Source organism: Actinia tenebrosa, unplaced genomic scaffold (genome assembly GCF_029948245.1).
Source record: "Actinia tenebrosa isolate PJP-AT-01 unplaced genomic scaffold, QUT_ActTen_1.0 PGA_scaffold4__44_contigs__length_22323623, whole genome shotgun sequence".
NCBI lineage: Eukaryota > Metazoa > Cnidaria > Anthozoa > Actiniaria > Actiniidae > Actinia > Actinia tenebrosa.
The window spans coordinates 2,344,671-2,460,554 of NW_028292581.1; the positions used below are offsets into that span (position 1 = coordinate 2,344,671).

At 37.5% G+C, this 115,884-nt stretch overlaps 8 protein-coding genes and 1 non-coding gene across 12 annotated transcripts; 3 read left to right on the forward strand and 6 right to left on the reverse strand.

The window, feature by feature from the left end:
* Positions 1-1,813: 1,813 nt before the first annotated feature.
* Positions 1,814-21,458, reverse strand: LOC116306781 (natural resistance-associated macrophage protein 2). Of its 3 annotated transcripts, none has more exons than XM_031716874.2 (26): positions 21,371-21,458; positions 21,079-21,127; positions 17,838-17,974; positions 17,275-17,397; positions 16,579-16,626; positions 16,158-16,188; positions 15,905-16,005; positions 14,473-14,519; positions 13,975-14,045; positions 13,022-13,089; positions 12,498-12,587; positions 11,944-12,009; positions 11,516-11,585; positions 11,187-11,245; positions 9,980-10,009; positions 9,418-9,486; positions 8,962-8,997; positions 8,473-8,562; positions 8,185-8,214; positions 7,491-7,640; positions 7,035-7,108; positions 6,477-6,552; positions 5,877-5,957; positions 4,949-4,990; positions 3,643-3,753; positions 1,814-2,936 (listed from the first exon to the last, which is right to left on the reverse strand). In XM_031716874.2, the coding sequence occupies exons 2-26, from the start codon at positions 21,110-21,112 to the stop codon at positions 2,922-2,924; spliced, it is 1,749 nt and encodes a 582-aa protein (XP_031572734.1). In that variant the 5' UTR covers positions 21,113-21,127; positions 21,371-21,458; the 3' UTR covers positions 1,814-2,921. The 3 variants fall into 3 exon arrangements, with proteins under 3 accessions (XP_031572734.1, XP_031572733.1, XP_031572735.1); XM_031716873.2 differs by lacking the exons at positions 21,079-21,127; positions 21,371-21,458 and adding exons at positions 19,150-19,269; positions 20,125-20,292; XM_031716875.2 differs by lacking the exons at positions 21,079-21,127; positions 21,371-21,458 and adding an exon at positions 20,875-21,052.
* A 369-nt stretch (positions 21,459-21,827) lies between these two features.
* LOC116306783 (ATP-dependent RNA helicase DDX42) lies at positions 21,828-36,594 on the reverse strand. The gene is made up of 20 exons (XM_031716876.2): positions 36,112-36,594; positions 35,387-35,531; positions 34,464-34,525; positions 33,873-34,023; positions 33,445-33,480; positions 32,760-32,864; positions 31,802-31,921; positions 31,081-31,386; positions 29,338-29,437; positions 28,645-28,692; positions 28,184-28,281; positions 27,973-28,066; positions 27,454-27,534; positions 26,872-26,973; positions 26,668-26,769; positions 26,298-26,371; positions 26,030-26,080; positions 25,296-25,406; positions 24,453-24,572; positions 21,828-23,829 (listed from the first exon to the last, which is right to left on the reverse strand). The coding sequence occupies exons 1-20, from the start codon at positions 36,288-36,290 to the stop codon at positions 23,683-23,685; spliced, it is 2,232 nt and encodes a 743-aa protein (XP_031572736.1). The 5' UTR covers positions 36,291-36,594; the 3' UTR covers positions 21,828-23,682.
* A 7,946-nt stretch (positions 36,595-44,540) lies between these two features.
* On the reverse strand, positions 44,541-48,670 carry LOC116306786 (uncharacterized). The gene has a single exon (XM_031716881.2). The coding sequence runs from the start codon at positions 47,848-47,850 to the stop codon at positions 45,724-45,726; it is 2,127 nt and encodes a 708-aa protein (XP_031572741.1). The 5' UTR covers positions 47,851-48,670; the 3' UTR covers positions 44,541-45,723.
* Positions 48,671-50,998: 2,328 nt separating this feature from the next.
* LOC116306787 (U4 spliceosomal RNA) lies at positions 50,999-51,136 on the reverse strand. Its single transcript, XR_004198318.1, has one exon. It is a non-coding gene; the product is annotated as a U4 spliceosomal RNA (small nuclear RNA).
* A 4,135-nt stretch (positions 51,137-55,271) lies between these two features.
* On the reverse strand, positions 55,272-61,097 carry LOC116306784 (pituitary tumor-transforming gene 1 protein-interacting protein). Its single transcript, XM_031716877.2, has 7 exons — positions 60,947-61,097; positions 59,363-59,427; positions 58,776-58,878; positions 58,495-58,609; positions 57,303-57,368; positions 57,061-57,107; positions 55,272-56,650 (listed from the first exon to the last, which is right to left on the reverse strand). The coding sequence occupies exons 1-7, from the start codon at positions 61,077-61,079 to the stop codon at positions 56,583-56,585; spliced, it is 597 nt and encodes a 198-aa protein (XP_031572737.1). The 5' UTR covers positions 61,080-61,097; the 3' UTR covers positions 55,272-56,582.
* A 5,118-nt stretch (positions 61,098-66,215) lies between these two features.
* LOC116306780 (uncharacterized) lies at positions 66,216-70,740 on the forward strand. The gene is made up of 3 exons (XM_031716872.2): positions 66,216-67,360; positions 68,087-68,270; positions 68,880-70,740. The coding sequence occupies exons 1-3, from the start codon at positions 66,380-66,382 to the stop codon at positions 68,960-68,962; spliced, it is 1,248 nt and encodes a 415-aa protein (XP_031572732.1). The 5' UTR covers positions 66,216-66,379; the 3' UTR covers positions 68,963-70,740.
* LOC116306778 (coiled-coil domain-containing protein 13) lies at positions 70,080-79,678 on the reverse strand. Of its 2 annotated transcripts, none has more exons than XM_089036586.1 (13): positions 79,616-79,678; positions 77,773-77,847; positions 77,345-77,450; positions 76,691-76,830; positions 76,478-76,546; positions 76,030-76,134; positions 75,418-75,522; positions 74,768-74,941; positions 74,079-74,255; positions 73,107-73,615; positions 72,141-72,251; positions 71,358-71,558; positions 70,080-70,624 (listed from the first exon to the last, which is right to left on the reverse strand). In XM_089036586.1, exons 3-13 carry the CDS (start codon positions 77,391-77,393, stop codon positions 70,459-70,461), a joined length of 1,806 nt encoding a protein of 601 aa, XP_088892712.1. In that variant the 5' UTR covers positions 77,394-77,450; positions 77,773-77,847; positions 79,616-79,678; the 3' UTR covers positions 70,080-70,458. The 2 variants fall into 2 exon arrangements, with proteins under 2 accessions (XP_088892712.1, XP_031572730.1); XM_031716870.1 differs by lacking the exon at positions 79,616-79,678 and adding an exon at positions 78,400-78,636.
* Positions 78,888-83,716, forward strand: LOC116306779 (serine/threonine-protein kinase Nek8). The gene is made up of 4 exons (XM_031716871.2): positions 78,888-79,884; positions 80,330-80,565; positions 80,994-81,180; positions 81,990-83,716. The coding sequence occupies exons 1-4, from the start codon at positions 79,023-79,025 to the stop codon at positions 82,802-82,804; spliced, it is 2,100 nt and encodes a 699-aa protein (XP_031572731.1). The 5' UTR covers positions 78,888-79,022; the 3' UTR covers positions 82,805-83,716.
* Positions 83,717-87,350: 3,634 nt separating this feature from the next.
* Positions 87,351-89,258, forward strand: LOC116306785 (uncharacterized). The gene is made up of 3 exons (XM_089037153.1): positions 87,351-87,536; positions 88,251-88,564; positions 88,857-89,258. The coding sequence occupies exons 2-3, from the start codon at positions 88,259-88,261 to the stop codon at positions 89,067-89,069; spliced, it is 519 nt and encodes a 172-aa protein (XP_088893279.1). The 5' UTR covers positions 87,351-87,536; positions 88,251-88,258; the 3' UTR covers positions 89,070-89,258.
* Positions 89,259-115,884: the final 26,626 nt, after the last annotated feature.

Below are 115,884 nucleotides of genomic sequence, written 5' to 3' on the forward strand. Positions count from 1 at the left end.
CGCTGTGTATTTTAAAAGTTTACGCTCTTCAAAGAACTTCAATAGGGGTATGGGTATCCATTCTTTCTCCTGCAGGTGCTTCCCGTACCACGCATAGATTATTGGATGTAAGTCTTTTGTAAATTTCCAGCCGGTTAACCGTACGAATCCAGTTGCTGGGGCGTCGTAGTGACCATCCAACGCAACACGAAAGAACTGTGAATCTGGATGTCCGTAACGGTCGTAATATTCCTTACAATCCCCTAGACCTTTAAAACTTGCAGGGTAACAGTGTTTCATATCCAGCGACACGTATTCGTCTTCGTCGTATTCCATGTTCCAAAGACCACCGTGACCATGCTCTACGCAAGCTTTAGCTATATCTTTGAACTCCTCCGGTGTGGATTTCCACCCATTCCTCTTCTTGGCCGCCAAGAAGTCCAAACTACGAGAACTGAGGACCTCGTCTGAGAAGTCCTCACCAAGGGATTCGCATGCACTTCGTATGCGCAGGTGTTCCATTTCCGGTCGGTATAAAGTACCATCTTGGGTCATAAACTGACTTCCCTCCGCATCCATTAACCAAATAGAATTCTCATGAACTAATTCTGTCAATGGTGACTTCTTGTAAACGCGCGTCTCCTTCTTCTTAGGGAACCTTAACTCCCTCCACGCATGTGCGTTGTGCTGGTAAATTACGATAGGAGCACCCCGGCCCCCATACTTGTGCGTCCCAGAGTAGATAAAACCGTCGGTGATATCCTTGACGTGTATGCGCCTTTCTAACGCGGTTTCCAACTTCTTGATGTTTTCGATGGTTCCTCCGGTTTTACGAGTAGCATGCTCCCATTTCCTGATGGCTTCTCTTCTCTTTAAGGTTAATTTACCACCGCGGGAGGAATCTTCGAAGAACTCTCTAACCAGCTTCCCTACGCAGTTACCTGGATGGCGCATTGGTTTTAACTTTTTAACATCCGGCGTCTTTATCCTGTACGCACCGTAAATAACCACGGTAACCGGGTAAGCAACTTCGTAGAACAGCATGTCTATTCCCTCAAGTGCTCCCGGTCGCGTGTCCTTGTTTAAAACAAACAGGTCCTTCCTGCCAGACGCCCGTATTGGATTCCTGCCCTTTTCTATTATCCACTCGCCGTCTAAATACTTTATAAACGTCAACTCCAAACGGTAGTCGCCTTCGGGCATCAAATTGATTATCCTTTCTGCTCTTTCCTCGTCCATCGTCTCGTCTGTATCTCCCTCCATAAATGTCGTGAAGGCAAAGTCGGCGTCTAAGCGGTCCAGCACCTGAGTTCGCAGTCGGCGCACAGTTTTATTTCTAATGCTTTTGATGGTATCCATCTATATATAAAGGATATTTTAACCTCCGTTTGCGATTCCCAAATACAGCAGCAGTAAGGACACACCGCGGGAAATCCCGTAAATCTGCTGTACCCGCGTTCGGAATTCCGCGGGTTAAACCCGTGAATATACGGCATCGATCGCGAGTCCGCCTTACTGCTGCTTTACTTTATCATTTACATTCGCTTGCTTTTTTAAATTCTTTTTTTCATAGATATTTATTCATTTGTTCTCTCAAAATGGAACTCCCAAAAAAGTAGTCACTCCTTCGCAGCCGTCATTTGTTTCCGTGGAGGGCCGTGAGAATCTGGGACCGAATCTAATGACGCACGGCTGCGTCTATTCATTTTATGGGCTTTCCCTTTCTTCCTTCGTTCTTTTTTTGTTCTTTCTTTGCAAAGGGCTGGGTTATCTGCTGGCAACTTAGACTAAGAGGCCATCATGGTCTCTTGGTGAGACTAAATAAACAAAACTCTTACAAAAATTAACTCTTTATTAAGATTTCATTCATTTTCATTTTTTTGTTATTACAACTCTATAAAACGGGCATTCGTTTACACGTAACGGAGTTAGTCTGAAGTGGAAATTTGCTGGTTATATAATTCAATTCAAAGTCAGCAAATTTTTAGAATAACTACTAAATGATATTTGTTGATATAAATCTATATATTCAAATCTTTGGTTTTTAATTATTTGACATCCGAATTCTCATATATTCATGTAAACGTACTTGAAAAATAATCATGATTTAAATAAGAGAAATAGAGGATATTACATGGGCGCGCGGAGATACGAAATTTATCTTCTCGTGTTGAAAAGATCTCACTCGTGAGAGATCTTTCCAACACTCGAAGATAAATTTCGTATCTCCGCGCGCCCATGTAATATTCTGTTTATTATATATTTATCCATAAAATCAACTTAATAAGCTTTTTATTATTATAACTAACTAATAGCTTAAATACGGAAGGTAACGATATTTTCACATGTGAAAATATCAGTTTTTCGAAAAGGAGAAATATAGGTATTTAATGGATAATTATATGATAAATAAGAGTATTTACTTAGACCGTGAAATACCCGAATAATAGAGGTTAGTTGAACTTAACCTATTTAAAACACTCAAAGCAAAACAAAAGTAAAGTACGAAATAGCGCAATGCGCGTGTTTCCAAATAAAATACGGCATATTCTAAATCCCCATACATACTCTTATAAATGTAGTGAGCTTGGGTTGCCTGTGCATGATGAGAATAAAATCTTTTGTTTCACCCACATAAATCTATTCTCAAGCACTTGAATGCGAGGCTACGCACGTAAAATCTATTGTTCTAGTCATCATGGCTGCCACGTGAGTAAGGCCCACGTACATTGTTTGTTTTCTTTTTTTTCATCAATCCTCGTTAGTACCAACTACTATAAACTATTCGCATTCAAATCTGTTTCATTAATTAAGTTCGAGTACTCTATTATCAGACATGATCTTTTATTACAAAACTTGGTGTACGTTCCTATCAAGCGCAATGTGAAGTTAACTGAATCCAGAAATAGTGGCTCTCAGTGGAGTTCTGCATGTTTGTGTTTTTATGATTTTTCATCCTGAAAAAAGAACCAAGTAAAAATAATTGTTAATGTAGAAAGGTGATAATTGTAGTATTGTTTAAACCAATCTTCTTATTGGTCGAAACACGAAAAATGGAGAAGTATATTTTTTGTGATATTTAACTACTAATATTTAACTCCCTTTTAGTGATAAATCTTCTGTGCTTCAATACGACAGAAATTCTATGTGGGGAAAATGACAAATTTGAGGCTTTTTCTTTCTATTGTTTTTGGGTGTTGTGATTGGTTGAAAACCTCAAACTCAAAAGTAAACGTCTTAAGAAGCTGCGACTTTTAGTTCATATTTTTTCACAAACATCTCTCCATAGGTTGATACATCCCCAGTAGAAAATCTCAAAATTCTGATGTGGGGCAAGCGATATGCCGCAGAACAATAGAAAGCGCTATCGTTCTTATTAGGAGCATTACTTAATAGACCAAATTAGCTTAAAGGGCGTAAAGTTTTTCCCATTTCAGACCATCTTGAAAGATTCTTTATTGTAGTGTTCGTATTCATGTTTCTTTTCATATGCAAGTTAAACAAAGACATGATACTGTAGGAAATAACACGTGGTTTGAAATGTGAAAACATTACGTACAAGCTAATTTGGTCTATGACGTCATTACATCATATCAAATGACGTCACGTCACATCACAGCATAACACAAACAGAAAAAAGTCAAGAATCACTAAACTATTTACATCATTTATGCAGTCATCCTCTTGAATTATGCCTTCTGTGTCAGAGAAAGGACTAGCGGTTGTGGAGCGGTCTTCATACAATTCATAGTTCTTTTCTGGTCGTCGCAAGCACTAAAATAATCAAGAAGCAAAATGCTACACATCATGCATGTTGCTTAGCTAAAAATCAGAGTTTTAGTGACGAATTCTTTGCAAAAGTCATCACTTAATGCTGAAAATTGTGTTGTTGCCATAAAATGATGAAATCACAATTTTACAATAACTTAGAAATTTCTCGCGCGCTGATTGGTTATTTTTTATCATCAATAAGAGGACAGACAGATAAAGCTGACGTCAACAAGCGCGCGCTCTTTCCGTTGGTTGTTTTGATCGCTAAAAAAGTTTTTATCGTTTTTGTTATTGTAAAAAAAAAAATAGACATCAGTTTTTTATGTATCTGTCCTCTTATTGACGATAAATTTCGTCATCACATTGTCAAAGTAGTATGCGGATCCCAGGCCCGTAGCTAGGATTTTTGTTGGGGGGGTGCTAATTTACAAAAAGTGGACCAACCATATACTTTATTTTTTAAAAGTCCCATAGGACGCATAGGTATAGATAAATTATTAAAGTAAAATTGATTTTTTTTACTTAGTTTTACGTGAAAATATCATACCAGCCAAAATCTCACTTGCTTAAAAAGCGGACCTTTAGCTCGCGTGGGGGGGGGGGGGGGGGGGGTGCGAACGCACCCCCTGCACCCCCCCTAGCTACGGGCCTGGATCCACTCGGCTACGCCTCGTGAATCCACACTACTTTGACAATGTGATGACGCAATTTATCGTCAATAAGAGGACAGACACATAAAAAACTGATGTCTATTTGTTAAATTACTGTGCAACAAACTTCGGCAATCGGGACAGTGTCAAGCTAGATGAAAAAGCCAAAACCTACTGGGTAGAATTCATCATTTAGGGGTGAAGGGCTATGGGATTTGTAGAGGGGGAGAGCCATTTTCTCTGGTAACAATTTTTGGGAGGGCATGGAAAATATTCTTGATATTTAATGATATTTAGTTTCTACTTCTAAGTCTGAAGTTTGAGGGGGGGGGGGGGGGGGGCACTGCATGAAAATATGTCATGTTTGAGTGGGGAACAACCCCCAAAAACCTTATTTTAAAATGTAAAATCTCCAATTCTATAGTTCTCCACCACATAAATTATGAACGTTCCTTTAGTATTGCAAACATCTTACATGAATTCTTGAATTCTGGTAAAACCAACACAAATAACGAACTTGTCATCGGTGGGAAGGGGGGTATACTTACTGGTATAAAATCCAAGAATGTAAAGCCAAGAGCAAGATATGCCTATTGGGATAAGAAGAAGTGTCAATCAAAAGAAAGGCGCATTTTGTTTGTACTCATAAGTACTCCTGGTACAATGTCATAGCAAGATATGCCTATTGGGATAAGAAGTGTCAATCAAAAGAAAGGCGCATTTCGCTTGTACTTATAAGTACTCCTGGTGCATTATCAAAGCAAGATATGCCTATTGGGATAAGAAGAAATGCCAATCAAAAGAAAGGCGCATCTCCTTTGTACTTATAAGTACTCCTGATACAATGTCATAGCATCATACATACATACTATTTTTTCACACCTTCTGTTATTCAGTTAATAAAAGTCAACTGTCATATACTATTTTTAAGAAGTGATAAATATTTGAACCACAACCATTTGCGAAGCATTCTTGCAGTGGTAGCAAAATGACGCTATCATAGATTTTTTCTGAAACAGCGAGCATGGTGCATTATGATATAGTTTTGGTATAAAACAACTTTTGTTTATCATCTCTTATATGTTACTGTTTGTCCCCAAACTAGACCAGATGCATCTTGTTTATCTAACTCACTCACTTAGGCTGGCCTATGCATAGGACCCATTTATTCATCGTACATGAATTTAGAAACAGAGAAGTAAATAGTCCCTTTTCACATTTGGTAGATTCCATTATATTTTATGACTAAAGACTCATCTGCACAGGCTAAGCAAATCACTTGCAAGTCAAGTGCAATGTAAAGAATGTGCGAGTTAAATAATACCAATGTTTTGAAATCCCACAGACTTTTAATGGTATCTGTGAATAGCTGACTAATGAACGATGCTAAGCCTGTGCAAATGAGTCTCTGGTCTTAAAAAACAGAGCTATGCATGGAATTCATGACTGGTGTATTATGAGAAGATGGCTGCTTACCAAGTATAGCACAAATGCGAAATAAAACAGAAGTATCAAAGCGATGAAAAAATACAGACCAGCATTGTGAGGTAACTGCCCCTACAGAAATAAGACATTGATATGAATTGTTAGAGATTATAATTTTTACAGAAAACATGAGAGTCAAGTGTAGCTTATCCTTTTTCTTTCAAGCCTTTGGGAATAATTACAAGAATGCAGCATGACCACCAGCAGCCATGTTGGATGGTTGGAACAACAATACAATCGTTACAATTCAATTTCCGAGGGCAAAGGGATTTTTTAATCGCTGGCACCTCTATTCAGCCCTACAATGCAACATAAGCTTGAACTCATTGCCAGTCTTCTTTTGACTTTGAATTCCACAACTTTTCGCATTTAGTTAAATAGCAATGATAGGAAAATGGTGAAATAGTACAGCAATGTGGGTGATGTAGTAGAAAAACATTCATCTCTTCTTCTCATTGTAGCTGTAAAACACTGAGTCCACCAGTTTCTGATAACACCCTATCACAGAACCTGAAGAGAGTTACTCTGCAACTTTTTCAGATTTTTCAGGAGATGTTCAACTAAGTACTGTAAGATACTAGTTTCACTTACCACATAAGATACTACAAAATATGTATTAATTCCTATGACTAGGATAGATAATCCCCAAGCAACTACTTTCATTTTACTGAAACAGAAATATATAAAGGAATTCAATGCAAATGAATTAAAAATTTACAAACGAAACCAAGGGATTTTGTAACAGTAATAAAACTCAAGTCCTTCACCAACCTTCTATTAGAAACATTTTATATACACCTACTTGCAAGAACGTTGTCATACAAAAATAGAACAGTGATTAAGTGGGATAGGAATTATATTAAAAAACAAAAGAAGATCACTGAAGCTGAACTTTTTCTTTTGTCTTTTAATGTATTCCTTTCTCACTAAATTACTAATGTTCTATTCTTGTATGACAACCTTCTTGCAAGTAGGTGTATAAAGAAAATAAAATTTTGAAATTCTTTGTTTAAACCCACCACCTCCCACAAAAGAGATCAGCTTAGCAAAAAGGTGTCAGAATTTGCTAACATTTTCCATGCTTCCTCTCTATTCCCCCAATCCCCAATAATAACCATACATTGCCGAGAGTGCCTTGTAGATACTTACATTCCATTCACAAAGGACTTCATTAATTCAGGGTCACTTGTAAAATGAAGGACAGGGATGAGAGCAAACGGTAACTTATGATAAAACAAGAAAAAGTTTTAGTCCACAGATAAAAAATTACACTTCATTAAAAAAATTAAGTATGAAAGTAAAGCACCTTTTTTCTTTGCAGGTAAGTGGTGGGGTGTGCCTTCAATGTGGAGAATTATCAATAAAATCTTGAGATTTGGATGACTGCAAAAAACACGCGGGAAAGACGTGCCGTGCCGTGCCATAATTGTAACGATTTTATGTACAAGCATTTTGACAAGCAGTAATTTTGAACACCGTGATTAGTTCAACGACTTTCTCATTCATTTTGCAACAATGTATTTTTCCTGTCTTAACATGGCTGGTGTTAAAACCCCTTCATTACTACCATGCTATTGACTAATACAAATAGCGTTTTTTCAATACCTGTAAACTCTGTAGTACATTAAGAAAGTCATTCATTCCCGTCAAGTCATCAACCCCTTCAAAAAAGGCAACAGCAAGAGTTGGTGCTATGGCTATACTACGAGTGAACAGCACTCTCTTCCATCGTGCCCATGAGATATTCAGAAATCCCTGTGGTTAGATAACATATAATACATATAATATTAATACAGCTATTCTAAAAAAGTTTGCTGAAGGTTTGGTTGCATGTTTCATGTTGCATACTAAACCTGAACTGCACTACAGGTGGTGTGAATAAATCAGGAGGTCACAACAATATGACTTTTTAATAAACTTTGTCTGTACATCTTTCTGGCATAATTTCTTCTGTGCTGACATTACTACATTACTTACATATGAATATAATAAATAAAGTTACAAGCTTAGTAAGCAAAATAAAACACACAGCATGCAACGAAACTTTCACCAAAATTGTTTTTGAAAAGGCTGTATATAAGGCAGCCCATAAAGTTAAACCAATTAAAGATTTTGGGTTCAGGCATTAGATATTTGAATAGACATTTATATAGAAACATAAAATTTCAAAAACTAGCTGATATTGTAACTGATATCAACCAGGAAGAAGAGAAGTAGTGATTCTCCTCATGTAAGGGAGTCAAGACTGAGTACAGAACCCAACAACAGGAATCCACAGTACAATCAATGATTATCGTACCTCCATAACAAATTGTCCAGAATATGTGCCCTATAAGAAATAAAACAGAGAACAATAAAGCAGGGACTATGAAGGAATCATGAAGCAGTCATGACAGGGTTTTCATTTAGTTTTGAAATAATAGTAGATCATCAGATGGTAGTTGAAGCTGTAGAATTTCTCATTAAACTTTTAATAAAAACCCTCCTGGAGACGTTTGGGTTGGGAGGTTACAACAAAAACTGTGTATCTGTGGGATCACTGTTTATTGTTATAGTAATATTTAGAAACATCTGGGGTTTGCCTTACTGTCATTGTAGAACTTTGACCAGCAGCAAGTATGCCTACACTCCAAACATAAAGAGCTGCTACACCAAACATACAACCAAGAAAAACTCCCTGCAAAGGTAAACACATACAAATTAGATACAAGTGTGTTGTGTAGATGTGAGAGTGCCCACCTCTTGCCTGTACAACCTTTTCTACGCTTAATTAAATATCTTCAGTTCTCCAAGCCTTCAATAGGAGCCAAAAACCGCCCCCTCCCTCTCTCCCTCCCTCCCCTACTTTTTCTTCTTCCTAACCTGTCTAATCATGAATGTTTTTTTTTCTACTGAAAACATGCCATTCAATCATGCCATGCAATACTAGGAATACCATTTACTGGTAGCAACCTGGATATAATAAGCAGATTAACTAGCCCTCAAAGGTAATGCTGCTGTAAAATCAAAATCCCCATAACTTGTTACTTTAAATTTCTCCAGTGTTTTGCCCAACTTGTGTGTTGAAAAAACTCACCCCCTTGTATAAATCTCCTTCTATTGTATCATTCCACTGAAAGGAAAAAAGCCATCACATATTAGTAGAGTTTGTTCTGCTCTTCTTTGATTTGGTTTTTCTCCAGGTTCTCCAGATTTCTTCCCTCTACAAAATACCTAGCTAAATTCCAATCAATCTGTTCATTAGCAATGTCCTGACTTTGAACAATCCTGAGGTTGTTTCAGGGTATTGACAAAAGTTAAAGGAAGGATGGTTTTCACAATGTGGGACAAATCTCATTCTTCTTTTTCCCAATTCCCTTGAGCATTATTTTTTCCTTTTGTTTGGCCATAACTAAGTGATATATAGATACTGATGTGCATGTTATCAAACAAAGAATCATGCATATCCTGAAGGGAATGACACATGGTGTGAAATGTTAAAGCAGTGATCAAGTCTACTGGATTTTTTAAATAATAATTAATCAGAACCTACCCCATGACCATGTAATGTAGCATTGAAAATATCTGCCTGTGAAATTCCATGGTGCTTACACATTTTTGCCTAAAAATAGAGAACAATTCAAAGGAATTCAAATTATTGAAGTTGCTATTTTATACATCCATTTCAAAAAACGTTGTTGGCTCGGAAATCTGAAATCTGAGGCCAAGTTAAAGCATGCTGCAAATGGTAAAATATTTACAGCTTTTAGATTGGATTTATGAGGCATGACCTTTCAGTTAGAAATGTAATTTTTTGTATTTTAGCCAGAAAACATGAAAACGCGAAAATTCCAGATTGCGCAATTCAAATCTTGCATGGCCAAATTTTTTGTTGTTGAAATAGGCCTATATATAAATAGTAAATTTGGTGCTTTGTTTATTGTTCTTTCCCTTAAAGATGAATGGCCATTATTCTAGTGTAAGCAACGACAAAAAAAAGCAAGGGGGCACCATGTAAGCTAAGAGTTCCTTTTTTATGGGTTAATAGATAAATGGCCGATAGCTTGGAACACAGTATTAAAAAGAAAGGATACCTAAGTTTAGTAATAACTTACCACATCAATGTATTTCTTGTCATAAAAAGCCTGTGCAAAACAACATAAGGTCATTAATGTCATACTCACTGCCATGATACATGTTCCTTTATTAGAATGGTTTTGTATGAGTGGGAAATGAGATGGCAAATCTGTAGTCATTGCATGTAATTGCATGACTCTTACCATGTAGTGCAGAAGTCAATCAAAGCAAAAGGCAAGCCATTTAAAAGTTACAGCACATTCTACTTTACACTCAATTGCAAAATCTTTGTCGGGTTTAAAACATAGACCATAGACGCCAAGACTGAAAAGGTACATCTGAAGTAAGTTAATTAATTAAATGTATCTTTTGATACATCTCATGGAATATTTGTTAATTGCTGCACTGACAGAAAGCATGGAAGCTTTTAACACATTTAACACATATCTTATCGACTGTGTACCTCAAATGAATACATCAGGGGATAATTAGGTCATTTCACAGAATACCTTTCGGTCTCAACTTCAGTTCTAGGTTCTATGTTTTAAACCCATCGATGATTTTGGAATAGCACTTGTTTGAGATACTAAAACTCTAGCATGACACATACCAAGACTCTCAAGCTCCAGAATAAAACGTTCATAATTGCATTAAACCCCAAAAGGATTAATAGATATAGTGCATTATAATAGCATTGATGAGTAATGAACTGACTAGAATTTCTACCAAAATCCTCTTATTATTGCCAAAAGGTAGGAATATGATACGTTATTTTATTCCTTCCAATCAATGCATTTGGTAATTTATGTGTTTGTACCATACATGAAGTGCCCAACATCTAAACACTTGCAATCAATTTTTTTAAGATATCCAGTATGGCCTATTCTCTATATACAGCTATTTCAAAAAAGGTTGAAGGGGTGAATGGCGATAAGTAATAAGCGATAGGTGATAAGTGATAGGAGATAGATCATTTCAAGATGCAAGAATAGCTAGAATGACTTGTCTTTTCTTATCATTCTTGTCAATAACACAGACAGTTGTGAGTAGTCGACAAAACCATTTAAAACACCTGGATTATTTGTGTTTAGATGCATGTCCGCTGTGCCTTTCGATAATGCAATCACCAATCGCCAATCACCAATCACCATTTGGCAATCATTCACCCCTTCAACCTTTTTTGAAACAGCTGTACACATGTATATACACACCAGAGTACACATCATATTTGAAGTGCCAACATACCTCGGCAAATACTGCTACCACAAAGACATTTATTAGGAATGAAACAAATAAAGCAATGGCTGTGGATCAAAACAAAACCAAAAGGTTTTAGAAGATCTTTGAATTCATCCATCCATCCATCCGTCCGTCCGTCCGTCCATCCGTCCGTCTGTCCATCCATTCACTTGTTCATGAAATTAGGACCAGAGACCACTGGAGGAATTCCCTTTAGGTTCAACTCTATGATGTCCAACAGTACGTCAAGACTACCCCAGGAAGTGCATATAAATGCTGCCAGAGTAAGAGAATGAGGCAGAAGAAACAACTGAATTCATTAAAAGATGCCTCACCTGATTCTATGAAATAATACTTATTTGCTTCTTTAACAGCAAGTTCCTTTGTCCTGTCTACCTCTCTTGACTATGAAAAGTTTTAGGATAACAATTAGATCATTTACATGATAGTCATTTTACTAGTACCAAACAAAAACTCGTATTTTACGACCACCACTCCCTGTAAGGGTGTCGGCATTTTTTAGTTTATATTAGGCTCTTCCGAAGGTGTAAGTAAGTATATAAGTGCTTATTCATAAAATGTCAGTGTGTCATCACAGGTTGATAGGTTGTTTGTGTACAATAAAAGTGTAGGTGATTGATAAGGTGTCAGTAAGGTTGGTAGTAAAATATTAGTAGGTTGATGGCATTATCACATTAGATACAATCTATCATCAAAATAAAGCTGGCATTACTTCAAGTATTGTTTTCTTTGAATGTCATACCTTAACAAGTGCTGAATGTAGGTACATATTATGTGGCATAATAACAGCACCAACAATTCCCACAGCCTATAACAGAATGTATTTTAAAATTAGATTGTTACAATTAATCCATTAATTAAACTATAATTTATTTGTATAGAAATTTGTTGATGCAACTTCAGCTTGTGCAACATGAAGAACCTATCCTTTAACAAACTAAACACAAAGAGCTCTTCTGAGTTCAACAAAGTGCATTTGATTCAAACGACATCATACATAGTGACCTGTGAAGACATCTTTAGGGTTGTCACACAAGTGGAGTGAGTGAAGCAATAGACTTCTTTAGCTTCGTTGTTTGTTGTTCACATTTCAGACCACTCTTAGAAGTTAATTCTGTCATGTGTAAATATAACATGTTCATCATAAAAGAACAATATTCTCAAGAGAATATCATGTGAATTCCTCAAGTGGGAAAAACGTTTAGCTTTGACATCTGAAACTTTGACATTTGATGTTGCATAAAAATGTTTTTTTAGCATGTGCATTAACATAATATCTACAAATAAACTGTTCACCTGTAATATGGCCTTGTGGTCGCAGTCTTTACAATATGGTATAAAGAGTCCTTTGACAACTTCTCCCTGTTCTGGTAGTACAACAATATACTGTGGGCAACAATGGAAACTGTCTTTTACTGCCATTTTCATAACATGCAAACTTTGTGTCCAAGGGTGGATCCAAGGGAGGGCAAAGGGGGGTTGAAGCCCCCCCTAAAATTTTGGCTGCATCTGTCCTTGATGTCTCCGAGTTGCACACTGAAATTAGGTTTTTCACTGCTGCCAGTCAAAAATATGAAAGGTACGGACTGATTGGGAAATTAGGAAATCAGTCTGATTGGAAATCAAAAATTGTTAGAGCCAAATTTTTGAATTTTTCTATGGCAGCCAAGTTACATGCAAAACAAAATGCAGATCTTTTTTGCAAGGCGTAACTAGGATATTAAAAGCATAATAATTGTACTGTTAACTTCATAGTATTTGCAGATATTTTCAACAACAAAAAAAAATAATTAAAGCTTGTGTGGTTTTTTAGGTTATACCTCATAGCCAAATGAGACAGCCATAGTCGTTATGAGGATCCCAAAAAATAATTCTAGCTTTCGCAGACCTTTAAAAATACAACAATTATAATATTAAGTGATGATGCATAGGTGGATGAATGAATGGATGGGTGAGTGGAGGGATAGATATAAAGACAGAGTAGGGAAGCAACCACAGCCCACTTAGCTCAGTTGGTAAGAGCGTTGGGCTGTTGTGTATGAGGTCATGGTTCAAGCCTGTGTCGAACCAACACTCAAGGTCTTAAGGTAACTGAGGAGAAGATGCTGCCTTTGTAATTACATCTGCAAATGGTTAGACCTTCAAGTCTCCTCTTTTAAGAACTTTAAATCATAGACCCTTTCTCCCAACCCTTCCTAACCTACAGTAAAATGGGGGACATAAAAGAACCTGTTGAATTATTCATATAAGAGTAGGGGATTATCTCCCGGTCCAACAACCTATCCCAATTTGGAGGCATAATACAATTCACTCATGATTGTAAGCTCCATGACTGCTAATAGCACCTTAATATGCAGCCCATAAAGTCCTTCACTGGCTATAAATGTAAAGTGCATTGAGAAAAAGTCATGTGAAACGGGCTTAAATACAGAGACAGATCCAGGAATCTGAGAAAGGAAGGGTAAAAAAATATTGGGCTTTAGATAAGACTCACTGCTGACTATGCAAAACGAAACCAGACATATAGTCTTGGGGCAAACTCCCAAGGACATTTTTAATAAATGGTTTCCAGAAATGCTATTTCCTATGATCCTGGGATATTGTGGGGGGAAAAGGTGAAAAATAAAAGAATAGCAAACTAAAAGAGCTGGTAACACTGCTCTAGGCCCTAAGCCCTAAATCTGCCCAGGAGGAGGAATGGATAGATGGGTGGGCAAACTTTGAAGTAGTAACATCTTATACAAATGCTAACATATAATTATTATTTTCTTACCATATTTATCAAGAAACAGAAAGATAAATGTGTCTGTTATGGTGATCAGGACACCAGCGTACAAGGGAATTCTTCAGAATAAAAAACAATAGATAATTTTAGATTATGGGACAAATATTTTGTGACTTTGACAGACAAGTTCTTTGTAGTCAACTTTCAGTTGTAATGAATGCCAGTGGCATAGCGAGTGGCCCAAACACATGCCCTCCAAAAGTTTTGGTAATTAATTATTGAAATATGAAAAAAAGGTAAAATATTAGAAATTAGAATGAATTTTCTTCAAACGATTAAATGAATAAAAATGTTTGTTTCTCTTTGATTGTTTGTTTGTTGTTGTTGTTTTATTCTGCCCCCCCCCCCCCCCCATCCCTCTTATAATTCTTGTGACCTCGCTACACCCCTGATGAATGCATTAGATGGAATATCTATATTTATTTAAGTGAAATTCCATTTGCATATGATATTAAATATTATAAAATAACAAAACTTTGGTATTACTTTCCATCTGACAGCAGGTTGAAGGCAATAGCTGTTCCAATTACTTCCTAAAAACAAAAACAAAAATTGTTGAACAGAATTTTTACTGAATATTGATTTGCCCTTTTAATCTCAATTATATAGGTGTCATTAATACAGGGTTCATGCCGAGGTAACCACTTAAAATTCAAGGACTATTCAAGAACTATACAAGGACCCAAAAATGAATTTTCAAGGAGTATGTTCAGCCTACTATGACAAGGTTTTACACGATGGTTGCACATGGCCGACTTTCAGATTTTCCAATCTTTCTGACTAGATCTATTGCAGAACAATGCAAGTAATATTCGAAGCAAAAATTCAAGGAGTTTTGCTAAAATCATAAAATTCAAGAGCTTTTCGAGTGCCCTTGAAAATGTGAATTAAATTCAAGGAGTTTTCAAGGAGTTTAAGAAGTAGCATGAACCCTGTCAATAACAACCTCAAAAAGGCCATTTATTCATTCCATTCGTTTATATATTTCAATAATTTTATTCATTTTTTACTTCCTTCCTTCCATTTATTCATTATTTATTCATATCATTTATTTAATTAATTAATTAATCTCATTAATTCCATTCATTCATCCCATTCAATCATTTTTCCTTCCATTAATTCCATTCATTCAATCATTCCATTTATTACTAATTCATGAATTTGTTTATAAAATTCTGATGTTCATTAAATCCTTACGTTCATTCAATTTATTTTATTCCTTCATTAAAACTTTGGTATGATAAACTTTAGTATAAACCTACTATCCTGCACACTAATTGGCTGAGCTACTAGTAGTCTATTATTGATAGACCAAAAGTGAAAAGTACAGGTTTTGAAAACCAAAACAATGCAAAAAAAATTATTTCAGCCAAATTTCAAAATCACTTGTGTTATGTCTTATGTCTCATTAAGAATAGGTTTTACAAGAACAACAAACTGTCCCTAAAAGTCCTCAAAGCAAACGTGTCTGACATCACAGATAAAGTCCCGTATGTGACAACTGGAAGTGGCTGTTCCTAGGCAGGTTCTAGTCTAATAATAATATTATATAACAACTCTTAACCATTTACTTGACAATAAGTTGGTAGGTTTATACTAAAACAATTAGACCTCTCACTCAAATAATCTATAACTCATGGGCTATTGACAGTTCGTAGACCATTTGGGCTGTAGGAATAACTATTTAACAATTCAAAGTCCAAGTTCTAGTCTAATAATAATATTATATAACAACTCTTAACCATTTACTTGACAATAAGTTGGTAGGTTTATACTAAAACAATTAGACCTCTCACTCAAATAATCTATAACTCATGGGCTATTGACAGTTCGTAGACCATTTGGGCTGTAGGAATAACTATTTAACAATTCAAAGTCCAAGTTAAATCAGAGAATTCTTTTAAGAGCCATTACATACCTGCATATCACTACCAATAATAGCAATCTCCACCATGACCCACAGTATGATTCGTGGAATGCGAGGATATCTTTCATTACACACTTCAGCCAAATGACGACCTAGTATCACCCATTAAAAGAAAGCAAATTAAAGCTTTAAGAAAATAGCCATCAACGCTAGATTCCTGGCTAGAAATAAATATCTACCTGCCTCCTACAGGAAACATAGTCAATAAAAGCAATATTAGCACTGGAAGTTATATAAAACTTACCTGTTACTGTTCCAAGACGCAGTGAAAGTCTCTGTAGAAATAAAAAATGCAAATCAGAATTTCCTTTAGGTCAACAAACAGGAAACCTTTACTTTGTTTAGCCTGTTATAAACATGATCAAAGCTTGAGAACTTTTTCCAAACGTTCATGCACAGTGCCGGGAGTTCTAGGTTCTATGGATCCCCACTTTTTTGAGATCTTGAAAAGTCTATCATGTTTTTTGTGCTCAGAAGAACAAAATAGGAACCCTCCTTTTAGACCTCCTCCCCCCCTCCCCCCGTCTTGGAATCCTCTTTTTAAAATCCTGGATGTCCCACACTGATGCAGAGTTTTTTTATTCTCTATTATACTAAGGGAACATGCTTGCTTAGTCATACATCTTTAGTAGTTGTGATTTTTGGAACACGGCTGATTACCATACCTGCATCAAAAGACCCATGATGGTTGCCAACATTAAGATCCATAGAAGCTACATACAAAGAAAACACAGATAGGTTAATAATACAGTGAATGTTTGCATATTAGAGTGATTTTCATAAACCAGTGAAACAAAATTTAGCTATTACTTTTATTAATGCATAATAATGTGTAATAGTGGTTACACCTACTTGCAAGAACGTTGTCATACAAGAATAGAATTTAGTGATTTAGTGGGATAGGAATTATATTAAAAAACAAAAGAAGATCACTGAAGCTGAACCTTTTCTTTTGTCTTTTAATGTATTCCTTTCTCACTAAATTACTAATGTTCTATTCTTGTATGACAGCCTTCTTGCAAGTAGGTGTATTAGCAAGACTATCAATATACAGTGAAAGTTTATTGACTGTGATTTATGAGTATTAACTCGTACTAGTTTGTATTAAATGATTATTACAATTAACATTTATTATTCACAGGCTTATGAAAGTCACTCTAAAATCATTATTGTCAGTCAAACGTAAGCAACAATTATGGATCACATTGATCCATCATGAAGCATAGCCACTTGTTCAGGCTTTGCAGAAAGGAGGGGTGCACCCTGCAACAGCAAACTGAACTGCTGAGCAACAGGACTCAATTTTAACTTTGCTTAAAATACAATATTTGCCATGTTTAATGATAAGCAAATGTAAATACCCTATATTTAGCAATTGCTCCTGATTGTAGATCAGACTCAATGTTACCAGGATCCAGGTAGGCGATGCTCATCAGAAAGCCAGGACCAGTAAATGCCCATAGACGATAAAAACTAAACGAATACTGATATAAAAGAATAATTTTGTATTTATCAGTGAATTTACATAGGAATATTTTAAATGTTCGATTAATTAAACAATCAAGGCATCAAACAATAACATTCATTTGTCATTCAATAGTGATGCATGGTTGACAAATGGCTGATAGTTGCTATTCCATCTAAATACAAGCTATCAAATGTTGGTCATTATCTAGCACAAGAAATAAAGCACAAACTCGATAATACAGGTACCTATTAGCAATTCCGAGGTTGAGGAAAACATTATTTAAAGATGGTGTCTATTTTATCCCCTAAAACTATGGAACACCGTAACTGCCAAAAGCCTTAAACTTAAAGTTAAACTTAATGACTAAGAAAATGGGAGAATGTATCCTAAAGGAATCCCTACTGTGTTGAAAAGAAAGTCCCAAAATAAGCTAAAATAACAAAAATAATAACTCACATCATCTCTTTCATCTCTTGGTATTTCAATTTTTTCATCCAGATATGTAGTAGGTGTGCTTGTTTGTGGAACAGGAGGTGTTTCCTCTTCAGCACTACTGATGTCATTCATTTCTCCACTTAGCTTTAAAGAACCATCTGCAAATGAAGTATTATGTATTAATTATTTTGGTTTTTTCAAGTGATTTTATTTTAAAAGAACAAGACAATACTATAAACTAATTCAACAGTTTTTAAAACTTTCATTTGGCTATCATACATTGATGATTTGCTTTTGTTTCATGGGTTAAATAGGATTCATCAGGTGTGAATCATTAGGCATTGCTTACAATATTTTTGCCTCAAAGTCTCTAACCTTAGATAAATATTATTATATATATGTCACTTCTGATTGACCAGCCCTTATTCTAGAGCTATAAAGTATTGTTCAATAACTTCAGTAGTAGCCATCAATCAAAGGTCTCTGAAAACCTTGAGTCTAAGAAATATACACCATTCTCAAAATGGCTGACAAGTGCAAGGCGGCAAGGTGACACCCAATCATAGTTCACAATAAAAGATACAAAAGCACATGAAATTCATTAGTCAAAAAGTATAGAAATTGACCTCTCTTGTTGAGACCTGAATTCTCACTATCCACCTTTATTTTGAATAAGTAGCCAGTTTGCTCAGCTTTGCAAGAGGACTGGGTGACCTTGTTTTCGTGCGCTCGTCAACCATTATGAGAACAGTGTGTATATATATACTTAAACTATATTTACATTTGTTCCCCTAAAGAATTAAGCAACTTACAATAAATGATAACAAAAACTATTACCCAATTAACATCAAGGCTTAAACATGTTTTAAAGTGGTTTAACTAAAAACTGCACAATCTTTAGTAAAATAACGCATGTAAACTATCCTTTGTCTTGCTCTGATAATATTTTAGAAAGTTTCATTATATTGTAGGTTTCTTGTTTCTCAATTTTTTCCTAAAGAAAACATAGTTTAACTAAACACGTTTAGGTGTGAATGGGGTATATATCTCTGAGAATAAAACTTGTTTAAGAAAGCTAAGAACGCCTAATATTTGAATATATTTAAGTTAATTTTAATATCTACATTTTCTGTACTGTGATCATACTATTTCTTAGGCATGGCATTGCAATTATTTCTTCTTGTACAAACTTTTGAATAACAAAATTTTGGAAAAGCAGATGAGGGAAAAGGGTTTTCCATGAAAATGCTGAAGTCACACAAGAGGAACCATTGTGCAGTAGCCATTATCAACCAGAAGAATGCAATTGAATTTGAAAAATAATATAACATACATTGATCATTATTTTCATAGCAATCAAAAGATTCAAAATTATTCATTGGAATGTATTCGACATTTGGCACATCATCTGTACGCACGTTCCAGAACATGCCTTCATTTTCCATTGCTGTTCCTGTGTAAAAAAGAAAAATACCACATCAAATAACATGTCACTACACCTTGTTTATGAAGTCAACACAAACATTCAGTTACATCACCAAATAACATTGTGACATTTAGCCCCCACCCCTCACCCCCAGATATCCAGGCCTTGCTACTGGCCTGACATGGTTACACATTCACAATGAGTGAATGTGATAAGGTGCACTGATTATGTAACACATTTTAAAAGCTGGCAAAGTGACTTCAATCCTATCAATAATCATGTTAAATCATGTGGATAATATTTAAATATAGTTTATTGAAAATCATCTTTGTATAACATGAAAGCCAAAAGCCATAAAATAAAAATGTCACATGGTACAAAATAAGCTTAAGCTAATTACTATTAGCTAAAGCTTAACTCCTAAAAATATTCTACAGTTAGCTTAGTATCTCGTTCAAGATTAGTTTTGTTTTATTTTGTTATATTCACACCAAGGCTTAAAACATGTTTTAAAGTGGTTTAACTAAACAGGTTTGAAAACTATCTACGAACACTGCACAATATTTGGTGAAATAATGCTTGAAACTATCGTTTGTCTTGCTCTGATAATATTTTAGAAAATTTCATTATATTGTAGGTTTCTAGTTTCTCAATTTTTTTCCTGATGAAAACATAGTTTAACTAAACACGCTTAGGTGTGAATGGGGTATTATTAGTGTTTTATTTCGTTTTAGGTTAGTTTTAGCAAGGAAAGCTTCGTGTAAATTTAATATCAAATCAAAGATTTGAATATATAAAAAGAGACTTAAAGTTAATTTTAAGCGACATAAATTTACCAGGTGCGAAAACAAAGCAAACAAAAACAAAAAGAACACAACTTACCGGTGAATGCGAGAGAAGATCACTTTCGCCATCTTGTTCTTTCTCGAAATATCGAAGCATCCAATCACGACTCTCGTACCACTTCGTTTCATTTTCTAAGCTATTACTTGATTGGTCAATGAAAACTGAACATCCGTTCTCGATATTTTTCATCCCCAATTTAAAAAAAAAAACTTACATTAAATTCATTTGTTACGTAAGCTTTACTAAAGTCGAATTCATCTGATTCTTGAGTCAGCTTTTACCTTATTAAATGAAGCAGCGAGATTTAATAAAGAAAAATCGAGTAGAATAAAGTACCTACATGACATAACCTTATCCATAATTCTGCACAACCAGAGGGTTTTTTCATTCCCCTCTAAAGTAAGTTTCTTTGTGCATCTGCGATACGTGATTATGAAGAAGCCATTATGCATTGTAATATACCAATAATACCAATGGTACAAATCAATAGAAAGAGTCGACAATGAAAACTATTGTTTGTTTTGGCCTATCTCGACATTACAGACATTTTGAAAGCCGAATAAAGACAAAATTTAGTCTTCGATTCTGTATACAAACTGTATCTAATCGAAGTCTTCGATAAATGTGCTACAAGAAATATTCAGGGAGTTGCAGAGAGTATGTTGTTAAAATCCTGGGCTAAATTGTCCCGGAATTTTCCATGTTATTAGGCTAAAATAATTTAAAATTCTGAAGGCATAGTCAAATCGTACATGAACTTTATAAATTTAAACTTTGCATACTCACTCAATTGTATAGTGGGTCAGGTAATTCTGAATGATTTTTGGCAAGTGTGGACTTTTCATAAAGTAGTTTATATTCGAGAGGGAACTAATCAAACTGCCTGGACTTTAGACCTTGCAAGATACGAAGACGTCATAATAATAATACCCCCATACAATGTCCCCATACAACCGGTTAGTAGTCATTGCATAATAGCAACATACATACCTTGCTCGAACGAGTTTCCAGCGTTGCTAGCCATTGGCGGTTACTAAAACTAAAGGTTAACATAGCGTCAGAATCCTAGGTCAAACTTATGTGTTTTAATCTAAAGCAAAAACATGCATCACACATTTTTTTGGATTGCTCAACGCTAATATTTAGCAACAGCAGTGGCGTGGTTCCGGAAGTCTTGATACTGAATTGCTGCCAGGTAAACAGAACTGCAACAAAACTTATTGTGTTGTAACATTTAGCATATAAATACTTTCTACGATCTTATAAGCTGTATATAACGAACCTTTAAAAGCTGTAAAATTGGTGAAATGTTATAAAGATTGTCTCCTACAGCGTGTTGAATTCGGAAGTTCACAGTAGTTGTTGGAAGACGAGTTCAATAAGCACGTGACAGTAGAGGTCGGCATTTATATGGTGTCTGGTTAACTGATTTCTACACTTCCGGCCAACCGCGTTATACTCAAAGGAGAGTTCTGTAGAAGATTACATTAGTTTTTCAGCTATTATTGATTTCAGAAATAAACTATGACCCGTCGGAGATGTTTGTAAACTTTAGCGTGACCACCAGCAATCCTAACTCAGTGCTTCGTTTTCTTTCAGTGGAGGGAATGGGGGGAGGGGGGGTGACGAGAATTCAAAGGCGCCCACTCTGAAACCCTCTTAGATCACGCTGAAACTTTTAGTACCAGAATATTGGCGAAGGTGCAAACAACGACTAAAGATAAGTTCACTGCAATGTGTTCGGATAAGTACGTTTTATTTTCGTATCTCTATTAGAAGTGTCACACATAATCTTACTGACGAGACTATTGGGCTGCCTGTGGACCGGTATAGGGGAAAACATATCTTTTTTATCCTTCCTTTTTGGCTTTGCTTTTTGGCAGAAACCAAAAGGTACTCTGGAAACGAGAATGGTTCTAATACCAACACCGCCTATTCTTGGGGGGCATGTTACTTCATAGCCGCCTGGTTGGTTTACGATAACAAAGCATTCCTCAATAGCTTCTTGCATAAGATCAACCAACATGATGGCTGCTTCATTAATTGTTATTTGTATCTCAAGATTTTTTTTGAAGTCATGTGGTTGCATCCCACTTAAGAATATTATACAGAACCCGGAGTACTATTGCTCAACTTTTTTTCGTCTTCATATTAGTGGAAAAAATTAGGCAAACAAGAAAATAAGAAAACGAAAACAAGCGGGTTTTTTTTCGATATCAATATTTTTCTTCGAAGCAACTTTTGATGACAGCAATAGACGTATTAGCCTTCTCCGCAGGCTTTTCCTTGGGCTTCTTTTTGCTTGGCGCGCTTCCTTTGGCATAGAGCCGCGGAGTTTGTTTATTCGTTCCCAGGCTCCTATATAGAGATTCAGAGAGATGCCTCCGCCGCCCGGAGGAGGCTAAGACGTAATAAAAACTGATGCCATTACATGTAGTAGTGACGTCATAGCTTCAAACATGCACCCAATCTCGTACCCAGAGCCAACGTTCCTATTGGTCAACACCGAGCAAGAGGAACTCCAAAGGCTCTCTCACTCCAGTGCTTCCCGTCTATCTAGCGCCCAATCTACACCTTCCAGTTATATTGGACAGCGCGCTTATACCTAAAGAGAACCCTGATATTTTAGCCCGTGTACAGCCGCCTCCCACCCTTACCCTACGGGTTCTTTCCCCGTACGGGAGGGGTAGAAAGCGGCAGTACATAGGTTATGATATTGGAGGACATTTGAGCCCTTTCCCGTTCAGCCTTTTTTCATAATGACCAACTCTTTTCTCATTATAATGGTTATTGGGAATGACTGCAAGCAAACTACCAATACATTTTAAAGGAATTGGCAAATCGCTTGGGTTCTTACTGTATTTTAGAAGGGGAAAACGAATGTTTTTATATTTCATAAATTCCAAAGCTACGGTTTGCTATAATAAAGGTCCAAAGATACAATGGTTAATAGCATTGCGTGAAACCCTGTAGAATTGAGCGGATTTTTTCATGCAACATTTCGCGTGGAAAAATTAGTGCGAAAAACATCTGACTAAATTTTTTCCGCTTAACATCAGGCGCAAGCTCTCTCCGGCAAAGTTGCAAAAAAAATCCGGGACCTAAGGCTCAGGTCAAACGTCGAACTTCCTGAGCCAAACCTAATTGAAACAAGGTGGTCTTCTTTGATGTAATTAGGTTCGGCTCTTGTGAAGTTCGACGTTTGACATGAGCACAGACGCAGCTTTTCAAGATTAAGACTGAACCAAACCATTATCCTGTTTGCAATTCATTTTTCTGCTAAACAGCTTCCATGATTTTCTATAGAATGTCCAGTGAAGGGCCCTGAAAGCATTTCTATTATTTCACTTCGTTTGTCTTGAGGAATTTATAAAAAAAAAAAAGACAATGAGGGAGGCTAAAACCTGACACTAAGGAACACAGCGGTATTTTTAAGCAACCGATAACTATGGTTCGTCCCTCGGTCATATCCTAAAAGTGCTATAATAAGCCTATGATCGCACTCTACAATCCCTGACATTCGAAATACATTTGCCACGGGTTTCCAGTGAGAGGAATTCTCTTGGAAGCCATTTCAGTGTTGTAGTATTTTTCTTAGTGACCTGTGTCCCACCGCGATTTTTTCTTTTTCTGTTGCAATTGTGCTTGCTCGGGAGGTCTCATCGGTTCGTTTGATTTGCTCGAGTCCCATGATGTTAAGCTCGATGAGGAAGCACGGCAAAACGAATTCATGTACTGCGACTGGAAAAAAAGACAGCCATGAATAAATAAGGTTCATCAGGTTCTAAGCAATTAAGGAGTATTGGCGGTTCAAAGACTCTTAGATTAGAGATGAACACACTACAGTGGTACCTCTGTTGAGCGGATACCTTTGAGATCCTCTTGCCTGGTGTCCGCTTAAAAAAAGGTGTTCACTGCATAGAGGTTTATTTCACAGTAAACATGTGAAGAATGTCGAGACCGTACAACTGCCTGTAAGGTTAATGAAGGGTATCACACTGTACTTTCTTATGATTCACATTGCTTCATATGCATCAAATTAGAGGAGCACTTTGCATGAACGAATAGAACTTAAAAGAGTACTATGAGAAGGCAATTCGATGGTCGTGGGTAAAAGGTGCAGGTGCGGGCAAGAGGTGCGGGTAAAAGGTGCTGGTTACTAAATCATTAATTCATCAATAAAACCCATACCCGCAACCGAAAGTCAAACTATACTAATAAAGCTATTATACTTTTGAGGCTTTCGCGTGAAGATGATAACGCGTGGTTTTCAAAAACTTGTTGTTTCGACATATTACTAAAACAATTTCCATTACCCTTCATAAGCATTCGTTTTACACGCGAGATGCAGTATTCTTTTTTACCTTGAATGCAGTTTTGACAGTTGATGTTCGACTGCCCATGGAAGGCTGGCCGAACACGCCCCCTGAAGGTGGTTTATAGGATGCGTGCGATGTAGCCATACCACCAGATCGAGTTTGCTCCTTTGATAAAAAACAAACAAATACAAACTAGTTCCAGGTCGACTTGCAAGGGAATCCGTGATATTTTTTCATTCCCCCTCCAACATACATATTGTGGATGTCTGTAGTACGACTTACATTAAGCACGGACACACGGTGTTACATTTCGCGCAACATTGCAGGCAATGTCGCTGAAGTAGGATAGTTTCTACTTTAGCAACGTTGAGTGCAACAAATTGCGTCGTGTGTCATGGCTTGCAACATCAATTGCATGTAAAATTGCGCGAAAATGTTGCAGCGTGTGTCCGTAGCTTAACTGGGAATCAGCACTCGCCACATCTGGCTGTTGGGTTCGATTCCTGGACTCGACTTCACATTTCACATGAAGAGTGTTTATTCAGCCCAAGTTTTACCATTTTTGTAATTTCATACAGTTTTCGTTATCGATAATACACACTGTCACAACTGAACAAAGCTTGTTGTTGTTGATATTTTTGTTTTTGTTATTGTTATAAAGTGATGTCAGGCTCAAACAGAACGATTCTTGGTATTCATAAACGCAAGATGCCATCCAAAAATTGCCCCAACGTATTTTCTAACGCAAATTTGCCTTAAATACCCCCTCCTCCTAAGATAGACCAACCCAAAAGGAACATCGAGCGAATATAAACGCTTTTTTTACGGAGGTCTATCACGTCTATCTGATTTACGGGTTTTTCAAGTCCTAATTGTTCTTTTACATACCGTTTTCTCTGGCAGTCCTAAGCCTGGTCTTTCTCGAACACGTGGTTTTCCACCTCGATCGATTCTCTTCCCAGAACCGTGTTTGAATCGGGACTTCCTGAACCAAGAGTTCTACGATCAAGTAAATGAGTACTGCAGTCAGTATACACCCAAAGAGAACTGTCTGCGTATCTGTGAAGCATAGTTCAGCTAATGGATGGCGGAGGAGGAGGAGGAACGGGATAGAAAAGATCGCTTGCCTCTCACCAAACATATTTTCTGAGATAGCGAGCATGGGGCATTGATGGTCTAGCTTGGGTACAGACATCTTCTGTTCATCATGCCTTATATGGTGTGGCTTGTACCGAATCTAGACCACAATGCATCTTGTTTATCGAACTCAGAAAAGCCCTAAGGTGACCCAGGTTCAATTCCCGGACTCGGCGTCGTATGTAAGTAGTTGTTTGTTGGTTCTCTCCTGTGCTTTAAGGGTTTTTTCTCCGGGTTCTCCCGTTTTTCTCCTTCCACAAAAATCAAAATCAACTTCTAAATTCCAATTGGAATTTCAGTGGATGAAGGGCCACTCTGTGGAAATGCCACTGATAAATCTTATTTATTACTATTATTATTAGAAGACTTCCTTTCGTTTAACCCTTCCCCCAACTTCAAATTCCATTTTTATCATCAAAAACAAACTACCCCGGTCTTTGTCATCTGATCTGTCTCCAAGGGAATTACTCTACACCTACACTCACCTTCATTGCCAGTTCCAATAGAGGCTCGGGAACAGTTTGATTAGCAATTTCCTAAAGATTTACATAAGATCAAAAGAATTAACGGTTAGAATGACACGTGGTCTGAAATGGGAAAATACTATTGGGCCAACAAAATTTTACGGGTCCATTAAACTGCAATGATGGCTTTTTCAAAACGAAAAACCAAAAAACTATATGAATCCTCTTTGAAGGACGATTTTTAAAATATTTTCCGCTCTACCTTTATGATAAACAGTTAGCAACTTACCAAATTGCGAACGAGGTCCCCAGCAAAGTTTTGATCTGCAGACGTCAGGAGTGTGTATGCCACACCTTTCATTCCTTTGGCAACATAGGAAAGGAATCCAAATATAAGCTTGTACACTTGGAAAAGCGTAACCTGTTTGTAGAAGTCTTTTTCTGCCCTCCGTTCTGGCTTTAGGTCGGGGGACCAACCTGCCGCTCACTTCTAAGGAAGGGGGGGGGGACAAAAACAACCCCTTTCTGCATGGTAAGAGTAGAGGTACATGAAAAATCTCTTGATCGCTAATGTTGGGTAAGGTGGGTTGAAAGTGCAGCATCCCGGCAGGAACAGGGAACCAATCAGATTTCCCGTATGATAATATACTGTACTGTACCTGCACGGCCTGTTCGTCCAATCCTGTGAGTATGTGTCGTGATGTCACGCGCCACGTCATAATTGATTACAGTCTTAATGGAAGGGATATCCAAACCACGAGCTGGAAGGGTATTAAGAAGAATCTATTACCATCAATGCGTGACATAAAAGACCCCGTTATTTTGTGGTACTTTGCTCTTATCATCAGTAATGGCCAGCTTACCTGCTACATCAGTTGCAACTAGTATTGGCACTTCCTTTTTTCTAAACTGACCAAGTACTTTATTCCTCTCAAACTGATCCATATCACCATGTAAAAGGGCCACTAGAAAAAACAACAAATGCTTTATTTTCTATTAAAAGCAATAAAGACAAGGTTTCTTTCTATAGGATTCTCTCATTATATCATTGTAGAGACATCTTTAATAGGCTTCTTTAAAGTGGGTGTTACTGTATGTTTTCCCGTTTAAGGCCATGTGTCATTACCTAGAGCATCATTTAGTCGTGTTATTGTTGTGCATGAGAAGACACATGAATATGGATACACCTCAAACAAAGAATGTTAACTCAGCTTAAATGTTATTTTTTATGTTGAAAGGAAAACTGGAGTACCTAGTGCAAACCTTCAAGGGAAACAACACTGCCTTTATAAACAAACTGTATTCACATGTAACCATCAGCAGGAGTCAAACCGGTTGCCGAACCCTTTGGACCCTTCCATCTTACAAAGTATGTATCAGTTGCTAAAGAAATTAATATAATTTGAAGTTGATTATTAAGTCTATTATTAATCACCACAAGATACCTTCAAAATCATTCTTTTTCAGGTTGCTGGCCAACTCTTCACAATTGGCCTTTTTGGTAACAAATATCAGTACACTGCCATCTGAAATGTAAACAATCAGTTATTTAGACATCCTTTGCCACTCAAAGGCCTGAGATGATGATTGATGATGAATGATGATGATTGATAATGACTGATGATGATGATGATGCCAATCGATGATGATGATGATTGACGAGGATGATGATCATGATTGATGATAATGATGATGACTGATGTTGATGACTGATGTTGATTGATGATGATGATGACGATGACAACTATGACGATAGGTTTTGCTATACAACAGAGAAGCATGGGATGAGAGGTAATCTTGAACCCATTATCTTGATGATTGATTGATGATGATGATGACAATGTCAACTATGACGATGATGATGATGAGTGCTTTCTGCTTTCTGCCCATAGGTTTTGCTATACAACAGAGAAGCACAGGATGAGAGGTCATCTTGAACCAGGGTAGATTCCACAGCATCCTACCTGATGTAAAGGATACTAAATTTTCTGTAATCCATGTCCATTTTTCTGGTGGAGAGTTGAAAATATTTACAACTTGGGTAACATCTTCATTTGCCTTTTGTATAAAATATAAGATACACATATATAGTAGGAACATTACTGATGAAATGGAAATATTATTATGGAAAAACCATTATGGAAAAATAACAAAATATTAAGACATGATACATACCTCTCCTAGTTCTCCAATAACAACTCTGATTGGATCTGTGAGAGTGTCTCGGCACAAGTATTCAACTTTCTTTTTAAAAGTTGCACTGAACAATAAAGCTATATAAGGACAATGCATAAGGTATTAATAAACAAACAGTAGTCAATATAGTCAAACCTTTTCAATGAAGTTATATGATGGCTAACATACTTCTTTCTGATGTACAAAAATAATAATATAACAATTCTGTAATAAAACTTTCAATTTTAATTATTAATAGTATTTAAATTAAAACATTTCTGTCTTGTGTCAAGTGTTGCTTCGTAGGTTGGTGTCATAATAATCATTATAACTGAATGTTTTTTCAACCCCATGTTATATTATGACAAAAATACCATGATGATTGTAATTCATTTGAAGATAGACGAAGATAGGCACAAATGCCTGAAAACAACCCAGTTTATAAAAGATAATTTTCATACTTTGTCTGTCTGGTCTGACATTGTTGGCAATTGATCTCACTTGTGGCTCTGAAGGGGAATAAGAAAATACAAAAATAAATATTATTGCTAACTTTGACAAGAATATTAGGCGATACTTTTAGATAGACATATGGTGGAAACATAGGCTTTTTTGGGGCTTTTTCAATAATTTTTTTTTTATTACAAATGTGTGCTGTTGAAGTCATAATATAGCAAGCATTTAAAGTGACATGCCTTATTGAAAATCAAGTGAACATACAGTACTGTACCTAAACAGTTACAGTGTTATGGAATTAGAAGAATATGAGGGTTAACTAACATTCTATATATTACAGTATATAATGATTTCTCCATCCACCGGAAATTTTTTAGAGTCATGCATTATTCATGGTCAATACCAATAAATTCAACACGGCAAATGTGTACAATCTAATACTGTTTAAATACATGGGCAAAACACAATATTGAACAGCACCCCAGATGCCTTGGTGACCAGCTTTAGGCCATGATCCACCAAATTTGATCCTACTATAATACTCCTTTGACAATCCACATCACCCGTCCGACAGTTTTGAAAGAAAATATACTATCTAGTTGCAAATAACAGCCAACAAATGGCCATTGACAGGGTATCTTGGTCACTGATCTTGCATTTTACCAAATGTATGGTTAAGGCTGTATAATGATACTAACCAAATCCCATGTCAAACATTCTGTCCGCTTCATCAAAAACCAGAAATGTCACTCTTCTTAAATTTGTTGCTTTGGATTTAACATGGTCTATCAATCTTCCCTGATAAGTAGAATAAACCCTAATCAGCTTGTAAGAGAATAATGGCTGAGAGCACATGCTGTGATGTTGTAACATGGTGTATGTTGTGATATTGAGGTCCAGGGTAATCAGCTATTTCAAAAAGGGTTTAAGGGATTACATGTTACTGCAAATGGTAGATTGGTGAATGGAAATTACACAACCAAAAGGAAATGTGGGCATACATCTAAACACAAAAAAAATTGTGTGTTTTAAATGGTTTCATTGACTACAAATAACACTAAATATTTAAACAATAACCACCAGTCAACACTTATCTCTGAATGACAGTAATTTACCCCTTGGTGGTTTAGCCCCTTGGTGGTTTAGCCCCTTGGTGGTTTAGCCCCTTGGTGGTTTAGCCCCTTGGTGGTTTAGCCCCTTGGTGGTTTAGCCCCTTGGTGGTTTAGCCCCTTGGTGGTTTAGCCCCTTGGTGGTTTAGCCCCTTGGTGGTTTAGCCCCTTGGTGGTTTAGCCCTTGGTGGCTTAGCCCCTTGGTGGTTTAGCCCTTGGTGGCTTAGCCCCTTGGTGGTTTAGCCCCTTGGTGGTTTAGCCCCTTGGTGGTTTAGCCCCTTGGTGGTTTAGCCCCTTGGTGGTTTAGCCCCTTGGTGGTTTAGCCCCTTGGTGGTTTAGCCCCTTGGTGGTTTAGCCCCTTGGTGGTTTAGCCCCTTGGTGGTTTAGCCCCTTGGTGGTTTAGCCCCTTGGTGGTTTAGCCCCTTGGTGGTTTAGCCCCTTGGTGGTTTAGCCCCTTGGTGGTTTACCCCTTGGTGGTTTACCCCTTGGTGGTTTACCCCTTGGTGGTTCAGCCCCTTGGTGGTTAAGCCCCTTGGTGGTTTAGCCCCTTGGTGGTTTAGCCCCTTGGTGGTTTACCCCCTTGGTGGTTTACCCCTTGGTGGTTTAGCCCCTTGGTGGTTTACCCCTTGGTGGTTTAGCCCCTTGGTGGTTTAGCCCCTTGGTGGTTTAGCCCCTTGGTGGTTTAGCCCCTTGGTGGTTTAGCCCCCAGTGGTTTAGCCTCCAGTGGTTTAGCCCCTTGGTGGTTTACCCCTTGGTGGTTTAGCCCCTTGGTGGTTTAGCCCTTGGTGGTTTAGCCCCTTGGTGGTTTAGCCCCTTGGTGGTTTAGCCCCTTGGTGGTTTAGCCCCTTGGTGGTTTAGCCCCTTGGTGGTTTAGCCCCTTGGTGGTTTAGCCCCTTGGTGGTTTAGCCCCTTGGTGGTTTAGCCTCCAGTGGTTTAGCCCCTTGGTGGTTTAGCCCCTTGGTGGTTTAGCCCCTTGGTGGTTTAGCCCCTTGGTGGTTTAGCCCCTTGGTGGTTTAGCCCCTTGGTGGTTTAGCCCCCAGTGGTTTAGCCCCCAGTGGTTTAGCCCCCAGTGGTTTAGCCCCTTGGTGGTTTAGCCCCTTGGTGGTTTAGCCCCACTCTTCAAGTGGTACAATAAAATTTAAATGGGGCTTAAACAACCAAGGGGCTATCCCTTATTACCTCACATCTTTCACTCCTTTAACTTTATTAACAACTCTAATAAATTATGAAGCGTAGAACTGGTCCAGCCACCAGCTTACAGCTTACAAGCTGTCCATAAAAAAATCACCTAATCTACTTTAGCATAAAATAGAAATGTCATACTGCACTTACAGGAGTTGCCACAACAATTTCAGCACCTTCTTGCAAAGCCTTTGACTGTTCATATTTATTTCCACCACCAAAAACAGCAACACAATGAATATTGTACGCCTTTCCAAACCTTCTTGCTTCTGTGTAAATCTGCTGGCATAATTCCCTTGTCGGTGCACATATCAAAGCAATCGGACCATCACCTACTTGCAGTTCTGGTTGGTCCATGATGTGCACTAATGCTGGCCACAGATATGCAGCTGTTTTGCCAGAACCTGTCTTTGCAATGCCGATGATGTCACGCCCTGTTAAAGCTATGGGGATAGACTGAAACCAAATGAAAACAGTGAGATTCTTTTCAAACTTCAGTTTTTTATACTACTATTTGGAGATTCCTTTAAAAAATTTTTAAAACTTTGGCACTGGCTAACTTGCACTTCCCATTTGCTGTAAACAAGAGTCTTAAACTTTGTATGAGCATGTAAGATGACAATTGAAAGCAGGAAAATGTTGAATATTACTTGTTAGTTTTGGCATGAAAATGAAATGCAAAAGTACTAATTAAATCTATTTATCTCTTTTTAAAGAGATAAATATTTTATTGTTAAACATTAAAATGATTAACAATGAGCCTGAAGGCAGGCAAAGATGTCAATATAACTGAAGTCCCTGCAAGGTAATCCACCTGACAATTTACTAAAGATTTTATGGTTGGCAATTACAGAACAATAATCGTATTCACCTGAGACTGTATTGGGGTTGGCTGTGTATATTCAGATTTTCGAATAATAGACATGAGCTGCTCATCAAAGCCAAAATGAGCAAAGCTGATACAAGGTTTGCATGGCATGGCACCTGACACCTGCAAGAAGATTTACCTCTGATTATAGATATGCCATTTACCATAACAAGTTACACTAGATACCACCTTTAATAAAGATATGGGGTAGGAGCACACATGTGACTTGTTATTGTACATAATATACCACCTTTAAAGCCCCGTTTACACTAGTGATTTTTGTGGCAATTTTTGCTGCGATTTTTTTGCGATATTGTCCATAATAAATAACGGTAAAGAATTTACTTGTAATTTTTTTTTCAGGATACCAAGATTTTGTAGGATGAGACAAAAGATCTCATATTTCCGAAAATTGCCACAAAAATCGCTGCAAAAATTGCCAGAGTAAACAGGGCTTAATAAAGCAGATGTGTCAAAATAAACCCTAGATATGAAAAAAAGCCTGATATTTAGTAATAAGGCTAAGTTTCAGCTTTCTCTAAATGGGGTAGGAGCACACATGTGGCTTGTTATTGTATATAATATTTAACAATTAATCTCCAAAGGTGAAATGATTATCAGAGAATATTTACTGAGTCATAAATAAGCAGCAAGTTAATGGACAATCACTGATCCTGAGGCAAATTGCTGTCTTACTATCATTCAGATAATTATTTGAAAAGGGAAAGAAGAAAAACCAGAGGGCCAGAAAAACCCTGTGAGTCAGAAAGAGAACCAGCTCAGCTCACATGGGGCAATTGGGAATCAAATTCTTGACTTCAGAGGTGAGAGGTGAACTTCTACAATCACACAATCCTGACTGACCATATACTGTAGGTTAAAAAGTGACCACCCTACCCCTGGCACCACGTGTTAATACAACTTTGAATCATTATCATTACATAATTCATTATATATATACCTTGATTCCAAGCTTTTTCCTCAGCTCATTCACTTCCTGGACAGGCAGCTTGGCAATTTCATCATGTTCGATGTAGAAGTTTTTCTCAAAGGGAAGGTAATCAATCTATTCAAAGCAAACCAAATACAGTACTCTAGATATTTTTGAAGGAATCCTTTTTGGATTTGGATTTTTCTGAGAGTTTGAATCAAACATTCTTTTCATTTTGATGGCCACCTATGTCCTTTAAAATGAAGTCATCCATATATTAGTATGTATACAATATCTTCTGAGTATCAAACTTTCCCAACTTTCCCAATAGCTCAATTACTTAAATAAGCATTTATCCAGTGTAATATTTTCAATCATATTAATCTTATTAATGGCAGACACTGCTCCATGCTCAATCATCCATGTACATTTTCTTAACACTTGCAATTCAGGTAATAAATATTCAACCTACATTATAATAAACCTTATTTATCATGATGCAAAAAAAAGAAATTCCATTACAGACAACATATCATTCACAAGAGTGTCATTTCTTTGTTTAACAATTGTGCATGATAAAATACATAAATATGGATACAACTCAAACAAAGAATCATATTCACATAGTAATGGCACATGGCCTGTAATGTAAAAAGCTTTGCACCACAACGAATAAGGTCTATACTGGAGATATCACGAGTCTATTTTCACTCACCTCTGAATGGTCCACACGAGGTAAAGGCTCAATAATCTGAAAAGCATAAATAAATATATATAAAATAGTGAGTATTTTGACAGGAAGTAGATATTCATTTAACATCAAACAATTCCAATCTGTACTTGAGCTTTTAGAATTAATCACTGTCATTTGCACGTTTAGTACATTTTATTAATCCCTTTCTAGTCAAGTAGAGTACCTTAAAATGATATCATGACAGCCAAGCAGATTGTGGTAAGTGTTTAATGGAAACATTTTGCACGTTTGTTTTGACTGTTTGATATATTACCAAATTACTTGTGATTTTTTTTATCCATAGTTGTCCTGATTGGGACAACTACTGTATGGATCAAAAGACAACAAGTAATCTGGTGTCCAAGACACAAGAGGTACAGTATGTACTGTACAAACCAATGCATGAATACCTTAGATTTCTCAGGTACAATAGGGTTTCCATCACTATCATAATCAATTTCTACTTCATCGTCATCAGGATATGCTTGTACTGGTGCATTCTTTATGTAGTTAAAATATGACTCTTGATCATCTTCCTCTTCTATGTCTTGTCGTTGGATTCTATTCATTATAAAATATTTTTAAAATGCTCGCAGAGTAAAAATATATTAATAAAATTAACAGTTTTCAAGGGTAGTACTTAATTGATGGTTTTCAACCACTCCCAAGACAATTAGATATCAAAAGAAACAGCAGTCATGTTGGAGGATATAACAAAGAATTTATTGACAATTCTTTTGTTAAGTTCCTCCAACATGGCCGCCGTGAAAACCATGAATAGCCAGTGTCTAATCTCTGTGGCGGTCATTCTATGATCGAATTGGAATTTAGAATATTGAGATCAAGACAAGCACATTCTCATCCCAACAAGTATTGAGCTAACTTATTATTTTATGGCATGCTGCATTGTAGCATCTAACATTTCTGGTTAACAGATGTCAGAGATAAGGCAGCTCTGTTAATCAACAGGTGTTCTGTCAGTGATAAAAATAAAACCTTACCTTTTCTTTTCTTCTTCAGCTCTTTGTGCCTCAGTCTTACTTTCTTCTTTCTTGACTTCTTGCTATAAACGAGTCGACAATCAAAGTAGACAAAAATGACGTCAAATTTTGCAAAAGACTGACTGCATATTGAAGCAAACAAAAAACAACAACAATCAATTCATTTGCATTATAGTGCAAAAGGAGACATAAGAGGTTAATCCTATCGAGAATAATCTCCTGAGATCTAATTAGAATTTAGGAATGTTGAATGTTGTTTTCCTCCCTTGGAGCAAGGGATGGAAACAAAACAACGAACTCAACACACAATACAATACTTCATTATTATACTCCCTGTGGGGCTTTTCATAATTAATCTACAAACTACAATATTAACTAATAATGAAACAAATGAAATAAATATAATATTTTCATGACTCAATATGACACTGAGTCCAGGAATCGAACCCAGGTCGGCAGTGGTGAGAGGCAAACTTCTCTCTACTACACCACCCCTGCTTCCCTAATGTAGTCCAGCACTTGAATGGTTTATATGAGGTATGACAAATGCAGAAAATTAAATCATGTGCTATTATTTTCATGCAATTCATTCAGTCAAAATGCAGACTAAGAGTTAATAGTCAAATATGATGCAGCTAAACACCTTATGCGCACCTACAAATAACCATGCATGTGTGGGACTGCAGATGATGAAGTAGAAAATCAATGCATGTCCTATACTGCGCAGTTATGTTGCATAGCATAGTTTTTGAATCTCAACGCTTATTTAGTATTCTGCCAATTCTCAAACGCTTTACTATATAACTGCACACATCACACAAAAATGGAAATTAATATACACACATGTTTCGTCTGTGCTATACTACTGTATTTGTTTGCCAGGAAACATATATAAAATCTGATCTACATACACAAATCCATACCTCAATTCCTTTCATAAACATGTCAAGTTCATCTTCCTCATCATCATCATCAGGGTTTGTTTGATACATTGGGGTGTCTTCATCACTGTTGTCATCCTGGAATTTCTTTTCATCATAGTCATCATCATCACTATCCACAAAAAGTCTATAAACAGGGAAATAACTGTGAGTCTCAGGCAAATGGAAGGACATGGAAAAGCAACCCTTGCTATAATCTTAGTATAGGGCTTATGCACTGACTTACAGTACATATATTTACCACATTCCATACATGGGTTCACTGCATGGTCAAACACCAAGGCTGCAAGGTTTAGATTTGAATAATCCTTTAAACTAAATGTACCTTGCAGCCTCTATTAATGCTTTATGTGTAAGCAGTGAACCGATGTAAGGAAGTTGGTGAAATCAAAATAGGTCAATTCATTAGATCCATTGTATAATATATAGTTATAACATTTTATATAGATAGTTTTAACCTTTACAACAACCCTTACTGTAACAACACAAGCAAAACAATTTTTAACTGAGAGTATACCCTGAAAAAGTTGACAGTACCCTTAAGAGCCCAAGCAATATAAGGCTTTCCACAAATCAACATCAACAACACTAACAATTCACTTCGTTAATGACAAAGAAATGAAAACAAAAGCTATTTATATAAGAAATACTAAACTAAAAGCCGCCAATTGTAGTAAGCCAGTATATTCAAACAGTCTAATACTTACGGTTTTCTCTTTTCAGGTAGAGCCACTGTTGGAGCATGCTTGACATTATCCTTGCTTTTCATGCTTTGGCTCCGACTCTGCAATACTTTTGGCTGTAATAGGGTTTCTTTCTTACTTGCCACAGAAAATCCCCCAAACCCGAATCCCCTTTGCTTTCCACGTCCACCTTTGCTGAACATGTCGTTAGCTTTGCGTGAAAAAAGCTTTAAGAGAGAGAATTTGCTCTTGTTTTGAAGACAGCTCGTTTGGTGTCAACTTTGGCGAGTTGTCAGCTACAACGAAACAAAGAACTCTCAACGAGCAAACTCCCAAAAAGAGAAAAAAACCTCGCTGAACGTCTCAGGTCTTGTTTAAGGTTGTGAGACGCTTATTGGTTATTTCGATGTATTTTTTTAACGATATTTTCGAACAATTCCAAGTTTTCCTTCAACTCAACTCAAATTCGTCCGCCATCTTGGTTTACTTTGTGCGCAGTAATCAACTGAGCATTTTATTCAACTTCAATCCGCTGGACTGGCGGGACAAAGGCTCTTTAGACAGGCAACCAATCAGCAATAAAATAATCAAAATGATGGTGGTCAAATAGGTTGTTATCAATAGACGTCACTTCCGATAATAGTTGGGTTTTTAATGGCTTGTAGAAACTTGGAGATTGTTTTGATTTCATGTCGTAGAAATAGTCAAATACAATAGTTTGAGGACTTCTTTTGACATGTTTTGACTAAACATCTGCTAGTTGCCCCTCTCAGTCAACCGCTTGTTTGCCCCCGAGTCAACTCCAAAAAGTCACGTGATTGATAGTAAGCAATAATCAAAGAATGCAGAATGGAAGGGAACTCTTATAGTGACTTGTATTACCGCGGAAGAGGTTTGAAATGGAAAAACAACAGAAGAAAGCGGGCCGCTTTCCGCAATTAAGGTTAACGCGGTTACCCGATGGATCGACTCTTGAGTGGCGTATCATATAAAATATCAAATTCTTCTTCCCCTTATTCAAATGAAAACATCGCATTGTATTCAATAATGCTGAAGTAAATTGGTCCCTGAAAAAAAAAAAAAAACATGGCGAAAATCGGGATTTTGTTGCGGATTACTTGTGGTGGCAATCCAGCTTGACAGCTTTGGCTGGTCCGCTAGCGACTACCATGGAAACGGTCATTTCTGCCTCTCTGTCGTTATTTACTGCCAAACATATACCATCATAAGTATTGTGATCAAGTAAATGCAGGATGTGGGCAGAGATTGCAGGTACCCCCCTGATCCCAATATGGAAGACTGAACTCCTCTATTCATTCAAATTGTGCATCATCTGTGGCAAATATATACAACAAAACTCATGACAGACATGTTCTGAAACCAGGGCGTCACACTGACTTAAGACTTCGAGGATAAGCCTGTCTGTTACTATCATTGCATGGTTAATTTATAAAGATATAAAAAATAAAGGTATCAATTACAACGTACAGAGGACAAAATAAAAACACTGACTTTTATCTGACCCGAACAACATGTGGGCTGATCAAAGACAGAGCACGCAAGGGCGGATCCACCCAAAAAATTTGGGGGGGGGGCTAATTGAGTTTAAGGGGGGGGGCTAATTATGTTCCTTCCGTCAACAACGGAAAACAATAAAAAAGCAGTTTTTTTTCTGCTGAAGGGCCGAGGCTTCAGTTCCCATTTGTTTCCCCGCCCCCCTTTGGATCCGCCCTTGGCACGGCTAACTTATACAGACGACCTCTTTACCTTGGGCATAATAATTTTTCAATTTCAGACCACGTGTCATCTCCTAGATTATCAATTCTTTGTTTTATATGGTTGTGCATGAGGAGATAGCTAAATATGGATACAACTCAAACAACGAATCTTTTTCTCAAGAGAATGACACATGGGTCTGAAATGGGAAAAGGTTACCCGCAATGCAAAGAGGTTTTTTATGAGCCCAAGCCTCAACAGCTATAGCAGCACCTCTGGTAATTCGAGTTCGTTTCGTCGGATACGCATACCGTAAATGACCTATTAGACGTCCACTCTCTAATAAACGCCCCGTATCTAATAGACGCCCCCCTAATCGTTCATGCATTTATTAAACGCCCCTCTCTAATAAACGCCCCGTATCTAATAGACGCCCCCCTAATCGTTCATATATTTATTAAACGCCCCTCTCTAATAAACGCCTCGTATCTAATAGACGCCCCCCTCTAATAAACGCCCCATATCTAATAGACGCCCCCCTCCAAAGGTTAGTCAAGTACACAATCTTTCGTGGATTTGCCCTTGCATAATACCAGCCAGGAACAATTGACGATTGGAGCAACTCAACTGAAGATGCAGCTTTCTGTGTTAGACGAACACAAACGCCCAGCCCCTTTTAGTGACATTACGGACTCAGACATTGATGAAGCAAGTGAAGAGAATGAATGCTTGATTGACCAGGACGATTCCGATGTTGACATTGAATCAATTGAACTCGTTGACTGTGATCTGTTATTGAACATTTCTCGTTGCTGTTCTTACATTTTGAGCATATTTCTGTGTTGCTATTTTCACTGTTTTTAAAGATTAAAATAAACGCCTCTCTCTAATAAACGCCTCTTATCTATTAACCCCCCCCCCCCCCCCCCTTTCGTTATGAAAATGTAATAGACGCCCCGGGCGTCTAATAGGTCATTTAACGTCAAACTAGGAAAGTTAGAAAAAACTAAACGCATTTCCTAGTTTATGTGCCTTTCTCGTTTATGAGCCCCATACTAAAATGTTGAGTATTTTTACGGTTTATAAGAACCGATTTAAAAAAAAACACCCAGTTATAAGAGAAAAACTGGAAGAAATTCATTCAACTACTAGAGCTCACGACAGAGGTGTTTGTGGTAGAGGGCGGAAATGAAAAATTAATACCGTGAAAATAGACAAAACAAAAGACTAAACACAAGGAAAGACATGGAGACTGGAAAGGAAGAGCGATTGATAAATTGTCCGCAGTAGATGATACATGAACTATTATTTATGACTCTCTGATCTAAACGTGCTGTACTGCATGCACGAACTTCTTGAACTGATTCCAGAAAGTACGATTTTAGTCCATGCACTATAACCAGCCTTAGGCGTCAAAACTGAATAAAGGAGATCTGTAGAAAAAGACTTTTTGAGACATAAACATAATAAGAAAGCCGGAATTATGTTGAAGTATTGAAGTATTACTGAGTATGTTGAAGTACTTCTATGTGAAGTGTAAAAATGCTTTACATCATGGGCTTTCAGATACCCTCAATGGTTAAGGCATTTACTGAAACCCTAACAAGCATAGGAACAGAAGCAGGTCTTTGTTCCCTAACTAAACAAACTAAAGCATTTAAAGAAAATACAGATTCACAAAAGTGGTTTGATTCAGAATGTGAAAACGAAAAGAAAAATCTTCGATCTCTTGGAAAACAAATTTGTAGGAATCCAAATAATGAACAACTTCGTAGGAATCTACATACCCATAAAAGGTCCTTTCGAAGCATGTGTAGACGTAAGAAAAACAAATATTTCAATTCAAAATTAATGAACCTTGACCTCAAAGATTCGAAATCCACCTGGAAGTCTTTGAAACAACTTTTTAATGTAGGCAAAGCAAAAAATGCAAACTCCTGTCGAGCAAACGAAAAGGACTTATTTAATCACTTCAAGACGCTTAATAGCTCCCAGACATCTGCAGTAAATACTACGGAGACCTTAGAACAGTCGCAAAGTCAAGGGGAATTAGATTTTTCCATTACAGATCAAGAAGTATATGAAGTTCTAAGTAACCTAAAGAAACATAAAGCTCCCGGCCCTGATAATATTCCAAATGAGCTATTGATAACGGGAAAGGAAGCACTAAAAGGACACCTAACGGTAATTTTCAATAAAATCCTAGACAACGGAAAGTTTCCCTCTTCATGGAATCTAGGATATATTGTTCCATTGCATAAAAAGGACGATCCAACGAAAGCTGAAAATTACCGTGGAATAACACTCCTTTCTGCAATTGGCAAAGTTTTTACGGCAATACTTAACAAACGGCTCTATGATTACCTAACTACGAATAATATAATTAAACAGGAACAGGGTGGGTTTAGAAAAAAGCACGGAACAACAGATAGTATTTTTATTCTGAAATCCGTAATCGATAAATATGTTAAAAGTAAGCCACGGAAGAAAAATAATTTCCTTTTTTCCTGCTTTGTAGATTTTCAAAAAGCGTTTGACTGCATCCCAAGGAAAAAATTAATGGCAAAACTTGAAAATGTTGGTATAAATGGAAATTTTCTAAGAGTGATACAATCGATGTACTCCACTGATCAATCAGCAATCAAAGTAAATGGACACATTTCTCCGACATTTTCCTGTTATATGGGTGTTAAACAAGGCTGTATGCTGAGCCCTACGTTATTTAATTTATATCTTCACGATCTGCCTGACTCATTAAATTCGTGTAACAACAATGATGTAATGTTGAATGGCAAACCGATTAGTACTCTTTTATATGCAGATGACCTGGTTCTGTTCTCTAAATCTGCTAAAGGGCTTCAGAAATATCTCGACAAGCTAGAGGCATTTTGTGAACAATCAGGCTTAACAGTTAATATAACAAAGACAAAAGTGATGGTTTTCAATAATACAGGGAAGACAATGAATAACTTCCAATTCTATTTGAACAAATCTAAACTAGAAAACGTTAAATCATATAAATATTTAGGATTAAATTTTACAACCTTTGGAAACTTTACGTTTGCAAAACAAGAATTAAAAAAAGCTGCATTAAAGGCACTATTTCAGATGAAAAAACAAATGGGTGAATTTTTCACATCCAATATCAAATTAACTATAAAACTGTTTGACTCGCTTGTTACACCAATACTTCTATACGCAAGTGAGATATGGGGTATCGAAACATTAAGCACCAAAGACCAAGAGCCCATGGAACTTGTTCATTTGAAATTTTGCAAAATGCTCCTCAAGGTGACAAAGAATGCTAGTAACCTTGCATGCAGAGCTGAGTTAGGAAGGTTTCCGCTAAAATGCAAAGCATGCAGTAGAAGCTTTAAATTCTGGCATAAAATTATAAAGTCGGAACTACACCCAAAAAAACTTTCAGCCGAAGTCTACCAAGATACTAAAAATGAAACTAAAAAAGCTTTTTGGAGCATAAAAATTAAAACTACTTTAGAACAACTCGGATTGGGGATAATTTGGATGAAACAAAAGGAACTTTCTCCAAGATGGTATGAATATGGAAAAATAATAACCCAAAGAATATATGACATTGAGAGGCAAATTTTATGGAGTAATCTCCACAATGATGAAAGAAAAGACGACAGACATAAAAATAAACTCAGAGTCTTTCGTCAGTTCAAAACGGATTATAACTTTGAAGAATATTTAAGTCAAGTCACCAATATTAAGCACAGAGTGGCGCTTACAAAATTAAGAATTAGTAACCATAAGCTTGAAGTAGAAACGGGGAGGTATAAGAGGCCTTATCTCATTTACGATGAAAGGATTTGCCCAGTGTGTAAGTCGGGAGTAGAAAACGAAAAACACTTTCTAGTTTGGTGTCCACTATATGACTCTCATAGAAACGACTTAAGAGAGTTCATAGAAAAAAACACCAGCATTAATTTCAACAATATGAGCGCTGACAGTCGTTTTATGTTCTTAATCAATTCAAAATCAGCGTCTCTACAAAGAGCCATATCAGTATACATTCATCAATGTATGCTGATACGTGAAAATGAATTAAGAAAATTACCTAATACATAGTATATATATATACCTATAATATATTTGGAATCAAACACTCATGTACTATTAGTATAAGGTGCCAAATAAAATTGTATTGTATTGTATTGTACCCTCAACGCCCGGGGGGGAGGGGGGGGGGAGGTACTACCACCCCAACTTGGGTAGGGGTGTGCCGCCAGGACCTCAAAACCCTGACCCTATCCCAGACCTAAAATTGTGATTTTACATACCCTACCCCAGACTAAAACTAAGAATTGTACATCCTATCCCAGACTAAAAGACGGAAAATACGGTTTTACAATCGATTGCAATCAACATTTACTAACATTTTTATCGTTTTTTATCGGCAGAAAGCGTAGCCTATTCGCCAGACAAAAACGACCAAATCGTTAACCCTATCACAGACTAAAATGATACCCTATCCCAGACAGAATGTCAAAAAATGATACCCTACCCCAGACCCAAAAGCCGAAAAACCATACCCTATAGGGCGGCACATACCCGTATAGCAAATATAGGGGAGTACCACCCCCCGGGGGGGGGGGGGGGGGGCCTCAACGATTGACCTGTCTCCTTGTGTGTATGTGCGTGCGTATATTTTCTGTGTATTTTTTGTGTATGAAATTTGTATTTTTCTGCTTTTTTAATTTGCTATTTATCCTTGTTACTTTTTGGTAAACATAGTATTCTGCAATTTTCTGACCTCCTAGCTGCCTAACTCGATTAGCTTTTCAGCTATTTTAGGTAGCTGTGCTCGTGTTTTTGCAATTTTGAATTTATGTTTCATGTATAAATTCTTTCCTCCTTGAGTGCAAATAAACTATTGTTGTTGTTGTTGTTGTTGTAACTAAATAGAGTTCGTTATTTGGAGCAAACTACAGACACCGGCACCCCCTAACCCCGTAAGTATTCTTAGGCTTTTTTACTAGTAAAGCGATGCATGATATCATGGTCTCTGAGATGCATTTCTTCATTATTCGGGGACACGTCCTCGAACTAACGAATTGCTGGATCCCCCTTGAACTATATATATATATATATATATTGTAACTAATGTATCATAAAAGCACATAGGTAAATCATTTTACATTATTCATAGTAATCTCGTTTTATGATGAATTTCAATTCATTTTAATTTAGTTCAATGAATCATTTTATCCTGAATAGCCAAGTTTGTATCTACGGAATGTCCATTCCATAAAAATAGACTTTAACGACTTCCGAGGATTCGCATTATCGAAAATGGCCCTCTCTAAGTAAGGGTCGATCAATGTCGTAAAAAACCGATTCTGAAGAACCTTTTAAAATAGCAGCTGATTCCATAATTCTTCGTTTGCACGCTACGTCATCGAGGCCATGTTGGTACCATTTAACAAAAGATTTCCCATCAGCATCCATTGTTAACGGTACCACAATGGCCGCCATGTTTTTGTCTTTTAACTCTCTTGGGAATGCTTGCAACCCATCAATACACTTTACAGTGTCGCCTACTAGACGCGAGAGTATCGAGAGCAGCTTGAGTGGATTGAGGACCAAATGAATAGAGGTTATTACACTGCTAGCTGTGTATAACAGCGGGATAATTTCACGAACGAAAGTCGCCGTTTCACGAGTAAAATTATTTTTTCAATTTTTTAAATTAAAAGTTAAACCTGTATTGAGCGGTCACATTAGGGGAACGACGTATTGCCCGCTTATTGCAGGTTTATCGTTTATTACAGTTCTAAGGATAGTGAACCCCTTCGACTGATATTGTTTTACAAGGGTGGCCATTTGATACAGATAAGGACAAGTAAAAGTGGCCCAACATATAGCTTATGATGATCGCCCGCGCATTTGCTTTATAGAGGTGACCGCGTTTAATAAATGTCTACTATGCAAACGTGGAAGCAATGTGCAGGACTTGTACAAGTGAATGCTTTACAGAGGGTGACCACTCAATGCAGAGTCGCTTTATGCAGGTTTTAATATCTCCTGATGCAATGGAATTACCCATGCATGGGTTAACCTGAGTGTATGTACTTCATTTGACATAAATTGTTTTGAATCAAAGATGAGGAGGGTTTTTTATTTCTTTGTATTAAACTTATAATCACTGAGCGCATTTCTACATACTCATCTAGGAGTTCCCAAAAACACAGGTTTATTGAGCTATGATACATTACAAGTCTTAATACTTAACTAAGTAAATATGGTTCAAGCGGTCACCTTATTACCGACCAACCTCTGTTTCACGACCAGTCGCTCTTAATATAATATATGATTAATTTTCACACCTGTTTCTTTTGACCTCTATTAAGCGACCACCTTCTTTTGCGCAGCTACCCTACCCCAATGTGGTCTTTTAGTTCAATTCTTTCTAAATATTGTAATCGATAATATACCCCTAACTATATGTACAGTGTATATTGTTGGGCTGTGGCCTCCTTGCTGACTGCACTTGCTACACATATGACTGATATTGAAATTATCAATCCTCTACAGACTGGCGGATTTAGTTCCTAAGAAAAGGACATGGCCACCACCATGTTCGATGATTAAGCAGAAGATAATAATGCCATTCTTTCGTGTTTTTGTATTTGTTCTTGTCAGTTTTTATGGTTGGTGTGGTTTTGTTAAATTCATCCAAACATAGCGGCTATTACAAACAGCAGTACATAGTCGGTTTTTGAAAAGCTTTCATTCGTTAATTACGTGGATCATATACTGATGATCCATGGTCAAAACTAGCTTGTTCGTTGGCTATATAAATTGATTACATAAGTATATCACTTCTGGTAACTCTTAATATATATATATATGTAAGTGTTAACAAGTTGATAAAGGTTTTAAAGTCTTAGAATATAGATTATGGTAATCTGCAAAGAGTCGAATGACTCGTTTTACACTGAAGAAATAGCTAACGCGTGTGCTGTGTCCATTTTTGAAGTCAAAAAGGGATTAGGAAAACACGAGAAGCATGATGCGTAGCAAAGTGCTTCTCAACACTTTTGAAGTGCTCTGCCAACCCCCAATTGCTTTTTTTAACTCTATACACAGCATAAAACGGAAGTCAGTTTTATATCAGCTTTTTCAGTTTTATAAAATACAAATAACTAAAACCGTTATTTTGATAGGAATGACGCAACTGCGAAAGATCTTGTACGTGCTGTGTGCTCTCATTGGGCACCTGCTTCAGCCAACCACAACGCCAGATTTATAACTGGCTTTTATAAAATTAGCTAGACTAGATTTTACATGGCTGGGAAGCGCTTACGGTATAGTCACTGTCAGGGCACGAAATGGACGACATCTATTGAACCAATCACATTGCAAGGGGTTAATATTCATCCAATCAGAATGCTCGTACACAGCACCGTCATAGTCAGGGCACGGCCCATCCCAAATCCTTCGTCACGAACCTGTTATTAATTAATCAATTAATTAATACCTTTCTCTGATCGGAGGACGGACGACACAGACGTTATTAGGGTCGTCACGTCGTCACACAATTTCGTGACCAACCCTAAAGCCGCGATTACACGAAGCAATTTTCTCTGCAACCTGTCTCACAACGCTGTTGCGACACAAGTTGCATGACTGTTTACACGGTGCAACTTTTCGGAACATTTTTTTTTTAATTTGCGCTGTAGGTTACACGGTGCAAAGCTCCATGCAGCTTGTGTCGCAACACCGTTGCGAGACAGGTTGCAGAGAAAATTGCTCCGTGTTATTTCTCCTTAAGGGTTCTAAGGACGTCTGCGCAGGCTAGAAATAGAGTTTACTACAATGATTAATTGAATGCTGAATAAATGATCTCTTTGTAATAATCGAGTTCTTTTCTAGTGTTTGTCAGACCGATATTCATCACTGTTTTTTCAGACACGGAAGCACTTTGCTAGCAATTTTTCTGTACGATTTCCTAAACTGCATGTTACGATAGCTGAATAGTACCGGGTTTAAAGCAGAATTTAGGTATCCCAACCAGAGAAGAATCGAAAAAACCTCTGAAGGAATAAGAGTATAACATGGCACACTACAGATATTGAATGCGATACTCATGGTAGTGAACGGAATCCAGCAGATCAGAAAAGTACCGACTATGATCGAGATAGTGCGGGCAGCCTTCGTATTTTTCGTTAGGTGTTTTAGGCGTCTCTGGTTTGAGTGCGTCAGTGAATCTCTTTGCCGTTTGAAAGTTCCTTTAAATTCGCCCGGGGGCGGGGGACAACCCTTGCTCTCTGAGCTTGATTCTCTACGACTTTCTATGAACTCATCTTGGTTTTCGATCGACCTTTTGTGGAATTTCCTGAGGCTACAGGACTCGTCGTCATTAATAGCTTCACTTTTTTTATTCAAAGGTTTTGCGAAAGGTAATTTTGTCTTTCGTTTGCACAAGGAGTTATCAGAAGTAGAGCTTGATACGGTAGGTTTACTCTTGATGCACTTGTTGTCTAGCCGCGAACTGGGATCATAAAACCTTTTAAAACTGTTCAAAGATATCGATGTTTTTAGCTGGGATTTTTCTGTGAAGTTTTCTTGACTGCTGCGATCCTTGTTTTCCTTCTTGCTCTCAGTAAGCCCTGCTTTGACCTTTTCCATCTCGCTATCCAAGTTGCTTGGATGTAATACTGTAGATGACTGAGGAATGATTTCTTTAGAGCTCTTTTTAATTATTGCACGTTCATCTTTCTCAACAGACTCCCGCATTACGGCTTCTCGAGTGGATAAGGATGACGTTAACTCGTCTGAGGAGAATCCTGGTTTATTATCGCCACTTCGGTCTTTAACATTCCTGTTTTCTGCGCGGGTTTTCGTTTCGGAGTCAAGTTGTTGAATATCGTTATCAACACTGTCACACCTTTTCAAGCCATATCGATACTTGCGGAGATCATCATTGTTCTTTGTAGAGACTAAGTCATCAGTACGAGTATTGATGCATTGGTTTGTTATACGTGGTTTGTTGCTAAAACCTACGTTGATATCGTTGATATCCACTTTTCCTAATGGGTTAACACGAATCGCATCAAATTTTTCATTTGCGCTTTTGTTTTCTTTTCCAGTAGGTTCCTTTTCCGGCCTCAACGACTTGTTTGCCAGGTTCTCCTCGAAGTAAAAGGACACATTCTCCAACCCCATCACCTCTCGGGTCGCCGTTTCTTGGTTCGTTGGGTCAACATTCGGATACTGTTTGGCAGACGTTCTCCTTGGACTTTCCAAGGTATTGACAGTACTGACTCCAGATGCATTTCCTGACCCAGTTGCTTGATCATAACGCGTCTTCAACGCTAAGGGGAACTTGATGTGCGCACGAGCGATCTGGTAGACTTTATAATAGATATAGCACATAGCAAACATAGGCAGATAGAAATTGAATGCTGAGCCGACGATACTGAAATTCAATGAAATATTAAACCAACAGTAGTTGTTTTTTACGCTTCTGGGATAAGCCTTCCAGCCCATGACGGGAAGGAGCGCGAAAGCAAAGCAGTAGATCCATAAGATAGCAATTGTAATGATAGCTCTTTTTGTCGTCATCGAATGAGATTCTTTGTATCTTTTCCAAGGGTTTTTAAGCGTCTTATAACGATCGATGCTCAAAACAAATAGATTCCAAATGGATGAGGGAACGGTAATGAGATAAGCCGTGGTCCAAATCACACACATCGTTTCACCGTGGTACCATTTTCCATGCGTTGTGAATTGCTCGAGATCAAACGTCATTGAAAGACATGTCGTCCCAATGTCGGAAATCGCAAGGGAAACAATGAAATAGGAGGACACGTTTTGACGTAAATTCGAGTTGATGCAAACCGCTAGACAAACCAGGATGTTGCCCATAAGAGCGGCAAAGATGATCAGAGAGTAAAGCACTACTAAGGTAACGTTAAATGAACTGTAGTACCACGGTGAGAGGGAATTACCTACGCCACACGATGTTCCATTCCCGACGCTCGTACAGTTTCTAGCTGTTGCATTGTACAGTGAATTCATCTTAACCCCCTACAGAGCACTAGTTCAACTGTGACTTCTTGAGAGTCGGGCTTAGGCTCAGTCTTTTAGCCGGAAAGCTAGAGAGACCTTTCTTGTAAGCCGGTCAGTTCAAAACTGGCTTGAGAGCGCAAATCGTAGGATTTATACCAGCTGTTCAGCCCAATTGAGATGGCAAAATGCGTCAATCATAAATCTTCTTTTTGAGATCTAATATATTTCGATAATAGAAAATACATCGACTTCAAGGCTGGTCTTCTTGTTCAAATCGTCTTGATAGCAACACGAACAACTTTTTTCCTGCAGGTCTTGAGTTTCATGGAACATTAGGCAAAGATTATGGGCCTGTCATTAGGGAATCCGCGTCTGGTATCGTGCGTTATTCCATCACAAATGAAAAATCGAGATCTATCTGTTTTTTCGCTGCAGAATCAAAATGGATAATCAGGAACGACTGCAACCAATACGTTATCTGTAACTTCTGTGTCTAAAAATACCTCAAAGCCACGAATGTTATATTCGGCCGAGAGATTAGTGACCCCACAATAGTGGGAAAGAAAAATACCTTCCTCTTGGTCTTTAATCAAAGTCATTCAGTGTTGTCAGTGTTGAAACCTAGAAAAATATACATGTTTTGAGCTATTTCTGATGGCTGTTGTGAGATAGAGGGTAATACAATAATGAGGTCTTAAGATACGCATTGGGAGTATGATTTAAATGACAATCACTAATGCATTTAGTGGGCGTATAGTTTTGGTTATGGTCAAAACTCATTCACACCATGTTTTTAAATGCCGGATTAAGCGTCCGTATGAAAACAGCCACGAGGAAGCGCTCCAAGTGTACCCTGAAAATACAAATAAAGTGAACTTTAACGTGGTCTGTGCAAAGTAGATGAAGTACGACTTGAGGATATCATTAAAAATAAAATAAATGTTATTAGTTATTATCAAAATTAGAGACAAACATCATGGATGTTTTTTTGTTGTTGTTTTTTTGGCTATTTTTCTATATTTATTGATGGTACATCTACTTGACTAAACTGTTCAAGAAGAGTTTTTCAATTGAAATAAATAAATAAATCACTTGTAATATTAAAAAAGGTTAAAACAAAAAAACATGTTGGTTGATATAGGCAACTGAAGACTATCGATAAATCTTGTCGTTAAAAAAAACCATCATGGCGGCAAACCAGTCAATGGAGCGGGAAAACACCGGGGAAAAACCAAGAAAAAACTTCTCGAAGGGCAGGATAGAATGATAATAAATGTCTGTTTATTTCCAAGATATAGCTCTCTACTCACATGATAATGGAACGAGGGAACCAGGAACGTAGCGGAGCGATGCGTCGAGATGCGGCACGCTCAGCAGCGCAAACGTAGCCACGTTTAAAAGCCGGCGTTGTAACCTAATTTAAAGATGCATACACTGGTATAATATGTAACTAAACTCACTTCTAAATCACTCATTTTCCTCTCGATATAACGATTTTTAACTGTAACTAAAAACGACTTGTACACACTGTAGACACAGTCACGCACACCAAAAACGCCCAAAACTTGTTTATTTTTTTTAACCAAAGCTTTTTAGCTTAATTATTCTTCAAAATGAGTTTAGCGCTCACTTTACGTTATGGGTCATGTTTTCAAATTTTCACGATAGTAATATTTAACGAACAGCTATTAAGTTCTCACGAAATGCTAAAATTATATTGGTGTTTTAAAATAAAATATCTGAGATCAAGTTTTGTATTTGCCCAAGGCCGACTGACAAACACGGTTTTTTGGTTCAAATTTTGGAGTAAAAATTTATCTGGTGTCGGCAAAGCAGAAATTCAAACTACTTTGTGACAAACAAGACAGATGAACTATCTTAAAAGGGATCAGTAGTGAGTCTAAATCAAGTAAATAGCTCCTCTGAGTCTAGCGGCATGATTTCCAACTACACTGGTTGCATAACGACGAGAAAGAAAAATTAAAAGAATAGCTAAGCAGGTGGTTATGATTTTACTTTAAGGGATCCTAAGTGTCTTTTTTTCTTAATTCCTAATCATTGTTTATTGAGAGATTAAGGCATAACACGTACTAAAACAGCCATTTAATCATAGAGGGCTGCTTTCTAAATAAAAATAATAGAGTTAGTGAGAAATGCATGGAAGATGTGAAAACAATGGATAGAATGATGCATAATATTCCACCCGTGAGTGCAAGCCAGAGCTCCATTCAATGGCGTCAAGTCTCTATCAGATCTATCAAAACATTGAGACATTTACTACAAAAATGAATTATATATAAGAAGTTAAAGAGAGCTCTTTCAGTCAGTGGACATATATAAAGTAACCTGCTAGAAACACATCATACGAATTCTGTCAGTAGACTAATGTGTTTTACAAGGAGCGCAAATAAGTTAAAAAAAACACACAATAAAAAAATTAAAGTAAATTAGAACTTTTAGGCAAAACCCTGATCCTTTGCTTAAATATATTCAAGTTGTTTACGTCAATAACAGCTTTGCTTTAAGATAAATTCTTATAAGCTTCATTTATGATAAAGTCTTAGTATCGCCCAGAAAAATGGCCGTGATTATTGCACAGAGTACTTAGCTTATAGTGACGCAAGACCGAATAACTAGTGGCCATCAGATTAGCATCTCAAGATAGATTTTCAAAAAAAGCTAGCCGGGCTTACTAATCTAAAATCCAGAAGGATTTTGAAAGAAATACTAGGAAAATATATTGTATAGGGGGTCTATGTTTCGAAAGGATGGACTTTAATGCAGAAGAATGGAATAAGCTCTGGTTTTATTGCTTGAAACCCTATCGCAACATCGATCACTGCTTTTACATCGCTATCATACGATTTGGGCTCAAAAAACTGTATTCGGTCTGAAATTTGACATGAAAATATATAATGGAGATCATGAAGTGGGGTGAGAGCGGCATGTGCGAGTATTACACCGGTGCTAGGTGTCTCTCCCTTATTTCGTAAACTACAATTCGCCGCATAGTATATACAACTATCCTTAGATTATTGTTTTTTCTAAACATGTTTTGGTAAGTGAAAATGTGCACGAGATATTAGATACTTATTGATACGGAACTTAAAAAAAAAAGATTGGATAGTATTTGATTTTTCTTGTTTGAAATTTGTGGCCTTATTCAGGCCTCCAAAAATTGCAAAGCCGACTGTATTTCAAGTCGTCTTGCGGGATATTGGGAAAAGTTTTCAATCAGCAATAACCGCGCCTCGGATAGACCTCACTGGCTACGGTAATGCCACTGCGCAAAGATAACAATAATTTTTCTACAAGGTCAAGTCATTGTAAGCAACACATCACTACGTGTGGGATGGATTAGCAAAACACGCCAAAAGCTTTTTCTAGGTTATCCAGTTTTCCTCCCTTCGCGAAATCAACTTAACTTAGCGAATCCTTTTGGGAATCAAGGCTGGTGCATTGGTATAGTAATCTCGCCACACCTCTGAGGTTCGATTCCTGGACATTTGACATGCGCATAGGCGTTTGTTAGGTCTCTCCCTTGATTCAAGTGGTATTCTCTAGGTTCGACTGCAGCTTATCTCCCGTTCGCAAAGTCTATATAACTGACGCTAAATCATTTCCGCAATTCGATTTCGATCTGTAAGTTAAGTTCAACCGTGCGTTGAATTCGATCAGCCCAGAGGTTGCCTTCCGGGTATCGATATAAATCGTATTTCTTTTTCTTCTCCGCGCTGACCAACCATTGTCAAAATAGCATGACTTAAATAAAATCAGAGCGTTTTAAATTGTTACCGCTTTATGAAGAGCGATACGACTATAAAACACAGTTCACAGTCCTTCATGATCAAGGCCTCTAGATTCGATGGTCATATAACAGAACTTCGTAAATCAAAGACGAGGCTATTTCGTTTATAACTCATTCACTGAGCACCATCGACAAATCGGAACATTTCAATTTATTTTATAGAACGAGAGAAGAAGCAAACAGAACTCAAAAATAGACGATAAACGAATAGGGTTATGAAACAGAGAAGAGATGAAATCGGAAAAGCCCCTCCCTCCCCCTCTCCCCTTCGTTATCCATTGTATTTGACGCACAGAAAGGTGAAATATCAAAGCCTTGTTGAAAAAATAAGCCGCATTTCACAGCGATGAATAATATACAAAGGGCTTATTTTTCTTGGAATTCAATGACGAAATCTCTAGAATCCAAAGATTAGACTTTGAAGAAGCATTTTTGGCATTTATCCATTAATTACAAAATCCGGTCATACTGAAAGATAATACCATTGCTTTTAGAAGAAGTTAATTGCTAATGCTTTGGGCTGTGGACAACGTTCGAGCACTCGCATATCATTCGTTTGCATAAAAGTAGGGTGACTCTGGTGCGCATGCGCATGCTTTATTATTATAGAACCTGAACTGGGTTAGCGAAGTTAGTTTAAATTGAATCTTGTATAAAAATTAATGATTACGAAATAGAATAAAGATTCACGTCAAGAGTACATACATTTAGAGACCTTTAGCATCATTTTTACTGCTAACCGCTAGCTGCTAGACACGCCCGTAAACACGGAGAAACATTCAGCATATGTTGAAAGTTTGACGTCGAACTGTAGTTTGAAGTTTGCAGTGCGCTGCCTTGCAAGAACGTCGTGCTGAAGATCTGTATTATATTATAATTCACTACAACTTAGTACATAATTGGAAGTATGCGCTTTGATCTATCTTGCTTAGTATGGAGACAATCAGTTGGTTTCTTACCTCAGAAAATGCATTATCATAGTAGTAATATATCCAGCGTTTTTATTCTTTATCCAGGTTCTTTAGGAGAAGGCTGATAAAACATTGCCAGCCCGAGCTACGAGGGTTTGGTCTTGTAAAGAAAGAGAGAATAACATGTTAGTTGGATGAATGTTTTGCCTTTCTTGACTAAATTAGTATTTTCTCCTGTACGATATAACATTTATCACGCTAGTTGCGAGGATGACTGAATATTGTGTCTAATTTATACATAAATCTAAAAAGATATGAAACTTGCACAGACCGTTCAGGTGCACCTTGGATATGTCTTATCACTTTTAGTCAGCTACTCGAAAACAGGTCACGCGCCGCTAAGACTCATATTAAAATAAAAATCCTTCATTTGAAATATGAACGATAAGTTAATGGAAATAAGTTGAAATCCTATGTAATGGAACAAAAAAATATTATAGGGAAATTTTTTTAGGGTTCTGAAAACGAACTCGAGATTTTTAAAAACGCGAACCTGGGTGTAACCATTGGCAAGATTCATGTATCTATCTATGGCAACTATACCGGTTACAATGTTAATTACCCGTAACTTTTACTGTGCAAATAAAACACTACACTATTTGCATGATTCGAGCCGATAACCGTTCATTAACTTCCACGGGAAGTCAGTTAGATTGGCTATAATAATTGATAGGGTAAACTTGAACTTCCTTAGTAAACCCACACACTTCCTTAACATCTTTGATCGAACTGTTCCTGTTTTGAAACGATATTAACAAGTGAGCGATCTACCGCTATTCCTGAATTCAAGCAGCAATTTTTGGGGAAGTTCTAGAAACAACATCGTTTTAAAACCAATAATCATAATAACATTTCTGGAAAGTCATAGCATTATACCATGTCAATTGAAACGCCAACGCCTAGGACAGGGCGAGGAATTTAACATTCACTTAGTGAATCCGGTCCGCGGAGAAAGATTTACTGTCCAAATTGTTGAAGTTGCTGCTGTTAAAATCTTGTCAAACTGTAGAAATAGGCGTTAAGCTTATTCATATTCCTGAGCATTCACGCTAATGAATGCGTGTTCAATCCCCGGTTTCGCCGCGTTAAATTCCCGCCCAGTCCCGGCAGTCAGAGGTTTCAATTGACTATTGCGTATGCGGTTTTTCAAACACCCGATACCCGGCAGTCTAGAGCTAGTCTAAAGCTCTTAACAGAATAATAAAGACATTGATTCAATATGTACGAATTTTGGAAAGATCTAGAGAAGTGATTCTACAAATGCAAATCATCGCGTTGAACTCACGGGAACGATTTTCCGCTAAATATTAGATAGCTCAGAGAGAAAAAAAAGAGAGAATAATAAAATTTAATACTTGGTCGAGTTCTGTCTTGAGAAAAAGGATTGATTCACATACTACAGTTCACGTTTCTGATTTAATACTTCGTTCATTTAGTCTACTAATGCAAATCAATTGTGATTAACTGGAAACGAAAAATAAACCTTTAATAAAGTCTTCCTGTTAATGATACATTGAATAGACAACGCGTACGAGTCAGTTGTGTTTAACAGATCAAAAACAGTTTTCCGTGTTTGATACTCTGATTAAAACACGCGGGATGTTGGGAGAACACGAGAGGAGAGTTGGAAACCACGACGCGTAATTTCCAGCTTCTCGAGTGTTCTCCCAACATCCCAAGTGTTTTGATCAGAGTATCAAACACCGAAAACTGTTTTTGATTTGTTTCATGATAAAATAACAAACTCGCTAAAAGATCGAAAAAAGCAAAATTTAAGTAAATTCTCTCTACATGCCGTCTTATTCAAACTGACCAATGAGCGCGCGCGATAGATTAAAATCTGACAGTTGCAATACTCGCGCGCGCTAAAATGACGATAGCGTGTTTTGATACTCTCATCAAACATGGTTTTAGACCAATCATAGCGCGCGTAGTATTCCAATTATTTTATAAACAGTTATACAGCACGCGGGCCGGATTGGCAGAACACAAGAGAAGTGTTAGGAGAAGCAATGTACGTTACAGGAATTTATACAGTTAATAAAAGTTACTTCATAAATCTTACATGTGCTGCGGAGTAAAAGTGCAGACCATGATAAAATGTGGTTGCTATAATCTTGAAATCCCAAGGGCGGATCCAGTCAAAATTTTAGGGGGGGGGGGGGCTAATTGAGTTTCTTTCGTCAATATAAACAATATAAAAAAGCATCGTTTTTTTTCTGAAGGGGGGGTGGGGGCTTCAGCCCCCCTTTGCTCCCCCCTGGATCTGCCCTTGAATCCCTCCATAGTTATATGTTACATGTAGTGCTACATGTACAAGACCACTTAGCTAAAGTGTTACAATTACAAAAACAAATTAGTTAGCTAGCTCATATGCAGCTTTACTTTAACTCTTGTGTTAACATGCAGAGTTAAACTTAGTTGGGCTGCATGTTGGCCAGAGTGAAGGTATGTGTGCTTTTTGACCAGTACATTCACCAAACATCAGTTTGCCAATCAGCCGACTGTTGGCCAATGCCTGGCTCAACGTTGGCCGTTGATTGGGCAAACGTCAACAATTTGTCCACCAACAGAAGAGAAAAATATATAGAGTTAGAAAATGAACCAATCATTCCAAGCGGTAAGTAGTAAATTACACTTTAAATCAGAGCTATGATTGTAAAAAGAGCCCATATACTTTAATACTCCATTTTACAGTTCCGTTCAGTGACCACGAATAATAGTTCCTAGCCCAGGCTGGAGTTTCAGCGCATAGCAAAACTATGCTTTTTATCGTGTTCAGCAACTCCAACCTCAGCTTGGAACTATTATTCAAGGTCACTAAATCTAATTAAGTACAGGTAGCAATTATTAATAACACAGCTTTTGGAAAATTGCCAAAAAGGTAGAAATCAAGACATTCCTTTTGTTTTATCTGCACAAGTAGCAAGTATTAAAAACTACTAAGGTAATGATAATGATAGCTTATGCTCATGAGTCTACCCTGGTAAAAGATGTAATTATTATTATTTTTTATTAGAGCACATGCAGTAAAACCATGTAATGAAAACAAAGTCAATACTGACAAATAGTGGCTATTCAGTAGCTAATAGTTCTGGTTAGTGATAGCAACTATTAGTTGCTAAATACCTATTTTTCAGTATCAATTTTGGTTTTATTTCATGGGTTTACTGCATGTGCTCTATTACTTGATTTTGATTCCTGTCGAATATGATTTCCTATTGATATAAAAAGCATGCATGTTTTAGCAATCAGATGACCATGAAATAAATCATTATTTACAATACATGACTATACATGAATGCATTCCCATGTGACAGCTTGATAGGATCTACTTCACAATGACTGAATGTCCTTGATCATTTCACTAAGACTTAGTCACTTCCAGAAAAAACTAAAATTACAGGAATGGTTAGCAAGCATATATGGAGGTCTGGCTGGATGAACACAGTGAATCGCTAAGCACAAAAGAACTTGTGTTTCTATGGCAACCTCCGACATGCTTGGCAGATATGGATATGCACAGAGCTAAGCACCGACCATTGCTTCTAGACAATGTTACTAGTTGTAAGTATATATCAAGCTGCTCAGTTGGTGCATGCTCCATCATTTTCATAGTAGACAGACAGCTAGCCAATCAGAGCATGAATTATATAGCACTAGGCTATGCTTATAAATAAAGCTTGAATCATGCATAGCTGTTCAGTCTTTCATCATCGTACCAATGAAGGCTGGTGTAACAAGATACTGCAGTTCCCTATACTTACCTAATTTAATTTGCTAATTTTATGCTGAATATTGTGGAACTGCCATTAGACTGTATATGTGATTGAAGGATTTGATTTGTTTATATTGAATTGAAAAAAAAAATAGACCAAAATAACTATAAATAAAAACATTATCAAGATTTTTAGATTATGCTTTACTAGAAACAGGTTTTAAGTCATGGGGAAGCAAATTATTTAGGCTTCATTTGAGAATTGGTGGTATTTTCCGTCTTCAGGCTCTTCATCTGTATTTTTATAGAGACCTTGAAAGCAATGAAAATTATCTCAATTTTGCTCTAGTAAATACATAAACACTAAATGGGAGTAATAGAGGATATTACATGGGCGCGTGGAGATACTCAAAATTTATCTTCGAGTGTTGAAAAGATCTCAACACGAGAAGGTTTTCAACACTAGAAGATAAATTTCGTATCTCCAAGCGCCCATGTAATATTCTGTTTATTATATATTTATCCATAAAATCAACTTAATATGCTTTTTATTATTATAACTAACTAACTAATAGCTTAAATACGGAAAGTAACAATATTTTCAAATGTGAAAATATCAGTTTTTCGAAAAGGAGAAACATAGGTATTTTATGGATAATTATATGATAATATATGTTATTACATCACAGGGAAAAAAATGCATATTAGTCTGTCATACTTACCATATTTCTTGCGAATTTCATCATATTTAACTTGTCTTTCAGCACGTCTAAATAATTAAAAAAAAAAAAACAGTTCCTAAGATCCTTTTAACACAATTTTTTCGCCACCAAGGAAGTGACATACTACTAGAAATGTAGAGAGGGAGTCGAGAGGAAGGGCACTCCTGTCTAGGTTATGCTTAAATCCACTATTACTATCTTACAAACAAAATTTTCCAGTGTGTTATTTTACTTCAAATTACCTTTGAGAATGTTTGAGATCTATTTCTTCCCGTTGACGTCTAAATCTAGCTTCCTCTTTGCTTTCCCTTGAATTTTAGAAAAATAGATGTATAAGCACATAACTATTTTATAGACACAGTTATGGTAACTTTTGAAAAAGAGCTCTTTCTTATAGTGGTTCTCAATACCTGCACAGAATCATCATGGAGGCAAAGGAGGATTTTGTGGGCATATATAATGTTTCCATTACATCGTTTCAATGGCATGTGACTGTGACATGGAATGTCTAGACTTGCTTCAAACTGGCCTCTTTGAGACTCAGAGAGTCACAAGTGAAGCAGAATAAAAAAGAGAGGATTTCCTTATACATTTGGCATCAATAATAGTGTGTACTTCTGTAGCACATGCTAAATTTTTGTACGTTGATAAAGGGTTATATAATTTCATTTTTGGATGGCTAAAATTGGTGGGGAACAAGTGAGGCCCGATTAGCTGGGGGGTTCATATCTATAAAATATCTGAGTTATAAGGTATATGCTGATTGGTTGCCTACCATGTTTATATTAGAGGACACAGACATGTAAAATCATTCAAAATTATTTTATAAAAGCAATACAAAACAGCTGCTTATGTCACTGTACTGTGGTTTAACAGTTTGGGAGGTGTAGAGCACTTGAAAAGCAAGAGAAACACTTGTTTATGCTTCATGTTCCTAAGCTTGATTATATGATTCATGCTATACAGCTCCTAGTGTGCAAGTTTCATATTTCTTACCGCCGTTTGCATTGCTAGCGGCCACCCCAGACAAAAATCGCGACGTGCACTTTGCAATAGACTGCCGTCAATTAAACAAGTTGACATCATTTACATGCGTTTGAATCGGCCAGGATAGTCCTTGTGAGTGTGGCTCATGCGGCTCAATCAACAAGTTTTGGCGCCTTTTGAATCACACACGCGTGTAAATGGCATCAACTTGTTTGATTGATGGCAGTCTATTGCAAAGTGCACGATTTTTGTCTGGGGTGGCCGTGTAGCAATGCAAACACCGGTAAGTATGACTTCAGCACACAAGAAATTATGATGGAAAAGGTACTGCAGACAAAGTTTGAGAAATAGAGATATGGCATTCACATTGCCCTTAGTGTCATGGGCATGGTATTTAACATGCAACAAAACCTTCAGCAATCTTCTTTGAAATAGCTGTATACTTACTTCTTTGAATGCCCTTTCTTCTTACGACAGCAACAGCAATAAATCAGACAGCAAAGAGCAATAAGAATTGCACCAGCTATACTTGGTAAAACAATGATCAAAATCTTTCCACTTACTATAAAAAAAAAACGTTCAGACTGTCATGCATCAAATTTTAATTTTGGGGTTATCAAATATTTGCTACATAACCAGACAGTTGTCTCACCCTTGGGATTTTAAAAAGTAGTCCATATGATGGAAGTATTGAGGTAAAAGTATTAGATAACTTAAGCTTTACATACAAACACATTGTCCTACTTTCCACTGTGAGTCTTTACAAGCACCATGAAAAGCTCCATTGACCACATCATAAGAACATTTCTTTGTTGGTTCACAATAATAACACTAAAATGAAAACATAAAACTCTCAACATCATCACTTTGCAGGCATTGTTTAAATTCTCCATTGATGGAGTATTGTAGTTTAATCAGCTCAGATCATCATTTTTATGAACACCTTCCGAAGCTTTTACTGTTCAATTGACATGTATTAAACACCTTTTCTCCCTCCCTCAACATGTGAGTTGAGAATTATATATATATGTGAAATATTCAAATGTTGTGGGAGTGTATGTGAGTGGACTCGGAGATATTAGCAGTTACTCTCAAATGTGAGGATAAATAAAAAGATCATTACAATTATTATTATTTTATACAATGTAATAGAACAGATTCCTCCCTTTCATAAGCCTCCCCTTTGATTATGAGCCCATTCAAAAACCCTAACAAAGCTGTATAATTATAAGTTCTACAGCATAATATCAACTCTATTACCTAGGATATTCCCTTTTCTACTCATAGTAGTACTCTTGAATGATGTATGACTTACCCCTTTGACTGCTACACAGTCACCACAGGAACCATTGGTGTGCTTTGCACATTCTTCGTCTGCAGCTGCAATGTCATTGACATAATTATGATCTTTTAATGAAGTTAATGATTTGAACACATTTTCCCATTCCATACATTCCAATCCTTTTATTGAAATAAATAATTAAGAAATAGTGCTTAAGTGTCACTCACTGCCACCAGTCAAAAATGTAAATGTACCAATGGATGGATGCAAAACTACCAAATTTAAAGTCGCAGCTACTTGAGAGATTATTTACTTGCACAGGTAACGCAATTTTTTTGCAATCACCAATCGTACATGTAGCAACCTTTGCAAATTGCAGACTTTGTTGCTCATGTAGCCACTCCGCAACTTTTCCTTGCACTCTCAATGCAAATAAAGCCTAAATATGCAAATAAAGCGCATCTAGCCAATAAGGTTCAAGAACAAAAGTGATGCTTTTTAAATGATGGATGAAAGATGAGCATTTGTCACCAGCATTTGTTGCAAGCATTTGTCAATTGTGTGGTCACCAAAGCATTTTAGTGTTTTCAGAATACTGCATCACCTCTGCAAGCAAAAAAAAAACAAAACAAAAAACAAGTGTGCAACTTGCAGCTATTGAATTCTTGCAATGTAAAAAACTTCTATATTTTAACTAGACATTTAAATTATTACATTGAAACTATTTTACAAAGGCCAACTATAGAGCAGATTTTCCTAGTTGAATAAAATATACTACCAGCCTTCATTGCTAAGCGATGATTATTTCCATTGAGTCCTCACATGGAAATCCGGCAATATATTACTGTCAATCAAAAAATTTGTTTGTATACTTTATATACTCTGATTGAGTATATTGTTTTGATCAGCTCGTAGCATTGAAAACAGCACTTCAATACAAGAAGTATGTGCACACTGCCATAATTAAGAAATATGATGTTATATAACAGCTTATGAGTAGTGAAATCTTATGTTAAATTCAGTACAAAAAAACCTCTTGAAACCCTAAAATCATAATAACGTAATCGCTTTATTTCATACGCGTCATTAATTTTAATTTAATATTGCCTGCACACAAGTCACATCGATCGATACAAAAGGGAGTGGTGTAAGCTTATATATAATATAATTTTTTGTTATTTGTCATTCCGTCATTTGTCATTGGAAATGAAGGTACACATTCAATGATATCTTACAATAGTTAACTTTAAATTTAGTCTGGAAAACCATTAAACTTAAACTTTAAAACCTTTTCTGAGCACCTTTCAAACGTAAGCTTATTTCAGCTTATATATATTTATGAAAGATTATGATAAGGAAGTAATCTTTTCACAAAAATGCAGACTGGCTGAGTAAAACAAAGACTTTTTCGTTATTATTTCTCTATTACTTGTGTCGTTTGCACGATAAGACAAAGATCATTATACGATTTATTCGCTGAACAAACTTATTACTGTACAATTTTCCCCGATTTTAAATGGAGGTGCGAAAGTTTACTACGCAATAGTTAAGTCATACCATGATTTTTTAACAGAAATCTAGAAGAAATAGAAGAGTATATTGTTGGTTATTACTTACATAGGGTTTTGTTAGCAGCCTGGACCGTTGAAAGACAGTAAAAACATAAATAAGTGGCAGTAAAGAGTAGCAATATGTTCATGATGTTAGCCATGTCTTGTTGTGATGTCTCCCTTCGTCTCTGTTCTTTCATCGAACAGCATTGTGGGTTGATTAACGCAGGAATCCCACGCACTCCTACACTGACGTCACCATTGTGACGTCACTTGACAGTCACGTCACTTGACTCGAGAAGAAAACATGACTAAACACAGGGAACCTTACGGAGCCCGATTAGTGCCATGCAAATTTCGTGATTGTTTTTACTTTTCTCGACTTTTTTCTCGGCTTTTTTCTCGACTTTTTTCTCGACTTTTTTCTCGACTTTTTTCTCGACTTTTTTCTCGACTTTTTTCTCGACTTTTTTCTCGACTTTTTTCTCGACTTTTTTCTCGACTTTTTTCTCGACTTTTTTCTCGACTTTTTTTGACAGCTGAACAACAGTAGAGCAGGCTCATTCTATGCTGAGAGCATGGACAATATGGCGAGCTGCAAATGCAAGTTCTGTATGGGGTAAAATACAGGTCAAAAATACGTGTAGTATACATGTATTATACAATATTTACATTATTTACAATATAAGTTAAATTTAGGATAGATTTTAAAGTTATCTTATTTACTTTTAAAGCAATTTATGGGCTTGCCCCAAGATATATATGTGAACTGGTTAGCATTAAGGATAACAATTCTTATAATCTTAGGTCTTCTAAAGGTTTGCTTTTGCAGCCGCCAAGCTTTTTGACCAAAAAGACACTAGGAGACCGTGCTTTTTCGGCGGCTGCTCCGAAGTTATGGAACAATTTACCTCAAGAGATACGTAACGAGAGACATTTTAATAGATTCAAGACGTTGTTAAAGACCCACCTTTTTAGACTAGCTCTTAATTAGATTTCCTTTTACTTAATATTTACAAATTAGTTTCCCATTTGTTTTAACATGTTGGGCCCGGTTTGGACGTGGAATTTCGCGCGTGTCGGGTCTAGTGCAGATGGACAAACTAATGTTTGGTTTGTCTGCATTGGATTCGGCGCGTGCGGGATTCGACGTCTAAACTGGACCTTAGTTATTAAATCTTTTATATACTCTTTTCGTAGTTTTTTAGAGATTTTATGCCTTGTATTTTAGTGTACCTATATGTAATGCGCAGTTGATCATATTAACATGTTAAATTGCGCAATACAAATAATAAACTATTATTATTATTATAATATTTACATTATTTATTATTAGGTATTAAAAACCCAACTACACTAAGTTTGACACAGGTATTCGGACTCAAGCACGGGAGATGGTGGTGGGGGGGGGGGGGGGGGGTACGTATGTGAAAAGTGATTGATTTTAAGAAAAATGATGAAAAAGAAAAGAAAAATAAATATCATAAAATAAATAAATAAATATTAAGGCAGTGGGTGATTGGAACGAGTTGAGCGTACGAGACTTATATGAGTATACTCATGGATATGTATCGTAGAAAGGTAGGTAGCAATGGTACAGTAAACGATAAAGTACGTCGTACAATGAATATTGAGTTAAGAATAAAAGTGTTTCGGTTGAAGGCAACGTTACGAAACATGAGTCATGTTTGTATTCCTTAAACAACGGAGCCTGCAATACCAGCTAGTAAGCGGTCAAAAAAGTCGAGAAAAAAGTCGAGAAAAAAGTCGAGAAAAAAGTCGAGAAAAAAGTCGAGAAAAAAGTCGGGAAAAAAGTCAAGAAAAAAGTCGAGAAAAAAGTCGTGAAAAAAGTCGAGAAAAGTAAAAACAATCACGAAATTTGCATGGCACTAATCGGGCTCCGTAGAACCTGGCTATATTTTTTTTGCTTCTTTTAGAAATTTAATAAAATAATTAAGATACTACGCGCGCTACGATTGGTCAAAAACTATGTTTGATGAGCTGTTTGATGAGAGTATTATAAAATAACTGTTATGAATGTCGCGTTCTGATTGGTTTGGAGCGCGTGCTTTATGAGCACATTGCACGCGCGCGCACTTTCCGTTGCGTCATTCCTATCTATTATTGTAATTTGTATTTTATAAGAGAAATTTTAGAAATTTTAGTCATTTTAGCGCGCGCGAGTATTGCAACTGTCAGATTTAAATCTATCGCGCACGCTCATCGGTCAGTTTGAATAAGACGGCACGTAGGGAGAATTTACTTATACTTTGCTTTTTTTGGTCCTTTCGCGCGTTTGTTATTTTATAAAACAAATCAAAAACAGTTTTCCGTGTTTGATACTCTGATCAAAACACTTGGGATGTTGGAAGAACACTCGAGAAGCTGGAAATTACGCTTCGTGGTTTCCAACGCTCCTCTCGTGTTCTCCCAACATCCCGCGTGTTTTATGGTCTAACAATAACGTGTTTTGTTTCTTATGGGTTGCCTGTGGTGTGTAACGCACTTTCTAGTAAGCATTCTTTTGAGTGTTGATTTTAATCGGCTATCAGTTTACAGCGCCGATCTGATCACAGCGCAGATCTGATTACAGCTTATGTAAAAGGAAACCGATCACAACACAGGAAACCCACAAAAAGCAAAGTTACTTTATAGACGGGGAGTCAAACGAGATGCTGCAAATGAAGAAATTTTACATAGGAATGACGCTATTAAAAGTATAAAATAACTGTTATGAATCTCGCGCGTGCTTTATGAGAGCACACAGCATGCGCGCGCGCCTATCTAAAATAACAGGAATTTTTATTTTAAAAATGAATTTATAATTCGTGAAGGAAACACAATAGACATCATGACCATGAAGGAGGTTTTATATCTGATATAGATTCTTGGATTTTCTCTATCAAACTTGGTTCATTTCATAACGAATTCGGTACGATATGAGACTACACCATGAGTTTTTTTAAACCGTTTAATAAACTCTCAGATCGTGTTTTATCGGGTCAAAAATTCCGATAAAACACTTCTGCTCCTTTATCAAACATAAAAACTTGCTTATTGTGCTGTGTGAAGGGAAAGAAAAAGAAAAGCAAAGCAAAACGTGGAAGAGAACAAGCAGGAAGCGGAAGACTAACAAAAAACAAACAAATAGATAAACAAAAAAAGCAGGCTAGCAAGATAGAAATACTGTGCAATTTCTTCATCAGAATATGCATTATGGATCTCGTTAATTTGAAATAAAAAGTAAATAATACAGCAATTAACCCACTACATGTAATGGAATACACTAAAAATAGGAAAAAATTATTATTAGAGTGCAAATAATATACCCGTGAAATAGTTAGGATTAAATAGGAGATAGTTAGCGCTTAATTAGACAACACATAGGAATTCAGTGAGGCATGACAAGGGCACGGGCGTTTACTAGAGTAACAACTCATTACGCAAATGAACGTTTTTTCTAACAAGTTTATTAAATTGAGCTAAGAATCAAGACACAAGACGCACATTTAATTCTGCAGTAAATCATGACACAAAAAAACCAGTACGCAAATGAACGTGTTTTCTACCATTTTTATTTGTTTTATCGCGCTAAAAATCAAGACAATACGCATTTATAAACTAAAACAAATCAAGACTCAAACAACTATAGCTAAAGAAAACCAGTACGCAAATAAACGTGTTTTCTACGTGTTTTCTGTTATCTTTTTATTTTTTATAATTAAAATTTGTAGAACATCAAAATCGTTATTGATTAGATAATTTAAAAAGCCAGTTAAATATAAATTCGCCAAGATCTTCCATAAACTTTTCTTACTTTTTCCTTGAAAATGGCGAGAAAGGCATCAGTTATAACTCCAATGTGCATGTTGTGTTCCAGTACTCCAGGTGTCCACTGCGTATTGGCTTTGGCCAGTCCAAAAACCATTTCGATTGAACCGTATTTGCCCTACTTGTTTGAACTTCGTAGAACGACACTTTTGCTTCTGCCCGCAGTGTGGACAATTAACGAAGAAAAACTATCGTCATTTGAAATTTAGCTTACGCTAAGAACGAAAAAGCAATGACTTTAAGAAACACTAGACAATTTGAAGATTATACAGTCATCAGTTGAATATCAAGTCATAAAACATGAATCAAGTTCACTTGTTTGTTTAACAGATACGAATTTGAAAATGCGAACATGCCAAATTATACGAAGGAAAAGCATGTACAATAAAATATTGTTTCAGTTTTCGCCAGCGTGCTTAAAATTATTTTAAAATGCGCGCCCTTGGGTACCACACGTGCACTAGTTTATCCGTCACGGCTCGCCTATTTCTTTGACTAATTAGACTTAGGCAACCAATAGCACAAAGTTAGTAATTAGTTAGCTAGCTATTTATTTCACGGGTATATTATTTGCACTCTATTAATCCTACTTTAGACAATGTCACTATGACCCACAATGCATTTCGGTCTTGGAATACACTAGTCAGTATGCAGTACTCAGTATTCAACCTTTTTGAAATAGCTGTAATTAATATCAGATTCGGAAATGAATGCATGCATGTGTAGCCGTAAAACTATCTACTATTCTTGACTTTCACATCCCCATAATCCTTTACGTCTTTGGGGGGTATAATCAGAGGGTAAAAACCCACTTATTTTGCTGAAGGCTGATCAGATAATATTGAAAATACCTTGTTTGGTATCCAAAGATAAAATGAAGAAGTAAAAAACAGAAAAAGATAGAAGCTTGAAGACGTTTAAGGTAAATTTTAACCATTTTTTCGTAAGTCAATACATTTTCTGTAAGACCAAAACTCTTGACGATCTGTACACGCAAAAATAACTTGGAATAAACTGATAATCAGTATTGTACAGATAAAAGCAGGTATAGTATAAATTCAATTAAGAAACCTTTCAATTTGGGACAGTTTTTTGATTGGTTACCCCCACAAAAACACAAGGCATTATGGGGATGTGAAAGTCGAGAATGCAGGAACTCGCGTGCTATCATGACACCAGGATCCCATTACATCTCAATCAGATGAACCAAGATAAAAATACAGAATGACAGCCTAGGAATGAATTATATAAATATTATGTTGCTATTTTAAGCCTCTTTTTTCTAGTCCCTTTTGCGGCATTTTAATACCTATAAATCCATTTCGAGTGCTATTTGAAAAAACATATTAAGATTGCTTTAAAATGTAATACGATAGCAAATATTTTCCAAGACCTTATCCCTTGAGAAGATATCAAGACAAAAGCAAATATATCTATGCAAATCTCAGCAAATCTGGCTGGTAAAGGGTCGCAAATAAATAGTCTCTTGTTTAGTTTATTCCCTCGAGGGCCGCCAACAGGAAGTCGCCTCTCTTATACTTCATCCCAAAGGTCACACAAGACGTTCCTTTTTGTTTTTCTTTCGATAACAGATCCGACAAAACTCTAGGGAATAGCGCCAAGGATCATTTTGAAAGTAAACATTGAAGTTGAAGCAGGAATTTTCATCATGAGTGAAACACAACCTACCAATTCATCGGTCATGGAGCACGTCGCCGAACACTGTCAGTTTGTTAATCCCGTTAACTTATACCTAATATTCGCTGGAGCAGGGGGTTTGATTCTTAATGTCTTTCCTCTGTGTGTCGTCTTTAATTTTCAACAGAGACCTAGCGCAGGACGAGATATTTTAATAGCAGCGCTATGTATCATCGATTTACTTACTCTCCTGGTCCCGTTACCAATATACTTATCTGTTCAAGACGAGTGCGTTTCTGTCAAGTCCGAGGTTTTATTCAAGAGTGAACCAAGACCGTGGGTTTGTGAAATGTTCTTTTTGATGTTCATTTGGTTGAAGCTCTCGGCGATGTTCCTCGTTACAGTCATGAATTACTCATCATATTTAGCTCTAAATGTCAAGGGGCAATACCGAGATGGTTTGAGCATTGGAGATCGCCTTTCCAACTCATTCTTTTCGAGCAACAGGCCAACATCAAGAGAAAGTCGAATCAATATACAAAAAAGATCTTCAGTTGTTATTGCTAATCTGGTTATTGGAATAGCGCTGGTAGCATTTGTGATATCTTCGCTACCATATCTTGGACTTGGGCCTAAAGGTAAACCTAGCGCTTCAAATTCAACACGATATATGAGCAAGCGGTATGGTGAAGTTCAACTATGTCAACTAGAACAGATAAGCCTTCCTCTAAAAGGCAAGGAATACACATTTTTATTCGCTGTTCTCATGAGCTCGGCTGCCTGTCTTATCTTACATCTCGTACACAGTGTTTTGAGCTGTTTTAGTCGATGCTTCTGGAACAAAAATCTTAAACAAGCTCAAGAGTTAGACATTCAGGTCGTAAACCGAAGCGAAGATGGATCAAATGGCAGCATTCATCTGGCGAAAAATGCCCATGGCATCACAAATAGTTACGCTAAGATGACCTTTTTTACTGGGATTGTGTACTTTGCTACTTGGATTCCATTAATGGTGAGTGTGTTGTGTTTATTTAATGGATTGCAAAAAAACTAACTCACAAGCTTTTGACACTCGTGGCTATTAATTGAACAATTTAGCCTTATTGCTTTAATCTTTCAACATTGCATTGACACCTTTGCCTCCATTTTTTGTGCTTCTATTAAATGCCGTGGATTTGCACCCTGTATATAACAAAATCAAACATCTACCAACACAACAAAATCAAATACCAAATCTTAAAATTATAAATTCAAACCAAGAAATTAGATTGTTCTATACGATTAAATTGCAGATGAACTGCGTCATTTCCTGGTTGAATCTTCCCATCATTGTTTTAAGCCAGGAAAAATGGATTTTTGGCTTAGTTTCGGTCCATTAGATGCACTCTCATTTCGCTCAATTAAGCCACTGTTCTACACATTTAACTTCTTTAACTTTTGCTCCAAACAATGTAGTTATTGTTATGAAAAGTTTGCTCATACTGTTTAGCACTCAAATGGTTTTCTGACTTCCGGCTGTTTGGCAACGGGTTTCCCTCCCACTACAGAAACCTTGAGATCGAACTCCCCAACATGAAAAAAAAAAAAAAAAAGAACAGAACAGAACAGAACAGAGAAACGAAAAATAAATCCAATTTATCTTGTTTGCTCACACATTGTTTAGCACTCAAATGGTATTCTTACTTCCGGCAGAACAGATTAAAGAAACGAAAAATCAATCCAGTTTATCTTGTTTTAGGTCGCCATGGGAAGCCTAATGTCCGACCACATGTTCAGTGGACGTTTCTCAGAGTTCGCTTTGGTAGGAACATTTGGAAACCAGTTTCTGGACCCTATTATCTACGCTGTCTTTATCGAAGAATATAGAAAAGGCTACGCACAGTTGTTTGGAAAAATGTTTACTCTTCCCAGATTTTTTACAGGCAAGTTATATTCTTCGTACTATAGGAAAAATCACGTTTGCATTTTTCCCTTGGGCGCATTTTGCGGGTTTGTCTTTGATGATGTGAAAAAATGGTGTTACACTTATGCCATGATGTGCAAAAGTGGTGTTACCCTTATGCGAATTGAAATCCCAATTTTTATATTTTTATATTTGTACAGTTTCTTTAGAGTGACCCCGGTGCTACGGACGAGTCTATTTTGTTTTCCTTCCCCAGGAGACACCTAAAACAAGAATTCCCCTACCAATAGGGTCACCCTTATTTCTTTAGATGTAATGCTTCTTTCCGAGCGTCTAAATTGCAGTAGGGTGACCCTGGTGCTACGAATATGTACGAGTCTATTTTGTCTTCCTTCAAGCCCCCAGGACACCAAAAACAAGAGTTAGCTTACCTCTACCTCCTCTTAGACCCGACTATGGGGCCTTTCTTTATCTCATTGCTACTGGAATGAAGGGTTTGGCGACCGATGCTTGAACTGCTTGACTCCTTGGCTCAGCAAGAGCTATTGCGGTCTGAAAAAAACTGACTCAGGTTACCTAATACCACAGTGTCCTGACTGGATTTCTATTTTTTATCCATATTCAACAGAGTTTGTCTTGTTCACCAAAAAGAAGCAAAGAGCATTGACACAAGAAGTCAGTGAACAAAACACACCAATGAATCATCCATAAGAGTCGTTACTGGGGAAGTTCACCAACAAGACACACTCAAAACAAGCAAAGAGCATCGACACAAGCCAATGAACAAACTTCACCAACGAATCCTACATTTTTTCTGCAACACTGAGAGGGAGCAGAAAGGTCAACGGCAACAAAAAAAAAAAAAAAAAAAGGAAACTGAAAAAAAAAATTTTTTTTTTGGTTTGCCAACAAGCAAAGGGTTTCGACTCAAACTAGTAAACAAACTTCACTTATGATCACCAATCAATCATCACCACCAGAAATCATCATGATTCACAGTTTGTGACACAAGGGGGCAGGAAGTTCAATTACAAAACACATCCAAAATCGACCTGCAACATCTGGGCTGAGTTTGGGAATTTTTTTTTGTTAGACGGAACAAAGGTATGCAGAGGACAGACTGATCAAAATCAGACAAGCGGATAAAAAACTGTTATTGTTTCAGCCCTCCCAGCCTCAATTCCATGCAACGAGAACTGTACAAAACGTTTAAGTTCAAGATACGAATATTTTAATTCACCTTTTGTTGAAACAAACTCCAAACAAACCTTTCGAAGGATTTCTAAACAGATATACTTATATTAGGTATATCAATTGCAACTGATATATCTCTCTTTTATGCTTTTATATGATAAACATTTATAGCTGTGTTTAACTGCCTGCCTTAGAGACAACCATTAAAAAATGGCTGGTCCTCAAAAAATAAATAAGAAACAGCAAGTACACGGCACGAATGGCTGTAGAGCAGTTTTCGTATGACTGTGAAAAGCTCATGGCAAGAACACGGTCGTGACACGGCAAGGCGTATACCAGTCCAATCACTCGAGTCAGTCAATCGAGAATTTATTCTCCATTCCAATCGAATACCCGGAACACGGCATCAACACGACGGGGACACGGTCACGAAATTCGTCACGAAAGGTCACGGCACTGTCAGAACAATCACATTGCGCGAGAAAAAAATCAGCCAATTAAAATTCTAGAAAACATCACGGTCCAGGCACGGCACGCTTACGACACTGGGCTTTTCACAGTCATGCGAAAACTGCTCTAACATCGAAATGGCTTCCCATTGTCTTCCAGTAATTCATCCAATCACAACGCGTAGTTAGAGATACGGTAACATACCGTAGGGAAAACCACTTTATTGCATACACTCTAAATCATAGCATCTATACCAAGTCTTCTGTGCATAGAAACTGATCGTGAAAACATTTTTAAAATTGTACAAAATAAGCCCACGAAACAGACGACACTTCTATATGACATTATTATTTTACAAGTTTACTCCGCAGAAATTACCTCAACGACTTTATAAGTGGACGCCGTCTCGTCAATTAAGAAAGCTTATGAGATAACCCCACATACATGGCGCCCCAAATCCTTGAGCAGACCAATAAATATCAAAAAACCCACTTTCAGGGTAATTAACTATTAGGGATTACTTAAGATTTGTAGTTTATCGCTGTAATTAGCCGCGGTGGATGTCAGCTGGGGGCTGAGCCTTGTCTAAACTGACGCAGACCCTGGAGGAATATTTTCTTGGTTTGTTCCATCATGTCTTGGTAGTATTTGAGATCTTCTTCTTTTGCTTTCAGAGTGGAATTTAAAGCTTCTTTGAGATCATCGTTTTCGTCCTTTTGAATCTCAAGCCTGTGAATGAAACCAAATTTTGAATTTTACGACTACTGTGTATTTACAGAGCGACGCGCATAACCATGGCCAGCAACCCATCTTATTTTTTTCAATAAATGCAATTAAATCCTTTCCTCCAATTGTTTCTATCAATTTAAAGACTTTTTAGTGTGCAGTGTTAGCCAGCGAAGGGACCAAAATAGTAATCACCTAGGCAAATTCCTAGCCATTTATTTAAGTTTTTGTTGCAAAGAGTACGAAATAATTTTAAATATTGCGGTCATGCTGAGTGATTTCACGTGCAAATGCACAAATTCTCGCTGTCTGATTGGCTAACTACGTAGTAAAAAATAAGTTGGGTGGCCACAGTTGGGCACGTGACACTGTAAAAAATGCTTCTTTGAAAAAACAAGTCTTCCTTTTTCCCCGGTCATTTACTTTCTTCTTGCTTTTCTTCAATTCCTTCGCTTTCTTTTCCTTTTGACATTTCCTTCCTTCAAGCTCTTTCCCTTTCTTTTCTTCTTTCATTTTTTCTTCCTTTTCTTTCCTTCCTTGGCCTTCAATTGTTCCTTTTTCCCCGCGTTCCCAATTCCTTTCTTTTCATTCTCTTTTTTCCGAGCAAAGACTGTTCTGTTATACACAATAAATCCACTCTTGTAGCGTTTTTTCCATTTCTTTTCAAAAACTTTTCGCTTCCATTCCCTTATTTTCAGACCGCAATTCATGTTACTTCACATAAATCGTTTCTTACCAAGTTTTTGTTTCTTCTAATTCTTCGGAATCATCAGTAAATTTCTGCGATGACGAACCCCTAACTTTGTTCTTAGCCGTATTTTGTATCTTTGTGGTAGACTGTACTCTCCCTAATTGTTTCTCCATATGAGCATTCATTCTTCGTTGTTCTTGAAACTTTGTTGTCACGTCTAAGCATTTTGAACTTTCCTCGTTAATCCTGTCAAATATTCAGTAACAAAAAACATGATTGGCTCCAACTCTTCCTTGCTTTTTTTCATAATCAAAACCACTAACAGTAAATCGATCACGTTTTCCAGTTCAACTTAGTGCGGCGTTAAGGACGGAACATCGTAACATCTCCTTGATCCAGTTGTCCTAGTTTATGCAGTGCGCAAACCTTCAACACAGGTATCCCACTCAATAATAAAACATTACAGGTCAAGGGGCGGATCTAATTGAGGGGTGCAGGGGTGGCGCACCTCCCCCTATATGAGCTGTTATCCACTGCATTATTGGTGTTTAAGAATGTAAGCAAAGGATGCGCCCCCTCCTAAGACAAAAATCCAGGACGGTGCACCCCCTCCTAGAAAAAATCCTGGATTCGCCCCTGCAGTTAAAGCCTTTGCCGTATGTCAAGCAAACAAATAATACAATATTAAGGCTGATATGCAGCTTACTCTAACAATAAATAGTTTTACGCCAGAAGGAACTTAGTAGGTTGAGATGGGGTAGTTTAAATTCGTCTCTCTCGCAATTTAAGAAATGCTGTACTAGTATGCAAGACAACACATGCACTAACCGTTTTTGTAATAGCGATACAAGTTCTAGTAGTCTATCTCGTTCAACTTCAGCAGCCTGATGTAAGGACTTGAACTCTTGAACCTGACATCTCAAACCATGAACCTCCTCACTATAGAAAAGACAAGAAATACATTATAACCTGCTTTCTTGTACTCTAGAACCCTGATCAAAAGGGCTGACGCAAGTCTTGAGGCAAGAGTAGAATACCTCTGTACTCTTTAATAGAACATTGCAGTATTGACAATGCTGAGTGGTGGACGGGCTACTATTTCAGTTGAGATTTGATTGCTCTAATGCTGACAAAATACATCGAAGGCTCGGACGAACGGTTCAACCGTTGCTTGCAATGTTGCACAATATTACATGTGGCAACATTTCCTACAACAACACTATGAAGGTTTGCTAACCAATAGTCCTCTTTAGCTTGAGCGTAATGTTTTCCCATTTCAGACCACGTGTCATTCCTTAGCGTATCATTTCTTTGTTCAATGGTTGCGCATAAGAAGAAAGTTTAAATAAATATGGATACGACTCAAACAAAAAGTCTTATTCTTAAGAGAAGAACACGTGGTCTGAAATGGGAAAACATTATTTCCTAGCTAAAATAAAGAGGTCTATTCGGCCAGCGGTAAAAGAAAAAGTTACATTTCATTGGACATAGAACATCAAGGAAGAACAGCAATGTTGCAGTTCGTATTCACACGTTGAAACTTGTTGCGCGCAACGTTGCAAAATTAGATCTCGATCCAGTTCACTTCTGCAACGTTGTCGGCAATTGTCGTCAAATGTGCACAACAAAGCAATTCATGCGGACACACGGTGCAACATTGCGCGCAATATTGCAGACAATGGTGTTGCTGAGGTAGCATCGTTTTCTACTCCAGCGACATTGCGTGCAACAAATTGCATTGTGTGACATGTCTCGCAACATCGGTGCAGTGATGCATCGTGTCTGCCTGCTCACCTGTTACTAGCACTATTCCGTCGTCCGCTGCTCAGTCGACCCGCACTCGGAGGTGTCGGAGGAATCGAATACCTTGATTTACCGTTCCGAGATGATGGACTGTTTAATCCATTCCTTAGAGGAACGTTTCTTCGGTTTGGCGTTCCAGGCGCTGCATCATTATTACTAAAACTTTGCATTTCTTTCTCCTCCAATACCAAGCGGTTGATGCTCGTATCGCTGGATGAATGGGAGGGGAGGGTGGGCTGATTTTCGGTACAACAGCCAACAGACACGGTCTGTGGACGGGGCTTGTGATCTTGATTCTCTCTCTCCATGATTTCATTTTGTAACGTTTGTTTGAGGTCTTCAAGTTCTTGTTCCAGTTGTTTTATGCGTTCGTCTCGTTGTTGACATATTTGTCTCAAATGATTGATCATCGTGTTGTCTTGGGTGACAATGACTTGGGGTTGGGGGGGTGGGGAAGATGACGGTTTTTTATAGGCTTCTTTGAGTTGCTGTTGCTCTCTCTGTAAAGATAGAACGTTAAATAACATCATCAAATGATATTTACGCCCAAGGAAAATCATATAACTTTTTAAACGTCCTCGTAATGGTTTCCCATTTCAGACCATGTGTAATTCTATTAAATGAGAATAAGATTTTGTTTAAGTTGTATTCATATTCTTTTGTCTTCTCGTGCGGTGCAACGTTAAAGAAATAATACTCAAAGGAATGGCAAATGGTCTGAAAAAGGAAAATATTGCGCGCGAGATCAAAGAGTCTATTATAGCTCGTCACTTGTCTGCCCTACTTATATAAATGACTCAACACAGGCCAACAAAATAACTTGAATTTTACTGAATCTTGATGCAGCAGTGTTACGTCAAAGATTAAATCGAAATTTGGGATTTTGCGGAAGGAGTACAGGAAAATCGGAGAACACGGAAAAAACCTAGAATGAGTCTAGTCAAGAGGTTTCGTTCACTTTACCATAAGCGCTGCAACCAGCTCATCGTCGTGAGCGCCTTTCTCCAACAGCGTCTTGTTTTGTGACTTGATCATTTTCAGATCGTTCGCCAGTACTTTATTTCTCGCTTTTGATGCCTCCAGTTTTTGTTTTACGTGGCTGTGTTCTTCACTCAGTTTGTCAAATTCCTCTTTTGTTTTCTGTGGAACGATAACAGTTTGATCTATTAATAAATAAGTTACGCTTGCGCTATGTTGTCTGAGTATTCCACAAGGCGGAAGCAAACTCATGAATGTGAAGTATTCGTATAACATCTTAGGATGTTAAACCAACTTTCCAATGAAATATTGCGCGCGAACACTCGAATCTGGACAGAAAAAGGTATAAAACGCGCGCGCATGTTTTTAGGCACTGGCGATTCTACGCTCACGGGTTGAGTTGCATAGTCATCAAAGTCCGAAAGAGGGCCCTGAAGGTGTGAAATGGAAGCTGGGATTCGCCTTTTTTGGGGCTGGGAAAATGGGATTTTATGCACTGGGAATGGGATTCACAAACAAACCTAAAATTAAAAAAGGGAATGGGATGGATTTGGTCAAATGGGGAGTGAGAAATGGGATTAGCCCCCCCCCTCTCTCTCAGGACCCTCAAAAAAAGTTTCACAAAGTCTTTCACCTTCCAAACACAAGATCTACAGTTAAATAAAAATTTTTACTTCTAAAGAATCTTTCTTCTCCTTCTCGATTTTTCTAAGCACAGATTTGTGTTTGTCATCGTACTGTGATGATGAGTAGGAGGGTGTGGCCATGGAAGATCGAAGGAGATAACTACTGGATAATGTCGATCCACTGCGTGCTACCTCTTGGAGCTGGCCTTTTAGCTCTGCAACCTTTGATGATAATAATTATGAAATATTAAGATAATATTCCTCCACAACAGATCAAAAATTGCAATGTCTCAAAATACAAAATTGAAATGCTGGGTTTCAAACAGCTGATAAAAAACCCCAAAATTTTACCCTGATACCCTAAAACAACCTAAGTCAGGGCAAGGTTAACTCATAGATCAATCAAATTAGAATTTAGTGTAATAAAAGAAAGCCCTCAAATCTTATTATCTGTTCCAAATGGTGGTTAAATGCTGACCAACATGTGCTGTCAGCTTAGGACGAATTCTATCAAAAACTTGCAATTCAGCTGATGATAAACATTGTGCACAAAATTGAAAATTATGTCAAGTGAAATTTTAACTAATTTTGCTACTGACTTGGCCTTTCCTAGTCTGCATCTGTGGGCCCAAAGACACTAATGAAAATCACAAAAATAAACTCTAAGTTAAAAAAGCAACAATACTAATATTACTAACCTTATTTTGCAAAGAGTTTATCTGTTGTTGCCTTCCTCTCCATCCACTTGTATCATTCAGCAGTGAGGCTACATTGACATGTTCTCCTAATTCTTTACTGAGTACCTATATGTGTGCATAAAATGCTATCAAATACAAATTATAACAGACTCTATTTTCAATAAAAAAACCTTCAAGTTTTATTAATACCCTGAAACAACCTCTGAGCTGATCAAAGTCAGGGCATGGCTAACACACAGATCGAACTGTAAAACAACCTCTGAGCTGATCAAAGTCAGGGCATGGCTAACACACAGATCAAATTGAAATTTAGTGATTTAGTGGAGGGAGGAAAACTGTAGAACCTGGAGAGAAACCCTCGAATCAAGACAGAGATCAAGCTTTGAATTGGAATTTGGTGTATTAGGTTTGGAGGAAGTAGGATAATCAAAGAAAGTGGAGAAAACAAATCAAAGGAAAATTTTCATGCCAGCGTAAACTTTATCTTGTGGCTTCCAAGTATTTAATAATTTTTTTAAGTCTCAACTTTTTCAAAGTATTATCCATAAGTACTGTACATGTAGGGTGCTATTGAGGGTAACCCATGAATTGTGCACTCAAATTCATTGGTACCTTATGAGTGACCTTCAGTTCTTTCTTCAGCCCCTCACACTGATTTCTATATTCTGACATTTTAGAAGTTGTACTTTTGAGTTTTTCTTGAAGGGCTTTTGCTTCCTGCAATGACAAAACATCAGATAATCATCAGCACCTTAGAAATTGAAACTGAAAAACTCAGTTGGGATTTATGTATGCATTGCATATGCCATTGCATAGCTTTTTTCAGTAAAAATGGCTTATCTGGAATGATTCAATCTGGCTGTCTAATGGTCTGGAACTAAGTTACTGTTGTATGAAGGGTGGATAGCAATATCCAATGGATAAATTCTTATCTAGAGGAAAGTCAATGCTGTCATCCAATAAATTTATCCACTGGATAAGATTTATCTGCTGGATAGCACTATCCACTCTTCATACAACCAGGCCCTGGTGATTTGACTGAGTAAATGATTGCATGTACCTCAGAAGAAAGACCATTTCCATCATCCTTAGGTGTCTGTGGCACATTGCTTGCTTCAAATAATTTTACCTGAGGAATGAAAGACATATTTGTCAAGACAAATGTACTACTGTACATAAAATGAATATGAACCTGTGATATATTATTGACACTGGTATTGTGTGCTCCTAATGCTGTGATTTTGATATTTCATTTACCATTAGTTCTACTCACTTGAGATTCAAGGTCCTGAACCTTTCTTGTTAATTGCCTGACCTTGTTTTTCTCACTCTGAAGATCTGCAGACAGCTCACGGTTCTTTTTGGATAACTCAACTATCTTACCTGCTGCAGTATCTGCAGCAACTCCTGTTCCTACATAAGACAAAACAAAAATCAATTTGGAAATCATAGACAACCATAAATGAACTTAGAAAAAATCATAGTTCCAATTGGAATTTGAACCCATGACACTCCACACTCTAGTCAGAAGCTCTAACCACTGACCTGCTGTAGACTACTGTATAAGTAATATAAAGATGTAAAGAATGTGCAACTTGAACAATACCACTGACTTGCAATGGTATGTGTGTTTACAGTAACTATGGTACTTTAACTTATCAAATTATGAATAATTCATGTGGAAAAATACAATAGAAATTAGTGACCATGGAATCTGTCTCATTTTTGTTCAACTTTAACACAGATTTTCTTGGTCAAACTCACTTCAATCTCAAACATTCTTTAGTAGAACAAAAAATTATACTCCTCTAGAGACATTTGATAAGCAACCACAAAATATTTGGGTCTCTTCTGTATGGACTTTATCGGGATTACTTAAATAACTGCAGTAGAAAATACAGCAGTTGTATTAGTACTTGATAAATACCTGCTAAAGCCTTTCTTTCGTTATCCCTCTGCTTCCTGATAATACGCATTTCTTCATCTCTTTCACCAAGAAGCTTGTACAATCTTCCATTTTCATCCTTTAGGATCTTAATGTGATTTATAAATTTTTATTTAGGATTATTACAGTCAACTCTCGCTTTGCAGACACCCTGATATTACGGACACCTTGCTATTGCGGACACTCACTATTACAGACATCAAGTGATGGTCATGAGGGTGTCCGCTGTAACAAGAGTTGACTGTATTGGTAAAATAAAAATTAAGCATTACTTGAAGTTCACTGTAAGTTTTTGATGTTTTCACCCATAGGATGTTTTATATCATTCTGGTCTTGTAAGTGTGTATATTTTTTAATATACTTTTTTTACATAATATAAAAGTAATATGTCATCAAGTTTTGAGACTTACTCTGAGAGATTGCTGTAATTCTTGTAGTTGACTGTGAACATTTAGTTCTTCTCCATTTGTAATAACTGTGTCAAGCTGTCAAAACAATAAAGAAATATACAAATTATAGCAATGCTTTATGCAATTTTGTTATGCTAGACTCTTGAAATTGAGAGTCATTAGGCCATGTGGAACCTGCTCAAATCATGATTTGCTCCCAAGAGGGGTACTCCCCTATATAGGGATACGTGCCACCAAACAGGGTATGGTTTTCACCCATGCTACTGTACTCATAAATTTACATAGCTCCCTCAACTCTTTTTTCCATTTATACGAATTATTCCCATTCTGTCCACCTAGTCGCTTATCACATACCTTGAGAATATATAGTTAAGAAAATTTTTTTTTTAAATTTGGAAGAAAGATAATTTTAGAAAAGCGCAATTAGATTATATTTTTTCATTTTAAACTTTTCATTGTTAGTAGGCTTGTAAATTTATCAAAGTCAGCTGCCTAACAACGTAATAAAGGCTTAATTTTTTAACAAATATCAAGCTACTTTGGACCCTGAGCTACAGTATTTAGCATTCAAGACATTTTTTAAAACAAGATTCCTTTAATATTATTTATCTTTCTATTGACTTTTACCCTCAAATCCAAATCGTCTTCAGGTTCCCAGTTGTTCTTGGATACCACTGGCGTTTCATCCGACTCTTTGGTCGAATTCTTCAGCTTTTTTTGCTTTCTAGCGAGAAGTTTTTTCTGCTGTTGTTCTTGTATCAGCTTGAATTGCTGTCTGAGAGTCTCTGAGTCCTGAACGCTCATAATAGTAGGGTTTTATAGCCGTTTTGTTTATAACAGAAGATTTGTTTTCGACGCCATTTTGGTTGACAAGAAAAACAAAGGAGAGGAGAATGAGTACTAAAACCACAGGAGGCTCAAGTTATAAAACTTTAAAAACTAATAAAAACCAAAATAATATTCGTATTTTTCAAATACTACCATTTAGAAATTAAAAGTCTTGAATACATCCTTGAATTCTCAACTCTAAAAAATTGTCAAAGTTTTGACTATTTTTCTTTTATTATTCGTCGATTCACAGTTAGGTTGGGCTCCCTGTGCCTTGTAACCGTATCGACGCAAACGTGTTATGACAAAACGTTCCGATACAGCTTTTTTAAAATAATTTCCGGACTTATACTGCTAATTCGATTCTTTACCAGTGGTAGGCCAATGTGTTTGACTTTGGAGTGGTTATAAGAGTGGAAAAGATGGAGAATTACGAGAAAATCCGCACAGTTGGACGCGGTGCTCATGGAACGGTGTACCTTTGTCGTCGAAAGGTTGACAACTACCTCGTGATAATAAAACAAATTCCTGTTGACGAAATGACTAAAGAAGAGCGTCAATCGGCCCTTAATGAAGTAATTGTGCTCTCCAGGTTCAAGCATCCGAATATTATTCGTTATTTTGATAGTTTTGTGGAGGATAAAGCGTTGATGATCGCCATGGAGTACGCGCAAGGTGGAACCATCTTCGACTACTTACAACAACGAGGAGGAAAACTTTTGGACGAAGATGAAATCCTCCGCCTCTTTGTGCAGATTTTAATAGCATTAGAACACGTCCATAGGGAAAATATTCTCCACAGAGATCTTAAGACACAAAATATATTGTTGAATAAAAAACGGAAAGTTGTTAAGATAGTCGACTTTGGAATTTCAAAAATTTTGAGCAGTAAGAGCAAAGCAAACACAGTCATTGGGTCGCCTTGTTATATATCGCCTGAACTCTGTGAAGGAAAGCCATACAACCAAAAGAGTGATATATGGGCATTAGGCTGTGTGTTGTATGAACTAACTACCTTGAAAAGAGCTTTTGAAGCTTCTAATTTACCAGCTCTAGTCCTCAAGATTATAAGAGGGAACTTTGCTCCAATTCCAGAGAGGTATAGTCAAGAACTGCGTAAGTTGATCCTGAGCATGTTGGCCTTGGACCCTACTAAAAGACCTGGAATACCAGAGATTATGGCCCAACCAGTTGTGGTTAATGCTCTCTTTGACCTCCCTACGGATGTTGGTAGGGTACCATGTACTCGGATACCCAGGGCACATGCACTTGCAGGCATCTCGGGTATGCATATGAATTTACCTACTTGACCATGTGTTTATTATGACCCAGGACCGATGCTAGGGGTGGTTCCATGGTTCAAATGAACCCCCCTCTCCACCTTTGTAGGAGTACGAATAATATTTAGCACTATTATAATTTTTCTAAAAATGGCATAACTAAGATTGGTAGAAAAACGAACCTCCCCTTTCAAGGCCTAGCAGCAGACCTGTGACCTCCTATTTAAGTGTAGCTAGCCCCTTCCCCCACTCCCCTATAATTATTACATTGATGTGTTTGGGGTTCACAAACAAACTGTAAAAAGTTGGTGCTCTAAAATGTTCAGTGTTGTGGTTGAAACCAGACCAGCTAACCACAGTGAGTTGTGTCCTGCTATCCCTCAAAAATTCCATCCTCCTTCGATCTTTACCTCAATTTTTATTGATTTTTTTATCCCTTTAACTATTAGCTGCTATCCCACCTTCTCGCTCCAAGTCTTCTGGTAGTAGTACTAAAGTTACTGCTCAATTACCTCGTACATCGTCCTCTAACTCGGCAAGTGCAATCCTGGAGGGACTCCCAGACAACCTGGGCTCATTTTCCTTAAAGCCCACAGAGCCCCAACATGTTGTCTACCACTGGGGAGGAGGTATCACCACTCCGACCAAGCTCCAGCTTCCACAGCATGATTCTGATGTAACTCAGGTAAGTTTTCAGTTTCAGTGTAAAAATTTGGATTCAAATTTATCCGGCATAGTGTGGACGGGGTCTTAGACTAGTCAGACTAGAGAACCATATTAAAATGTAATATGAAAATAATGCATTCCAACTTTGGGTAGTGGAGCCAATCAGAAACCTAGACTGCACAAAAATGGTAATTTGACCCTCATGTTGATGCCTAACTTAGATCAGTCTAGTTGTCGTTATTTTCAGGGTTCAAAACATTGCAAAAATCTTGACACATCGGTAGGGTGTGTTGGCATATATTTCATTGCCCTCTAGAGCTGCCATTGGGTAGGCTGAGTTCAGCCGGTTTAATTTCCTCGAAATTTGGAGGATAATAAAACGGCTGAATGCAAGCTACCATTCGGTTGCTATAATAATATTTAATCCTGAAGTTTTTTCTTTAACAGGTCTCAGCTGGCCGTACAATGAAGACAGGAGTGACAGCAAATGGGCGAATGATCCTATGGGAAGCCAATAAGAACAGCCTCGTATCATCAGATAATAACACTTGGATCCCTAGATTTCTTGCTGGTCAATCAGGTGTAACTATGGTACAAGTATCCTGTGGTGATCTCTTTGTTGCTTGTTTAACAGGTCAGTCTGGGACGGCAGATAAATCTTATTCAGTGGATAAATTTATTGGATGACAGCATCGACTTATCCACTGGATAAGGGTTTATCCGTTGGATATTGCTATCCACACTTCATACAACCAGGCTGTTGCAACAGCCCACAAAGCGTAAAATAACTACTATTTATTTCATCGCTGAAGCTCATGGTGGTTGGCCATTATGCCCATTAACATTTCTTTTTCTATCCAGTATGTTAGGGGCATGATGCATGCTTATAATGAGATATAACACAGGCCCTGATGTGTATTTTTAAAAAGGTTGTTGAAGTCAAAGATCATAGGCAATGGGTAACAAATGATGGAAGACACAGCTGTAGGTCATTCCAAGATCCAAGAATAGCTGTAACTACTGCTGTTTCTTATTATTATTATTCTTGAGAATACTGAGGTTAATTGGAATATCCAGTGTTGCTTGCAGGCCATGAAACCATTTTCAACTCCTCAATTATGCATTCCCTTCGTTTATTTGGGTTTTAAAACGATATATCATCTATCAACATGAGAGTTTGAATTTGAGTTTGTTTAAATATAACATAAAATGTAGGGGTAGTGCAGTGTGTTGTATACATGATCATTAACCTTTGGCTAGGAAGACTTGCCAACGACTCCCCATATCACGAAGTGAAATAAGTATTTATTTATCTTACCCATTTTCTACCCATCCAGATCGAGGTATCTTGATAACCTTTGGCTAGGAAGACTTGCCAACGACTCCCCATATCACGAAGTGAAATAAGTATTTATTTATCTTACCCATATTCTACCCATCCAGATCGAGGTATCTTGATGACATATGGTAGTGGCATGCATGGCTGCCTTGGACATGGCAATTTTAACGACATTAACCAAGCCAAGATCGTCGAGGCGTTGCTAGGATACGAAGTAGAACAAGTCTCGTGTGGTCCCTCTCATATCATGGTCGTTACTGCTGATAACGAGGTTTTCTCCTGGGGCCGTGGAGACAATGGAAGGTTAGGTATCGGTTCCTACGAACAGCATTCATCTCCTCAACTTGTGACCCTACCGGAAAATTTCAGTGCTCGTTCGGTACACTGTGGCATTGATTGTTCGGTTCTTTTGACGTTGAATAACAAACTTCTGGCATGTGGAAGCAACAGATGCAACAAACTTGCCCTTGATCTAAAGGCCAGTCCTGTTGAGGAATCGTTGACTTTTTCCCTTGTTGCTGCATCGTTAACCAATTTGACCATAACTGCCGTTTCCATGGGAACGTCGCATACCGCAGTCCTAACCAAAGATGGCAAGTGCTGCACCTTCGGGTCCAATTCATTCGGGCAACTCGGGTACGTAAGAGAAGGTAGTGCTCGCGTGCCACAGTTTGTGGAAAGTCTTCGTGACTACGTCGTCGTCCAGGTAGCATGCGGAGACACGTTTACTGTTGCTGTGACCTCTGACAACGAGGTGTTTTCATGGGGTAAGGGCGCGAGGGGCCGTCTTGGGAATGGTTCTGAGGAAGACTGTAATTTACCGAAACCCATTTCCCTTCCGAGTAAATTAATAGTTCTATCTGTTTCGTGTAGCCACAGTGGTAGTTTGCTATGTGGAAAATTTTCACTAGAAAACTAAGAAAACTGAATTAGGTAGTTTTAACATTTGTAATTTCCTTGTCTGCTAACTGAAAAGCTGTCCCTGTCTGCAAAACCTAACACGCTTAATTCCAATTCGATATGTGATTTAACCGTGCCTTCACTTAGATCAGCCCAGAGGTTGTTTACTAGGTTTGATCTGTGAGTTAGCCGTGCCTTTATTTAGATCAGCCCAGAGGTTGTTTTTTACAAGGTTTGATCTGTGAGTTAACCGTGCCTTCACTTAGATCAGCCCAGAGGTTGTTTTTTACAAGGTTTGATCTGTGAGTTAACCGTGCCTTCACTTAGATCAGCCCAGAGGTTGTTTACTAGGTTTGATCTGTGAGTTAGCCGTGCCTTTACTTAGATCAGCCCAGAGGTTGTTTTTTACAAGGTTTGATCTGTCAGTTAACCGTGCCTTCACTTAGATCAGCCCAGAGGTTGTTTACTAGGTTTGATCTGTGAGTTAGCCGTGCCTTCACTTAGATCAGCCCAGAGGTTGTTGTTTACAAGGTTTGATCTGTGAGTTAGCCGTGCCTTTACTTAGATCAGCCCAGAGGTTGTTTTTTACAAGGTTTGATCTGTCAGTTAACCGTGCCTTCACTTAGATCAGCCCAGAGGTTGTTTACTTGGTTTGATCTGTGAGTTAACCGTTCCTTCACTTAGATCAGCCCAGAGGTTGTTTACTAGGTTTGATCTGTGAATTAGCCGTGCCTTCACTTAGATCAGCCCAGAGGTTGTTTACTTGGTTTGATCTGTGAGTTAGCCGTTCCTTCACTTAGATCAGCCCATCTTGCGAGCTGTCTGGATTCTGGTGGTGTTTTTGCACAAAGCTTTACCCCTATGTAGAGACCGTGGTAAAATTACAACTGTGTATATGGTTGGATAAAGGAATAAATGGGGCACCTCAAAATTTTTGCTGTTCACAGTTTTGGGGTTGGGGGGGGGGGGGGGGGTGGGGGAACATGATTACTTTTCCACCAAATTCAATGCGATTTTTAAAATTTTAAGTTTAGAAGTACTTGAAAACAAGTATGAATTTAAAAGGTTCACAAACCAGCAATCTGGCATTGCGTTAGAGTCTAATATGGAAAAGAGTGAGAGGACAGACAAAGAGGCAAGATCATTTATCCGCCCTCATTCCCGAGTGTCTATTTTCCCTTCTAGTAAACAATTTGTAGCTAAACTTTGATCTAAAATAGACCCCTTACAGCACTTTGGAATGCACCTCAATTGGGAGGGCAAAGCAATAGTTTTCCAATTCTCATGAGATTGAAACTTTTTTGTTTTGTCCTCCAAATTGAGGTCCTTTGACGTCGCATGCCAAAACACCAAAACAACAGCCGTTATCTTAACACTGATGAAATCATAAAGCGAACAGTCAGTGGAAACAAAACTATTTATAGCTATTATAAGCAAAAGAGCAAAGCCAAACAAATAAAGACAAGCATTCAATTTAAAGTCAAACTTTAGTTTTAATAGCTCTTTGTTTTGACAAAAATTCCGAATTTAATACAGTTTCACTAACGAATGTTTTTATATTTTTCTTTCTTTTCCTTTGCACTGTGACAAATTGTTGAATTCAAGAGGCCTTGTATATTTTCTGCTCTTGGCAATTATTTATTTTTACCAGGAATCGGACTCTTGTACTGAACGGTTACGCTGGTCGAAAACTCTTCAACTTGTCATTAGGGAAGCCCATTTCAGCCGAGGTAGCGTACCAACCTTTTTTCCCATCTTTTGGCCTCCGGAATAGTTTATTTCAGTGAAAAGACTCCAAGTCTTATTGGGCTATACGATAATGGATGAAGCATTTTTCCCGAGCCAGAGGGGAAATCAGAAGTTCTGTCTGGACAACCTGAAATATACGACTGGAAAAATACAGAATTATGATAAATTATCTTCATACAATTTCTGAAAGTTTTGGCCAAAACTTGTGAAACTATCTTTTTTATCAAGGAACATCTTCCTGCATGAAACAGCGCGCGTAACCAACTAAACAAAAGATATCGATCGCGCGCCTCAACAAATAAGTTTCCATGATGAAAGAACATGAGTCTACAAGTCCAATGTTTTCTACTTCTTCAGTTCACGTCATGTAGGATCAATGCTGAAAATATTAAGTTAGACGTCACTTTAAAAAATATAGGATCTAGCAGTCGCCAACCTTAGCATTCCCTCCATAGTACCAATTTTCAAACACCGTTACCGAGTCGTCGATGTCCTTAAGTATCCTGATAGAGCGTGAGCTGAATGGCAAATATATTACACCAGTTGGCCCATCAGCTGCAATCGGAATATCAGAATCGTGTCTTCCGGGCTGAGCCTGATTGAAATCGACGTTTCTGTAAAAAATCCACTTGCCGCTCACAACCTGGTATTTTGTGTTTAGTACACTTTTTTTCCGAATCTTTACCTTCCTAAACTCTCAAAACCGAATAGTTCTTACCACGGAGCTAAGTAGCGTAACAGCAACTCCCAGAAAGAGAGCAATTGCAACTACCACTCTCTTCTGCTGGAGACTTCATAAATCATACTTAATAGTTTTGTTCTTAATTTATTTAATATCACATATTTTGTTAAAAATCACTAATTAAGTAATTTTCATCTGCCGGTATTTGTATTAACATTATAGCTTGAGTATAAGTATTAATCATAAATATGGCTATGCTGATTAATTGATTGATCGATCCATTGATCGATATCGATTGATTGTTGGACTGATTGGATGGACTGATTGATTAGCCTGGGCAGGAAACCATTTAACTTCATCAGAGTCTATTAACTCTGACTTCATAAAAAAAAGCGAAGCAAAGTTGGCGTGTCTATCTCGTGTCAGATTTAATTTAATCACGACTTCATTCTGTGTCAGATATAAAATAGTTTTGCTGGAAATATTTAGAAATCTCTACCTTCCTAAACTCCCAAAACCGAACTTATCGAAGAAGTCCCTAAGTTGTGCAGACCAATTAACTTTATACGTGCATGCACCTTTGTTTCTGTGGGAGGTTCATTCCTTCAGCCAACTCGATCCACCCTGTTTCCTCGTGATATATCATGCAACTCAACGAAGACACCATGAAATGAGTCTGGCTTTTTGACCTCTTAATAATATGAGTGTTGTTAATAGACTTTCAAATAGATATTCTGAAAAACCTTTGACTTAGTGGAGCATAGGCCTCATGAATAACTAAATTATTGCTTTGTTGGCTAGTGTTGAAGCTACTGAGTTTTTTGTTTGACGGGGAGGGGATGGGGGGAGGGGAAGGGAGCGAGAATGGGCAGGTTTCGTTACAATTCAAAAGAACTTGAAGAAAGAAAACTATGAGTTAAACAGGGCTTTTCTCTTTTCTTTTCTTTTATCTTAAATACCGACGCAGAACCAAATGGAATTTCAGTATCCCACAATTTCGACTTTTCGAAGTTACATCTTAAAGAGAGGCGTTAGCTCCACCATGAACCTTTTGTCCCCCCGATCAGTCTTCCATACGTTGTCTGTACGCGACTCCAAGCTAAAAACATCTTGAACACTGAGGACTCGATATTCGAGACAGAGCATAAAAGTGACACACTCGATTGGTTAGTACAACAAATTGTGCTTTTCTTTATATGTTGCTCTTTCTTTTCCTTTGGTTTTAGTGTGATTTTCTCTTCACTTCTATTCCATTGATCGATATGGATTGATTGTTTGATGGACTGATTGATTAGCCTGGACAGGAAACCATTTAACTTCATACTGATCCACCTTTGTTGTTCCTGTTGGAGGTTCATTCCTTCAACCAACTCGACACACCCTTTGCTAACTCGCAGATATCGTGCGGCTCAACTAAGACACCATGAGGTAAAGTTTGGCTTTTTGACCCCTTAATTTATGATGTGTTCCGGTGTTAATGGACTTTGAAATAGATATTTTAAGAAACTTTTGACTCAGTGGAGCATAGGCCTCATAAATAACTAAATGATTGCTTTGTTGGCTAGTGTTGAAATTATTGAGTTTTGTTTGACGGAGAGGGGAGGGGAGGGGAGGGGAGGGGAAGGGAGCGAGAATGGTCAGGTTTCGTTACAATTCAATAGAATTGAAGAAAGAAAACTATGAGTTAAACAGGGCTTTTCTCTTTTCTTTTCTTTTATCTTAAATACCGACGCAGAATCAAATGGAATTTCAGTATCCCACAATTTCGACTTTTCGCGGAGTAATAAAGAATTAATAAGTTACATCTTAAAGAGAGGCGTTAGCTCCACCATGAACCTTTTGTCCCCCTGATCAGTCTTCCATACGTTGTCTGTACGCGACTCCAAGCTAAAAATATCTGGAACACTGAGGACTCAATATTCGAGACAGAGCATAAAAGTGACACACTCGATTGGTTAGTACAACAAATTGTGCTTTTCTTTATATGTTGCTTTTTCTCTTCCTTTGTTTTTAGTGTGATTTTCTCTTCACTTCTATTCCCCACTTGTGGTGTTTTCCTTATCTACTACTATCTTGCTCAACTATTGATGTCTTTGCACTCTCTATAAGAATCTCTGCATGCTCGTAACAGATACGGTACACCGAAGCCTACGCCCCTTAGAAAGATTGAAATTAATATTATGCGCGTTAAGAATAATGGTCAATGAATATTAATCATCTGAAAGAGGACATAAAAGAAGAGAAGCTTATCTTTGTAGGAAACACTTTGACTTGAGCAAGGAAGCCCTATCGATTGAAGAATACATACCTTGGTGCTGAGGTAACGCTTATCAGTTTTTCATTTGGATTATTGCTTGGATTTATCTTGTTATATACATGATATATATTATTCACATCAGAAAACCCTGTTAGTTTTTTCGTTTCTAAGTCAGTCTCAGCATCGACAGAAAACAGTTGTAATTTTTTCCTTTAAAATTTTGGAGAGCGTGTGTCTTGTTGAAACGAGACAAAAGCAAAACCTTCTCGAGTTACCAAACTAGAGCAAATATTAGTCGCTGCGGCTTCATTTTGTCAGTGTCTTTATCGCTTCACAAAGACTTAATTCAATTCCTTTTTAGGTAATTACTTTAGTATACTATTTCTGTCTTGCTGCAACATTAGATAGAAGTTTCAGGCTCCGTAGTTCCTCCTCTAACATTTGCACCCCTTGATCACACCCTTAAGTTTTAGCTTAGCTATTTCTAGTTTATCCATTAAAGTCTTATGATACAAACATCCCTTATGATCTTTATTACTTTTTTTACTATATTTCGATAGCACTAGTTTCATTTCTATGCTATATTTGTTCCTTAGATTTACACTCGAACATTTTCCATCTGAATATTAAGTCTAGGAATGCTTTTACTTGACTATCCAAACAGAGTTCATCTGCCACAAACCTATTGTAAATGTATCTAGTTTAACTCAATGTAATCAGAACAGAACAATTGCAGAATCAGAAGAGCAAAGTTACAAAATGTTTTCATTTTAACAGATATCAAAATGTCCCAATCAAATCTTCTTCTATTCGACGCAAATGGTCTGAAGTACGACTACGATACTACTAAGCCTAACCTGGGATCGACAACCTTCACGAAATACCAGGTTGTGAACGGCAAATGGATTCTTTACAGAAGCATTGATTTCAATGAAGCCATCGCTGGTGGAAGCAGTTCTGACATTGTGACTGCTGATAAGCCTACTGGCGAACTTAGTTTGCCATTCAGTGTAAAGTCTATCAGGAGACTTCAAGATAGCTGTGATTCCTCGACGGTGTTTGCACATTCCTACTATGGAGGACATGAAAAGGTCGGTATAATCACGAAAACATGCAATCATGCACAATTATTTTTCAGCCAATTGTCCGATCTCCGTTTCATTCTTGTTCGCCTCGCTGTATTTTGTTGTTAGAACTGAATAATTTCTTGTACATTCGGGAGTAAAAGCGGAAAATGGGGGAAATTGGGGCCCCCCCCCCCCCCCCCCCCCCAGGCTTTGCATTTTACTTTTAGCTAGAAGTAAATTGCATGAGAGTAGTGAGTTTTTGAACTATACTGCGTCTATACTGTATTCATCAAGGATTTTATTTTCATTCGCCTAGGTGTACACTTCTGCCGTTCCAGACATGTGTGCAGATTTCCCAAATTCAGGACAGGGTGCGTCATCCCTCATCATATGGCCCAACAAATCTTGGAATCTTTACAACCAAAAGTACTACGAGGGAGGAGAAAAGAACGCGAAATCTGGTTGGTACCCAACCCCATCTGCAGTGGGCTTCCCTAACGATAGCTTGAAGAGTATGAGACCAGCGTAAGCGCTTAGTAATCTGCTGGCACCAGAAACAAGAGCCCGATTCTCCGCGATAAAAAAAACTAAGTGATAACAATAACTTGAAGATGAAAAGGCCTCGCAAGCTAATTCAACACTCAGTAATAGTGTAAAGAAAAATGCATCACAAATAAACACATGTGTAAGAATAAAACTGTAAGAATATGAAAAAACAAAGGGCTTGATTAAAAACTGAAGTTTGACTTCAATTCTCGTGTTTAGTATACTTAGTACACGATTCTTGTGTTTCATTTAGTTGACCTGGCAAAGTAAAGTTGGCGTGTCTATCTCGTGTCAGATTTAATTTAATCACGACTTCATTCTGTGTCAGATATAAAATAGTTTTGCTGAAAATATTTAGAAATCTCTACCTTCCTTAACTCCCAAAACCGAACTCATCGAAGAAGTCACTAAGTTGTGCAAACCAATTAACTTTTTTCGTGCATGCACCTTTGTTTCTGTGGGAGGTTCATTCCTTCAACCAACTCGAACAACCACCCTGTTTCCTCGTGATATATCATGCAACTCAACGAAGACACCATGAAATGAGTCTGGCTTTTTGACCTTTTTAATAATATGAGTGTTGTTAATAGACTTTCAAGATATTTAAACTAGTCGTTACATGATGTAAGTGAAGTGCATGCGGATATATACAAGACCACATTTTACCAACAGGCCAGCACCAAGATACTTGAAAACATTCATGAATAATACCAGACCACTAAAAGTTGACAGTGTTCATGTAAATGAGCTCGAGGGGCAGTATATATAGACGCTCAAATTGGTTATTTTATTAATATCAAACATTGTACAACTTCAAATAATTCAATGTTCAATTCCAGGGAAATAGACTGTAAATATTCTTCTAATCTGCAGATATCCGCACACCAGCAGTGCCATTTGGAACAGGCATGCCATAAAGTATTGCTTGAATGAGAATCAAAGATATAAATAGACCTAAATACTGTCAGCAATCTTTACTAATATTACAAGTGCATGATCATTGTCACTGAAAGCATTTAGCAAAGGTGAATATGAGCTCAAGTATGGAGTCTCGTTGTCATTCATCACTACGCGATTCTACCTTGATAAAAATTTTTGTAATTTATAAACAAAAACTGGTTGCAGGTTTTCTCCACCATCGGTAGATCAGTATTTGTCACCCGATTAAGTGACTCAGAAATGTTTTCCGCAAAAAACAAGCGAATATCTATTATTAGTTTGTGATTCTGCCCAAATAAGCGAATCGTCTGTAGTTGTTGAAGGTATTACTGTTCGTCTTCGAAGACCAACATGTCACATTAGGCAAATAGTTGGGGAATAAAACTTCTGTGTAAAGAAATGGATCTGCTTTGTAAGGCATTGAGATAAAGTAGATCACCTTCCACGAGGATCTGATCTACCGTGGCGGTAGTCCAAAGCTCAGTGAATATGGAGAATATTTACCTCGCAGATCGAAGACTCGCGTCTCGGTAAATATTCCCCGATATTCACTTCGACTTTGGCGAATAATTGCTAAATATACATGCTCTCTATCTCCAATCAAAGTCAAACTGAAACGCTGGGGATAAAAGGATTGGGAAACCCCCGCACGTCCGCCATCGTGTTTTTCGGAATTCTCGCGCACGACCGATACCCGAGCATATTCCGAGCATCCTCCGAGAAATCCGGCTGGAAAGTCGAGATTTTGGGTAATACGTTCATATTCTATATGCACCAAACTGCCAATTCGGACTATATATTTTTCTTGTATTTATGTGATTTGGCATCATTTGCTGTCATTAGACATCATTCACCATCATTCACCGTCATTGACCATCATTCACCATCATTCACCATCATTGACCATCAATAGACATCATTGACCATCATTAGACATCATTCACCATCATTCACCATCATTACACATCATTCACCATCATTCACCGTCATTCACCATCATTCACCATCATTCACCGTCATTAGACATCATTCACCATCATTCACCGTCATTCACCATCATTCACCATCATTCACCATCATTCACCATCATTGACCATCAATAGACATTATTCACCATCATTAGACAACATTAGACATCATTCACCATCATTAGACATCATTGACCATCATTCACCATCATTGACCATCATTCACCATCATTCACCATCATTGATCGTCATTCACCATCATTCACCATCATTCACCATCATTAGACATCATTCACCATCATTCACCGTCATTCACCATCATTCACCATCATTCACCATCATTGACCATCAATAGACATCATTCACCATCATTCACCATCATTCACCATCATTCACCATCATTCACCATCATTCACCATCATTGACCATCATTGACCATCACTGACCATCATTAGACATCATTCGCCATCATTCACCGTCATTAACCATCATTGACCATCATTAGACATCATTCACCATCATTCACCATCATTCACCATCATTCACCATCATTGACCATCACTGACCATCAATGACCATCATTCACCATCATTCACCATCATTCACCATCATTCACCATCATTCACCATCATTCACCATCATTACCATCATTGACCATCATTGACCATCATTGACCATCATTGACCATCATTGACCATCATTGACCATCATTGACCATCATTGACCATCATTGACCATCATTGACCATCATTGACCATCATTGACCATCATTGACCATCATTAGACATCATTCACCATCATTCACCATCATTGACCATCATTGACCATCATTGACCATCATTGACCATCATTAGACATCATTGACCATCATTGACCATCATTGACCATCATTCACCATCATTACACATCATTCACCATCATTGACCATCATTGACCATCATTGACCATCATTAGACATCATTCACCATCATTGACCATCATTCAACATCATTAGACATCATTAACCATCATTCAACATCATTAGACATCATTCACCATCATTAGACATCATTCACCATCATTCACCGTCATTAACCATCATTGACCATCATTAGACATCATTCACCATCATTAGACACCATTGACCATCATTCACCATCATTCACCATCATTCACCATCATTGACCATTATTGACCATCACTGACCATCATTCACCATCATTCACCATCATTCACCATCATTCACCATCATTGACCATCATTGACCATCATTCACCATCATTCACCATCATTTACCATCATTAGACATCATTGACCATCATTAGACATCATTCACCATCATTCACCATCATTCAACATCATTCACCATCATTAGACATCATTCACCGTCATTCACCATCATTCGCCATCATTGACCATCATTGACCATCATTGACCATCATTGACCATCATTGACCATCATTAGGCATCATTGACCATCATTCACCGTCATTCACCATCATTCACCATCATTCACCATCATTGACCATCATTGACCATCATTGACCATCATTGACCATCATTGACCATCATTAGACATCATTGACCATCATTCACCATCATTCACCATCATTCACCATCATTCACCATCATTCACCATCATTCACCATCATTGACCATCATTAGACATCATTGACCATCATTGACCATCATTGACCATCATTAGACATCATTGACCATCATTCACCATCATTCACCATCATTCACCATCATTCACCATCATTCACCATCATTCACCATCATTCACCATCATTCACCATCATTAGACATCATTCACCATCATTCACCATCATTAGACATCATTCACCGTCATTAGACATCATTCACCATCATTGACCATCATTAGACATCATTCACCATCATTCACCATCATTGACCATCATTCACCATCATTCACCATCATTCACCATCATTCACCATCATTCACCATCATTCACCATCATTCACCATCATTAGACATCATTCACCATCATTCACCATCATTAGACATCATTCACCGTCATTAGACATCATTGACCATCATTGACCATCATTAGACATCTTTCACCATCATTCACCATCATTGACCATCATTAGACATCATTCACCATCATTCACCATCATTCACCATCATTAACCATCATTGACCATCATTGACCATCATTAGACATCATTAGACATCATTCACCATCATTCACCATCATTGACCATCATTGACCATCATTGACCATCATTGACCATCATTGACCATCATTGACCATCATTCACCATCATTGACCATCATTCACCATCATTCACCATCATTGACCATCATTCACCATCATTGACCATCATTGACCATCATTGACCATCATTACACATCATTCACCATCATTCACCATCATTGACCATCATTGACCATCATTAGACATCATTCACCATCATTCACCATCATTCAACATCATTAGACATCATTCACCATCATTCAACATCATTAGACATCATTCACCATCATTAGACATCATTCACCATCATTCACCGTCATTAACCATCATTGACCATCATTAGACATCATTCACCATCATTAGACACCATTGACCATCATTCACCATCATTCACCATCATTCACCATCATTGACCATCATTGACCATCACTGACCATCATTCACCATCATTCACCATCATTCACCATCATTCACCATCATTCACCATCATTCACCATCATTCACCATCATTCACCATCATTCACCATCATTGCCCATCATTGACCATCATTGACCATCATTGACCATCATTGACCATCATTGACCATCATTGACCATCATTAGACATCATTGACCATCATTGACCATCATTGACCATCATTGACCATCATTCACCATCATTCACCATCATTCACCATCATTGACCATCATTGACCATCATTGACCATCATTAGACATCATTCACCATCATTGACCATCATTCAACATCATTCACCATCATTAGACATCATTCACCGTCATTCACCATCATTCGCCATCATTGACCATCATTGACCATCATTGACCATCATTGACCATCATTGACCATCATTGACCATCATTGACCATCATTGACCATCATTGACCATCATTAGACATCATTGACCATCATTGACCATCATTCACCATCATTGACCATCATTGACCATCATTCACCATCATTCACCATCATTCACCATCATTAGACATCATTGACCATCATTCACCATCATTAGACATCATTCACCGTCATTAGACATCATTCACCATCATTCACCATCATTAGACATCATTCACCATCATTCACCATCATTGACCATCATTAGACATCATTCACCATCATTCACCATCATTCACCATCATTCACCATCATTCACCATCATTCACCATCATTCACCATCATTCACCATCATTCACCATCATTAGACATCATTCACCATCATTCACCATCATTAGACATCATTCACCGTCATTAGACATCATTCACCATCATTGACCATCATTAGACATCATTCACCATCATTCACCATCATTCAACATCATTAGACATCATTCACCATCATTCACCATCATTCACCATCATTAACCATCATTGACCATCATTGACCATCATTATACATCATTATACATCATTCACCATCATTCACCATCATTGACCATCATTGACCATCATTGACCATCATTGACCATCATTGACCATCATTGACCATCATTGACCATCATTCACCATCATTGACCATCATTCACCATCATTCACCATCATTGACCATCATTCACCATCATTGACCATCATTGACCATCATTGACCATCATTACACATCATTCACCATCATTCACCATCATTCACCATCATTGACCATCATTAGACATCATTCACCATCATTCACCATCATTCAACATCATTATACATCATTCACCATCATTCAACATCATTATACATCATTCACCATCATTAGACATCATTCACCATCATTCACCGTCATTAACCATCATTGACCATCATTAGACATCATTCACCATCATTAGACAACATTGACCATCATTCACCATCATTCACCATCATTCACCATCATTGACCATCATTGACCATCACTGACCATCATTCACCATCATTCACCATCATTCACCATCATTCACCATCATTCCCCATCATTCACCATCATTCACCATCATTCACCATCATTGCCCATCATTGACCATCATTGACCATCATTGACCATCATTGACCATCATTGACCATCATTGACCATCATTAGACATCATTGACCATCATTGACCATCATTGACCATCATTGACCATCATTCACCATCATTCACCATCATTCACCATCATTGACCATCATTGACCATCATTGACCATCATTAGACATCATTCCCCATCATTGACCATCATTCAACATCATTCACCATCATTATACATCATTCACCGTCATTCACCATCATTCGCCATCATTGACCATCATTGACCATCATTGACCATCATTGACCATCATTGACCATCATTGACCATCATTGACCATCATTATACATCATTGACCATCATTGACCATCATTCACCATCATTCACCATCATTGACCATCATTCACCATCATTCACCATCATTCACCATCATTAGACATCATTGACCATCATTCACCATCATTAGACATCATTCACCGTCATTAGACATCATTCACCATCATTCACCATCATTAGACATCATTCACCATCATTCACCATCATTGACCATCATTAGACATCATTCACCATCATTCACCATCATTCACCATCATTCACCATCATTGACCATCATTGACCATCATTCACCATCATTCACCATCATTCACCATCATTCACCATCATTCACCATCATTCACCATCATTAACCATCATTGACCATCATTGACCATCATTAGACATCATTAGACATCATTCACCATCATTGACCATCATTGACCATCATTGACCATCATTGACCATCATTGACCATCATTGACCATCATTAGACATCATTCACCATCATTAGACATCATTCACCATCATTAGACATCATTAACCATCATTAGACAACATTAGACATCATTCACCATCATTAGACATCATTGACCATCATTAACCATCATTCACCATCATTAGACATCATTCACCATCATTGACCATCATTAGACATCATTGACCATCATTGACCATCATTCACCATCATTCACCATCATTCACCATCATTAGACATCATTCACCATCATTCACCGTCATTAACCATCATTGACCATCATTCAACATCATTAGACATCATTCACCATCATTCACCATCATTCACCATCATTCACCATCATTCACCATCATTCACCATCATTCACCATCATTGACCATCATTCACCATCATTCACCATCATTCACCATCATTCACCATCATTCACCATCATTCACCATCATTCACCATCATTCACCATCATTCACCATCATTGACCATCATTGACCATCATTGACCATCATTGACCATCATTGACCATCATTGACCATCATTGACCATCATTAGACATCATTGACCATCATTGACCATCATTGAACATCATTGACCATCATTGACCATCATTGACCATTATTGACCATCATTGACCATCATTGACCATCATTGACCATCATTAAACATCATTCACCATCATTCACCATCATTCAACATCATTCACCATCATTAGACATCATTCACCGTCATTCACCATCATTCGCCATCATTGACCATCATTGACCATCATTGACCATCATTGACCATCATTGACCATCATTAGACATCATTGACCATCATTCACCATCATTCACCATCATTCACCATCATTCACCATCATTCACCATCATTCACCATCATTCACCATCATTCACCATCATTAGACATCATTGACCATCATTCACCATCATTAGACATCATTCACCGTCATTAGACATCATTCACCATCATTCACCATCATTAGACATCATTGACCATCATTGACCATCATTGACCATCATTAGACATCATTCACCATCATTCACCATCATTCACCATCATTGACCATCATTGACCATCATTCACCATCATTAGACATCATTCACCATCATTCACCATCATTCACCATCATTCACCATCATTAACCATCATTGACCATCATTGACCATCATTGACCATCATTGACCATCATTAGACATCATTCACCATCATTCACCATCATTGACCATCATTGACCATCATTCACCATCATTCACCATCATTCACCATCATTAGACATCATTCACCATCATTCACCATCATTAGACATCATTCACCGTCATTAGACATCATTCACCATCATTCACCATCATTAGACATCATTCACCATCATTCACCATCATTGACCATCATTAGACATCATTCACCATCATTCACCATCATTCACCATCATTCACCAACATTGACCATCATTGACCATCATTCACCATCATTGACCATCATTAGACATCATTCACCATCATTCACCATCATTCACCATCATTCACCAACATTGACCATCATTGACCATCATTGACCATCATTCACCATCATTAGACATCATTCACCATCATTGACCATCATTCACCATCATTGACCATCATTGACCATCATTGACCATCATTCACCATCATTCACCATCATTAGACATCATTCACCGTCATTAGACATCATTCACCATCATTGACCATCATTAGACATCATTCACCATCATTCACCATCATTCAACATCATTAGACATCATTCACCATCATTCACCATCATTCACCATCATTAACCATCATTGACCATCATTGACCATCATTAGACATCATTAGACATCATTCACCATCATTCACCATCATTGACCATCATTGACCATCATTGACCATCATTGACCATCATTGACCATCATTGACCATCATTCACCATCATTGACCATCATTCACCATCATTCACCATCATTGACCATCATTCACCATCATTGACCATCATTGACCATCATTGACCATCATTACACATCATTCACCATCATTCACCATCATTCACCATCATTGACCATCATTAGACATCATTCACCATCATTCACCATCATTCAACATCATTAGACATCATTCACCATCATTCAACATCATTAGACATCATTCACCATCATTAGACATCATTCACCATCATTCACCGTCATTAACCATCATTGACCATCATTAGACATCATTCACCATCATTAGACACCATTGACCATCATTCACCATCATTCACCATCATTCACCATCATTGACCATCATTGACCATCACTGACCATCATTCACCATCATTCACCATCATTCACCATCATTCACCATCATTCACCATCATTCACCATCATTCACCATCATTCACCATCATTGCCCATCATTGACCATCATTGACCATCATTGACCATCATTGACCATCATTGACCATCATTGACCATCATTAGACATCATTGACCATCATTGACCATCATTGATCATCATTGACCATCATTCACCATCATTCACCATCATTCACCATCATTGACCATCATTGACCATCATTGACCATCATTAGACATCATTCCCCATCATTGACCATCATTCAACATCATTCACCATCATTAGACATCATTCACCGTCATTCACCATCATTCGCCATCATTGACCATCATTGACCATCATTGACCATCATTCACCATCATTGACCATCATTAACCATCATTGACCATCATTAGACATCATTGACCATCATTGACCATCATTCACCATCATTCACCATCATTCACCATCATTCACCATCATTCACCATCATTCACCATCATTAGACATCATTGACCATCATTCACCATCATTAGACATCATTCACCGTCATTAGACATCATTCACCATCATTCACCATCATTAGACATCATTCACCATCATTCACCATCATTGACCATCATTAGACATCATTCACCATCATTCACCATCATTCACCATCATTCACCATCATTGACCATCATTGACCATCATTCACCATCATTCACCATCATTCACCATCATTCACCATCATTCACCATCATTCACCATCATTAACCATCATTGACCATCATTGACCATCATTAGACATCATTAGACATCATTCACCATCATTGACCATCATTGACCATCATTGACCATCATTGACCATCATTGACCATCATTGACCATCATTAGACATCATTCACCATCATTAGACATCATTCACCATCATTAGACATCATTCACCATCATTAGACAACATTAGACATCATTCACCATCATTAGACATCATTGACCATCATTAACCATCATTCACCATCATTAGACATCATTCACCATCATTGACCATCATTAGACATCATTGACCATCATTGACCATCATTCACCATCATTCACCATCATTCACCATCATTAGACATCATTCACCATCATTCACCATCATTAACCATCATTGACCATCATTCAACATCATTAGACATCATTCACCATCATTCACCATCATTCACCATCATTCACCATCATTCACCATCATTCACCATCATTCACCATCACTGACCATCATTCACCATCATTCACCATCATTCACCATCATTCACCATCATTCACCATCATTCACCATCATTCACCATCATTCACCATCATTCACCATCATTGACCATCATTGACCATCATTGACCATCATTGACCATCATTGACCATCATTGACCATCATTGACCATCATTAGACATCATTGACCATCATTGACCATCATTGAACATCATTGACCATCATTGACCATCATTGACCATTATTGACCATCATTGACCATCATTGACCATCATTGACCATCATTAGACATCATTCACCATCATTCACCATCATTCAACATCATTCACCATCATTAGACATCATTCACCGTCATTCACCATCATTCGCCATCATTGACCATCATTGACCATCATTGACCATCATTGACCATCATTGACCATCATTAGACATCATTGACCATCATTCACCATCATTCACCATGATTCACCATCATTTACCATCATTCACCATCATTCACCATCATTGACCATCATTCACCATCATTAGACATCATTGACCATCATTCACCATCATTAGACATCATTCACCGTCATTAGACATCATTCACCATCATTCACCATCATTAGACATCATTGACCATCATTGACCATCATTGACCATCATTAGACATCATTCACCATCATTCACCATCATTCACCATCATTGACCATCATTGACCATCATTCACCATCATTAGACATCATTCACCATCATTCACCATCATTCACCATCATTCACCATCATTAACCATCATTGACCATCATTGACCATCATTGACCATCATTGACCATCATTAGACATCATTCACCATCATTCACCATCATTGACCATCATTGACCATCATTCACCATCATTCACCATCATTCACCATCATTATACATCATTCACCATCATTCACCATCATTAGACATCATTCACCGTCATTAGACATCATTCACCATCATTCACCATCATTAGACATCATTCACCATCATTCACCATCATTGACCATCATTAGACATCATTCACCATCATTCACCATCATTCACCATCATTCACCAACATTGACCATCATTGACCATCATTCACCATCATTGACCATCATTAGACATCATTCACCATCATTCACCATCATTCACCATCATTCACCAACATTGACCATCATTGACCATCATTGACCATCATTCACCATCATTAGACATCATTCACCATCATTGACCATCATTCACCATCATTGACCATCATTGACCATCATTGACCATCATTGACCATCATTGACCATCATTAGACATCATTCACCATCATTAGACATCATTCAACATGATTAGACATCATTCACCATCATTAGACAACATTAGACATCATTCACCATCATTAGACATCATTGACCATCATTAACCATCATTCACCATCATTAGACATCATTCACCATCATTGACCATCATTAGACATCATTGACCATCATTGACCATCATTGACCATCATTCACCATCATTCACCATCATTCACCATCATTCACCATCATTAGACATCATTCACCATCACTGACCATCACTGACCATCACTGACCATCATTGACCATCATTCACCATCATTGACCATCATTGACCATCATTGACCATCATTAGACATCATTCACCATCATTCACCATCATTCACCATCATTAGACATCACTGGCCGTAATTAGACATCACTGACCATCATTAGACATCACTGACCATCATTGACCATGTTGACTAAAAGCATAGGCTCATTAGGCTTATCTAATAAGCAGATGGCTGAAAAACTGAAGCTAATGCCCACGCTACTTCATAGCTGACCTGCGTTACATAAGCCCCTCTCTGGCGAAGTGTTCTGGCGTGCCTGCCAAATTCTCAGGTCAATCTGATGATCTCGCACAGGAGATACAGTCGTCCACTGATGTCCTCACCAGGGCTGTAAGGTGGCATGTACAGTAGATATTGTTGATGTGACTTCTGGATTTTGTACACACAGCTGAGGACACTACAAAAATTTCAATGGAGTTGCCTTGTCTCATGGACTTCCACAAGTGTGGGCTTATGGCTCGTTTCTTGGATCACTGGGCGTTTTCTTTGAGTTATTCACATATAAGTAACATAAAGCGCTTTTCTCACGATCGTATCAAGCATTTTTACTAAGACGCCGTAGAAATCGCCGTAGAACACTTTATCTGGCTTACTGTTAGGATAATGTCCATCTTTTAAATATTGCATCGGATTCTGGTGCTAACCCGCGAAAAATTAAGTTTCATGGGTACGGGAGGGGAGGGGATACAGTTATCGCGGCTTTTCTGTTTATCAGGGATATATCTTCACCTACTTGCAAGAACGTTGTCATACGATATTAGAACATTAGTGATTTAGTGAGAAAGGAATACATTAAAAGACAAAAGAAAAAGTTCAGCTCCAGTGGTCTTTTGTTTTTTAATATAATTCCTATCACACTAAATCACTAATGTTCTATTTTCGTATGACAACGTTTTTGCAAGTAGGTGTATATCCCGAACTGTTCAAACATTTTCCCATCCACTCTTTTGTTTGTTTCTCTTGTTTTGTTTTGCCCCTGTTGTAAAGTGTTGTTGTGTTTTTAATCATCGTAAACGATCGCATACATGTTAAAAGTATATTCAATGTTTTCCCCCAATTTTTCGTCTATTGTACTTGCTTTGTAAACGACCTTCATTACAGCGCAACGCGTAAAAGTATGACCACATTTAATGGCTCCGCATACTTTACATACTGTTCACGGGCTTTTGCAGACAAACGAGCTTTTACACATCTTATTTGGTAAAACAGATAGCTTCACATCGAAAAGCCTGTGCATAGAAGTATGCGAATACATTAAATGTGGTCATACTTTTACGCATTGCACTGTAAATTATGTTCAAAGTTTTTAAAAAAAACTCATATATAACTAGGTTTATTGTTTTGAAAATTTCGCGTATGTGCGAGATAAATTGTTCAGTTTGCTGTCCCTGAGTCTTCAGCTGTTGTGGGGGAGGGGACTGGGTGAGACGAATATGAATGGTCACCATCTTGGGGGGTGGGGGGGGGGGGATACACATATCGCTAGTGTTATGTGTGATGGGTACACATATCACTGTGACAGCGCATGTGGAGGAAGCTATTACTTTTACATCTTTTATCGTGGTATATCGAGCATATTTTCCTGATATTTTCCGTATCGTAAATCTAAGTGTATTTCAGAATATGAAAAAACGGTTGGGAAGTAAGCTTATATCCTATGCTATGCAACAAATGGAAAACGATATGGGTTCCACTTTGACTTAACGCGGTAAGTGTATAGTGTTGACTAAATTTCTCGTTATTTTCGAATCTGAACCATTATATTTTCATTTATGATGTGACGTGAACAGCTTTTATTTTCAAATCCAACGGGGGAGTGCGGGCATAACCAGGTGCTTTTGGCATTAACAAAAAAAATATTTTTCAATAAATTTGAATTTCCCCATCCTCAGCCATTTCAAACCTTGGTCAAAACATATATCTGTTTTAAAAAAACCCTCACCAGGGCATAATTTGCAGTCAAATGCCCCTGTATTGCCCGCACTCCCTCCATTATCGAGAAAATATACGCATTTGGAACTTCAACAGGGCGAAACCCTAAAATTTTGCACTGGACTATAATTGTTTTTATTTTTGGAGTTTCTTAAACAGCGGGTAAAACGCAATACTTTTGCAATTAAAATGTAAAACAAAAACCATGTACTACATTTATTAAGATTCAAAATATATTTATTTCATATCCTGAAGGCATAGGGTAATAATATATGTTCTAAGTGGAATTAGTAAGAAGTCACTACTCCATCAGCTCTGAACTTAAATTTTAAAGAACCATTCTCGTTTCAATTCGTAACATACATTCACAATTTATTTGAAAGTGTATTGTTAAAAGAGGATCATTAAAGCCTCACCAGAGACAGTACAACCGTTTAAGCATAAGAACGGAAAGTTTTGATAATCTTAGGGAGCATTCATTTTTTAGGAGGGGGAAGGGGGAGAAATCAAATATTTTAAAAATGCCTGCCCCCATGGTAAGGAATTGAGCTATTTTGATCACCCACCCCATCACCAAATATAAAAATGTACTAGTCCCCCTGCTTTAACTTTCAGAAAATTGTGATCCACCCCTTTTCATTTAGTAATATCTTTTGCCCCCCCCCCCCCCCTCCTAAAAAATGAATGCTCCCTTATGTCCCGCATAAGGTTCTTAAATGCTTATGTTCAAGCATCTCACTAGTGAGGACAAGGCTGAACTTTTATATCTCAGTCTTTGTAATTGACAAAAAACTGCAACAAATAATCATATATTGCGGGTTTTAAAACAGTACAAGTATATATCTATAAATCAAAGAAACACAATTATGAAATAAATAATATTTGGTGATACATGGTGAAAATTATAAGTTTTTAAGATGAAACTTTAGGTTAATTGAAATTAATATATATATATATATAAATTGTGGAATTTTGGGTGATCTTTTTTACGGGTTTTTCTTGCGTATTTCCGCGGTCATACTAACGTTATTTAGCTATGATTAGAGTGGTTTTCGTATAAGTGGGAAACTGACCGTAACAGTAACTGCACAGTTACGGTACTGTTACTGCAGAAGTTTCGAATATTTAGATATAAATTACGGTACTGTGGCACTGTTACGGTACGGACAGTATCGTTTCCCCGACTGTTTCCCACTCATACGAAAAATGCTCTATTTAAAAACAATTATTACAATTACATTACCCTTACCGCATTATATGAATTCACGAGTACGGTTTTAATACTTTTTTTATCAGAGGCATCATCCCATCCAAATGGAATGGTTGTTAGGGCTTGCCTGGATTCAATGTACTTCGCTGTTGATTCTAAATTTAATAGAACAATATATAAGTGACAGTGTGGGAGCTTTTCTTACTCTAGGTGTGCGCGTAATTATAAAAATTGCCGTAAGAAAATTGAAAAAGAATATTTTAAATTATCATTGTTCTAACTGTACATGTACCAACTGATTTGGTGACCGATGTTTTAATACATCCGAGTAGATATATACATGTATGATAATCATTATGACCATATTGTTTAGTTAGATTATAGGCAAACAGAAACAAATTTCAAAGTCAAAAATAGAAGGAATAACAATAAGATAATAATGTGACATTTTGTGACATCTTACCACTACTAGAATGAGGGTGCCCAAAGACACTTAACACTGCCTTTAGTGATGTGGTCTTGCCTGCTACAGGAGACCCCATAAGTACTGGTGTGGCACATCCGTCACATTCGTTTACAATCAATCTATAGTTTGCAGCCATGGCGCTGGCACCATGTGCCAGCAGGACTGCTGGAAAGTTGTTTTTCAGGAGTTGCCTTTCAGCAAAAATGAGCTCCTTTAAAGACTCCCCATTATCGAAATCTACGAGAAAAAGAAAAAAGGGGTTACAAAGGAAACTCTAACTAAGTCGCATGGGAGTAACGGCAGTCTGAATGATTCTTTTCAGTAAAAAAGTTAAATGACGAGATAAAGTAGTTGAGAGTTTGAAATCCGATTACACCGTTGACATTCTTCATGATACTTTGGGTTAAATTAAAAAGATATCGGGTCGCTGGTTCAAATGGAATTGAGTTTGCTTTTGTTGAATCTCTTGCCACGTAAGTTTTTTCTCCGCTATGGTTCTCGTATTTTATCCCGTAATCTTCGTGTTTTTTGTTTCACCTCTGTAAAAATTCATTGGCTTAAGTGACTTGCGCATGGTAATTTTGTTTATAAAACATGAACATGTATTTACCTCCTGTTATGTGTATTAATTGTGAGATATAACTAGCTAAAAACTAGTGTGAGCTGCGTCGGTGTTTCTAATGAAACAGTAATGATGAAAAGGTAAATTATACACCGTGAAAAGATGAAAAAACTTACTGTAGTAAGTAGTAACTGTAGTAGTAGTAGTACTGTAGTAACTTAGTAAGTTTTTTCATCTTTTCACGGTGTATAATTTACCTTTTCATCATTACTGTATTAATTGTGGTAGAGCACTATCGCGTTCTTCGAATATGACATATTCCTGTCTATCGGTGGGAATAAGATTTCCATCTGCATCCATTTGAATTGTTGAGTTGAAGACCCACACGTCAGCGTTATATTGCTTTCCAATAACCTACAAATTTCGGATAAAAGAAATTATAATTTGATGAAATGCATTCAGATTTGATCAGTAGTAATTTGGCAAACTGTGATTGGTTAACATTTACCTTTACGGGTTTAAATCGCCTGGGGTTGCCTCCTGCCACGTACGAGGCACACTGTTTGTAGATAAATTGCGGGAGGAACGTATCCTTCGACTGTGCCACCCATACAGCTTTCGATCTCTCTGTAAGGGCGTTTATGATGGCAACATGATTCCCCAACTGCCGGTTGGTAAGATAAAATCTCCTATACGAACAACATAAAAATATAGTTTATAAACGTAACGCGGATAAAATTTGTAAACGACTTTTAAATGGTAACAAAAGTTCTTGGAAGGGGGAGTGGTTCACAAGGCTATGCAATGTGATGTTTCGAAACGCATAGCAGGTGGCCTGATATACGGTACGTTAGACATTGCCCGTTTCAAACCATGTGATGTTTACATGATGTTCCCTGGATAATTGTGTCTATATCTATTTTCACCATGCACTTTTTAATTGTGCAATAAAAATACTGGTTGCTACAACAGCGCAATAGACCCCTTTCACTGATTCCCAAGAGGAATTGTTCTGGGGAGAACATATTTTTCACAAGAAAAGGTGGCTTATTGTTGAACCCAAAAACAATTCTTCTTGGGAATCAGTGCAAGGGGCCTATACCATTAGGCGCGCGAGAAAAATTTCTCAGGCTGCATCCTTAGCGATGACGAATCACTTGTTTCAATGACTACAAGAAAACACTAACCCTCGCAAGAATCTGGAGACGTGTCTCGTACAAACGAAGTAGAAGAATAAAAAAAAGTTTTGGACTTACGTGTGGTCACGGCGAGCAGAATCATCCCGTAAAGGGTCCTTGACTGCAAGCTCCAGCTCAAGCACATACCCCAACACATTTCCTCCGTCACCAACATACCCGCAAACTTTTACATAAAAGTTTGTCACTGCCTCAAAACCAGAGGGGCGTTCAAACCCCAAAACGTTCCCTTTTTGTGTTAGTTTGTTGGGGTCCACCTCTTGTGCCCCATCCCTTTCTCCTTCCGCTTCAATGCTGATCGCTTCTTCGACGAGATGGTCGCTGTCGTTGTTGTCTAGATGCGGGTCCATGGCAAACTGACTTCCGAATAAAATAGTCAGTTCATTTTGAATGGAGCTAGTGGGTGTTGGAATTTCTTCTAATAAAAGGCCGGGAAGTGAAGGAATGTGAAAAAGATAACTACCTCAAGCGTTGCAACACCATCATAACACCTCAAGAATAGGCGGAAAGAAAGAAAGAGAGCAGCAGGGGTGTTCCTAAAACGCGAAAAAGCGAAACGGCGAAATAGCGAAATGGGCATACCTATATAAAATACCTATAATACACAAGGAAGGGATCTCGTATAGATCTTAGGCAAAATACTTTTCTTTATTTCAATTTTAACGGTGCTTTTCTACTTCTTTATGTTTTTCTTCTTCTGAATGTCATCGAATGCTTGTTATCTCTCCGATACACCTTTTTCATGACCAGGTGTTTTTTAGCAAAGGACCACTACAAGGCACAATTCTGAATTCTGTAAATAATGTTTCGGATTCAACCCCCTTAGGAAGAGATTCTGTTTTGGTCGAGAGTCGAGAGTGGATACAACTTTTATGTATAAATTCAGTTAACTTTTATTGATAACCAAAGATGTTTCTTTTCTAAATGGTGGCTTTCGGTGACTTGTATTCAAGTAAGGTACATCTGGTTTATGTAGTTTGATTCGTTAAAGCCGTCATCTGTTATCTAACATACTACCTAAAAGCCCGCGGGGGGGGGGGGGGGGGGGTACTCCCTTATATTTGATATACGGATATGTGCCGCGCTATAGGGTATGGTTTTTCGGCTTTTGGATCTGGGTAGGGTATCGTTTTTTTGCCTTTTTTTCTGGGATAGGGTATGGCTTTTTCCTGGGATAGGGTTACAATTTGGTCGTTTTAGTCTGGGATAGGGGTAGGTTTTGGTAGTTTTAGTCGTTTTAGTGTTTCTGTCGACACAGAAATGTAAATTCCATTCAAAAGTTAGTAAATATTGATTGCAATCTATTGAATGACCGTTTTTTGCATGTCAACAAAATGTAATATGACCGAGATCATATTGTTATCACTAACTGTTTGTTTGAAATGGTTTCTATAATGCCCATTTCCGGTCTTTAAACTTTACATAAAAGACGGCTTTTATATTTAATTTGAGAAACAACAACAACAATGTTTTGTAAAGTATTCTTATCTATAAGTATAAGTATTCTTATTCTAATAGTATCATTGCTAATTACCCTCTTAATTATAAAGCTATCGATCATTGTAAACACTTAAGTAATGTAAATTCTTGGGTTTAGTCTGGGGTAGGGTATGAAAAATCGAAATTTTAGGTCTGGGATAGGGTCAGGGTTTTGAGGTCCTGGCGGCACACCCCTACAAGTTGGGGTGGTAGTACAACTCACCGAAAGCCACCATTTAGAAAAGAAACATCTTTGATTAGATATTGTATATAAAAGTTGTATACACTATTCGTAATAATATGTTATGTATATCTTTAGTCTCGTCTGTGTTTGTCCGAAACCGGTACCACCCTACCTCCCGGGCAGCGTACGTAGTTTCGATAGTCCAGTGTTGTGTAAACTGTGAGATTGCGGTTGTATTTTGTGTGAGGATGTGTATATATCAATAGATCTTCAGACATTTTTGTATACTATTTTAAGTACAATTCCTTTTGTGGGTGTTATACTACATGCGAGTAGCCGACCCGTTTTTGTAAAGCTGTATTATTTCAACCGGACCCCTGCAGGGGTGTTGCTAAACCCCGAAACACCGAAACAGTACCAAAACGAAACACCAGTGTACAAATACTTTACAATATAATAGTTAAAAGTAGTAGATTAATGAATCTTTTGATTTTGAGAGCAACTGACATCATTTAACACCTTCAATATATCTTTGCTTTTGACGGAAATATGAATGTTGAAATTGGTCGCGTATAATATCTTCAATGGCAAGGAAGCTTACTCCATGGTCGATTAATGTGCATAGTTGTACCAACAAATCTGAAGTAAACCCAGCCCGATTGGTTAAGTAAAAAGGAACGTACGCATGAGAAGGAAGAGCAGCAAGTACAGATGGATGATGAGATGGGACTTGATGATTGTTCCGGCAAATGTAGACGGCAGAAACAAGAAGAACGGGAGTACATGTATCATAAACAACACGTGGTGCATACAAAACCCTTGACTGTCCATCTGTCCACAATCCTGATGGTCGTAAATGACAAAGTACTCCATTGGAATTACAAAGCCTGCAAGGTATGTCCGCTGTAATGCTGCTGTAGCTACTTAAAACATCCCATATCAAAATAGGAGGAGATAAGTAGGGATCAACTTCGATATCACTAGCATCGCTCGTGCACGGTGTGGGCCATACCTTTTGGTAAAACACTTGCTTCTCGTCGCTGTCCTCGAATTTCTTAATTGCTTCCTTTAACCTTGATAAAGTAAATTTTGAAAGCGGTATAGAATCACATCGAAAGATCAATACGATGAAAATGACATGGACTATAAGCGTCTTCATTGCCTCAACTTATGGGAAGTCAATAATGCAGTATGATCAGCCCGCTGACCAAAAAGCCGGAATACTCTGGACTCGAGATCGAATGTTTCCAGACCTCTCTCACATTTACCAGACCACAGGAAGCTCGATAACGTATAATATTACGTCAGCCCGAGCGTATGAATGATGGTCAATGGTGTCTAATGATGGTCAATGATGATGAATGATGGTGAATGATGGTGAATGATGGTGAATGATGGTGAATGATGGTGAATGATGGTGAATGATGTCTAATGATGGTGAATGATGCTCAATAATGATGAATGATGGTCAATGATGTCTAATGATGGTCAATGATGGTCAATGATGTCTAATGATGGTGAATGATGGTCAATGATGGTCAATGATGGTCAATGATGGTCAATGATGGTCAATGATGGTCAATGATGGTCAATGATGGTCAATGATGGTCAATGATGGTCAATGATGGTCAATGATGTCTAATGATGGTGAATGATGGTGAATGATGTCTAATGATGGTGAATGATGGTCAATGATGGTCAATGATGGTCAATGATGGTCAATGATGTCTAATGATGGTGAATGATGTCTAATGTTGTCTAATGATGGTGAATGATGGTGAATGATGGTCAATGATGGTCAATGATGGTCAATGATGGTGAATGATGGTCAATGATGGTCAATGATGGCGAATGATGGTCAATGATGGTCAATGACGGTCAATGACGGTCAATGATGGTCAATGATGGTGAATGATGTCTAATGATGGTGAATGATGGTGAATGATGGTCAATGATGTCTAATGATGGTGAATGATGTCTAATGTTGTCTAATGATGGTGAATGATGTCTAATGATGGTGAATGATGTCTAATGATGGTCAATGATGTCTAATGATGGTGAATGATGGTGAATGATGGTCAATGATGGTCAATGATGGTCAATGATGGTGAATGATGGTGAATGATGGTCAATGATGGTCAATGATGTCTAATGATGGTGAATGATGGTCAATAATGATGAATGATGGTCAATGATGTCTAATGATGGTCAATGATGTCTAATGATGGTGAATGATGGTGAATGATGGCTAATGATGGTCAGTGATGGTTAATGATGGTGAATGATGGTGAATGATGGTGAATGATGGTGAATGATGTCTAATGATGGTGAATGATGGTCAATGATGGTGAATGATGGTGAATGATGTCTAATGATGGTGAATGATGGTGAATGATGTCTAATGGTGGTCAATAATGATGAATGATGGTCAATGATGGTGAATGATGGTCAATGATGGTGAATGATGGTCAATGATGGTGAATGACGGTCAATGATGGTCAATGATGTCTAATGATGGTGAATGATGTCTAATGATGGTTAATGATGGTCAATGATGTCTAATGATGGTGAATGATGTCTAATGTTGTCTAATGATGGTGAATGAAGATCAATGATGGTCAATGATGTCTAATGATGGTGAATGATGTCTAATGATGGTGAATGATGGTCAATGATGTCTAATGATGGTGAATGATGTCTAATGTTGTCTAATGATGGTGAATGATGGCTAATGATGGTGAATGATGTCTAATGATGGTGAATGATGGTGAATGATGGTGAATGATGGTGAATGATGGTGAATGATGGTCAATGATGGTGAATAACGATCAATGATGGTGAATGATGGTGAATGATGGTGAATGATGGTGAATGATGGTGAATGATGGTGAATGATGGTCAATGATGTCTAATGATGGTGAATGATGGTCAATGATGTCTAATGATGGTGAATGATGTCTAATGTTGTCTAATGATGGTGAATGACGATCAATGATGGTGAATGATGTCTAATGATGGTGAATGATGTCTAATGATGGTGAATGATGTATAATGATGTCTAATGATGGTGAATGATGTCTAATGATGGTGAATGATGTATAATGATGGTCAATGATGTCTAATGATGGTCAATGATGGTGAATGATGGTTAATGATGGTCAATGATGGTCAATGATGGTCAATGATGGTGAATGATGGTGAATGATGGTCAATGATGTCTAATGATGGTGAATGATGGTCAATAATGATGAATGATGGTCAATGATGTCTAATGATGGTCAATGATGTCTAATGATGGTGAATGATGGTGAATGATGGCTAATGATGGTCAGTGATGGTGAATGATGGTGAATGATGGTGAATGATGGTGAATGATGTCTAATGGTGGTCAATAATGATGAATGATGGTCAATGATGGTGAATGATGGTCAATGATGGTGAATGATGGTCAATGATGGTGAATGACGGTCAATGATGGTCAATGATGTATAATGATGGTGAATGATGTCTAATGATGGTTAATGATGGTCAATGATGTCTAATGATGGTGAATGATGTCTAATGTTGTCTAATGATGGTGAATGACGATCAATGATGGTCAATGATGTCTAATGATGGTGAATGATGTCTAATGATGGTGAATGATGGTCAATGATGTCTAATGATGGTGAATGATGTCTAATGTTGTCTAATGATGGTGAATGATGTCTAATGATGGTCAATGATGTCTAATGATGGTCAATGATGGTCAATGATGGTGAATGATGGTCAATGATGGTCAATGATGGTGAATGATGTCTAATGATGGTGAATGATGGTGAATGATGGTGAATGATGGTGAATGATGGTGAATGATGGTCAATGATGTATAATGATGGTGAATGATGGTCAATGATGTCTAATGATGGTGAATGATGTCTAATGTTGTCTAATGATGGTGAATGACGATCAATGATGGTCAATGATGTCTAATGATGGTGAATGATGTCTAATGATGGTGAATGATGGTCAATGATGTCTAATGATGGTGAATGATGGTCAATGATGTCTAATGATGGTGAATGATGTCTAATGATGGTGAATGATGTCTAATGATGGTGAATGATGGTCAATGATGGTCAATGATGGTCAATGATGGTGAATGATGGTGAATGATGGTGAATGACGATCAATGACGATCAATGATGGTCAATGATGGTCAATGATGGTCAATGATGGTCAATGATGGTCAATGATGTATAATGATGGTCAATGATGGTTAATGACGGTGAATGATGGTGAATGATGTCTAATGATGGTCAGTGATGGTCAATGATGGGCAATGATGGTCAATGATGTCTAATGATGGTGAATGATGTCTAATGTTGTCTAATGATGGTGAATGACGGTCAATGATGGTGAATGATGGTGAATGATGGTCAATGATGTCTAATGATGGTGAATGATGGTCAATGATGTCTAATGATGGTGAATGATGTCTAATGTTGTCTAATGATGGTGAATGATGTCTAATGATGGTTAATGATGTCTAATGATGGTGAATGATGGTCAATGATGGTGAATGATGGTCAATGATGGTCAATGATGGTCAATGATGGTCAATGACGATCAATGATGGTGAATGATGGTGAATGATGGTCAATGATGTCTAATGATGGTGAATGATGTCTAATGTTGTCTAATGATGGTGAATGATGTCTAATGATGGTGAATGATGTCTAATGATGGTCAATGATGTCTAATGATGGTCAATGATGGTCAATGATGGTCAATGATGGTCAATGATGGTCAATGATGGTCAATGATGGTGAATGATGTCTAATGATGGTCAATGATGGTCAATGATGTCTAATGATGGTGAATGATGGTCAATAATGATGAATGATGGTCAATGATGTCTAATGATGGTCAATGATGTCTAATGATGGTGAATGATGGTGAATGATGGCTAATGATGGTCAGTGATGGTTAATGATGGTGAATGATGGTGAATGATGGTGAATGATGGTGAATGATGTCTAATGATGGTGAATGATGGTCAATGATGGTGAATGATGGTGAATGATGTCTAATGATGGTGAATGATGGTGAATGATGTCTAATGGTGGTCAATAATGATGAATGATGGTCAATGATGGTGAATGATGGTCAATGATGGTGAATGATGGTCAATGATGGTGAATGACGGTCAATGATGGTCAATGATGTCTAATGATGGTGAATGATGTCTAATGATGGTTAATGATGGTCAATGATGTCTAATGATGGTGAATGATGTCTAATGTTGTCTAATGATGGTGAATGACGATCAATGATGGTCAATGATGTCTAATGATGGTGAATGATGTCTAATGATGGTGAATGATGGTGAATGATGTCTAATGATGGTGAATGATGTCTAATGTTGTCTAATGATGGTGAATGATGTCTAATGATGGTGAATGATGTCTAATGATGGTGAATGATGGTGAATGATGGTGAATGATGGTGAATGATGGTGAATGATGGTGAATGATGGTCAATGATGGTGAATAACGATCAATGATGGTGAATGATGGTGAATGATGGTGAATGATGGTGAATGATGGTGAATGATGGTCAATGATGTCTAATGATGGTGAATGATGGTAAATGATGTATAATGATGGTGAATGATGTCTAATGTTGTCTAATGATGGTGAATGACGATCAATGATGGTGAATGATGTCTAATGATGGTGAATGATGTCTAATGATGGTGAATGATGTCTAATGTTGTCTAATGATGGTGAATGATGTCTAATGATGGTGAATGATGTCTAATGATGGTCAATGATGTCTAATGATGGTCAATGATGGTGAATGATGGTGAATGATGGTCAATGATGGTCAATGATGGTGAATGATGGTGAATGATGGTGAATGATGGTCAATGATGTCTAATGATGGTGAATGATGGTCAATAATGATGAATGATGGTCAATGATGTCTAATGATGGTCAATGATGTCTAATGATGGTGAATGATGGTGAATGATGGCTAATGATGGTCAGTGATGGTGAATGATGGTGAATGATGGTGAATGATGGTGAATGATGGTGAATGATGTCTAATGGTTGTCAATAATGATGAATGATGGTCAATGATGGTGAATGATGGTCAATGATGGTGAATGATGGTCAATGATGGTGAATGACGGTCAATGATGGTCAATGATGTCTAATGATGGTGAATGATGTCTAATGATGGTTAATGATGGTCAATGATGTCTAATGATGGTGAATGATGTCTAATGTTGTCTAATGATGGTGAATGACGATCAATGATGGTCAATGATGTCTAATGATGGTGAATGATGTCTAATGATGGTGAATGATGGTCAATGATGTCTAATGATGGTGAATGATGTCTAATGTTGTCTAATGATGGTGAATGATGTCTAATGATGGTGAATGATGTCTAATGATGGTCAATGATGGTCAATGATGGTGAATGATGGTCAATGATGGTCAATGATGGTGAATGACGATCAATGATGGTGAATGATGGTGAATGATGGTGAATGATGGTGAATGATGGTGAATGATGGTCAATGATGTCTAATGATGGTGAATGATGGTCAATGATGTCTAATGATGGTGAATGATGTCTAATGTTGTCTAATGATGGTGAATGACGATCAATGATGGTCAATGATGTCTAATGATGGTGAATGATGTCTAATGATGGTGAATGATGGTCAATGATGTCTAATGATGGTGAATGATGGTCAATGATGTCTAATGATGGTGAATGATGTCTAATGATGGTGAATGATGTCTAATGATGGTGAATGATGGTCAATGATGGTCAATGATGGTCAATGATGGTGAATGATGGTGAATGATGGTGAATGACGATCAATGACGATCAATGATGGTCAATGATGGTCAATGATGGTCAATGATGGTCAATGATGGTCAATGATGTCTAATGATGGTCAATGATGGTTAATGACGGTGAATGATGGTGAATGATGTCTAATGATGGTCAGTGATGGTCAATGATGGGCAATGATGGTCAATGATGTCTAATGATGGTGAATGATGTCTAATGTTGTCTAATGATGGTGAATGACGGTCAATGATGGTCAATGATGTCTAATGATGGTCAATGATGTCTAATGATGGTGAATGATGGTCAATGATGTCTAATGATGGTGAATGATGTCTAATGTTGTCTAATGATGGTGAATGATGTCTAATGATGGTGAATGATGTCTAATGATGGTGAATGATGGTCAATGATGGTGAATGATGGTCAATGATGGTCAATGATGGTCAATGATGGTCAATGACGATCAATGATGGTGAATGATGGTGAATGATGGTCAATGATGGTCAATGATGGTGAATGATGGTCAATGATGTCTAATGATGGTCAATGATGGTTAATGACGGTGAATGATGGTGAATGATGGTGAATGATGGTCAGTGATGGTCAATGATGGTCAATGATGGTGAATGATGGTGAATGATGGTGAATGATGGTGAATGATGGTGAATGATGGTGAATGATGGTGAATGATGTCTAATGATGTTGAATGATGGTGAATGATGGTGAATGATGTCTAATGATGGTGAATGATGGTTAATGATGGTCAATGATGTCTAATGATGGTGAATGATGTCTAATGTTGTCTAATGATGGTGAATGATGTCTAATGATGGTGAATGATGTCTAATGATGGTGAATGATGCCAAATCACATAAATACAAGAAAAATATATAGTCCGAATTGGCAGTTTGGTGTATATAGAA

Excerpts from the sequence above, each read along its gene's own strand:
- LOC116306781 (XM_031716873.2), bottom strand. The coding sequence starts at position 19,261 with ATGGAAAATGAAGGCATGTTCTGGAACGTGCGTACAGATGATGTGCCA. Across the intron at positions 16,006-16,157 it reads GCGTCTTGGAACAGTAACAG|GTCGTCATTTGGCTGAAGTG; the intron begins GTAAGTTTTATA and ends GGGTGATACTAG. Across the intron at positions 6,553-7,034 it reads AAGTCCTTTGTGAATGGAAT|TAAAATGAAAGTAGTTGCTT; the intron begins GTAAGTATCTAC and ends TTTCTGTTTCAG.
- LOC116306783 (XM_031716876.2), bottom strand. The coding sequence starts at position 36,290 with ATGTTCAGCAAAGGTGGACGTGGAAAGCAAAGGGGATTCGGGTTTGGG. Across the intron at positions 34,024-34,463 it reads GCTGAAGAAGAAAAGAAAAG|AATCCAACGACAAGACATAG; the intron begins GTAAGGTTTTAT and ends TATAATGAATAG. Across the intron at positions 23,830-24,452 it reads CTGTCAAAACTGCATTCAAG|TCGCAGTACATGAATTCGTT; the intron begins GTAAAAAAGAAT and ends CTTTTTTTCCAG.
- LOC116306786 (XM_031716881.2), bottom strand. The coding sequence starts at position 47,850 with ATGAATTCACTGTACAATGCAACAGCTAGAAACTGTACGAGCGTCGGG.
- LOC116306784 (XM_031716877.2), bottom strand. The coding sequence starts at position 61,079 with ATGAAAGAACAGAGACGAAGGGAGACATCACAACAAGACATGGCTAAC. Across the intron at positions 58,879-59,362 it reads ACTGTGTAGCAGTCAAAGGG|TGTTATTATTGTGAACCAAC; the intron begins GTAAGTCATACA and ends TTTTCATTTTAG. Across the intron at positions 57,108-57,302 it reads GATCTCAAACATTCTCAAAG|ACGTGCTGAAAGACAAGTTA; the intron begins GTAATTTGAAGT and ends TTAATTATTTAG.
- LOC116306780 (XM_031716872.2), top strand. The coding sequence starts at position 66,380 with ATGAGTGAAACACAACCTACCAATTCATCGGTCATGGAGCACGTCGCC. Across the intron at positions 67,361-68,086 it reads CTACTTGGATTCCATTAATG|GTCGCCATGGGAAGCCTAAT; the intron begins GTGAGTGTGTTG and ends ATCTTGTTTTAG. Across the intron at positions 68,271-68,879 it reads TCTTCCCAGATTTTTTACAG|AGTTTGTCTTGTTCACCAAA; the intron begins GCAAGTTATATT and ends CATATTCAACAG.
- LOC116306778 (XM_031716870.1), bottom strand. The coding sequence starts at position 78,576 with ATGAGCGTTCAGGACTCAGAGACTCTCAGACAGCAATTCAAGCTGATA. Across the intron at positions 77,848-78,399 it reads AAGACGATTTGGATTTGAGG|CTTGACACAGTTATTACAAA; the intron begins GTAAAAGTCAAT and ends TTGTTTTGACAG. Across the intron at positions 75,523-76,029 it reads AACTGAAGGTCACTCATAAG|GTACTCAGTAAAGAATTAGG; the intron begins GTACCAATGAAT and ends GCACACATATAG.
- LOC116306779 (XM_031716871.2), top strand. The coding sequence starts at position 79,023 with ATGGAGAATTACGAGAAAATCCGCACAGTTGGACGCGGTGCTCATGGA. Across the intron at positions 79,885-80,329 it reads TGCACTTGCAGGCATCTCGG|CTGCTATCCCACCTTCTCGC; the intron begins GTATGCATATGA and ends TTTAACTATTAG. Across the intron at positions 81,181-81,989 it reads CTTTGTTGCTTGTTTAACAG|ATCGAGGTATCTTGATGACA; the intron begins GTCAGTCTGGGA and ends CTACCCATCCAG.
- LOC116306785 (XM_089037153.1), top strand. The coding sequence starts at position 88,259 with ATGTCCCAATCAAATCTTCTTCTATTCGACGCAAATGGTCTGAAGTAC. Across the intron at positions 88,565-88,856 it reads ACTATGGAGGACATGAAAAG|GTGTACACTTCTGCCGTTCC; the intron begins GTCGGTATAATC and ends TCATTCGCCTAG.